This window comes from Corythoichthys intestinalis, chromosome 11 (assembly GCF_030265065.1).
Source record: "Corythoichthys intestinalis isolate RoL2023-P3 chromosome 11, ASM3026506v1, whole genome shotgun sequence".
In the NCBI taxonomy this organism is placed as follows: Eukaryota; Metazoa; Chordata; class Actinopteri; order Syngnathiformes; family Syngnathidae; genus Corythoichthys; species Corythoichthys intestinalis.
In genome coordinates, this window is record NC_080405.1 from 23,637,191 (window position 1) to 23,781,369 (window position 144,179).

Below are 144,179 nucleotides of genomic sequence, written 5' to 3' on the forward strand. Positions count from 1 at the left end.
GGGAAAAAAACTTTTAAAGGGTAAATATATGAAAATGAAAATCTCAACCACTCCTTGATGTCTGCGATTTCTGCATGACGACCCTTGTTATATTATCAAGTTTCACCCAATAAAATCCCCCAAAAGGGGCTGTGGCTGTGGCCATTCACAGCTGTGTCTTGACACTCGGTGATACAAGCTACATTGAGTTTTTGGATCGAAAAGAGGTAAGTACGCGATAATGTCTCGTTAAAATCATGGCGTCTTTAATTATGCTCTCGTGTGCACTCACCTCCAGTTAGGGTTTTGCTGTTTATATTATTTTCGTTTGTTTTAAAATGCCCTCCTGTTCAAAAAATTTCTTCCCCAGAAAATTGACATTTTAAGCTTTCCAATGATGTATCACACAGGCATATGGGACAATTTAGAAATTTGGCCAAATTGGGGGTCTCAGAGCGGATCTTCAAGTCACCTGAGTGTTTTCCGCCAAATATATATATACAGTGGGGCAAATAAGTATTTAGTCAACCACTAATTGGGAGAGTTCTCCCACTTGAAAATATTAGAGAGGCCTGTAATGTCAACATGGGTAAACCTCAACCTTGAGAGACAGAATGTGGAAAAAAACCCAGGAAATCACATTGTTTGATTTTTAAAGAATTTATTTGCAAACCATGGTGGAAAATAACTATTTGGTCAATACCAAAAGTTCATCTCAATACTTTGTTATGTACCCTTTGTTGGTAATAATGGAGGCCAAACGTTTTCTGTAACTCTTCACAAGCTTTTCACACACTGTTGCTGGTATTTTGGCCCATTCCTCCATGCAGATCTCCTCTAGAGCAGTGATGTTTTGGGGCTGTCGTTGGGCAACACGGACTTTCAACTCCCTCCACAGATTTTCTATGGGGTTGTGATCTGGAGACTGGCTAGGCCACTCCAGGACATTGAAATGCTTCTTACGAAGCCACTCCTTTGTTGCCCTGGCTGTGTGTTCAGGATCATTGTTATGCTGATAGACCCAGCCACGTCTCGTCTTCAATGCTCTTGCTGATGGAAGGAGACTTTCACTAAAAATCTCTCGATACATGGCCCCATTCATTCTTTCCTATACACAGATCAGTCGTCCTGGTCCCTTTGCAGAAAAACAGCCCCAAAGCGTGATGTTTCCACCCCTATGCTTCACAATGGGTATGGTGTTCTTCGGATGCAATTCAGTCTTCTTTCTCCTCAAAACACGAGAACCATTTTTTTTCTACCAAAAAAATCTATTTCTGTTTCATCTGACCATAACACATTCTCCCAGTCCTCTTCTTGATCATCCAAATGCTCTCTAGCAAACCGCAGACGGGCCTGGGCGTGTACTTTCTTCAGCAGGGCGACACATCTGGCAGTGCAGAATTTGAGTCCCTGGCGGCGCATTGTGTTACTGATAGTAGCCTTTGTTACTGTGGTCCCAGCTCTCTGTAGGTCATTCACTAGGTCCCCCCCATGTGGTTCTGGGATTTTTGCCCACCGGTAATGTTAGCATTTTGACGCCACGGGGTGAGATCTTGCATGGAGCCCCAGATCTAGGGAGTTTATCAGTGGTCTTGTATCTCTTCCATTTTCTAATAATTTCTCCCAAAGTTGATTTCTTTACACCAAGCGTTTTACCTATTGCAGATTCAGTCTTCCCAGCCTGGTGCAGTTCTTCCACTTGAAAATATTAGAGAGGCCTGTAATTGTCAACATGGGTAAACCTCAACCATGAGAGACAGAATGTGGGGAAAAAAACAGAAAATCACATTGTTTGATTTTTAAAGAATTTATTTCGAAATAATAATAACTTTTGAACCGTATCATATCATATGGGATTTTTCATTATGTACACTACCATTCAAAAGTTTGGGGTTAAGCGACCCCAAACTTTTGAACGGTAGTGTATATATTCATATCCTCAAGTATTTGCAGAAGACTTTGTTACCAAATAAGGCGGCCAACTCTACTATTGGCTATTTAAACCACACATATTTTAGAAAGGATGGTAGCCTGATATTTATGTGGTTGTGTAATTCCACACTTGGAGGGTAAGCAGACATTCACCCTAGAGACCCAACTAAACAATAATTTAGAAGTCAATTTTCCATAACATGCACCTATCAGGACCCATGACTGACAGCAGCCCAGGAAAATATTTTTTATTTGCAGCATTGAAGTAGTGGGCCCAACGTGATATTATCTCAAATCTCAAGTGGCACACCACAATCAATGCACTTGAATAAATGAACACCCTCAAACGTGAGATGAGAAAATACCATCCCCTACTTGTTTATTTTCCACGCTTTATCAGTTGACTGAAGATTTATATTGAACGGATCTAAAAATAAATAAATTGAGGGAATGCTATCTCCTAATTGTGCACACAAACCGCGCACTTACTAACTCAAACAAAAAGCCTGACTGGATTCATAGCAACCAAATCATTGCAAGAGTTATATGTATTTGGAAGTTGATAGGATATTCTATTATCTGATTTCCTTCAGCGCTCTCTAGTCAGACTTTGGATGGGAGCCTCAGCCTTAAGGGCCTTACTTAATAACACACATTGTCAATGCCGATGTGTGTTTGTTTCGATCACAGCAGCAGTTTAGTTTATTAGCTCAAGCTTGCTTCATGTGTGTACGTGTGTTTATGAGTGTACACGAGCATGTTCAAACAGCACAGTCTAACTGACAACCTCCTCGCTGGTCTAATTTGTCCCAGAGGCCCGAAGGCAAGATCTTTACCCTCCTCTACTACTCCCCCAACTACCTACTTCACTCTCCGCCCCCTCTCTCTACTTTTCATCCTCCTCCTGCCTCTCTTTCTCTTCTCTTTCCATCCCAGCCACTGAATCTGCCTTCTATCTCAACGTGACCTCCTGCCTTCGATGGAAGGAGGATTCTAGGCGATTTGGAGGCTTCCTCTGTAAGCGCTCCTCTTCCCAGCTGCATGGATGATATCTCAGGAGGAAAGCATCATATAAATATATACAGTAACTCAGAAAAGTGACTACACTTCTCGCATTTCTGCAGATATTTAATTCTACTTTTTCAGGGGACAACACCTAACATATGAGTCTTTGACACCGCGAAAAGGAGTCAGTTTCAGCCAGTGACGTGCGGTCAGGTTCATGGTTGGTGAGGCACTGACTCCTTTAGTGTCAGATTTCCAAATATATAAACCAAAAAGGGTAGCTTATTCAACTGGCTACTGGTTATTTCATATTTCATCAGCATTCTTCACAAAACATGCACACACAGTACATATTATCGATACGTAAAAGTAAGAAAATAACATGCATTTGCTCTACACCCTCAATGTGTTGGCCGTCGCAATTCTATAATTCATGCAACATAAATGAGAGTAACGAGTGGTGTACAAAACCACAGAATTCAATTCTGACCTTTAGTGAAATATTCAGTTGTTTTTAAAACTTTTAATTCCGATACTTTAATCAATTTATTACAGATTGCTAAACAAAAAGTGTGAAAAGAAAAACAAAGAATATTTTATTTAAGGCCAAAATTTAGTTTTTAAATATTCTATTGTATTTTTCTTAATCTAACCTCTTTTTTTTTTTTTTTTTTTTTTTAAATACGATTGAAATGAAAACTTTGTGGTCTTGCGCCTGCCCTTCACCACAAAAACCGCTGTTACTTTGGGAGGGCATAGGTTTGGTCTCAACATTTGTAGGGACGATATAACAGCATAACTTGCATGTAGGTACACTTTTTGCTGGGGACGGGACATTAATAAGACCAAACATATTAGATGAAGGGGGCAAAGGGCCACATTTCTCATGTATATGAACCTAATTAATTAATAGGCAAAATGATCAATGCAAAATAAATCCTTATCTACTGATTATAACTTTTACGTGCATTGGTTCAGATGATACACTGTTCGATTCAAACCTTTGTTTTCAAAAAATACTAAAGAAACATTTTGAAAACTGAATAAATGTCTGGTTTTTATTAGCAAACAAAAACAATGAAAATAATTCACTTAATAATGGTAGGGTCAATTCTATCCTTACAACATATGGAACTATTGAAAGATCTAAATTATCTATATAACTGAACATTATATCATGCAAAAAAGGTAAGGTTGCTTAAAAGTTGGTGGGGACAATTTTAGCATCCTGAAAAGTTGGTAGTGTTATGTCCCTACCGTCCCTATGCAAACCTACGCCCTTTTTGTAAAAGTCCTCCTTATTTTCCTTTACTTTAAAAAATCTCTCCGCCTCAATGGAGAGGATTGCTTCAATTAAATCGTTCTGTGTACTATTTGACAAGCCAGAAAACACAGTGGATGTGTCCGAATGTCTAGCTAACCTTTCATCTTTCCCAGCAAAACCATGTAATCGTTCTACATATATGCCACGTTTAGAAGAGCTTACACGCTCATCGTTACCACGAAATGTTAACTCCTGTTTAGCTGGGATGCGGGTTGCATTAATGAGGTCTTTCAAACTCTTTCGGTTTTCCTTTACCTTAGCATTGAGGCCGCTACCGTTGAGCTTCCGCTGTTCGTCAAAGCCAAATCGATCCTTGAGCTTCCAAAAGTTTTTAAAGCAATCAGGCTTTGAATGTGAGTGGTCGAGCTCACATGTTTGCTGAGGCTTCGCGGTAGTTTTTAATGTCACAATATCTCGTGTTAGTCCAGACATTGGCACAAGTTGAGAAGAAAAGGCAGGGAAAGCAGCAAAGGCAATTTTTTGAAGGACAGCCACATAGCCAGTCTTTTCGGGTGTACCAGTCCGTTTGAAAAGTGCGAGTTATCTTCTGTCCCGTAGTTGGAAGCAAACCTTTTAGCTCCGGTGTTGTGTTAATCGCGTCCACTTTTGATGGAAAGTCCAGTTTCACGTACGCCCCCTTTCAGTGCGGCAGAGTACTATCTGCCGCAACCTGTGCCTTTTCACTGCGGTTTTATTTCCCATCAGCAAAACTAAATATGTCGCTAACAAACATTAAACTTTAAGGGTTGAAGACATTAGCCAGACTGTGGAAAATCAGGTCAAATAAACGTATCTGGACACATTATAATGGCGACATGCAGATGTACAGCAACCAGCACGCTCCAATTCCATGTATCAACCCAGTTTGTTATGGATTGCGCATTCAGAGGTGAGGCTTTACTCGTTGCTGCCGCACCTCTCGTTTCATTTCTTTATTTGAACAGGAAATAGGCAAATTCAGCGATTTTGACTATAAAAAATGTTTGAAATGAGTCATACATAAAGAGCAATGGACAAATATTAATATAAATTTGATGCTATAATTATTTTATTTTCATGATGACAGGTGAGGCTCTGCCTCCCCTGCCTCCCCTGACCGCACGTCACTGGAGCTAATACACCTATAAAATTATTGTGCCCTCAAAATGACTTAAATGACTCTTACACACTCATACTGGTCACTAAAAGTTCAACATGGCACCGCATAGCAAACAACTCGTACAATTTCAAAAACAGACTTGTTACTCTACATAAATATGGCTAAGGTTATAAGAAGAGTGCCAACACCCTGAAACTGAGCAACAACACAGTGGCCCAGACCATCTAGCGGTTTAACAGGACATGTTTCACTCAGAACAGGCCTCACCATAGTCGGCCGAAGAAGCTGAGTGCACATTCTGAGCGTCACATCCCGAGGTTGTCTCTGGAACATGGATGTAGGAGTGCTTCCAGCATTTCTGAAGGGTTGAATGTATGCGGGGTTAACCTGTCAGAGCATATTGGTTATTGGTCGTATACGGTCATGTGAAAAAACTAGGACACCTCATTAAATATTCAGTTCTTTATTAAGAAATGTTCACATATCAATGTTTGATCTTGTTTTTCTCTGGAAATCTCTGGAAAAGAAAGTGATTTAATTGCAGGTAAACACCAAAAACCAACAAACAAACCAAATAGGCCTATATCAACAAAAATGCATATTCTAATGACTGAGGAAAAAGTTAGGACACCCTACAATCTAATACAGGGGTGGGCAAACCGGTCCTCGAGGGCCGCAGTGGGTCCTGGTCTCTGTACCAACTGATTCAGCACAGACAGTTTGAGGTTTCAGCGGAAACAAGAAGCACCTGACTGCAATCAACTGATTGTATGAAACCAGATTGGTGAAAGGCTGTCCTCATAATGGGTTTGGACAAAAACCCGCACCCACTGCAGCCCTTTGTGGAATAGTTTGCCCACCCCTGATCTAATAGCTAGTGTTACCCCTTTTGGCTGAAATAACTTCATTGAGATGTTTTTTTTAGCCATCTACCAGTCTTTGACATCGGTCTGAAGTTGCCCCACTCCTCAACGCAGAATACTTTCAGGTGTGAGATGTTTGAGGGGTTTCTTGCATGTACAGCCCGTTTCAAGTCACCCCACAGCATATCAATTGGATTAAGATCTGGTTTTTGACACGGCCATTCCAGGGCTCACCATTTCTTCCTTTTCAGCCAGTCCTTGGTGGATTTACTGGTATGTTTTGGGTCATTGTCATTGCACGGTCCAGTTTTGCTAGTTTTAATTTTTTCATGGATGAAATTACATGTTCCTCAAGCAACCTATAATACATAATAGAATTCATGGTGGATTCTGTGATGCTGAGCTGGCCAGGTCCTGTTAAAGCAAAGCATCCCCAAACCATGACACTTCCACCTCCATGCTTCACAGCTTGGTATAAGGTTCTTTTCCTTGAATGCAATATTGGGTTCATACCAAACATGTCCTTTGTTTTGGTGTCTGAATAGTTCAATTTTAGATTCATCTGTCCAAAGAACATTATACTATAAGTCCTGGTCTTTTGTACATTCACTCTGGTAAACTTCAGTTTTTCCTTCATGTTCTTCTTGGAGAGCAAAGGTTTCTTCCTTGCACACCTCCCGTGAAGTTTATTTCTGATTGTCGAGGCATGCACTTTTACATCAACAGTAACAAGAGCCTGCTGTAGGTCCCGTAATGATATTTTAGGGGTTTTGGAGACTTCTTTTAACATCTTGCGGTCTGCTCTTGGAGTGAACTTGCTTGGACGGCCAGACCTGGGCATGTTGGCAGTTGTTTTGAATGTCCTCCACTTGTAGACTCTTTTTGGGACAGTGGAATGGCGGATATTATATTGTTTTCAGATCTTTTAATATCCTTTACCAGAATCATAAGCATCTACAATCTTATTTCTTAAGGCCTCAAACAGCTCCTTTGATCTCACCATCGTGTTTTCTCTCATTTCAACAGCCAGGGGCACACCAAACTAAATGTGAGGTTTAGGTAAGGCAAGCCTCCTTCAAAACACTGGATAATTGTCTTATAATCATGTGCACCTGATGTAATTCACCTGTGTGTGATTTTAGCCATTTTAAGTGGGATTGAATGTGGGGTGTCCTAATTTATTCCTTAACAGAGATTGCATTTATTTAAAACTACATTTTACAAAAGTTATTAAAAAATCTTTCCCAGTTTTAATTGTTTAGTTCTATTGCTTGAATCTCTCAACATTGTTAAAATTGATATTAAATATCCATATGACCAAATCTGTTAGAAAACACACAGGCTTCCATATGGTGTCCTAATTTTTTCACATGACTGTATATCATATTGATCTGCATGACTGTCGTCCCAGCAGGAAGCCTCTTCTCAACATGATGCACACGAAAGCCCGAAACAGTTTGCTGAAAACAAGCAGACTAAGGACATGGATTACTGGATCCATGCCCTGTGGTCTGCTGAAACATGGATAAACGTTTTTGGTTGAGCCAGTGTCAATCGTGTGTGGCGGAAACCAGGTAAGCAGTATAAAGGCTTATTTATGCTTCTGCGTTACGGTGACGGAGGACCTACACCGTTAATGTAGACCCAATTCGGACCCTATGCCGTAGCCTGACGTGTGTCTCCAAAAAATCCTGACTACGCGACACGTCAATGCGTCGTGACGTGAATGTCAAAGGACTGTGATTGGTCAGCTCAGAACGATGTTTCGGGTTCAGCACAACAAACACTTCAACATTTGTATTCACAACATTTGTTGTTAAATATTGATTACCAGCAGCTCCATATACACGAGTTCCATCCGCATCGCCATTGCTGTCTTTCACCGGAGGAAATCTAAAGGAATTTGACAAGAGTCCCCCAAAACCATACAAAGACAAAGCCACAACCCTTTAATGGCTTGGCATTGAATTCCAGAGTAGCGCGTTCTCTTGACGCAGGATTTCAAATACTCAATGACGACATAGGGTCTACGCCGTCGCTCCGCTGTCAACGGAACACTGAAGCATAAATCAGCCCTAAGGGCCAAGACACATGGGAGGCGACATCGCGCACATTCAATACATTTTCTAAGGTATGAGCGCGAAGAAACAAAAATCACCATCCTTCTTGCACTGAAGCAACATACAACATTCGTGCATGTGAAATTTCGTGCTCGTGCACATACACATGAACTGACTATCAACGTGATATATGAAACGATGAAATGTTTCTATTTCTGTCGCTGTTGCCTGGCACTACAACCAATCAGCAATGGATTTATTGATCGACAAATCACCTGAGAGGACAACTCGGAAATTGACATTTACATGCCACACTTTGTCAACCCGGAGGAGCGTATCATTTTAGCAGTGTGCGACCAGCACATACACTATGATACATCTCGGCATGATTTTCGGGACAAGAATAAAAAAGCAGCAGCATGCGAAGTTGTTGGCGTTCAGAAAAGACCAGAAAATTTAAAATGCCCTGTAAATTTATAGCCAGTCAGAGACCACCGACGAGGCACAAGCAAAGGTATGTCGCACCCCGTGTGTTGGCTTTCAGCTCAACTTTCCCATTTCGCAATGGCTCAGTGCCTCCCATGTGTCTAGCTCATAAGGGAGTGTCATGGTCTGGGCTGCATGAGTACTGCAGGCATTAGAGAGCTATAGTTCATTGGGGAAAACATGAATGCAACCTATACTGTGACATACTGAAGCAGAGCATGATCCCCTCCCGTTGGAAATTGGGCCGCAGGCCAGTAGTTCAACATGATATTCATCTCAAACATACTTCCAAGATGACCGCTACTTTCCAAAAGAGGCCGAGGGTAAATGTGATAGACCCAACCCTATCCCAAGCATGTCCTGAGACCTAAACCCAATTCCAAATCTCTGGGGTATCCGAATCTAGAGGAACATAAGGTCTTCAATATATGCCAGCTCTGTGATGTCATGGTGGGGCGGAAGAGGATTCCAGTGGCAACGTGTGAAGCTCTGGGGAACTCCATGCCCAGGAGAGTGAAGTCAGTGTTGGAAAATAATGGTAGCCACAAAAAATATTGACACTCTGGGTATTTTATTTGGGGGGTACTCACTTACGTTGTCAGTTATTTAGACATTAACAGCTGCCTTTTGAGTTATTTTGAAGGAACAATAAATTTACACTGTTATATAAGCTTTACACTGACTACATTTCATTGTGTCATACTGTATCTTCATTGTTGTCCCGTGAAAAGATAAAATTAAATATCTGCAGAGATTTGAGGGGTGTTCTCACTTTTGTAAGATACTATTTAATATATACTGTACTATATGTATGTATATATATAATATATATATGTATATATACACGTATATAACACACACATTTACACATACAGTGTAGATTATGATACACATCGTACTTCTTTTCTTGCTGAATTTAGTCCGTTTTCGAGAACAGCCTTGTCATATGCATGTGAGTGACTGTGAGCCCCGCCCCAAAACTGTCTGGTTTATGGGTAGTCTGGCTGTCTTTACCATGACTGCAACAAGTAGAGCCAACATCCTTTACTCATTGAAGATCCGTGTGTTTTTAGGAAGTGAAAATAATTGTCTATTGGTTCGGGTTTAGGCCAAATCAAAGACCAAATAATTTGGTCTTTTAACATATTCCAATTAGTTTGTAGCTACTTTCACCTATCACCTTCTAGTTCATTGTGTTAATTGCGTTGGCATTCACAGCATCATTAGAGGAAGAGAGCTCTTTCCATGAGAAGCAACACATGCCTCTGCCATGTATGACTCATAAAGTGGTGCACCTTGGATAATGACCTGTTTCTTCCTCCTCCATATGCAGTATGTCCTATGCAATTATTCAGATTCCAGCACATCTTAAAATATTTTGTGGTGTAAAGTGTAATCAGACGGTTTTGCATTTAGCTGGTGCCACTATATTTAATACATTAATGAAGGTGTCTTTTGATTATTCCACATTCTGCCGACTTCTAGAATTACATGCTGTGGAAAATGGCCATTAAAACAGCAAAGTCAGACATGGTGGACAGACATTATTCCGTATGTCTGATACATCTCTCATCCCTCTAAGCTATCCGTTTCTCATCAGTTTCTCGTTAGAGGAAAACACCCTGGAGACCAACCCCATCAGGACCAAGTGAAATTGTCATAAAGCCGTAACCATCCGACATTTCAGTCAAAGTGTGTCCCTTTTTTTCCTCAACGGCAAGGATATAGCAAAATGATCACACAATCTATAATGCTTTGACTATTCTATTCTGTTAGTTCAAATGATTGGTGAAATGTCAAAATCCCATTTGTGCAACAGTCCTATTGCTGATGAAGTTGGTTAAGAAGGTTCTGCCAGGTTGCTGTTGAAAGAAAAATAAAAAGAGCTGTAGAGTGTTTACCAATTTTGCTATAATGGACGTATACGGTACCTTGGAGATTGATTTCCTCCAGACAAATCTGCTGGGTCCTGAAGGTGTGTGAATATAGAGCATTGTGGCGTATGTGGCCACAGTCACGTACACGCAGGATAGATATGTAATACACTGAAGAGTATAAGTGCACTTCTCTTGGCCTGATACCACCTTTAATATCAACTGCCATCATCACAATGAAGAACAACACTGCAATACTTCCAGAAATACAAAAACTTTTACCTGTACGTTCATGAGGAACAACATTCAGTCCAGCACTCAGCACTGCTTGTTAAATAGTGTCAAAAGTATTTGACTACTTAGAAATGTAATACTGCCATCCCTCCCAGTTAAAATTGATTTGACATCTATATGGGTGTGAATCTCAGCTGTGGCCCTCCAATGTTTAGTTGGGATGTTCTACTCATTGTTGTGTGGGTTTTCTCCAGGTACTCCAGTTTCCTCCCACATTCCAAAAGCACGTTGGGTGAATTGAAGACTATAAACCAGGGGTCGGCAACCTGTGTTTTAAGAGCCGCATTCGGCTCTTTAGCGCAGTTCTAGTGGCTCCCTGGAGCATTTTCAAAAATGTTTTAAAATGGAAAACGAAGGGGGAGGAAAATATATTTTTGTTTTGATATGGTTTCTGTAGGACGACAAAAAGGACACGAATATTTTTAACTTTTTCCAGTACTGTAAAAATGTGTAAAATATAAATGTTAAATTTCAACATTTCTGTCAACGAAGGTTTGCGTCATAGCCTGCGACACACGTTTCTATCAGCAGGGAAGGATGGAAGGGAGGGAAAAGAGAAAAATAACTGAGGAGAACAGAGGATTCAATGTTTCTTGGACCGACTCATTTGCATTCATTGCCAATGCGGAAGGATTGCCTGAATAACAAAGAGTAATGTAGAAAGACATTTCCAGGGAAGGCATGCTACATTTGCAGCCGGGTACCCAGTTGGGAGTGAGAAGAACTTAGAGGAGCGCAAAAATAGATTTGAGAAGTGGATTGCATCGCCAAACTCCACTACTGCTGCAAGTTTTGTTGCATTCGGGAGATAATACCGTTCACAAATGGTGAGTACATGAAGGAGACATTCATCAACATATCAGAACACGTTGCCTGGTACTCCAGACTCACCGCTGTTCCAGCTTTAGAGTCTTGCGGCCGTTCGGCGGATCAAATTCCTAGGGCGGAGCAAGCCACAGCAAACAGACAGCAGAGTGGAACCATCAGCGACGGGCGTACGTGCCATTGATAAAGTGACAAAAAACCTCTAGCGCGAGGGAATAAACATACGAGGAGAGCGGTGAAGTTTATTCAACATGGCTAGGGCGAGACAGACTGTTAGTCTTAGCGACTTGATGTGTTTTTGGTCATTTAAAACTGAATTTACCGCAGATTGGAACATAGTCTCGGCTCTCCCGTTTGCCATCTGTGTTGTTGTGGAGACGACTTCCAACTTGCAAGAGTGATGTTGCTCGTTAAGATCACATCACGCAAATAAACGAATCTGACTGCACGGATTATTTCGTTCTGGCTCGAGAGGCCAATAAGGAGATGGGTCCCAGACTCTTCCCACAGTGTGTGAAAAATACAGGGAGAATAGTCTGGAGGTGCCAGGCAACAGAACACCTCTTTGCAGACTTCAAAAATAAAACCGACATAATACAGAAAATCAAAGACATGCCCAGATGAGGAGCATGTTATGCACGTTCCATTTTGTCGTTTTTCGAAACCTCAAAATAAAAATGACATAAAAACAATGATTTCTTTATTGCATTTCTTTCATTCTATAATAGCAATGAATCAATTAATAATTATTGTAATGAAGTTAAACTTGAGGTGGCATCATACAATAGAATATTCACGTGGTGCGTTGGATGCACTGCAGGGAAAATGAATATTAAATCATGAAAGCTCATTATGTATTTTTAGCTAACTTAGTCATTTTGGTAGCAGACTAATTTAGCTAATACAGATATATACAGCATGTGTTGCCTTGATTATAAGGCTTTTTTTTTTTTTTTTCACAGACATATTTGTTTTTGTTTTGTTTTTTTTGGTCCAATATGGCTCTTTCAACATTTTGGGTGGCCGACCCCTGCTATAAATAGTCCATCAGTGTGAATGTTTGTCTATATATGCCATTAGATTGGCTGGCGAGCTATCCAGGGTGTCCCACGCCTCTCACCCAATGTCTGTTGAGATAGGATAGTATCAAAGTGCCGGTAGGAGGCAATGATGAAGGGAACCACAACGCTCATTTTGACAACATTAATTCTGTTTTTTTTCCATCCTCAAACTGAAGCAATAGTGATAAGAACAGAGAGAGGAAGTAGTGTTTATTGCAACAGCAGAGCCGTTGCTCGCAATGTGCAGGAATATTGTGCTTCAGTGTATTTATGTTGCTATGACATACTTTGCCTTTTATGGGATGTTTGCAATACCATTAATCATCAAATTCGCTTCTCTCTGGCCACTTCATTCTGATTTGTTTTGCTGCTTTTCTGTTGTGGGCCTTCCTTTCTCACTTGGTGACTTGCACTGTTGTCTGTTGTTTTTTGCAATAACTTTGTTTTATAACATTGGTGTTTTATGTGAAAAAGTAAATAGTGGGGAAGGAAATAATAACACAATAGTTTGCCTTTCCACTTGATGCAGATATTAAATGGCAATTTATATAAAAGTGCTAACACACACAGCAACATAGAAGGATATGTTCTGTTTCCTATTTCTGCTTACTTTACACATCAGTTTGTTGCTAGGCAGAGTTTAGAGGGATTAATTTTGTTTGTTACTCATCTGTTAATAGAAAAATAATGCAAGTCTCACCCACTAGGAATAGAAATAACTGCTATTACCATAAATGCATTAAAGTTAATTATATGATTTAAAACAACTAAATAATGGTATTTATATTTTGGTACACAAAGTACTAAAACTGTGCAACAATAAAGTCCAAATGAAATTGAATAATATTTCATCTGTAATTCAGTATAGTTTTGGCTTAATGCCCCACAGAGCTTAATGCTCCTCATAAAATTGTGACTATAACACATATTTTAGACTATTGGTTATGAGGTATAACAACAGAAATGTGAACCATGCTTTTATTTTACCCATTACCTACTAGTAGTTGTTATTAATAGTAGTTGTCTGTTATTTAAAACTCTTTTTAAGTATCTATCTTTGGTGCACATGCAGAGGGTGTGAAGCTTGAGTTCACTGTAGGTTGAATGTTGCTTGTTTTGTGCTGCAGTGTTAAAATGACACAGAAGTTCTAAGGTAAAGTCATGGCCACTGAAGATGGTTAATAGAACTTCATTTGGGTCAAGGGAAGTTGAACTGCATCGTCCACATCCCGAATATTGCTATTAAGAAGGACTTGCTGAAAGGTTAACACTCGGCATTGTGGCCAATGTGTGCACAAATTGGACTCTCTCTATACTGTATCTGTTGACTATAGAATCTGCACATCCATCACTGTTTGTCTCCTCTCCATAGTTGTCACGATGCATTCAGTGACAAGGTCTTTTGGCTTACATAAAGCTTTCATAAAAAAGTTAGGGATCTGGGGCTATGAGCTGAATTTTCTGAATTATACCAAAATGATCTCCTAACTTTACTAGTGAATTTTACTTATTTCTCCAAGTTTTGGATTAACATGTCCTATTGTTCAAAGTTTCAACACTTGCAGTTCTTTCTCCAGGAGACATGAAACCAGAAAGATACTGTATCTTATAAAAATTGAAAATTTTATCAAACGGTACATCGCCTTTGAGAGGATTCAACCAGGATACTCTCAGAGGGAAATGGCCACTGACTTTAGAGTGTCACGTGCCATCAGCAAGTTACACTAATTTACAGAGAGACCGATGAGTCACAGAAAAGCAAATAAGTGTTTATTCAAGGAAATTATCCATCCGTTTTCTGTGCTGCTTATCCTCATTAGTGTTGGAAGGGGGACCAGTCATGAACTACGCTGTTCAGCTGGACAGCAACCTGTCAAAAACATACTAAAACATTGTACAGTGTGACAGAATGTCAAATCAAGTTCACCTGTAATATTAATACAGTAGGGCATTTTAGATTCATCCAGATTTTTTTTATCAAAAGCCCAAGACCCTTCACATTTCGAAAGTAATAGGATGAACATGCTAACCTAAATGCAAAGACTTTATCTTATCAGAAAACAAATACGTCTATAGTCATATTTACAAACAATAGGACAAGAAAAGTCAGGTAATTGAGCCTGTCTTTTCATATTATTGTATTCAGCTATTTAGTAGCAAACCTTATGATTGGCTGCATAATAGCTTACCTATTATAATTCTAAATGTGCCTCCATCTCTGTACTGTGGTGGTCCTAATCATATACACATGTGGGAGGGACTGCATGACAGCCCCTAATCAGTTAGTTTTACAGCGACTCTATTTTAATGGTTTGAACAGCATTTGGTGCTGTGATGAGATAATCAAGTGAGTAATTGTAGAGCATCTGAGGTGCGCCAATGGGGGCAACTACGTCAGTAACAAAGAAAAAAAATAAAAGATGATTTATTGCTGACATTTTTTTTTCACAAAGCAGGAACTGAGCATAATTATAGAGGAAATGAGAGGAAGGAAATCTGTTCATGTTGATGTTAGACAAAAGTTAGACAGAACATGACATTTTTCTACAGCACATGTGAGATGGAGGATATGTAACTGGATTTATTAGCATATTTCTTTTCTCTCTGGTTGAATTTATCTGTCAAGCTGAGGATTTATGTTTAAAAAGTGTTATAAATATACAGTATGTGAACTAGGGTCATGTGAAAGCAAAGACCTATATATGAGTGTGGGGGGGTCTAATTACAGTCATTAGCGACATGAGGCAATTAGGAACTATTCTCACACTTAAAAGCACAACAATGAGAACTGGGTTGACAAATAAAATACAGACATGTTAAGACACCTAGGAAACTTTTTAAAGTTGAAGAAAATAAAATACAGTGAATTCATTGTTTTTGCGGTTAATGAGGACCAGAAGCCCCTGCGAAAGCTGAAAAACCGCGAAGTAAGATTTGCCGCTCCCTATCAAAGAATTCTGTAAGCACAATATTTACTTAAAGAGAATGTAAATACTAAGGGTCTGTGAGATATCAATAGAACCATTATGTGGCAAGATAACAAATATTAATAAAGTTAACAAAAATAAATAAATCATATTCATGAGCAAATATTGAAAAAAGATTGAAAATTACGAACATTTACGAAAGTATTCCGGAAACAGCCGAATGGGGCTTTAACGTCAGAGCAGAGGTTGCGCTAGACATTTTCGTTGTCTGTCATTTTGACTGACAGGGTCATAAAAATCCGGTCATAGTCTATTTTTACCCGTCACTTAAATTTTTAAAATGATAATGATGACATATTCAATAGTATTTAGTTTTCATTCATTTTTAATTAATATTGTAACGCTTGCTTGGCGGCGAAAAATTAGACACGGAAGTCGTGGTATTTTTCTCCCTTTTTACTCTGCTTACCGCCAACAACTCCGCCCCCAAAGAAAAAGAGGCAACGATATAGACCCCAATCACCTATGTCACACAATGATCTTAATTGTGGTTGTCAGCCCAAAATCTTCTAAATATATATTAAATGCATCTTACCAGATATAAAATGACTACTACATAGTCTGTGGTGATCGTTTGGTGCCCAGATTTCTTGTCGAATTACAGCAGTCCATCTCGCTCTCATCTTCGGGTCTCTCAGAATACGGTAGAACTTCAAGTCTCTCCGTCTATCTTCTCTGTTACAGCAACCAACCGCCACACACGCCTTCACCATTTTGATTATTAATATTAACGAGCCGAAAAACACACCGTAATAGGAGGCATGTACGTAGCGGTAATGTGTAAACATGACGAGCTGACACACAATATGGCGGCTCCAGTCAGGGGGGCGGAGTTGTGACGTCATGTGATTGGGGTCTATACACAGGTGGCAATCTTGTCCATCAATTGGATGACACGCTGGCACACCGGGTGCACCAATAAGAACCTCGCGTTGATGCGTCAATCACGGTGCCGCCGCCAGACCCCGGTGACGCTACAATATTCTGACAGAAGAGCCAACGACGTCATGCATTAAGAGAGACAATAGCTAATTAATATGCTAACTCGCCACCCTGTGGTCTGGGGTGTGAATTGCAACCTGTCAAAATGACGGACAGACTTCAGTTTTTTCCGTCACCATTTTAAAAAAATGGTCAACGACGGAAAATATCCGGTTAACACGACCCCTGCGTCAGAGCCAGGAAACAAAAGGTCGAGGCAGGTGCCATTGCTGTTTATCGACAAGAGAGTTGCGTTCGTGTTTTATCAAAAAATCGTTAAAATGGTTCAAACCTGTCATGCTATGTGGTGTACAAATAGCCATTTGTCGCAATGTAGTACCCATGAGTTCCCGAACGCGAGAAAAAAAGAGCTGGACTACGCAGACAATGATTAAAGTTCGTCCATGTAAATAGGGCTAATTTTGCAGACCCAGCCTCCGGCACGGTTTTGTGTGGTGCGCATTTTACACCTGAAAGCTATTCGAACTATGGACAAATGAAATCAGGTTTTGCTAAGAAATTGCTGCTGAAAGCAGATGCGGTGCCCACCATACACGTGCAGCCACCTAAATGTCCCGAGATATCAAGAAAGAGGATGATGACTGGCACTGATGAGACCACCCCACCACCCCAGGCTAAGCAAAGGAGGGAAATGACCAGAGTGAATACTCTTTTATAATAAAAAACATATCACGCATTGGATATAGGACTGCACACATGTATAAATTATCGCTCGTAAAATATATACAACAAATCCTCTAATCCCATTCATATTTGTGTCTGTTGGCAGAGCGAAAACCTATGATAGCACAATAAATGATAATTATTCTATACATTACTTTATTTTGCGGTCACGGTGTATCAGCTTCACAAAAAGAAATGCAAAACAAACCATTCAGGGTTTCCCACACGATCTGTTGCCGGTGTTTAATCAGTGTGATTGCTCCCCTCAATGATCGTTTTATTAGGCTGCATTGGCTTTCGTTTGGGCTAAAATTGATAACCCAAAGCACCAAAGAAAGGTTCATAACTCTCCTCGTCACCATTAGAAGAACGTTCGTTACGTCGGATTCGACGCTGCAACTAGAAAAAAAATTGTCCGCCATCATCGCCGCCATTCAGTACTAAGCACTGAGCCAGGTGTTTCCTAGTTGTGACGTCACACACACAGTATGCTAGATTTCTGGGATCTCGGTCACCGGTCGTTTTAGCTTGACAATCGATCCAAATTTCTATCATTTTCTTGGTGTTGCGATGTGTGTAATTACACGAAGTGGCATGCTATGAATCCAAAAGGCATGCGTTTATGGATAAATGATGGAATATTAGCATTTCCCCAGGTGTTGTAATACACTTTAAGTCTATTTACAGTAATTACACAAGAGTACCTTATATTCACTCTCACTCTGAGACTGTTCTGCTGGAGGTGCCGACGGTGTAGCTGGGGTTCTTATTTTAGAGAAAAAGTGATGGTTTGTTGTTGTCTTTTGTTTTTTCTTTTGCTGCAAAATTCCCTTGCACAAAGATATAACCCCATCAACTTGGAATAGAATTAAGTAATTAATTACATTTATTAAACCAAATTCGACAGCTCGAACCATTTTGTTCCATCATTCACGCCATAGTTGCGTACACTGATGGTCATCATCTTCCACCTCCTATAGTCCTCAAAGGGCCGCCGCAGTGGGTGGTGGATTTCATTCCAACCAAACGAGATTAATACTTTTTCACCAATCTGGTCTCCTACAAGTGTAATCAGTTGATTGCAGTCAGGTGCTGCTTGTTTTAGCAGAAACCTTATTGGTTAAACTGTCTGTGCTAGATCTGTTGGAACAAAGATCAGGACCCACTGTGGCCATATGTGGAATAGGTTTGACACCCCTGCACCAGAGCTTTTCCATGTAGTTTCAGTTTTCATCAATAAGCTTGTGTAATGCCCTGGAGAAAGCATGCTATCACGGTGATTCCATTTTGGTAAGCAGTACACCCAACACTTCTGGACAGTATTTTTTATGAGGAGAAAGCAGCAAGCAGGAAGGGATTATGGGGGGAGAGAAAGGAAGAAAGCAGACAGAAGACAACCCCTCGAGACGCACCCTGCATCCTTTAACAGGTGCTGCACCAACGCGCCGGCTGCCAGGGGACAACCACCCCCTCCTCCAACATGGGACAACCAGCCCCACTTCAAATCCAAGGAGGGTCCACCGATGACTTCGCCGACAAAAAGGGAGCAGCAGCAGCAGCAGGCCCGAAGAGACGGGAGGAGCCGGAGAGAGGCCCATGAGAACGAGACGCAACCCCACCCAACACCCCCCAGGCTGAGAGCAGTGCGCGGTATTGTACCTGAAGGCACCTCCCCGGCACCCAGGATGAGGAGACAGAGCCCAGGCTGGACCGACCCAGGAGGGCACTGTGAACGCCACTTCCACCCTACCCCTGAGAGGGGGCGGGCCCGACCCCCAGGGGCACCCACACAGCACCTATGAAGCTGGTAGAAAAAGAGTAGGTTTATGAAGAACCCATAGATGTGTACCAGAGGTCAGTGAAGGGCATTATTCAAACATAGCTCTTTATTTCATATTATTCTAGTTGTTTACACACACATATATTTATATACTAGTATATATGTATACATACTGTATATATTTATATATAGAGAGATTTTTTTAAATCATTATTGTTATGGCATTCCTTCACAGGCAAGAAAGAATCATCATTCTAGGTTCAGCATTCTACCAAGTGTTGCCCATTGTTTTTCATTGTTGTCCAATTTATTTGTCGGTTTTGCTGATATTTTCTCCAGTGTTATATGTTCCATGATTAATTTTAACCATTGGTTTGTGTTAATATTTTGTTTATTATTCCAATTTAGCAAGACTTTTTTTCTTTTTAATCTATCGTTAAAGTTGCCAGGAGCGGAAGAGCTTGATTATTTAAGATATTCACAGCATTCAGATAGATCGGATGAGAGTTTCTTCATTATCTGCAACCAGAACTGTTGTACAGGTACACATCACCAAATAGCATGCAATTATGCGTCTGGAGTATCCTTGTTACAGTTTGTACACTTATCAGACTGGGAAAGGCCAATATTTTACATATTAGATTGAGTTCTATACAACCTGTGCAGTATTTCAAACTGGATAAATTGCATATTGCTATTCATAGTCCATATATTTTTACAGATTTGAGTCCAGTAACCATTATCTGACTTTACTGATAAACGGGTACAGTGGGGCAAATAAGTATTTAGTCAACCACTAACTGTGTGTTCTCCCACTTGAAAACATTAGGGGCCTGTAATTGTCAACATGGGTAAACCTCAACCATGAGAGACAGAATGTGGAAAAAAAAAAAAAAAACTAGAAAATCACATTGTTTGATTTTTAAAGAATGTATTTGCAAATTATGGTGGAAAATAAGTATTTGGTCAATACCAAAAGTTCATCTCAATACTTTGTTATGTACCCTTTGTTGGCAATAACGGAGGCCAAACATTTTCTGTAATTCTTCACAAGCTTTTTACACACTGTTGCTGGTATTTTGGCCCATTCCTCCATGCAGATCTCCTCTAGAGAAGTGATGTTTTGAGTCGTTGGGCAACACTCACACTCATGTTCAATGCCCTTGCTGATGGAAGGAGATTTTCACTCAAAATCTCTTGATACATGCCCCATTAGTTCTTTCCTTTACACAGATCAGTTGTCCTGGTCCCTTTGCAGAAAAACAGCCCCAAAGCAATATGTTTCTAGCCCCATGCTTCACAGTGGGTATGGTGTTCTTCGGATGCAATTCAGTATTCTTCTTCTCCAAACACGAGAACCTGTGTTTCTACCAAGAAGTTCTATTTTGGTTTCATCTGACCATAACACATTATCCCAGTCCTCTTCTGGATCATCCAAATGCTCTCTAGTGAACCACAGACGGGCCTGGACGTGTACTTTCTTCAGCAGGGGGCACGTCTGGCAGTGCAGGATTTGAGTCCCTGGCGGCGCGTTGTGTTTACTGATAGTAGCCTTTGTTACTGTGGTCCCAGCTCTCTGTAGGTCATTCTCTAGGTCCTCCCTTGTGGTTTTGGGATTTTTGCTCACCGTTCTTGTTATCGTTTTTGACGCCACGGGGTGAGATCTTGCATGGAGCCTCAGATCGAGGGAGATTATCAGTGGTCTTGTATGTCTTCCATTTTCTAATAATTGCTCTCACAGTTGGTTTCTTTACACCAAGCGTTTTACCTATTGCAGATTCAGTCTTCCCTGCCTGGTGCAGGTCAACAATTTTGTCTCTGGTGTCCTCGACAGCTCTTTGGTCTTGGCCATAGTGGAGTTTGGAGTGTGACTGACTGTGATTGTGGACAGGTGTCTTTTATACCAATAATGAGTTAAAACAGGTGCCATTAATACAGGTAATGAGTGGAGCCTCGTTAGAAGAAGTTAGACCTCTTTGACCTCTTGCTTGTTTGACCAAATACTTATTTTCCACTCTAATTTGGAAATAAATTCTTTAAAAATCAAACAATGTGATTTTCTATTTTTTTTCCACAGTCTGTCTCTCATGGTTGAGGTTTACCCATGTTGACAATTACAGGTCTCTCTAATCTTTTCAAGTAGGAGAACTTGCACAACTGGTGGTTGACTAAATACTTATTTGCCCCACTGTAACTATTACATGAGAATAATTTATACACTTTTGAAAGTATTTTTGTTGTTGTTGTTGTTGAAGCAAGATATTTGCTATTTGTTTACAAAAGATGGTGGCTCTAAGGCACCCGCCAGTGATAGATATTTGCTTTTGATGGCTGTCCTAATTTTATTGAAATGAAGGAAATTGACAGCTCTTCTTTGGAAATCTTGCAATAATTTTCCATATTACATAAATATATTATTTTTGAAGAAATGCTGTAATTGGTTTATTCCTCTTTCCTCCCATATGCTAAAATAAATAGGAATGTTGTTAACTTCAAAATCTGGATTGTGCCAGATTGGAGAATATTTACACAGCGCTAATTGTGAGTGCGTGATTTCCATTCTTTTCCACCAGGCTTTCAAAGTGCATGCTATCATTGGATTCTTGAAGCAGCTGTGTCATTTGACATTGGAACTAATACATTGAAGGGTTGTCAGTTTTACTTGATTACAATCTATTCGCTCTTATGCCAGCCATGATTGTTGTTTTGTGTTAGGGTGTAACGACTTTATGAGGTATTGGATTTGATTTGCTGTATAATAATGTTGGAAGTTGGGAGCATCTAAAACCTCCTCTAATTTGTTTTTCTGCAGGCTGGGGAGTAACCTTTGCTATGTTTGGAAGTCGTTTGATGTTGTGAATCAACCGTTAAAGTTGTTAGAACTGCTCCTGTTATTGCATTAGTTCCCTTCCGTCTACATGTGAAAGTTTTAAAACTGTTCATCATTTAGATTTAGTTCACTATGAAGGTTCTCTACAACGGAGCCTTCCCGAGAAGTCTACTGCTTTAAGATGGCGTCTGTTTACTAGCGCCGGCGAGTCTATCATTTCGCATCTAGTTCTATGTACATGTGATTTCTATCGTAGCATCATATGGGCGTAGTTTGTTGGCTATCGGCTACAGTCAGGTATTATTGGAGCCACCTAGCATCGTGTTTGCAACGGCGTCACAGCTCCCTTCCCTCCTCCCCACTCCCGCTCTGCTCTCTTCGTGAGTCCGTGTCTCTCAGGCTTTTCTCACGTCATTCAAAGTAGTAACGCATGCCGTTACATCCTCAGTAACGGTAAGGGTGTTGCAAAGATGAGAAAAGTAATTAATTAGATTACTCACTACTGAAAAAAATAACGTCGTTAGTAACGCCATTATACTCTAAAGCCGTTGTCAAAAACACTGGCTGTGTGTGGGCAGCAAACGCATGATCTTTAATGACTTCCAAGGCAGACATTCGGGACTATATGTTAACTAGATTTTTTTTTTTCCCTTGAAGCCATTAATGTCAGACCAATAATTGGAGCTTTCTTGTTCCTCTTTATTTTGTTTATCTCTAATTTAAAGCTTGGAGTGTGCTTCATGGATGAGTTGTCTTTGCCTTCCCTTATTATTATGTATTTATTTTTGTCATGGATTAAGTGGGTTAGGAATCAGAGAGAGGGGCAATGACAGGCAGACAGGGAAGCACAAGGGAACGAGGTAATAGGAAAAACATGGAGGATAGGAGACAACAAGGGAAAACATAGTCCCTTATATGTGCAAGCGTGAATACCCAATGTCATATTACTTTGTATGTGTTTATGGGCTTGTGTGTGTGTGAGGAAAGTGATTTTTTTTAATACCTCTTATTCGTTAGAGACCTTTAATGGAGGCTGCACATCTGTGTAGAATTACAATTGACCTTTTCTTCATCAAAATTCCATACTGGTGGCTTATGGCTAATGAGCTCAAGCTCATAGCTATCACAATTAGTCACATACCCACTGGCCAAAATATTGAGTACATCTGCACGTGAAGTAATACGTGACATAAAATTCCTAAATTTATGCCAAACGATATCTTTATTTTCATTGTGGTGTTTTTAATACTCTAAAGCAGTGGTCGGCAACCCAAAATGTTGAAAGAGCCGTATTGGGCCAAAAAAAAAAAAAAAAAACTAATTATGTTTGGAGCTACAAAAAATTAAAAGCCTTAAATAAGCCTAACAATGAAGGCAACACATGCTCTATGTATCTGTATTAGCTATATTAGCCTACTATCAAAATGACTAATTCGGCTAAAAATACACAACGAGCCTTCATGATTTAATGTATATTTACCCTGCAGTGCATCCAACGCACCACGTGACTACTCTGTTGTATAATGCCTCCTCAAGTTTAACTTCATTACAATATTGATGAATAATTTCATTGTTTTTATGAAATTATAGAAATGCAATAAAGAAATCAGATTTTTTTTATGTCATTTTGATTTTGAAGTTTCGAAAAACAGCAACATGGAACGTGCATAACATGCTCCTTACCTGGGCATGTCTTTGATTTTCTTTACTATCTCGGTTTTGTTTTTAAAGTCTGCAAATACTAGTAGGTGTTCTGATTGGTTGATGAATGTTTCCTTCATGTACTCACCTGTGAACGGTTTTCCACGCTTTACTATCTCCTGGGTTGCAACAAAACATGCAGCAGCAGTGGAGTTTGGTGAGGCAATCCACTTCCTAAATCTATTTTTGTGCTCCACTATGTTCTTCAGAAGTAATACAATCACACTTTTTCTCTCACTCCCAACTGGGTACTCAGCTTCAAATGTAGCATGTCTTCCCTGGAAATGTGTCTCCACATTACTCTTTTTGTTATTTAACAAGTTCTTGCCACAGAGTAAACATTCAGGCAAACCTTCCGCATTGGCAATAAATGCAAACGATTCATTCCAAGAAACTTTGAATCCTCAGTTATTTTTCTCTTTTTCCCTTTCAGATCCATGGCCTATCACACAGCTGCCGGTTTGTTTACAATAGCCACCTGCCTGGCATCCCGCCCTGCTGATAGAAACCTGTATTGCAGGGGATGATGCAAATCTTCGTTGACAGAAATGTTGAAATTTAATATTTATTCTACCTATTTTTACAGCATTGGAAAACATTAAGAATATTTGTGTCATGTTTGTCCTCTTACAGAAACCATATAATAACATAAAATATATTTCCCTCAACCATCTTTTTCCATTTTCAAACATTTTTGAAAATGCTCCAGGGAGCCACTAGGGCAGTGCTTAAGAGCCCCATGAGGCTCTCAAAACACAGGTTGCCAACCACTGCTCTAAAGATATCTATTCTAAACAAAATATTAGAAACACCTTCCACGATGATGCATCACAGTGCCACGATTGTCAACTAACCTTACATAAGAAACTAGTCTGTACAGCACATATATGAAAAATTTGTACGTAATTCTGCCTTTCAACGAAACAACATTGTAACTTTTTGCATCTCCTTTCAACTGAATCACATCTGATCCTAACACTCATTGCGCCGTTGTTGTCAATATACAACACCGATAACATGTTTTCATTAATGTTTAACTGCTTTTTCCCAAGCTCCCCCTCAATGTATTTTTAGAATTAACCTCGTAGATGCTGAGGATGATAGTAGAAAGCCTGCAGCCATGTAGGGAATATGTGTACTAAAACCGCAATTACTGCTGCATCCGTCACATGTGTAAACAAAGCTCTGGGCTGCGATTAAATTTCCCACGTGAAAACAATATTGCACACACAAAAAAAATGTATAATTAGTCTTCATGTTTACATGTAAACTTTATACTCACTTCACGGAAGATGTCTGTTATACACTGTCCACAACCTTTTTCTGTCTCAAACATCACTGCTTCTAATTTGGGAAGAATCAGTAGGTTTTTTTGTTTGTTTTGTTTTGTCTTGCTATTGCTGCAATATGCATGTGTGTGTGTGTGTGTGTTGGGGTGTGTGGGTGCAGGCCTGTACGTGTGTTTGTATGTGTGTGTCCTTGCAAAGTGCTTGCCCGTCCTTCTGTTGTGACAGAACAGGTGCAAATGAATATGAAACAGACCGACAGAGCTTTTTAGGGTCGGCCCCTTCTGTACACTCTCATGTCCGCAGCGCCATAGAAGAAGAGCACGCCTGGCTTCTTTAGGTCAATTAGCACTCAAGTGTCAAACCAAAGATAGATCGTGAGAGAGGGAGGGAGGGAGAGACAACATCTCATTATGAAGGAACCACTTAATAGGAACATTTCTCATATCGGTGGCCCTTTAGGGATAGGAATACGATACCATGTGGTAAAAAAAAAAAAAAAAACTAAAGTCAAAACTATTTACTGATTACTGATTCTAATTTGATTGTTTTTTATTTATTGCCTAAACATTGTATCCGTACTATACCTTCATTCATGATCATTTCAACATTGTGAACAGGTTTTTCAGCAGCAGAAAGACAAGGCACTTGATGTAGGTGATTAAATGTATCATTAGTCAAAAGCTTTGTAAAAACAAAGAAAAAAAGTGTTTTAAATAAAGTACAGAAAGAGAAATTTTATTAAGTTTGATAATACAACATTTAGTTCAAGAGAGGTCATTAAAAAAAGATATGTCATGAACATGTAGGGATAAAAGAATATTTTAAACCCGGATTTAAAAACATTTGGCCATGCAGCTGAGTTAACCTCTGTTGGAATGAAGCAGTGTAGATTATGAGAAGACATGCTCAGTAAATGCTTAAACTTTTCAGAAATCATCATGCTGCTTTCGTCAGCAGTCACATCATCAATCAATGTGAGCAAACCCGTTGCACCTCAAATGCTCCAGGACCTATTGAATGGGAAGTCATAGGGGAGGTGGGCCAGTAGCCAAATCATACAGTGAAAGCAACCAAAGACTTTTCAAACCTAAAAATTGTGATGCTATCCAATGGGAAAGTTAATTACCTGACCTTAATCCAGTCGAGCATGCTGTTCACTTGTTTTAGACATAACAGATTAGAAAATGTCCCAAGAACAAACAGGAACAGAAGACTGAGAGAGCATCACCCGTTCACCTGATTTAGATATAAATATACTCAAAACTTAACCTCTGCAAATATAGCATAAATCATTTACCGATTTTTAAATTTATTCATGTGTGAGAATTACAGTATGTCAATGTCCCAACATGAAAATGGATGCTTATTATTATTATTTTTTTTCTAATCTTTTTTGCTCCTGAATGAAAGGGTTTCAAAGCCATTCAAAAATTTTCTGTACAGATAAGAAAAGTGTTTACTTAGACAGGATTAATATACAACCCATAATTTTCTACATGGAACTCGACTGCATGGTGTTTTCCAAGAAAATATTTAGGTGCATGGCCACAGTAAAATCAACAGTCATGAAAAAGCACATTTGTGATTTGGTGATTGGCAATACCTGAAATGTCTTTCTCTGTATGTCTGTCTCTATCTCTCTCTCTGCCTGTCTCTATATTTCTTTCTCTCCATTTTCTAAATTTAATTATGCATGCTTGTAAATTGTAATAAGATCTTGATGATTACTGCATGGGTATACCAACTCTCATTGCTGAATGTTCTCCCTCTCATCACTGCAGTGTGAGGTATTCCCTTCCTTGACCCCCCACATGTAGCTCTGACTCAACATCATCTCATTATCTTCGAAAGAGAGATGGAGAGAGTAAGATTTATTTCTACTTGGTGACTTTACTGTAGCACATCCCTGTTAGGTGACACGCCCCCGCCAAACCTACGCACGCACGCACACACACAAACAGATCTGCTCTCTCCCCGGTGACACAGACATGCAGAAAAGGGCGATGACAGGAGCAGACGACCTGCTGCTCCATGTATTTGCGCTTCATTAATCTCATTGTTCTCCTCTTTCTAACCTCACCGCAGCGTTCATCGCATCCACGTGTCTCGATTTGTACCACCGACACTGGAAGAGAAAAGAACAATCTTGGGATAAAGCGAGATTCAGCGTGTCCGTCTTCCACGCTTCGCAAGATGCGCGCACAAGCGCATGTTGGCTTCTTGTGATTCACACTACGACGTGCAAAAAGGAATGCGCGCAATTGCTCGCAGAAGGAGCCTAATGTCAATTCGGGACCCCTACCACAGTTTTTAATTACCTTAATCTCTATTTACAAGTGTAATTATTTGATGCGTAATTGTCGCCCCTGGATTTAAATCCACTTTCGTGGGCGTGCGTTTTTTCCCCCCATTAAATCCGACCCAGATACATATGGACTGTGCAGGGCTCAGCGCTGAAGCAGTCGCACCGCTGCTTCTCCACAACGCGTCATCGGCTTGGATCGTCGGCACCAAACAGAGAACCGACTGGAATGCGGAACCCCGTTTTGTCTTGTCTGTTATCACCTGTGACACTCTTAGCGGTGCGCTCCCAGGTAAGTCTTTCTCGTGACAACTATCATTGATTCTCGTGGCATTTTATACGACGCAAAGACGATTAGTAAATAATTATGGCATGGTACAACTGATACAAACCTATTGAAAAACCATGAACTCGGTGAGTACATTTTGCAGTTTAACACTGACCTTGAAATACTGTTCACTTTCAGTGGTTTTCGCCACTTTTCAAATGTACACTAAGCCTTAAAAAGTTGTAGTTTATTAGTTGCAAGATTGTGCTTTTGGAGGGGGGTGAGTGCTACATAATTAAAAACCGTGAAACCTTTTAGTAAAAGTGAACTGTGAAATTGATGCACTTGAACCATTTGATTGCCTGTTGATAAGTGATCAAACTTCAAAACATGATAAATATTAGTGCGTAAACCTGGTTAGTGCTGTGATGAAGTGGTTAGCGCGTCAGACGCTCAGTGCTGATGTTTTTCTTTTTGTCCTGTGTGGACTGAATATGTTCGCAGTGGCGGTCCTACTTCCTAAATGATAACCTGGGCAAGATTTCATTTTGGTGCCATCTCTGAGGGCAGCAGTTTGAGCCTTGTCCAGCAGAGAGCGCAATTTGTCAGAATTTTGTTTGACACCCTCACATGAACATGAGCGTTTTGCTGTTCAAAATGATTTGAAGTTGTTACTGTTGTTTCTTAAACCTTGTTCCAGCATCTATTAATTGACGCGTTGTGCAGCTGCCCATATCAAAATTTGTCACTGCATGTTCCGCCTCTGCGTGTATTGGCTGGTGACCAGTCAGGGGTTTTTGTCGAGGCTCACCTCAAAAACTGCTTCAAGCGCTTTCAAGGATAATATATTTGTACTTTTTGTTTATACTACCATAAACGAAGTATATACTGTAAATGTTTTAAAAGTTGTCCAAAACTATAACGATAATAACTTGCTAAGAAGTGCAGGTTCAAACCATCATATCAACAATATTTGCTGTGCCATAAAGTCCTCCATCGGCTTTTCTACTATTCCACTTTTCTACATTTTTACATTAAATAGTATTACTTTCCAACAGTTTTTTGTTACTTACAGTCATTCATCTTTTTTTCCCCTATCCAATCCAAATGCAGCATCTATGTGTTATTTGCTCATAGCCTTCAGAGTCAGGATTACTGAGTGATGACACATAAACACAATGGAAATTGTGGATTGGTTTTTATTCTAATGTGAGCCAATCCGGTTTCAGTTTACATCTTTTTGACATAACTAAAACCATCGTCACAGCATAAGGTGATGTGGTATTTTTTCATCCCCTTAATGTTTCAGTGCTACTCACTAAAGATTCTCAATGCCACTGAGAATGGCTGCCAACAGAGCGCACAAGAAGATTGCAAACCGACACAAAGAAAAATTAATTTCTGACATTGATTAAAAAATTTGGCATTCTGAGAAAAAAATCACTTTGTGAAGGCCTACACCCACAAGTAACAGCCTGCCACCACATTGTTATCGCAATTATTGCTTTGCACAAAGGAAGTCTACCAAACCATTTTTTCGTTTGGTCATATGGCATCCTGTGTATGGCCCATAAGTTTAGTATTTGAGAGAATTTGAACCCTGGACAGATTGTATTTATTTCAATTGTTTTCTCTGGAGAGAATTTGGCTCTGTGTTGTGCTTCAAACTATGCTGGGGACAGAACTTGAAGTGGCAGTATCAACATTTCATAATGAGTAGTTAAAAGCATATACATAACAAAGCATGATGTATCATTGAACATTTCTAAAAAGCACTGTGTGTATTGTTTTCCATCTAGTCCGCCAATTCAGCTGGTGAGGCAACATAGGCCATGTTGAGACAAGTCCTCCTCAACTCCACCGGCGCCCCACACCTCGACCTGGTGCTCATGGCCCAGTCTTCTACAAGCGCCCCCATCTCTGTCAATGTGTCCCATGGCAGCTTGGTGAGTGTGGCTGCCCTGCTGAGACCCACCACTGGCCGTGGGGGAGGAGGAGGAGCAGGAGGGCTCCGAGATGGAGAGCTCCACAAACCGGACCTCTTCACCTACATCGTCATGTGCCTCCTGTTGTTTCTGCTGGTGCTGATCATTGTGTTCTTTATCAACTGCCAGCTAAGGAATTCTTTCTTTGCCTCCATGCCATATGACAGGTCACTGAGGGAGGCCCGGACGTCATACAAGTAATATGGACAAGTGAGACTTAGGATCTTTTCTGGACCATGGACCAGATCTTCATATAATGATGTTGCCTATGTCATTTCACTTGTACACTGGACTCTGTGTAAGTGAATTGAATATATGAAAGCACAGAAGTTGGGCAAGGCCAGGATCAGGTCAAATGATGCAAAGGTTTTCTATTTCAGTCATTGCAGATTACGGTATGGAGTGTTGGAAGATTGTATCCACACCTTGTAGAGTAGACCCAATAATTGAATTTCAATACTGGGTAATGTGACTCATTAAAGTCAAAACGAATCATGTTTGCAACAAACATCAATTATATCAGTTTCTTTTGACACATTTTTCTAAATACCTGTTTACTTCAAGTCTGGGAAGTCGGAAATAACTTTCAAAACGTTACGGATACGGATGCGCTAGTATATTCTTATTAAATTGAAAATAAATATTTTGTGAGGCTAGGTCATGTTTCATACAGAGTTCTAAATTTCAGAACATTTCATGCAAACCCATTTAGGTTAAATACACATAAATATAATCAATGAACACAAATTGTGAATATTGGTAACATTACCGTTGCATTCATTTCCCCTTAGTTCGCAAGGACATCCAGCTCATTACAGAGCACTTTGCAGAGGCAAATTTCAGACTTGCCAGATTTCTAAAACGTGGCATTAAGTCTTTTATTATTGCCTTGAAAGTTTAATTTTTCAAGGCAACTAATATCGACAGTATGAACAAAATGTTTGACTTTTGCAATGGTGCGACCCCCCCCCCCCCCAAAAAAAAAATCTTCCATCTTCCAGTAGATTGTCAATAGTGATTAAATGGCAGACAATATCATGACAAAAAAATTCTGAAAACACCTCAAAGTCTTGTTGTCATCTGATGTCAATGGTGAGATTTAAGTTACAGTTACAGAGGTCACTGCTGTGATTTAATATTGCCTCATTGGTTATCTTTATAAAAGCCCCCTGGCTTCTGGCTGTGGATTTCACTTTATTAACATTTCCCCAATTTATAACATCAGTGTCCTGACGAAGTTAGACTTGAGGCTGAGGTACAAGACAACTTGTAGGCATTAAACCAAACAAATTACAGCACTACATGTCAACTTGATTGCCACCAGTCATGCTCACATCCTCTTCAGCCTTGTTGGTGAAAACATTTTTGCATACCACAATGGATAAACGAGTATCAGTATAATCCAGGGGTAGCATGGTGTGTGTGTGTGTGTGTGTGTTTCAAAGTCACAGCACATTAAACTGAGATTACATAAAAACACAAGTAAATGCAGGATTTAAATAAACATTTATTCATTGGGTCATCTAGTGTAAAATTCAAATTGTTACTAGATTTAATTTGAGAAGACCATCACACAGCAGAGCGTTTGCACCTGAGAGCTGGATTCGGGATTACTACTAACTGTTCTTCCAAATGAAAGAAATGCCTCACTGCACCCACAATAACACAGAAATCTAATCAATTCCACAATCAACCAACCCATCCTAAAGGCGACAAAAAAAAAAAACAAAAAAAAAAGAAAAACGTCAATCGAGAACTAGGCGAAGAGGTGGACTTGCCAGCAAACAACACCCCAATTCGTATCCATAGTCATCTTGGATAGGCTCCAGCAGCCCTGTGACCCTTGTGAGGATAAATGGTATGGGTAATGTGTGAACGAATGTTGTGGATACAGTTTGCATTGATGTTGAGATGTTGATGTTTTTTTAATCCGCATACGCCCTGCTTTCTGCTCTGCTGCAAAGCCTCACACCCTCCCTCTCACAGCTCTTTGAACCTCACAGTCACTGCAGCACTTGCTTATTAAAGTTAACGATGCTGGTATCTTTGATCTTGCCAAAGAAGCGGACATCACAGCGCAGCAGCTGTCAATCATCGTTTAACTTGTTAAACAGTTTCTGCAAGGAAGCCGCTTTGGAATGAATGTGTGTGTGTGTGGAGACGTTTGAGACATATAAATTAAATGCCAGAAGTGATCATGAGGAGTTTGTCATTTCTACATGTCCACCAAGAGTCACAGCTAAGGTAGATAAACAGAAGTATTTAAAAAAGCCAAGCATTTTTCCACTACAGTACTTTATTCTTGTTCAAAAATGATTTGGTTGAACAGTTATGTTTAAAACTGATTATAATTATTACATTTGAAGTGCTTAAAACCATTTATAAAAAAAAATATATATATATATATATATATATATATATACACATACATACATACATTTTAAAAATCATACTTTGGGGAAAAAGTGAGAAAAAAACATGCCTTATATGTATCTCTTTCCAATGCAAATCTGAAAAAATACATTGAGCACACACACAAAAAACTAAAAATTTGGGGGGCGGGGTGCGCAACTTCGTGGTTTTTCACTTATCGCTGCGGGTTCTGGTCCCCATTAACCGCGAAAAACGAGGGATCACTGTACACTGGTCATTGTGAGTCATCCAAAGTCTTTCCAAACAGCTATTCAAGTCATCTAGTGAAAATTTCTTAAAAAAAAAATATATATATATATTTTTTTAATATCGCAATATAATATCGCAAACCCCCCAAAAAATCGCAGCAATAGTTTTTTCCAATATCGTTCAGGCCTACCGCCGACGCTTTGAGCCCTACTTTGACCCCCTCAGAATGCCATTCAAAACTCACCAAACTCAACAGCCAGGTGAACACTGGTGAAAACTTTGATAAAATGTAAAAGAAAAAAAAAATCAAAATATGCGTAAATGTGTGTAGCGCCCCCTAGGAACAAAACCAACATTTCAAGAGCCAGTATATGAATTGGATATCATACGCGTTGCCCAGACTGCCGCTAGTACTACATCCAGTTTTCTTTGGGTGGGCGGAGCGTGTCCGTGGGTGCAACCCCAGTAACGCCCTGAGTGCTATACATTTCCTACCTATAGCTGCTCTGAATGCAGCGAGCACTTAAGAACACACTGGAGTTGTTGGATTCAGGTTCAACTCCAAACCGAAACACACGTGTCCTGCTTGAAGCTGTTAGGATGAAGGCATTTAAGTGAAGGACTGTCCTGTATAAATCAACGTATGACCACCTTACATGTTGCGTTTGCTTGCCATTGTCTGACATAATTTCATAAAGCTACATTTGTTATGGTAAAGTACTGTACTGTAAGCAGTACTGGGTTTTTTCCTACATTAATCTACACTACATACTAAAAAAACACGTAGATTTATTAAAGACTCCATAGTTCTACATAGAAGAAGTCGGACATCCGGGCATTAATGACGTCACCAGCTACAACAAAGCGTTGCCATATTGAAAACAGGGCAAAAGACGAGTCACAAGCAGTTGCCCTGTCGTGCATTGTAATACAAACGCGTTGAACTTTCGTCTTATTTGCTGTCTTTTTTCCGTCGGAATGACTAAAAGTTGCTGTGTTGCGGGTTGTCACACAAGGAAGAGTTCGGAGCCGCATTTGAATTTCTTCATTCTTCCTCGTGAGAAGAAAATGAGAAACAAATGGCTGAAAACAATTAATCGAGGAACAGTAAAAGACGGTTCCGTGGACTATTCTCGCCTGTGGGAACCTAAATCCAAGCACATTTACGTTTGCAGCTGACATTTTATTGCTGGTGAGTAAACCTTAATCGATTTTTTTTGCCCCAATTACCTGCTAGGATTCAATAGACTAGGCAGTGGTTATTGTTACCGGAACTGACAACTCGCAAAGCGTTATTTTTCTTTTGCCGTGAACTGCTCTGATCGGTCAATCGGTATATTATTTGCCTGGTGGGAATTGGTTATTTTGCCGTGACGTGGCTTAAGTCGGCGTGATGTCATGATGACGTCACCTTGCTTAGCAACGGGTCGCCATTTTGCGAAGGGGGAACGCGCAGCTAAACATTCCATTGACAAACGTCTGAAATTCAAATATTTCAGGTGTGTTTTGCATCGTTTTTCCTAAAAACGTCTTAAATATGGCTTACTATTATCACGAGTCACTGCCGACAGACGCGAGGAGGCGGTACAATTTAAAATTACCGTGTATTGGCTTGGAAATTTGCCCTTACAAACTTGCAGCTGATAGCTGGATGAACAATCCGAAGGAATGGCCTACAATGGAGTTCGATAACATCTACAACTACCTCATAAAGTCACCCAGTAAGTTGACCGTTATCAATTCTAGGCGACGAGTACTCACTATTTTGGTTTTTATTCAGTTTTTTAAAACCTTTTCATTGCCTTTAAGATACTTTTTGCATGTATTACCCTCTAATCCTTTTAACCATTGTTTTTTTTTTTGGGTTAGCTTTGAAGCAGTTGACCACAGTAGTCACGTAGCGTATTGAAACCGTCCTTGTTTGATATAACTACATTTAAGTATTTTCTTAAGGCATTTTTTTAGTACGTTCTGCCTGTATGCATCTAAACAAAACAAGTTTAGAGCGCACGGTAGTACTTTGGGTGTCAAATTTGACTCATGTAGGACGTTTCGCCGATGTAGCACATTTTGGCAGAACACGGTAATTCACCTCCAAGCGTTATTTAATTATATAAATTACGGTAATAATAACCACTGCCTAGTCTATTGAATCGTAGCAGCTAATTGGGGCAAAAAATAATTGATTAAAGTTTACTCACCAGTAGAGCTGGGAATCTTTGGGCACCTAACGATTCGATTACGATTACGATTCAGAGGCTCCGATTCGATTATAAAACGATTATTGATGCACCCCCCTCCTTTTTTTTTTTTTTTTTAATAAAGTTTTGTACATTAGTTCCAAAATTGTTCAAAAATACTCTCAGGCTAAACCAAACTACTATTTCAGTATCAAGTTAACATATAGCAGTAAACAAATATACAAAAATAACATTAAATAAAAAAACTCCAGTCCCCATTCTGTATCAGCAGCTTTAAACTACATTCAATTAATTTAATGTTGTGAATCAACCGTTAAAGTTGTTAAAATTGCTCCCGTTATTCCATAATTTCCCTTTTGTCTACTTTTGACATGTGAAAGTTTTAAAACTATTTTAAAGATAGATTCAAGTCAATATTTTACCGATTTAGGAGTATTTTAGATAAAAAGTTAATTAGGTTTGCTTGGAAAGTTCGCTACAACAGCATTGCAGGGAAGTTTACTGCTTTAAGATGGCGGCCGTTTACTAACGCCCGCATCTAGCTTTTTGCAGATGTGCTGCTACCGCTACCGAGTCTATAATCCATCTAGTCCTATATAAATGATATCTACCGTAATATTATGTAGCTTAGCTGTACTTGTAGCAGCTTTTCGGCAGCAGTCAGGTATGTTGTTGTGTTTTTTTTATCTCGTGGCATGAGTTGAGCACACCTCTACTCACCAGTACTAAAATGTCGGCTGCAAACGTAAATGTGCTTGGATTTAGGCTCCCACAGGCGAGAATAGTCCACAGAACCGTGTTCTTTTACTGATCCTCGATTAATTGCTTTCAGCCATTTGTTTTTCCTTTTCTTCACGCGAGGAAGAATGAAGAACTTAAAATGCGGCTCCCAACTCTTCCTTGTGTGACAACCCGCAACACAGCAACTTTTAGCCATTCCAACGGAAAAGACGGCAAATAAGACGAAAGTTCAATGCGTTTGTATTACAAGTGACTCTTCTTTTGCCCCATTGTCAATATGGCGACGCTTTGTTGTGGCTGGTGACGTCATTAAATGCCCGGATGTCCGACTGCCTCTATAGACCCTACTCACCTACGTCACAAAATGACGTGTCGCTGTATCAGGCCGCCATATTGTCCGTCATTTTCAAGCCCTATTCTCAATGGTTTCAATTAGTCGTGCAATTTATAGAGCAATTCATGGAAGCCCCGGTGTTATCCGACGCTGTAAACTCATTGGATGCATTGCATAAAAGGCGTTATGTGGAAAAGCTTCAGTTTATCCATTCACCAGATCCATATATGATGCCTAAATCGATGTTTTTCGACCCGCTGTCTTCGCCGTCTTTGCCTGACATCTGCTACCCTGATATTTACAACTATCTTGTCCACACAAAATCAGCCTATTCTCACGAAAGTTTGAAAAACTTTAAGAGCTTGGAGGCTTATAAATACTTCATTGCTGGTTGGGTGAAACAGGTCCTCGTCCACGAAAATTCGGCAGGAATCTATCTTGTGCTCGGGAAGGTGAGTTACGAAATTTTCAATTCAAAATCTTTTGTTCTTGCTAACATCCACTGTCAAGTCTAATGTATTTCATGTCATTTGTCAATGGAGCTAGGGCTTTTAATGTTTATATGGTTTAGCGATAGCACTCTCACTACATACATATATAATATGTAATAAATATGAAGTGCGATAGCACTACTCCAGATTGTCCCTAGTTGAATTTATTTTTTGGCTTTTGACTTCAATAGTGAAATTGTAAATTAATTGTATGACAACTGTCTTATTATCCCCTTATAATTATATATTTTCAGGTAGTTCATTCACAACGTCTGAGTGTATGTTGTCAGCGATTAGCCTAGCAATGATCTTAATTGTGGTTGTCAGCCCAAAACCCTCTAAATATATATTAAATGCATCTTACCGGATATAAAATGACTACTACATAATCTGTGGTAATCGTTTGGAGCCCAGTTTTCTCGTCGAATTGCAGCAGTCCATTTCGCTCTGCTCTCCGGGTCTCTCGGAATACGGTAGAACTTCAAGTCTCTCGGTCTATCTTCTCTGTTATTGCAACCGACCGCCACACACGCCTTCACCATTTTGATTATTAATGTTAACGAGCAGAGAAACACGCCATAATAGGAGGAATTCACGTAGCGGTAATGCGTCAACACGACGAGTTGACGGACAATATGGCGCGGGGGCGTGGTTGTGACGTCATGTGAGTAGGGTCAATTGGTCGTGTAAGCAAAATGATCTGCCAGTTTGGCAGGCTTTCTCCAAAAAAAAAAAAATAAATAAATAAAAAAAAAATAAACATTTTGGCGTTTAGGTCACTTTTCAAAAGTTGCTATGACATTTCAATCAAATTATATGGAGTAGCTAAAATGGTTGCTTGAAAACAAGTTGCTGGGGTAGTCTGAAAGTTGCTAAAAGTATAAAACAGAAGGCAAACCAGGAAGCAGTTCAGGTGTAGTTCACGCTGGCCCCGCCCACACAAACAGCTTTGGGCGAACTGTCAGAAGAAGTTCAAACAGGAAGACGACCGCACCGGCTCGGTGTTAAAGCAGTCTATTTACAGCAGTCATGGCGGAGTTTTAAAGTTGACTAGACCCGTTGCCCTCATGGAAAGTCAAGTGGAAGCCGTAGTGGCGCCAGGGCAACATTAACGAAGCATACCCGTCGTTTGAAACCATCAAGAGGGGGGGGCTTCACTTCACTTGTGGCCAGACAAAGTGGCCTCGCTAAAGCTAACGCTAGCTGTGTTTGCGACGAACTTTGTTGAACTAAACTCATCTCGTAAATAACTTCTCTACACTTTCAACGCGGATGCTGATGACTTAAGTCCTAATTTGTATGTCTTCAGGAAGTTATCTGGTTTATGGTGTGCACGTCCCAGCGACGGTCCGCTGCGCTTTGAATTTCCCTCCTTCTGGAAGACAGACAGGCGGCTTAGCGAGGAGTTCAGTCGGCGAGTTTGGCTCGGAACCAGATCATTAGCAACTCGGTGCTAATTGTGGCTAGTTAGCCGGAGTGCCAGCCAGGCCCTGAGGAAATTATTGTTATTATTACTTGCTCTTTATTATTTTGGTTGTTCGTCAGCGCATTCGTTTGCTTTGAGTGTCTTTTTTGCGTCAGCGAGATTACCTCCATGCGTAGACTATTTTGACTTCAGTTGAAAGGATTAACTTTACGAATATGGATTCGCACACGGGATACGCCGCCTCTGCTCCTGGTCCCAAGAAAGACAAGAAATCAAAGAAGGGCTACGAGGACGGAGAGGGCAAAAAGAAATTTGTAAGTATCCAATTAGCGTATTTGCTGGCGACTCGCGTTGTGTTTTGGTTCATGGTTTCTCTATTGAAGTTGCTCAGTGTTTAAACTAGCGTTTTAAGAGAAAATGCACTGTCCTCAATCGTACAACCTGCAAATTCGTTCCTGTTCAAGCGTTAAAACCAGCTGTATAGTTGTGCTTTAACTATCACATTTGTCTGAAGAAACACAAGAGGAAGTGTCAAAATAGAAGGAAGTACCTGCCCCCTTGAGCGCTTTGCACCCTTAGAGCTGTTTCACTTAAAGACATGGTCCACATTTTGTGTAAAAATGTCCACAATATATTTGTATATATATTTTCTTTAAAACGTTTGACTAATGTTCTTGTTAAACAGACGGTTTCAGGGTTAGCCCATTGATTTTTTTTTGTCCATTATCTCATGCGGAGTCAGCATGTGATTCACTTGACGTGTCTCTTCAGTGGTGCCTGTCACAACTCACCAGTCATTGCTAAGGCACACTTGTGTTGCATAACTCTGCTTGTTAGTCACCTCTAGCAGCAGGTGAAAAGTGATAGGACGCACACTGTCACAATCAGTAACCATGGTGGAGAGGAACGTGTGATAGCTGAGTAAACTGTAGTAGCACATTTGTATTTTGCACATTTTACTAATAACACACTTTCTACTGAGTAGCCTTGAGTCTAATTTTTCTTTCCAAGTGCTCCACTACAGGCACTGTTTTTTTCATAACTGTGTATTTCCATAACAAAAGGTGAAGCAATAGACATCTCATGCAGTGTTTCAGGAATTCCAATGTGTGCATATTTTTGATAGAAGTATGCGTAAACATGAGTCAGACACAAATCTGTTGTGCCTAGAGATAACACTGAGTACATTAGTCTGTGTTTGCATGACTATGGTGCCCTCCATAGACTCGAGCTATGTCCTTGACACCAATAGTCTGTAGAAACTCATATATTCGAATATGAACTGGTCGTCTTTATTATGCGAGACACACAACAGAGTTGAGAGCTCATGACTGAAAAGTTTGGGAAACAAAACAACTTGATTATTTTGTAAAATTATATTTCTTTTCACAGCTTTGCTGGTGAACAATCCAATCCAGTGCTGTTCTGCATTGGGTTTGTTAATAAAGAACCAGTTTTTAGAGTTGTCAAAAAATTAAGCAGAATGCCAGCTGATAGATGTACAGTCTGATTTTATAGGGACAAATTAAGGCCACGGAATAGAAAGATTTAAAGGCAAAAAAATCATGGAAGTACTTGGGCGGGACTCCAAAATAGAACACTTGTTGATGTCATTGAAGAATTAATCCTAAAATGATTTTCCCTTTCTTTCAGTAATATCCTCACTTGCTGCCTTAATAGAAAATACTTTGGCTGCCACTATAATTCAGGCATGAAGATCTCTCACCTTTCGGCGAAATTCGCTGTTTTGAATTCAAGCGCTTTACACTACATCGCCATCCACCTACTGGTGACGCAGCACCAGGAGCAATGTGGGGTTTAGTATCTTGTTCAAAGATATTATAGGCGAGGTTATCAGGGGAGAAAATCGAAGCCACATCCTCTGGGTTGGGGGACAACTACTCTACCACTGAGCCACGCCACCCCACCCTACGTGAATTGTGTAGCTCCGAGGAGAGATGTAAAAAAAAAAAAATTGTTATTATTGTCATGCGATTAACTTAGTAAAGGTGTGCCAAAAATCGATTATTATATTATTCTTCTGTGTTCAAGTTATTTTTCAGAGCGAGAGTGGAAGAGAGATAGTTCGTTGCTTCTTGCCTTTCAGTTGTCCAGCAGTAGGTTCAAATCGTGTTAATTGGAAAATGTCCCTGGTGTGTTGTTAAGTCCCGTGTACGTCTACAAGAGGTGAGTACACGAACCCTCTTGTACTGTTTAGCCTTTATTGTTGTTGTTTTTTAGATGTTACTCGTTAGCGCCGAGCGCTATGCTAATTAGTGACTTGTATTTCCATGTCAAGTTGTGCGTTGTTTGGTGGTGTACAAAAGTTATTCCAGATGCAGAACGTTTAAAACCAGGGTTAAGTACAGCGGTAACACTATAAACATTCAAAATAGTACAGAAATCTTTGAAAACAAAGTATATTGGTTAAAAGACGTCTTATTTCTAAAGACAGTTTCCAGAAAATGTGGAAATCATTCCACCAGTGTAAATTTGATTGTATTGTTGAGAGAAATAAGTACTGCTGTTTGAAACTGCTAATGTTTTTGCACCTTCTTGTGAAAAAGAGCATCTTGTTTTATATAGGTATGTTGAGAAATAAGTACTGCCTTTAAAATGGTTAATGATTTTGCACTTTCTTGTAAAATAAAAATCATTAGGATATTTTAAATAAATAATGGACATAAATTTGTTTGGCTACATTATTAATTAGTAATGTATGATAATCGTGATCGTCAACACCGTGATCATCATTCAGTTGTCGAATCGTAGCACCCTGAATTGTAATCGAATCGAATCGAATCGGGGGTACCTCCTGCAGATCACTGAAACACAGTGTGGGTCGACAAAGCTCAATATTTTGTTGGGTTGTACAGTGTACCGGAACATATTTCCTCCACAACCTTCTCACCTTTTTAACCCCTGACCCATTTTCATGCCTGATAATTAAAAGTTAAATGTGGCTGACATCTGTGCAAACGTCGTTTGACTAAATGACATTTCATGACCTCTCGCTAGTATGTTCGGACCAAACTTGACGTCAAGTATTTGACTCAAAGCACAGTGAGATGTGAGTCTCCGGTCTCCAATAGTGTCACAGCACAGTATGTTTACATTCTTAACAGCTGGGATGCCACATGTCATTGTAATGGCAGCATTAAGCAAGTCGATAGTGTACAATAGCAATGCAATTTCCCCAATCAACCAAATATGTTTCTCTATAAAAGGGCATTTAAATGTACCTCCCAGGTTCCCAGTATTCCAGTGTTGTAGTGTGTGTAATATTGGGGATGTGGTTCATTTGGACAATAAGTGTGCCCTCTCATCAAGCATTAAATCTTTCCAGCATGTACCTTCGCGCAACAGTGCATCCACTTCCTGGGGGAACCACCTCAGCAAAAGCCCAATTTAACATAATGACTCAACAAGGTAAAGTGACGAGGTCTAGCTGAATCCTGGTTCGAGTACATACCTCCCTAGTTCTTTATTATTTTATTTGTGCAACACGGCACACACTGTTCTCAGAGACGAAAAGATGGGTATTTCGGAGGTTTTCAGTTGGTAAACACATTTTTGCTTGTATAAATAAAAGAACGTATGACAGTCAGAATGTTCTACCTATTTTATGAATAATGATGATGCTTTACCATTTTAGTATAAGCCCCTTCGAACATATTCCCTAATTTCTGCTTCCTCGTGTTACTTTTCTTGCCGAATAGTGTATAATATGCATCATCATTAGTATGACTTATTAGGCTGTCAAGAATGCAGCAGCACCTAAGAGTGCCCTTCATAGGAATAGATAAATATTGAATAGTCTTTGTTTTAATTAAGTTTACCTTTTTTTTTACCTTTATTTGAAGGAAAAAAGGCAGCTAAGTTGGGAAAAGGCCATTATCTTTAGTCTACACTGTTTATATTGTCCCGGGCAATTTTAAAATGGAGATCATCAATTGAAAAATAAAAAGGCTGATTTTGCTAATAAGCTGTGACTTAACGAATCTAGTATTTCAATGGTGTGGAATGGCAGACTAAGTATTGGCAGATAGCGAACAGTCAATGAAAAGTCAGATTTTGTTGCCATACACGCATTTCATATGTGAATATAATGCTTATCTATTCTCTATTTTCTTATATTTTTGTTGATTTTTTAAAAACTACTAGTTAGTTAGTGTGCTGTAGCACACTCGTGCTTGTTTGACAGACAGACTGCCCAGCCTAACTTCATATGTACCATCTGTAGAGTTGCTAAAGTTACACAGAACAAAAGAAGGGCTGTGTTGTGCCGCAGCTAATATTCAAAGTAGCAGCAAAGGTAATTTCTACCAGCAATTTCCTTTTCTTCAATTCCAGTTAAGAGCTATGTAAGATGTTTGTTCATATTGTGAAACATTTTGTGTGATTTCTTTCAAATTGTAGTCTGGCATCATGATCTTCTGGGGCTGCTTTCACTTGGTTTAGTGTGCTTGAAATGAAACTACACTATGTGAGCCAGCACATTGACTTTGGAGTAGCTCTCTTTGATATTCATATGAAAATCCATAGAAAAGCCGCAACGTCTTGGACAGAAGCACTTCTGGCAACCTTACCTTTTATGTGCTGAACTTAAAATACAGCAAATAAATATATTAGTGTCGTCCACAACAACCTATGATTTTGTGTGGAGTTATGCACTGAACTAATACATTTGGATGGATGATGTTAACTTAAAATACAGCAAATATATATTATTGAATATATTAGTGTCGTCCACAACAACCTTTGATTTTGTGTGGAGTTTTGCACTGAACTATTACATTTGGATGGGTGATATTAACTCTTTCAGTGTTATTGATGATGATGGGTGTCTAATCAGGGCCATGCAAATTGCAGCTCTTGAGCTGCATGCGCTTTTCACACTTCTGCTTTTAATTTAAATTACAACCCCAATTCCAATCAAATTGGGGCATTAAATCAATGTCAACCTATATTTAATTCAATATAGTACAAAGACGTCTTAATTTATATATTGATGGAATTTTGTGTCTGCATGCGTGTCTGTGTATGTTCGTTTCCAATGGATGGCTCAATCGATTTTCTTGAAACTTTATACATTTGTACTATAAGCCTCTATGAGTGTTCTTAAGTAGGTTTTGTATCGTAGTACCCCCGAAAAGTTTCGAAAATCCATAATAAAAAAATAGGGTTGCAGAAGGAATGGCCCGATTTTGACCAAATTTGACACACTCATAGAGAGAGACATCAATAGTGTTTCTCAGAAGTTCCATGGTTGCAAAGATTTCAATAGTGCAGAAAACCGTGTCGGATTTTAACGAAAATTGGCAGATTCGTTGTTGGGGTCATTGATAGTCACTAGTGTTGCACCGATACCATTTTTTTGGCCCGATACAGATACCTGGCTGTGCAGTATCGGCCGATACCGATACCATTCCGATACCACTCTGTTAGCAAAAAAAACAAAACAAAAACAAAACATATATACAGTACTGTGCAAAGGTTTTAGGCAGGTGTCTATATTATGTGTATTTATATGTATATATATATATATATATATATATATATATATATACGTCATTCAAGAAAAGTTTAGGGCAAGTGCCTATTTTTGGTTATAAAATATATATATATATATATATACGTCATTCAAGAAAAGTTTAGGGCAAGTGCCTATTTTTGTTTATAAAATATATATGTACGTATAAAGGATGCAACGATACAGTTAAGTCATGGTTCGGTATGATTTTCGATACAATTCAATACATTTAATGCTCTGAAACAGAAAATACAACTGTAATTATTATTATTATTTTTATTTGCTAACAAGCAAAAATAACATCATATAAACAAGCATTTTAGTGCATAATATTAATGCGCTTACTTCTTACTGATCTGAAGAAATTTTGTATATAAGTGCTGAGAACAATCTTTACTGTTTGTAAAGTGGGGCACACTGTTGATTGCTGCAGCTCTCTTAGCAGCTATATTTACCATTTAAGCAAAACATCCTATTTGTGGTCCGAGTCCATCTGTAACATGTACTGAATTAACAGTATTTGCAGCATTATCTATAGTCAGTGGTATGGATTGATTTGGCCTGCTTAACTTCCATTCAGTCATGGCGGTTTCTAATTCATCAATGTATATGGCTCACGCAGCTAATTGCATGGGATGTAATGTAGCACATCTAGGTTGCTATTTGATGATATCTAGTGTGTGCGCACGAGAGTTAGCATGGGATCTAACTTGTGACATCTAGGTTGCTATTTGATTATATCTAGTGTGCGCGCTGCGCCGCTTGAGTGTTTTCTGGCCACAGAAGTCACTTCTGCTCATTACTGCACACATATGACAATCGACTTTCATAAACAGGACGAGTTTGAAGTACGGCGCTCTTAATTTGCCACTCATTGTTCATCATGAAACCATGAGTTTGTTTAGTCTCCAACGGTTTTAACCGTTCTGATTCCATCGGCGATGTGATAGCAGGCGTACGCTTATGCATGCTAATCGTGTGTGAATGCCATGTTAGATGAGCAGCGTAACATCGCTGGTATGCGTTGTAGTTTACATCTTTAAAATTGAAGACAAAGGAGTTAATTTCGTTTGGTAATTTTGAGACAAAACCATACAGATGTCATGCATCGGGATTTGGGAAGTTAGCTTACGTGGGGAGGACAGTACATTTGCGTTCAAGTGATGCCAGTAGATGGTATCGGCGCCCTAAATGTTGGTACTCGTCGATACCGATACCACCAATTCGGGCTGGATCGGCGCCCCCTGCCGATACTGGAATCGGTATCGGTGCAACTTTAATAGTCACCATGGAAATTTTAACATGGGAGCGGCCCCAAATGAATCAACAAATTGACAATCAATAAACCGTTAGTTTTGTGCGGAGTTAAATTGGCACCTTTATAACATGCCGCCATTAATGGGTTCAAGCCTTATATGCATAGATAACAACGGTTCTACCATTGGGGCAGGTGTTCCCAGAAGTGTACCAATGTGGCCCGGATTGTTAGGAACGAAGTAAAATTGACATGCTCTGGTTTCCAATGTATGTCCAATCTCATTTATAAAAACCATTTTTCAGGCGAGCAAAATTAAACAACTTGTTGTCTCAGCACCAGGCTTGCACAATATATTGTTTGAACATCGCCATCGCAATGTGCACATGTAGAATAGTTTCATCGCAGGATGTGCAATTATTATCATTTATTTTATTGTTTTGCTTCATAAAAGCAGCATGTGTGCAGGGACATGGCCTCCTGGATCCCTTTCCTATACAGCAATCGTCATTGTTCACAGATGAACCCAGTAGCCTAGATTAAATTGTATTATATGATTAAAATGTGGTTATGGTGAATCAACCAGTTTCCCCAAACAGAGCTATTCTAGTCATATGGTGAAAATTCTTCTCGCTAAATATCGCAATTATTATCGCATTACAGTGATCCCTCGTTTTTCGCAGTAAATGAGACCAGTACCCGCCGCGATAAGTGAAAAAACGCGAAAAACGCGAAGTAGCGCCATCCCCCAAAGAAAAACAACATATTTTTGTTTTGTGTTCAATGTATTTATTCAGATTTAGCATTTGAAAGAGATAAATATAAGACATGTTTTTTCACCTTTTTTTCCACCCAAAGTATAATTAAAAAACAAAATATATATGTTTTAATAAATGTTTTTTGAAGCACTTCAAATGTAATAATTATGATTAGTTTTAAACATGTTACTGTCCCACCGAAATATTTTTAAAGAAGAGTAAAGTAGTAGTAGAAAATTGTTTGGATTTATTAAATGCTTCACTGAGTGAGTCTACTCAAATCCGCTCGGAGCTGGTGACTTACACACAATGATGTTTTAATGTCACGGTAAACCTTGAAACCGGTAACTGGAACATGCCTACGTGCCACAGCAACTGTTTAACAAGTTAAATGATGATTGACGCATGCGGTGCTTCAGAAGTTCGTGACTCTGGCAAGATCAAACACATTCATCAGTCAATCATCGTTAACTTAAATAAACAACTCCAGTGCATGTCCACTGCTTGCCTGACGAACAAAGAGCAGGGAGAGGGAGACTCAGTGATCAGCTCGGGACAGCTCATCTGTGTTTTATTTATTTATTTTTTAATTGAAATTATATCCGCTATGAACTGAGGGCACGAAGTTTGAAGCGCAAAGTATTAAGGGATCCCTATATAACGCGGACCGCCAAAAAGTCGCAATTTTAGTTTTTGCCAATATCGTTCAGCCCTACTCAGTACTGAAAATCCGAGGTAAACGCCACAAACCTTCTATAAAGAAAGGAATATATACTTATGTTTGATCACGGATGCACACGAAGGAAAGTTTGTGACACACACCTAGCATGTGGCTGCGGTCAACATGACTGCACTCCGGTCTGTCACCGTTAACTCCTTGAGCATATGTTTATGCCGTATTCATGTTGCATGTGTATGGTTATGCTGAAGTTATTTATTTAGCACCTCTGGATGATATTGAAAAGCCAACTGAATGTAAAAGACTGCTTATTCATCGCCACAGAAGCTTTGGGAGCAAAATCTGACAACAAAAGACAATGTTACTAAGTCACTAACATTATAGCTAGAAAGATATTCACCCTGTGGGGTTTGTTGTTTTTAAGTTGCGAGTGGTAGCATTTCGCCTCGAATATAATAATGGACTCCTCTCTGTAAAGTTTAAAGCCATGGACATACCGCTCCACTGCATATTGCAACCCTCTCTGGCTGCTTCTAGACGAAAATCATAAAAAAAAAAAAAAAATCATTTCATTTACAAAACAAAACTATCGCCAGCTATGGTAGTGCAAATTCAGAAATTTTATCTCCCGCCATCATCCATTAATCATTCGTTCACTCAGTCACTGTCACTGAGAGAATTTGACAGCCTTGGGTTGTCAGTTTTTCAAGGGAGCGTAGTTTAGCGATAGGTCCAAAGTCGGCCAAAAATCAAGGGGAGGCCCTGATTTCGAGATTTCTTCTGTTTCGATTCAACAAACCTTGGCCCCAACAACCCAGCACAAGTAGTATTCCTGGCAATGCCGGGCTTTACTGCTTGTTGAGTATAAAAAGAGCGTCCGTGAATTGCTAAGTCATACACAAGCAAAAATGGGGAGATTTGACCTCTTTTTGAATATATGCATAAAAAAGTAGTCAAAGCATTTAAGGACAATGTTGCTCAATGTACAATCACGGACCCATCCCCCCACCTGAAGGCAGAGATCACCTTCTCATCCACCAGAGTGAACCTGGGGCGGGGGTTGTAGTGAGTATTCCCTCACCTGCTCAACGCATCACCGTGGGTATCTCCCTAGTGCAAGAGTGCCCAATCCTCTCGAGAGGAATGGTACCAGAGTCCAAGCTGTGTGGAGGTGAGCCCGCAAAGTTAGATTACCAGCCAAATAAAGAGAGGGCAGGCGGTCTTTAAAAAAAAAAAAAAAAAGACCAGCGTTGAGGCAGAGACTGATGCACCACAGGCTGTGCTCAGTTCTGCCTTGTAAAATGCATAGCGTTAGCCACCTACGTAACAAAACAATCCACCAAGTAACTTCTTTTTCATATATTTACCCTTTTAAACTTTTGTAAAAAAAAAAAAAAAATTTTTTTTTCTTTGTTTGGATCGATTATTCATCATCTAACATATTGGAGTAAATGCAACAGTTACAAAAAAAAACAAAAAACAATTAAGTGATAGTTATGAGGTAGATATCCGTGTCTTTTTTACAGACACCATTTTTTCATTGTGATGTAATTTGTTTAAAAGTTTAAAATATTGGAGTGAATAATTTTTTAAAGTCGTTTTTTTTTTAAATGAAAGACATCAATTAATGATTCTAAGCTAAAAATGACTGACATGTCGAATAATGAATATAATTACGGAGCTTCTTTTTATGGCTGGGTTGAAACAAAAGCGGTTGTGCAATGTCTGTAAATGGGGGTTTCCAGGGTAGAAAGGACAAATTAAAATTAGTTCGGGGGCTTAATGCGCCATGAATCTATTACAGCATATAGACATATTTTTCTATCAAACACAAGTTATTTTGGCTTAAAATACAACTGCTTATTTTAAAGAGGGGTGCATAGATGGGATGTTGTGTTCGTCGACACATTTACATCGTCGACTATTTTATATATATAATAGTATGTATATATTCGGTATATATATGTAATACACAGTGGGACCTAGACATATGAACGTTTCGGTAAACTAAATATTCAGTTTAGGTTGTAAGGTTTTTCAACACTTTTTTTTTTTTTTTTTGCTTCACATTATGCAAAAATATTCAAAACTCAAAAGATACCACATTCTTTAATTCTGACTAGCAGAACATTTTAGAAGTCAAAAATACGCCTATACTGTCCTCGCTAAGATGTTGGTACTCAGCCTAAGCTAAACAGTGAGCTACGTCCGTGTGTTTTGCTGCCTTTATTTAGCTGTTTCTGACGTCACGGCTTTACAGAGTGAAACGAATTAGTGAAACTAGAAAATAAAAATAAAATACATTTTAATGTTTCCATACTTGTGTTCTGCTATGTCATATCTCTGAATGAGTGATTGTGATAAGCGGTGCCTGGCCTAGCGAATGAGTGTGTTGTTGATTGTTGTTGGCTCATCATTTAGCTGTTAACTGGATAACATGTAAACATTTAGGTTGCATGGGGGCTGTCGCCTGGGTGTCAGTTGTAGCTGTTGTAGCTAATATATGAAACTAAATGGTCTTATTAAGCTTTTGTTCTGTTCAATAAAATAACTGAAAATTATGTTCTGGCTCTGTATAACTTACTGAGACATTACAATACCCTTCTCAAAGGGTTTCAATTTTTTTTCAATGTAATTGTCTTGGTAATAGATAGAAAAAAATGCGAAAAAAAAAAAATTGATCTTGGTGTATTGTTTACATTCCATAAACCTGGCATCTGAACGGGTGTGTAGACATTAACTGCAAATGTAAATGCAGCACAATTGTTGTGCGCACGTAGTGATGAATGTTTAGTATTCTGTGCTTAAGGATCTTAGTAGAAGGCTGTTTGGTTTGCCTCAGTGTCTGTTCTGACTGGATGTGAGAGCAGGTTGTGTAATAAACGTGCTGGTGACCAATTTGTTAAGGCGAGCGCTTCAAGGAATGTAGAGTCACTACACAAGTGAAATACCTTTCTTCTCTTGGACTCTATTTCACCTTGTTTATCCTTTCAGTCACATAATATTTTATTTTCTCTTGGAAATGTAGTTTAACAGTTTAACATGCCTGGTAGTTTGCCTACTTGAATGCTTAGTGTATGAAAAGTCTACCACCAAACATTTTGGGGATGTCGTGGCTCAGTGGTAGTGTAGTCATTCCCAAACCCCGGGTTTGACACTTGACACTTAAAGAGCATATGTCACCAGAAAAAAAGTCTTAAATGGCATTATTATGTGAATTAGAATCATATTTTGAGACGATTCGACTATATACAACAATTTAGCAAAGCGCAGATGACGAGAAATTAGTCTTTTAATCTGCCGGTTAGCCACGCCTACCATTATAGGGCTTTAGCGTCCCCAACAGGTGGATGACGTCAGCGGTAGACTGGGCTCATCGGTTTTACAATTCAGCCCATTGAGGGGGAATTGTTCAGAGCGAGGAAAACGCGACGAAGAGAGCCGCAAAATGTCATTGTTTCAGTCTCTCTACTCCAATATTTTTACAGGATATTCTTTTTATCCAAGTATTTTTCCCCAATAGCTATATAAATGGCTTGAGAAGGACCAGTCAGCCCGTCGAGGGGGAACTATTCACAACAAGGAAAACGCGACGAAGAGAGCGGCAAAATGTCATTGTTTCTGTCCCTTTACTTCCATATTTTTACAGGATATTCTTTTTATCCAAGTATTTTCCCCAATTGCTAAATAAATGGCATGGTCATGACAAATAACAATCTTGTGCTAAATGGAATATGAAATAATAAAAATCCATTTATTCAAGACGACATGGCAAAATTACTCCATAATGGTCAAAACTGTCGACTTCACCTTTACTGTAGCACCTCCCGAACGATATTTCATGACACCTAAATCGGACATATGTTATTTCCCTTCCCCGGCTTCGGAGAATGTAAACAAACCAGAAGGAGTGACAGCTAGCCGACATGCTAACCCGAACCGAGGGATGTTTCAAAGTCTTCGAAGTGGAAAATCACACGTAACTAGCCTGGATTATTTGACATGACGACCCGGTTGTCGAATGTCTTCGCGGATCGGCAAACCGCCCGGCGGAGAGCAATTTACAGTTCGTTCCCGGGAGGAGGGTGGCTGGAGTTGTTGTGCAGCTAACGTGCTAACAGCTAACTGCTAATGAGCATGAGGAGAGCTTTTTACATGCCTATCAATGATCAAACCTAAGTAGTCCTTTATTTAAAGGAATTTTGTAGTGTTTACTTTGTAATCACTGTATTCGTATTTGACATAATACAAAACAAGATGTTTACTCACTTCCTCGTAAGTCCAATGGTCCCACAATAAATATCCACGGTGAATGGGAACCTTTTGAAACTCCAAAAAGGCGCATACGCCTCTCCCGCACACAGAATGATTTTTCTGCAGCCGTTTGGCTGGCGTGATGCGAAAAATAAACGTATTAATCCGCAAAATCTGCTGAATCCTTCGTCCTCATACACAACAGTACACTGTATAGTGAAGAGGACGTCTTCTACCGTACACGTCACAGCGCCCTCCTCCTCAATGCAAGACCAAAGCCGGAAGTCACTCATTTTCATGGCGCGGGATTCAAAAAACTAAATAAATATAGCGATCGCTTCCACACACATCCAAACGGTCCATATCATTCAGGGGCATAAAATACCGCGTGTATTATGAAATAAACATGCTTTTTCGTGTCACAGGCACTTTAATGACAGAAAGAAGCATTAATGACTGTTAGTAGTGTAAACAAATATTGGTCAGACAATATTTGTATCTTACAATACTTTGTATCACACAGCAGCCTGACTCTTGTCAGTTCACCATTTCATCTGTTAGGACACAATCTTAACCGTCAAAAATAATCAGTGCACATATGTTATCTGTAATGAGTTTGCACTCATTTCTCCTTAGGCAAATTAAACCTTCTACTTGTTTATGGCAGAAAACACTCAGGTGGCTTGCAGTTCCGCTCTGGGACCCCCGATTTGGCCAAATTTCAAAATTGTCCTCTATGCATGTGTGATACATCATTGGAAAAGTTAAAATCTCTTATTTTCCTGGGGGGATAGACATTTTGAGCAGGCAGGCATTTTTTAACACCTTAAAACAGTGCTTCTCAATTATTTTCTGTCACGCCCCCCCAAGGAAGACGTAAATGTTTCGCGCCCCCCCAAACTCTCTGCCGCCACTGTAAATAGTATCATTTGTCTACAAAATTACTATTATAAATACGCATCTGCCTAACATTGTGTCCTTTTTTTCTAATAAAGAAAAAAAGTAACATAGATCAACTTATAATAAAGTATAACTTTATTAACATTGTTTTGTTTGTAACAGAGAAGACTTGACATGCATCAATTTGCCTGAATTAAAAAAAAAAAACTTACATCCAAACTAAAAAATACACTCAAGGTACATTTTTGACCATTTGATACAGAAAAATAAAATGTAATAAAATCAGTAAATAATAACAAATTAAAATTGATTAGAAACATTCACTCATGAGGACAATGTGCCAAAAAAATTGACCGAAAAAACAAATCTGAATAAAAGAAGGGGAAAAAAAGTGTCCTTGGACAGGACAGTTTTTATTTTTGCTGCTCACAGTATTTACCTCCTTTGCAATGGTGTGGAGTTATTTTGCAATTAGCATGCTAACAATGCTCACTGGCTTACTGATATAACACCGAATAAGCAGGACGATTGTTGGCAATATTCGGCACGTTTCCACTGAAAAAATCAAGCGGCTTAACAATGAGATTGGGGTCTAATGTCTTTAAGTGGCGTCTTAATTGATTTGGCTTCTGGCTGTCTGCTATAATTATTTTTAGACACAGTAAAGAGTGGTCTTTCATCATCACCCACTGTATTAAAAGGCAAAGCTAAAAGGTAAACGGCACGAAAAAAGCGCATTCACGGCGGCCGAGGTAGAACCGTAGCTGAGGGCGGTCGTCGTGACGATCCCAAGCTGAAAATTGCACTTCTCGGGCGGCGACGTGAGAACCGGACAAGACAGTGGGTCGCTGCGTGAGTGAGTCCGGTCGGAAAACGGCTTTCGAAAACGGCGGTGGCACACTGGTCTTCATATCTGTTGTCTGTGTGTGCTGAGTGCTCTTCCTTAGTTCAAAAATACTGCGCGCACTCTGAAAATGAGAGCGCCACTGCCACCTACTGAGTGGATGTACAAGTACACTTTATTCCAGTGCGGCAAAAAAAAAAAAAAAAAAAAAACATGTTCCCCGAGGTCACATGCGCCCCCCCTGGCATCGCTCTGCGCCCCCCCAGGGGGGCGCGCCCCACTATTTGAGAAGTACTGCCTTAAAAGTAGGTCAAATCAGATGAGTTAAAAATAGACATTTTTGAAACCTTTGAAAATTTAATTTTCTCATTATAAAAAAGGTACATAATAGATAAGAAACACGTCACTAAAATATTTTTTGACCAAAACTTTATCTATTTCATCAAGATGATGTCCCCATTCCTTGTCTTTTGATAGTCATTGGGTGAAAGGACACATTGACTTGTATGAAAAAGAGATGTAACTTTATGGCTGTGCCATGCTTCTCGGACAGATACTCAACCATGTCCTTGACCTTGCGGAGGTTTTTTTCCAGAATGCACGGCTCTTCTGAGGGCCTGGGAGAGGAAGCCAATCTCTCCATTAGGGATGTCCCGATCCAGGTTTTTGCACTTCCGATCCGGTACCAATATTGTTTTGCACTTCTGATCAGATACTGGCCGATACCGATACCGGCCTATCTGAGCATGTATTAAAGTTTAAAGTTATTTTGCCTCCTTACTTAGTTGTCAGACTCATGTTGAAAAGGGTTTTAGTATTCTTGATTAGAGCTGAAACGAATACTCGAGCAACTTGAGTAACTCGAGTTTAAAAGCTGATCTGAGTAATTTTATTCACCTCGAGTAATCGTATATTTTGACAGCTCTAAGCATCATGTTTTGCACGGACTACTTTGAATGCGGGACAACGCGCTGATGTCATGTGCGTAGAGGAAGAAGCAAAAAATAAATAAATAAATAAATAAATAAAACTTACTGCAGCTGACAGCCGCTACAAACCATGCCGTCGTTGCTAAATACTAGCCCGCACGATGCTAGTTAGGTAGTGTCTGATGTGTCTCAGAGATCACATGTATGTTGAACTAGATGCACAATGACAGACCCGGCCCCGTCTTGGCAGCGTTAGTAAACAGCCACCATCTTAAAGCAGTAGAGAGCTAAGCGCTAATAAAGAGCGCTAAGCGCTAATAAATAAGATAAACAGCCACCATCTTAAAGCAGTAGAGAGCTAAGCGCTAATAAAGAGCGCTAAGCGCTAATAAATAAGATTAACGTTACTATCACTAGCTCACGTAACGTTAGCCCTGTGGAGGGCTAGGTTTTTATTAATTATGACCACTGTCGATGCGTGGCTAACGTGTCTTACATACAGGCTTTAACATAGCGATGTGGAGTGATAAGGGTGTAAAATAAAAACTCAATAATGCTAACTATCAATTTTAGCTCAGTAGTCATTGCTGGATAAAACACCAAGTAGCACTGGTCCCTAATGTGCTCCAATACAGCCTGTATCATACATTTATTTTGAACACTGCAAAAACTCAAAATCCTATCAGGGCTTACAGTTTAGACCAGACATGTTCAAAGTCCGGCCCGGGGGCCAAATGCGGCCCTCGGTCAAATTTCATCCGGCCCCCAGCCTCTGTCATAATAATCATTAATATGTGGCCCGCATAGACTTAATATATTGGTCTGCAGTACTGCTACCAGCATATGAAGTAGCTTACACACTAAATGCTGCGCCTCGTTTACCCACTAAAAGGAAGCAGCACTCTAAGCAACATTACCCTGTGACCCCTTACTCCCAATTTTCTAAAATGGCGACAATCAACAAAAATTGTTGACTGCGACGGCCGACGCTTCAGGAATAGGTGGAAATTGGACTATTTCTTCACTAAAATACACAACAGCTGTGTCTGCTTCATTTGCAAAGAGACAGTGCGCTGTTTTTAAATAGTTCAATGTTAGGCGATATTACCAAACAAGAAACGCTGCCTTGTACGAAAAGATTACAGGGAAGAAGCGAGAAATTGAAGCAACTTGAAGCTAGTTTAAGTTTACGGCAGCATTATTACATTATTACATTATACATAACAGCAGTATTTCGCAAGAGCTCGAGAGTCGAAAGAGAACACCACAAAGGCTAGTTGTGAGATTGTCTAAATTATTAATTTAAAAAATTAGGGCTGCAGCTATTGATTATTTTAGCAGTCGATTAATCTATGAACTAGTTAGTTCGAATAATCGAGTAATCGGATAAGGAACATGAAAAATTAAAATACTTGAGCTGAGCCTCAAATGGTATAAAAAAATAAGGATTGACAAAAGAACAATGGATAACTTACATAGCAAATGTCTGCTAGCTTAAATGCTATAAAACACTAATGCTTTTTTTTTTTTTTTTTTACAACGCTCTTGACAAATCGTTCAGACCCATATTCCCACAAAAAAAACCCCTGCTGTATATACCAGTAAACTAAATTACAAATGCATAAAAAAAAAAAAAAAAAAAAAAAAAAAAAAAATTAGCTCAAACAAAAACTTGGCTTATGTTGGTTTTAACATGGAGCAGCTGGAGTCAGCCATGTGAAATGAGGCAGACTAGAGGGCACTGTATCACTTTAAGTAAACGAATACTCGAAGCAGCAACATTTAATTCAAATCTTTTTTTCTTTAATCGAATACTGGAGTTAATCGATTCATCGTTTCAGCACTAAAAAGTTTCAGCACAAAAAAAAAATAATAAAGCAAATGTGACACACAGAATGGCTTGCTAGCATTTCCTTAAATATATTGTTCTACGTAAAGGACGTTAGCCAAGGTCGGCCTTCCACATTTTTACCACACCAAATCTGGCCCCCTTTGCAAAAAGTTTGGACACCCCTGGTTTAGACTAACTTTAAACTTAACTAGAACTTAAAAATGTCTTGTCACAAATAGAAATTCAATTGAAACACGTGGGAAAAATCCTAACTTTTAAGTGATGTGTGTTATCAAGCGTAACGGCATTTTTAAGTATATATAATATATATAATATTTTTTTTAATAAGATCTAAAGCTTTTTTTTTTAGTGAAAGCAGTGTATTAGTCTTTTTTTTTAATTCTAGTTACATTTGAGATGCAATTGTTTGCTGTTTTCAACAATATACATCGAAAATAAAGACAGTGATTGACTGAAAATGGTTCAAGATTAGATGAAATGTCTTGTTTTCTCACGTATATTTAGAATTGCATTTCACCTAAAAATATATTTGTTTTATCCGATTACTCGATTAATCGATAGTTTTCAGTCGATTACTCGATTACCAAAATATTCAATAGCTGCAGCCCTACTCTTGATAACAACTAGCCAGCTGAATTAGCGGAGTTTGAATAACCGAAATGGTTGGTAACAAGAAACTGACCTGTTTATTATGTGATAAACACAAAACATTATAAATAACAGAAATGGCATATTCAGTCAGTAAAACGTGCAAATAATATTTTAAACCGTCTTAAAAAAGCAAAACACACAACCTCAGTAGAAAATAAACTATTAACTCAGCATCAGTTCTCTGCTCTTGAACAACTGTACCAAGGCTTTAAAAAAATCAGTGCAAATAATACTATTTTAAACCAAAAATGGCTTCTACTCCCCAATCTTCTCCACACTTTTTGTTGCTCCTTCTCCATCTATTCTACACACTCCGGCTGTACCCAGCTGTTTGCCCTGGATGCAGTCCCAGCATGATGGGGAGATTTTTTTTGACCAACACAAGCATTTCAAGATGCTCAGGTGACAGCTGACATTTTTACCGATAAACTTTAAATGCACATTGCAGTCATAATGAAGGAGATGCCACGGAGGTAAATTGGGAGAGGGTAATGCTAGTGTGCTGAGGGTGTGTGGTAAAATGCGGACCGGATTTTAGGGAAACCAAAGCAAAAACTGGAATGGATTATGTAAATCCATGCGCTGAAAAACCCGGACCGGACTTTAAAAAAAAATACTGGATCGGGAGTCTGGATCGAAATTTTTCCGTGTCAGCCGATCCGATACCGATGCGCTTATCGGCAGTTGATCCGATCCAAATATCGAATCGGGACAACCCTACTCTCCATTAATCTCCCCTTTGCCGTGCTGAGAGCCATAGAAGCAACGTTAAGCCTGGTGGGGCATCATTTTCAAATCATGAAATGTTGATTTATTCCGATGAAGCAATAGAAATGATGATGAATGACATAAACAAAGAAAGGACCCTCCATAACACACTTATGAAGTCTGATAAACAAAACGGATGTTGTATTGAGTCGTAGCAGCATCACTCCACATTGTCAGCCTTTTCACCGTCTTTTTTGTGCTCATCCTTGACCAGCACTGTTTTAAACTCGTTGACTGCCTTGTTGTCGTGTTTGATGTCAAATTTCATAATGATTTGGGCCTCCCTGGCCACAGTGTCCTCTCCACATCTATAATAGCATCCCTCAGCAACTCACATTTATCCAGATCATTCTGCCTCACTCTGCTTTCTCTACTCCACAGTGTAGATTTATGTGGCATGATGACTTCTGAAAAGTAATGCAGGCAATAACGTGAATGGAGAACTCCCAATAAAAAGATCGGTCTATCTAATAGGAGTCGGAAACTCACGCTGACGATTGTATCACGATATTGCAATACAGCGATTGTCGATATATTGGTCAGAAAATTGATATATGACATTCTACGATACAACTTTGAGATGAAAAACAAGATACTTCTTACGATACAACTTTGAGATGAAAAACAAGATACTTCAAAATAGAAAAAAATACTGCCATTTATTAAACAGTGAAACCTTTTTTGTGCAACATTTCTGTAAAATATAAATCTACTGCAAATTTTGTACCTGCACATATAGAGGGAACAAACCACAACCACTGATGTCTATTTGAGAGATCATGATGAATGGCACCCTAATTTATTTAAAATTTTAAATCTTTTAACATTTTTAACAGTGCTGTAGGTGTCAGTCAGCGGTTAAGCTTGGAGTGGGGCAATGATAGAATTGGTTGGTCTCTGTTATTCATATATGACCTTTGTTCCCACAAGCATTGGTTTGAGCACTTCCACCATCTGCTTCAGCATTTGAGATGTCTGGCTCAGTCAGCCACATTGTTCCTCACCTTAAAAACAACAAAATAAAACAAAAAAAAATAGCTATTTAATAGCTTATGAGTTGAAATTCAGATTTTTTTGTGTTGGAAGTATTGAAATGTTGAGTAAATTAAAAAGATATGAATTGAATGTATAGAAATTAAAAATGCAATAATTACACATTTTCAATATGTAGGCTACATCAATTAACATGCACATCACCTTATAAATCTTGGAAGCTATTCAAAACATTTTATTGCTCATTGTATCAGAATGGTAGTAATAACAGTTTGTGGAGTAAATTAGATGGAAAGTGGTTCTCAAATAATATCAAATAATTCAGTAAATTAATGGATTAATTATATCATTCAACACCAAATGTCATCAAAATAATTCATGTAAATTAAAAAATCAATTAATTTGCAAAACTTTCTTACCTCAGGTGATGAAAGCGAAGCAATGATGGCAAGAAATCCGGTGACCACTTCGTCAACAGCAGCAAGTGGCTGTGCATAATTGTTTTTCCAGTGAACCTTATTTTTGTTAGACAATTCTTACATACAGCAAAGTCCTTGTTCAGCTTACTTGGTTTCTTGTTGTGCAAAATCTAAAGTGTGTCCACCAATGTTCCCTCTAATTTTTCATGTGTCTGAGCAGACACACTAGCTCCCCGAGCACACTGCGGACCACTGTGAGCAAAATCAGATGTGTACATGGTGGCCACACACCAGTATCACACCTGTCATAGCAAGTTACATGGCTTATTGAAAGAATGAAATTACAGCAGCAATTTTCATTATTTTACTTTAAATATAATTGATTTGCCCCACTTAAAATGAAAAATTCCAAAATCTTGTTGTTCATGAGATGTGTTCTATGTTATACAGTGGGGCAAACAAGTATTTAGTCAACCACTAATTGTGCAAGTTCTCCCACCTGAAAATATTAGAGAGGCCTGTAATTGTCAACATGGGTAAACCTCATCCATGAGGGACAGAATGTGACCCCCCCCCTCCCCGAAAATCACATTGTTTGATTTTTAAAGAATTTATTTGCAAATCATGGTGGAAAATAAGAATTTGGTCAATACCAAAAGTTCATCTCAAAACTTTGTTATTTACCCTTTGTTGGCAAAAACAGGCCAAACATTTTCTGTAACTCTTCACAAGCTTTTCACACACACGGTTGCTGGTATTTTGGCCCATTCCTCCATGCAGATCTCCTCTAGAGCAGTGATGTTTTGGGGCTGTCGTTAGGCAACACGGACTTTCAACTCCCTCCACAGATTTTCTATGGGGTTGAAATCTGGAAACTGGCTAGGCCACTTCAGGACCTTGAAATGCTTCTTACGAAGCCACTCCTTTGTTGCCCTGGCTGTGTGTTTGGGATCATTGTCATGCTGAAAGACCCAACCACGTCTCATCTTCAATGACCTTGCTGATGGAAGAAAATTTTCACTCAAAATCTCTCGATACATGGCCCCATTCATTCTTTCCATCACACAGATCAATCGTTCTGGTCCCTTTGCAGAAAAACAACCCCAAAGCATGAAGTTTCAACCCCCATGCTTCACAGTGGGTATGGTGTTTTTCGGATGCAATTCAGTATTCTTTCTCCTCCAAACACGAGAACCTGTGTTTCTACCGAAAAGTTCTATTTTGGTTTCATCTGACCATAACACATTCTCCCAATCCTCTTCTGGATCATCCAAATGCTCTCTAGCGAACCGCAGACGGGCCTGGATGTGTTACTTTCTTCAGCAGGGGAGGACACATCTGGCAGTGCAGGATTTGAGTCCCTGGCGGCGCAGTGTGTTACTGATAGTAGCCTTTGTTACTGTGGTCCCAGCTCTCTGTAGGTCATTCATTAGGTCCCCCCGTGTGGTTCTGGGATTTTTACTCACCCTTCTTGTTATTATTTTGACGCCACAGGGTGAGATCTTGCATGGAGCCCCAAATCCAGGGAGATTATCAATGTTCTTGTATGTCTTCCACTTTCTAACAATTGCTCCCACAGTTGATTTCTTTACACCAAGCGTTTTACCTATTGCAGATTCAGTCTTCCCAGCCAGGTGCAGGTCTACAATTTTGTCTCTGGTGTCCTTCGACAGCTCTTTGGTCTTGGCCATAGTGGATTTTTGGAGTGTGACTGACTGAGGTTGTAGACAGGTGTCTTTTATACCGATAATGAGTTAAAACAGGTGCCATAAATACAGGTAACGAGTGGATCCTCGTTAGACCTCGTTAGAAGAAGTTAGACCTCTTTGACAGCCAGAAATCTTGCTTGTTTGTAGTTGACCAAATACTTATTTTCCACTCTAATTTGGAAATAAATTCCTTAAAAATCAAACAATGTGATTTTCTGTTTTCTTTTTCCCACATTGTCTGTCATGGTTGAGGTTTACCCATGTTGACAATTACAGGCCTCTCCAACCTTTTCAAGTAGGAGAACTTGCACAATTGGTGGTTGACTAAATACTTATTTGCCCCACTGTATGTGAGAGTCCTGCTTTAACCATAGTAAGAGTCCTGCTTATGAATTTGTAGTGTATACAGGACAGGTTAAAAACAGAAAAAATCTCACTCAGTTTCACGGCTTCTTCTTCTGTTTGCACATACTCCGACAGCCATTCCATTTTAAAAGAACCACATTTTTTTTTTTTTTACATCGGCTTGATGAGTGTAATATCGCTGCCCATTCCTTTTGCCATGATAAGGGGTTAGCATTTGCATCTCTCAACTGCGCTGTTGTTAGCTAGGGCAGGGCACATATGGACAACACTGACAATGCTAAGATTGGCTGCGTAGCGCAAGTGAAGTGAACTGTATCAAGGCGCTATACAACTATAACACCATTTACCATATTATTGGCTAGACAACTGTCGCTCATTGAGTTACGTTGCAATTTGGTACAGAAAACATTTTTGTTGGTCTAATTAATTAGATTATATCAGTTCTAAAATGAGATGCTAATTAATACTGTAGCACTTGCAAAGATTGGCAGCGGAATGTTGCTTCAGTAAATCAGCACAGGAGTCGGGCTCACTTTTCTCCACCTATAGACCCTACCCACGTGACGTCACAACTCCGCTCTCCTGAATGGTACCGCCCACTTGTCCGTCAAAACATAGTGTTAACCTGTTACGGCTACGTACATTTCTCCTGTTTACGGCGTGTTTATCTGCTCCTTAACATTAATAATCAAAATGGTGAAGGCGTGTGTGGCTGTTGGTTGCACTAACAGAGAAGATGGAAGGAGAGACGAAGTTTTACCGTATTCCGAGGGATCCAAAGAGAGCGAAATGGACGGCTGCAATTCGACGTGAAAACTGGGCACCAAAAAATCACCACAGACTATGTAGTAGTCATTTTATATCCGGTAAGATGCATTTAAGATATACTTAGAGGGTTTTGGGCTGACAAATAACCACAATTAAGATCATTGCGAGGCTAATCGCCGACAACATACGACATAGTACGACATAGTTTCAAATTCAAGATGTTTGTGACTTCCCTTTCTTCCACCATCGTTATTTTTTGAATAATATTTAGCTGGTACCAAGTGAAAGAAACTGGCCTCGTCTACGAGGCTGACAAATAACCACAATTAACATCATTGCGAGGCTAATCGCCGACAACATACGACGTAGTACGACATAGTTTCAAATTCAAGATGTTTGTGACTTCCCTTTCTTCCACCATCGTTATTTTTTGAATAATATTTAGCTGGTACCAAGTGAAAGAAACTGGCCTCGTCTACGGGGCTGACAAATAACCACAATTAAGATCATTGCTAGGCTAATCGCCGACAACATACACGTATGTATGTAGTGAGAGTGCTATCGCTAAACCATATAAACATTAAAAGCCCTAACTCCATTGACAAACGACATGAAATACATTAGACTTGACAGTGGATGTTAGCAATAACAAAAGATTTTGAATTGAAAATTTCGTAACTCACCTTTCCAAGCACAAGATAGATTCCTGCCGAATTTTCGTGGACGAGGACCTGTTTCACCCAACCAGCAACGAAGTATTTATAAGCCTCCAAGCTCTTGAAGTGTTTCATATTTTCGTGAGAATAGGCTGATTTAGTGTGGACAAGATAATTGTAAATATCTGCGTAGCAGATGTCAGGCAGACAGGGCGAAAACAGTGGGTCGAAAAACATCGATTTGGGCATCAAATATGGATCTGGCGACTGTATAGAACGAAGCTTTTCCTCATAACGCCTTTTATGCAACAGATCCAGTGAGTTTGCGACATCAGAAAGCACCGGGTCTTCCATGAAATGCATTTTAAATTCCGCCATCAATTGAAAACAATGCTAATACAGAGTCAAAATGACGGACAAGTGGGCGGAACCATACAGCGAGCACGTGGTTTTGTGACGTAGGTGGGTAGGGTCTATAGGAGTGTCATGTTGCCGTATCAAACGCATCGATCGGAGTATCGCGCAGACACACCACAGCGGTGCCGACAATTGGCCTGGTCACGTTGCCATATCAAATGCATCAGTCGGAGTGTCGCGCTGACACATCACTGCTGTGCTGACAACCAGTAGTCCTATTGACGCTACAATATGTTTCTGTTGAATTTTACATTGTGCGCTGCATAGATTTTCTTGTGCGATGAGTGTGCAAGCAGTGCGCGATTGTGCAAGCGCACAGCTAAGAGGGAACATTGGTGTCCACATGTGTGCTTTGTAGGAATATTTTTCTTTTTCCGGACTGTTCTAGTTAAACTTTTATTTTTTTCATCCCACTTGTAGCTTTCTCTCATTTCTAGAAGACTAACACGCACTTTACCTTTTCCACTTAGTGGTCCAGGATCGCTCAACAAACGTTGAATGAGCAGTTTACAGCATCCATACTCAATTTTATGGCCAATATGTCAAATAAAAGTATCGATACTTGGCGGGAGCATATCGATAACGAATCGGGTTGCAAAATAGCGCGATATACTGTATCTGCGTATCGACATATTGTCACACTCTTACTATCGTGTTTAGCCTCGAAGCCTGATACCTAGGCTTTATAATTTAGGCATCCAAAATACATCGATATTGTCCCATAATAAGCAAAACAAACGTTAACACAGGTTGAAAAGATAATGGATTGGACGCTAGTCAGTTAGCTTATTATATCCGTGCTCGCATTCGACTGCAACGTACGTCCTTTTTCAGGCTTACGCTACATTTCCAGTAACTTGTTGCACGATCAAGCGTGAGCAGAATTAAAGACACGCTGATTTTAACTAGATATTAACACGTATATACCTGGTTTCGATTCCAAAAACTTCATGTAACATGTACACTGTATAAACACAGCAAAACCGGCCACAACCGGGCTTTGTTTGGCTTTTATATCTTAAAAATGGTTATTTCGCATGGAGCGCGAGACGAAAATGCCGTACAAAACGAGTGGTCGAGATTTTCAAATTTTTTCAAATGCAAATAAAGAAAAAAATGCAATAAAGTGATAGTTATGAGGTACATATCCGTGGCCTATTTACAGACGCAATTTTTTTCATTGTGACGTGATTTGTTTAAAAGTTAAAAACACACTAGTGAGTAACTTTGTAAAGTCCATTTTCTTTTCTAAACTAAATAATAGACCTCAATTAATGATTCTAAGCTAAAAAATTATAGAAAATTTGAATAATAAATGAAATTACTTACTTTGTTTTTATGGCTGTGTTGAAACAAAAGCAGTTGCGATGTGTGTCCGTAAACGGGGAACTCGGGTAAAACAGGTGAAACTGCTATGAGAGCATCTAGACATATAGACCCTACCCACGTGACGTCACAACTCCTTCCTCCTGACTGGTGCCGCCCAATTGTCCGTCAACACATCATGTTTCCCTGTTACGGCTACGTACATTCCTCCTATTTACGACGTGTTTTTCTGCTCGTTAACATTAATAATCAAAATGTTGAAGGCGTGTGTGGCGGTCGGTTGCAATAACAGAGAAGATAGACGGAGAAGACGGAGAGACTTGAAGTTCTACCGGATTCCGAGAGACCCGGAGAGAAGAGAGCGAGATGGGCTGCTGCAATTCGACGAGAAAACTGGGCTCCAAACGATTACCACAGATTATGTAGTAGTCATTTTATATCTGGTAAGATGCATTTAATATATATTTAGAGGGTTTTGGGCTGACAACCACAATTAAGATCATTGTTAGGCTAATCGCCGACAACATACACGTATGTATGTAGTGAGAGTGCTATCGCTAAACCATATAAACATTAAAAGCCCTAACTCCATTGACAAACGACATGAAATACATTAAACTTGACAGTGGATGTTAGCAATAACAAAAGATTTTGAATTGAAAATTTCGTAACTCACCTTTCCAAGCACAAGATAGATTCCTGCCGAATTTTCGTGGACGAGGACCTGTTTCACCCAACCAGCAACAAAGTATTTATAAGCCTCCAAGCTCTTAAAGTTTTTCAAACTTTCGTGAGAATAGGCTGATTTTGTGTGGACAAGATAGTTGTACAGTTCAGGGTGGCTAGCAGATGTCAGGCAAATACGGCGGAGACAGCGGGTCGAAAAAACTTGATTTAGGCATCAAATATGGATCTGGCGAATGGATAAACTGAAGCTTTTCCACATAACGCCTTTTATGCAACGCATCAAGCGAGTTTACGGCATCCGAAAGCACCGGGTCTTCCATGAAATGCATTATAAATTGCTCGATCAATTGAGACCATTGACAATACAGACACAAAATGACGGACAAGTGGGCGGAACCATACAGTGAGCACGTGATTTTGTGACGTCGGTGGGTAGGGTCTATAGTTCTATCAAACACAACAAATCTTTTGTTTTAAAATACAGTAGTTTATTTACTTTATTTCATTCATTTCATTTTCATTTATTTTTACTTAAGTGGGTTTTTCAGCCTTGTGTGTGTTTTCCGCCATAAAAACGAGTTGTGTTCATAATACTCGTATGCATTGTGTATATAGACTGGCAGGCACATGTGATATGACTGTTTTGGAGGACTGTGTCAGGAAGTTGTGCAAAAATAGCTTACAGGATACATTCTTATTCTTCCCCATTATGGAGTACGCTTATCTCTCATCCCTTGTGCGAGGAGGTACTAGCAGCAGGCTAATAAATATGCCTGCACTCTTAAAACTGTGGAGGTCTAAATTCTTTAGAGATCTGTGTGATTTGAAAAATACTGTGCATGGTTTTATCACTTGACCCAACACAGGTTTGAAACATTCCAGAGTAACGAGAGATACTCCTTCATACTCCTTAATACTCCGTATGACTTTAAAGTGATCGTCTAACTTAAATACATGTAGGCTCTAATAAACCACAATTGTTCTCTTGTACTAAAATATGTTGCTAGAAACACATAAAATGTTAAATCAATGGCAATATTTTATAATATTTAGTCCATATTTTGACCGTTAGTTGGCGCCATGGTTTGCGGGCTCGCAGTGATGACGTAATTGGGATCTTTCCAAATGTGTAGTGTGTTCAACAATTGCTTATTGCTGCCTAAACTCGCGAAGTAAAAATGCCACGATGTGCTGCTTTTGGATGCAATTTTCAGTCAAATGGAAACGAGGGGAGTGAAGTGAGTGGTCAAGGTGGAATTATTATTTTTAGTGAATAAATGTGCATAAGTGGAAGCTTCTCCCCCTTTTTGGTCCCTGTATGCTTGTATCTTGGCCTGTACTGTATGTAAAGCACACGACAGCTCTGGATGCTCACAATCTACATAATTATATTGGGATAAGTTTGAAAACGCAAAATGCTTACCTTGAATATCTGCTAATAAAACCGGAGTTCCGAACAGCATACACTCTCGCTCCCAACTGGAGTTCCCAACAGCACTCTCTCGCATCACCAGTTTTGCCCAACTTTTGTCTTATCAGGTATTTGCTGCACGCATTTTTCCCTGAAGCTCATCTTGTGAACGACCGACAGTGCTGTCCTGCTCTTCACTTTTCAGATCTAGTTAAAATAGGAGGGGTAGAACTGATGACATGTTGGGAAATCTAACGAGTGACACGCTGGAATTTCGGCACGGGGACCGGTGACGTCACGCACTGTAACAAGAATGGTGACCTATCACTTAAAATAATTTTACAAACTTTATTAAAACAAAAACATGAACAGGGGTTTTAATATCAAATTATTAGAACCCATACTAACATTTATCTTTTAAGAATTACTTGTCTTAAAAATAGAGAATCCCTTTAAAGATTCTGCTCTACTGCTGACCCCGAAATAAGTCCCCAGGTGCAGAAATCACACATGAACGCACTAGAACAGTCATGTCCAAAGTCCGGCCCGGGGGCCAAATGCGGCCCTCGGTCAAATTTCATCCGGCCCCCAGCCTCTGTCATAATAATCATTAATATGTGGCCCGCATAGACTTAATATATTGTTCTGCAGTACTTCTACCAGCATATGAAGTAGCTTACACACTAAATGCTGCATTTACCCACTAAAAGGAAACAGCACTCTAAGCAACATTACCCTGTGTGACCCCTTACTCCCAATTTTCTAAAATGGCGACAATCAACAAAAACTGTTGACTGCGACGGCCGACGCTTCAGGAATAGGTGGAAATTGGACTATTTCTTCACTAAAATACACAACAGCTGTGTCTGCTTCATTTGCAAAGAGACAGTGCGCTGTTTTTAAATAGTTCAATGTTAGGCGATATTACCAAACAAGACACGCTGCCTTGTACGAAAAGATTACAGGGAAGAAGCGAGAAATTGAAGCAACTTGAAGCTAGTTTAATTTTACAGCAGCATTATTACATTACACATAACAGCAGTATTTCGCAAGAGCTCGAGAGCCGAAAGAGAACGCCACAAAGGCTAGTTGTGCAGCTATTGATTATTTTAGTAGTCAATTAATCGATGAACTAGTTAGTTCGAATAATCGAGTAATCGGATAAGGAACATGAAAAATTAAAATACCTGAGCTGAGCCTCAAATGGTATAAAAAATAAATAAGGATTGACAAAAGAACAATGGATAACTTACATAGCAAATGTCTGCTAGCTTAAATGCTATAAAACACTAATGCTTTTTTCTTTCTTTTTTTTTTTTTTTTTTTTTTACAACGCTCTTGACAAATCGTTCAGACCCATATTCCCACAAAAAAAAAAAAAAAACCTGCTAAATATACCAGTAAACTAAATTACGAATGCATTTAAAAAAAAAAAATTAGCTCAAACAAAAACTTGGCTTATGTTGGTTTTAACATGGAGCAGCTGGATTCAGCCATGTGAAATGAGGCAGACTAGAGGGCACTGTATCACTTTAATTAAACGAATACTTGAAGCAGCAAAATTTAATTCAAATCTTTTTTTCTTTAATCGAATACTGGAGTTAATCGATTCATCGTTTCAGCACTAAAAAGTTTCAGCACTAAGAAAAAAAAAAATAAAGCAAATGTGACACACAGAATGGCTTGCTAGCATTTCCTTAAATATATTGTTCTACGTAAAGGACGTTAGCCAAGGTCGGCTCTCCACATTTTTACCACACCAAATCTGGCCTCCTTTGCAAAAAGTTTGGACACCCCTGCACTAGAACTTTCAAAAACTTTGAAAATGCAATTTATGCCAATGGTGACACTGTACCGATATCACACGTTTTAAAAAAATAATTAAAAAAACTTTGTTTTCCGTTTTAATATTAAATTACCGTATTTTTCGGACTATAAGTCGCAGTTTTTTCATGGTTTGGCTGGGGGTGCGACTTATACTCAGGAGCGACTTATGTGTGAAATTATTAACACATTATGATATCATTTCACATGTTATTTTGGTGTTTTGGAGTGACACTGATGGTTTGGTAAACTTGTTAGCATGTTCTTTATGCTATAGTTATCTGAATAACTCTTAATAGCTATTGCCACGTTCCCGTTCTGCCTTTGGCAATGCGTGTTCAATTGTATTATTGACTTTTTATATTGATATGCATGCTTTTAGTTTGTGGCGCTTTCACGCCCACGTGGGGGCGCACTTGCACTTGTTTACGTGAAGAAGAGCGCTCACACGCCAGAAGAAGACCGACATCAATGTAGCTCTGAGTGAGTGGGCGAGTTAGCGAGTGAGAAACATGGCTGCGAACCTACGTTCATTGTTTGTGCTTCTAAAATATCTCTACAGAGGCAACGCCTATGTGTATCATCTTTTCTGTTGTTGTTGTGTGTTTTCCACCCGCGATCGGACACATAGAGCCAGTTGTGTGTTTGTTTGGACGATGCGCTAATGCTAGCGAATGCATGCTAACCGTTTGTGTCATGTCATTGCTGTAAAAGCACCTAATTATCATTTATTTACGTCGATGCGAACCTGTTTGGTATCGAGGACGAAATTGATTCAGCAAATTATACGGACGTCCAGCATCGTCATTTGGGAGTTTAGGCCGCTGAATAGCCAGGACCGAGCCGTAGCGTCCTGGTGAGGACAGTATATTTGCATTTCGTTGTTCATGCACTGTACACTTATTCATCATGTTGTTCTCTATTGTATTTCTATATTAAATTGCCTTTGAAGATGACATGTCTGTTGTATGTGTTGGATTTTATCAAGTAAATTTCCCCCAAAAATGCGACTTATACTCCAGTGCGACTTGTACAGTGCCTTGCAAAAGTATTCGGCCCCCTTGAATCTTGCAACCTTTCGCCACATTTCAGGCTTCAAACATAAAGATATGAAATTTAATTTTTTTGTCAAGAATCAACAACAAGTGGGACACAATTGTGAAGTGGAACAACATTTATTGGATAATTTAAACTTTTTTAACAAATAAAAAACTGAAAAGTGGGGCGTGCAATATTATTCGGCCCCTTTACTTTCAGTGCAGCAAACTCACTCCAGAAGTTCAGTGAGGATCTCTCAGTGACGTGCGGTCAGGGGAGGCAGGTGAGGCAGAGCCTCACCTGTCATCATGACAAAAAAATAATTATAGCATCAAATTTATATTAATATTTGTCCATTGCTCTTTATGTATGACTCATTTCAACCATTTTTTATAGTCAAAATCGCTGAATTTGCCAATTTCCTGTTCAAATAAAGATATGAAACGAGAGGTGCGGCAGCAACGAGTAAAGCCTCACCTCTGATTGCGCAATCCATAACAAACTGGGTTGATACATGGAATTGGAGCGTGCTGGTTGCCGTACATCTGCATGTCGCCATTATAATGTTTCCAGATACGTTTATTTGACCTGATTTTCCACAGTCTGGCTAATGTCTTTAACCCTTAAAGTTTAATGTTTGTTAGCGACATATTTAGTTTTCCTGATGGGAAATAAAACCACAGTGAAAAGGTGCAGGTTGCGGCAGATAGTACTCTGCCGCACTGAAAGGGGGCGTACGTGAAACTGGACTTTCCGTCAAAAGTGGACGCGATTAACACCACACCGGAGCTAAAAGGTTCGCTTCAAATTGCGGGACAGAAGATAACTCGCGCTTTTCAAACGGACTGGTACACCCGAAAAGACTGGCTATGTGGCTGTCCTACGAAAAATCGCCTTTGCTGCTTTCCCTGCCTTTTTCTTCTCAACTTGTGCCAATGTCTGGACTAACACGATATATTGGGACATTAAAAAACTACCACGAAGCCTCAGCAAACATGAGAGCTCGACCACTCACATTCAAAGCCTGATTGCTTTAAAAACTTTTGGAAGCTCAAGGATCGATTTGGCTTTGACGAACAGCGGAAGCTCAACGGTAGCGGCCTCAATGCTAAGGTAAAAGAAAACCGAAGGAGTTTGAAAGACCTCATTAATGCAATCTGTATCCTAGCTAAACAGGAGTTAACATTTCGTGGTAACGATGAGCGTGTAAGCTCTTCTAAACGTGGCATATATGTTTAACGATTACATGGTTTTGCTGAGAAAGATGAAAGGTTAGCTAGACATTTGGACACATCCACTGTGTCTTCTGGCTTGTCAAATAGAACACAGAACGATCTAATTGAAGCAATCCTCTCCATTGAGGCGGAGAGATTTTTTAAAGTAAAGGAAAATAAGGAGGACTTTTACAAAAAGGGCGTAGGTTTGCATAGGGACGGTAGGGACATAACACTACCAACTTTTCAGGATGCTAAAATTGTCCCCACCAACTTTCTTTCATCTTTCCATCTTTCAATAGTTCCATATGTTGTAAGGATAGAATTGACCCTACCATTATTAAGTGGATTATTTTCATTATGTTTATGTTTGCTAATAAAAACCAGACATTTATTCAGGAAGTTTTCAAAATGTTTCTTTAGTATTTTTTTAAAACAAAGGTTTGAATCGAACAGTGTATCATCTGAACCAATGCACGTAAAAGTTATTATCAGTAGATAAGGATTTATTTTGCATTGATCATTTTGCCTATTAATTAATAAAGTTCATATACATGAGAAATGTGGCCCTTTGCCCCCTTCATCTAATCTGTTTGGTCTTATTAATGTCCCGTCCCCAGCAAAAAGTGTACCTATCGGCAGGTTATGCTATTATATCGTCCCTACGAATGTTGAGACCAAACCTATGCCCTTCCAAATTAACGCCGGTTTTTGTGGTGAAGGACAGGCGCAAGACCACAAACGGTTTTAATTTCAATCTTATTAAAAAAAAAAAAAAGAGCTTAGACTGAGAAAAATACAATAGAATATTTAAAAACTAAATTTTGGCCTTAAATAAAACATTCTTTGTTTTTCTTTTCACACTTTTTGTTTAGCAATCTGTAATAAATTGATTAAAGTATCAGAATTAAAAGTTTTAAAAACAACTGAATATTTCACTAAAGGTCAGAATTGAATTCTGTGGTTTTGTACACCACTCTTTACTCTCATTTATGTTGCATGAATTATAGAATTGCGACGGCCAACACATTGCGTGTGTAGAGAAAATGCATGTTATTTTCTTACTTTTACATATCAATAATATGTACCGTGTGTGCGTGTTTTGTGAAGAATGCTGATGAGATATGAAATAACCAGTAGCCAATTGAATAAGCTACCCTTTTTTGTTTATATATTTGGAAATCTGACACTAAAGGAGTCAGTGCCTCACCAACCATGAACCTCACCGCACGTCACTGGGATCTCTGAATGATCCAATGTTTTCCTAAATGACCGATGATGATAAATAGAATCCACCTGTGTGTAATCAAGTCTCCGTATAAATGCACCTGCTCTGTGATAGTCTCAGGGTTCTGTTTAAAGTGCAGAGAGCATTATGAAAACCAAGGAACACACCAGGCAGGTCCGAGATACTGTTGTGGAGAAGTTTAAAGCCGGATTTGGATACAAAAAGATTTCCCAAGCTTGAAACATCTCAAGGAGCACTGTGCAAGCCATCATATTGAAATGGAAGGAGCATCAGACCACTGCAAATCTACCAAGACCCGGCCGTCCTTCCAAACTTTCTTCTCAAACAAGGAGAAAACTGATCAGAGATGCAGCCAAGAGGCCCATGATCACTCTGGATGAACTGCAGAGATCTACAGCTGAGGTGGGAGAGTCTGTCCATAGGACAACAATCAGTCGTACACTGCACAAATCTGGCCTTTATGGAAGAGTGGCAAGAAGAAAGCCATTTCTCAAAGATGTCCATAAAAAGTCTCGTTTAAAGTTTGCCACAAGCCACCTGGGAGACACACCAAACGTGGAAGAAGGTGCTCTGGTCAGATGAAACCAAAATTGAACTTTTTGGCCACAATGCAAAACGATAAGTTTGGCGTAAAAGCAACACAGCTCACCACCCTGAACACACCATCCCCACTGTCAAACATGGTGGTGGCAGCATCATGGTTTGGGCCTGCTTTTCTTCAGCAGGGACAGGGAAGATGGTTAAAATTGACGGGAAGATGGATGCAGCCAAATACAGGAACATTCTGGAAGAAAACCTGTTGGTATCTGCACAAGACCTGAGACTGGGACGGAGATTTATCTTCCAACAGGACAATGATCCAAAACATAAAGCAAAATATACAATGGAATGGTTAAAAAATAAACGTATCCAGGTGTTAGAATGGCCAAGTCAAAGTCCATACCTGAATCCAATCGAGAATCAGTGGAAAGAGCTGAAGACTGCTGTTCACAAACACTCTCCATCCAACCTCACTGAGCTCGAGCTATTTTGCAAGGAAGAATGGGCAAGAATGTCAGTCTCTCGATGTGCAAAACTGATAGAAACATACCCCAAGCGACTTGCAGCTGTAATTGGAGCAAAAGGTGGCGCTACAAAGTATTAACGCAAGGGGGCCGAATAATATTGCACGCCCCACTTTTCAGTTTTTTGTTAAAAAAGTTTAAATTATCCAATAAATTTTGTTCCACTTCACGATTGTGTCCCACTTGTTGTTGATTCTTGACAAAAAATTAAATTTTTATATCTTTATGTTTGAAGCCTGAAATGTGGCGAAAGGTTGCAAGGTTCAAGGGGGCCGAATACTTTTGCAAGGCACTGTATATGTTTTTTTTCTCTTCGTTGGGCATTTTATGGCTGGTGCGACTTACACTCAGGTGCGACTTGTAGTTCGAAAAATACGGTACTGCATACTGCATGCATATTGAATGTAAAATCATTGCCAGTGGTCAGACACTTTTTAAAAAACTTTTGGACTGAAGCTGATGGTTTTAGCCCACCGCATGATTATTTACTCTCGGCTTGCCTGGCATGGGGCATTGCTTGGTCCTCGACCACCCCGGTGCTTAATGCTCACTCCGTCATGGTGTGGGCTAACATGCTCATTTCCCAGAAGTTCACACTGTTCCTCGTCTCACTTACCCACCCTTTCTATGGCTTCTTTAGACCCAAAATAACCAGATCCCTTCAAAATGTCGAAGCCAACTACTGTATTTTTTTTTTTCTTGGCCTGGGGTGCAATTTATACTCCGGGTTAGTTTATATGTAGAATTTTTAAAAGGCACCACGACTAAAAATACAATTTGTCTCTATAGTCTTTATTTTAATATTAGTAACTTTATATATATATATATATTAGAGCTGAAACGAGTACTCGAGCAACTCGAGTAACTCGAGTTTAAAAACTGATCCGAGTAATTTTATTCACCTCGAGTAATCGTTTATTTTGACAGCTCTAAGCATCACGTTTTGCTCGGACTACTTTTAATGCGGGACAACGCGCTGTCACGTGCGGAGAGGAAGAAGGAAAAAAAAAAAAACTTACTGCAGCTGACAGCCGCCACAAACGACGCCGACGTTGACAAATACTAGCCCGCACGATCCTACGTTGGTAACAGCTCGCGTCTGATGCGTCTCATAAAGATCACATGTATGTTGAACTAGATGCGCAATGACAGACTCGGCCGCGTCTGGGCAGCGTTATTAAACAGCCGCCATCTTAAAGCAGTACAGCGCTAAGCGCTAGTAAAGAGCGCTAAGCGCTAATAAATAAGATTAACGTTACTGTCGCTACTAGCTCACGTAAAGTTAGCCCTGCGGAGGGCTAGGTTTCAATTAATTATGACCACTGTCGATGCGTGGCTAACGTGTCTTACATACAGGCTTTAACATAACATAGCATTGTGGAGTGATGAGGGTGTAAAATAAAAACTTTATCATGCTAACTATCAATTTTAGCTCAGTAGTCATTGCTGGATAAAACACCAAGTCGCACTGGTCCCTAATGTGCTCCAGTACAGCCTGTATCATACATTTATTTTGAACACTGCAAAAACTCAAAATTCTATCAGGACTTACAGTTTAGACTAACTTAAAACTTAACTAGAACTTAAAAATGGCTTGACACAAAGAGAAATTCAATTGAAACACGTGGGAAAAAATCCTAACTTTTAAGTGATGTGTGTTATCAAGCGTAACGGCATTTTTAGGTAATATATATATATATATATATATATATATATAATTTTTTTTAAAAAAATAAGATCTAAAAGTTTTTTGAGTGAAAGCAGTGAATTAGTTTTTTTTTTTTTTTTTTTAATTCTAGCTACATCTGAGATGCAATTGTTGGCTGTTTTCAACAATATACATCGAAAATAAAGACATTGATTGACTGAAAACGGTTCAAGATTAGATGAAATGTCTTGTTTTCTCATGTATATTTATAATTGCTCTTCACCTAAAAATATATTTGTTTTATCTGATTACTCGATTAATCGATAGAATTTTCAGTCGATTACTCGATTACTAAAATATTCGATAGCTGCAGCCCTAATATATATATATATATATATATATATATATATATATATATATATATATATATATATATATATATATATATATATATATATACATACATATATTAAAGTTGGCCCTTGCATCCCTCAATTTTTTTTAAAGTGGCCTTCAGATAATGTTTAATTTTTGTATTTATTTATTTATTTACTTAAATATGCCTTACTCCTCTAAAATTAGGTTCCCTTACCAGGGCCTCAAAATAAATGGTGTGTTACTGTGTTCTGTCTATTCTTTGTCATTTTGAATTCTAAATGTTTATACAAATCCGATTGGAATTGGTAGGCCATTCTGTGATGCATTTCATGTTGGACTATTGCCTCCTCTAATGATGGAGCACATTATTCAGAAATAGCTTTTGGAAGCGATTCTTTTAAATACCTTATTTATATAGCCTGTTCTATTGTGTACTGTCTGTAGTCAGCTGGATAGACCGAGCCTTACTGATATGTGTATGTTGTGTATGCAGGAGAGGTTTAACAAAATGGGATTATACTCTAGTTTGATCATCCTCAGAAATCTCCCTTTGGCAAATTACAGCTAATCTAACACTTTTGTTTGTGAAAACACCATGCCCGTCTGCCTCACTTACTTCACGGTAGCCCATTTATACTAGTATATGAATGGAGGGAAACTAGTTTGTGGTAAATCATTCCACTCCTAACCCTCTTTCAGTTCTGTGTATCTCCCTTTGGGGTTTTTGATTGCTACGCCGGGAAAACAAATTAACATAAAAAGTGTGGGGTGATTTCTGCCGACAGTATGTCAAAGACCAAGACACATATCATGTTGTTAAAGAAAACTTCAGTTGTCTGAGGATTCCTGTCGAATTACAAGGCAAAGCCTTTTTTTTATAGTTACATACATACTGACATATACGCAGAATCAAACAGCCTGTCTGTCAAATAACCAGTGAGCCTACTGAACACTTCGAAGAGAAGGTCTGCAAACTTTTTTTTTTTCTTTTATAATTACTGTCCATTTGTCCTATATCCATTTGTATTCGCCTCAACCTATTAGTGTGAATCAACAATTTCAATGTTTCTACTTTGAGGACAAAAAAAGCAGCTTTTTGTCATTTCCTGCTGTTAACTTTTTGGGTGTGTCTGCCTAAAACAGTTTCCCTCATTTAGCTTACTATGTAGCCATGGCAACATGGTAAGCAAAAGCAACTCCTGCGGTTAGCTCGATGGCATTCTAAATCTTCCTTTTCAAACAAAGCCTAGATTAGAAATAATTTTAAACCAAGATTGTTACTACCCCACAACAACCCCTGTTTTTTGTCTTTTTTTTTTTGTCATTTTACTTCAGGGAAAATCCTTTCAATAGTCAAACTCTTTATAGTGGCCAACACTACTGTGTTGTTTTATGGTTTGGGGAAATTGCCATTTTAATTGTAATGTGATTTTCAAAATCGGTAATTACAATTAGACGCATTTGACAGTATGTTTACATTTGTTTATCATTTGGAAGGACTGAATTCTGAACATTTCTAGGTGTATCCTGACACCTTGTGGACAAGATCCTCTATTGCACAAACATACTAACGCGTTCAAAACTGCCCGTATTGGACAAGTCACTTTTGTAATCAACATCCTCACCAAAGTCAATCCTTTTTTGTTAACAAACATGTAAACACTGATTTAATGGACTAATAGTTTGTCTATACTTTAACAATAGGGTATTAACCCCTTCTGTCCTTCACTTATTGACCGAGTCAGGTAGTATTCTGTAGTTATACATTGGTTTCCAACTATTTGATTTTCTCCTTCTCCCCCTCCAATTTTAATACCATTGGTTCTTCCTGACGGTTTTTTTATTTTTTATTTTTGCTTATCCTTTTTATGGCAATCACCTCCTTTTGCCTATTTTTTTTTTATCCGTAGACACTGAAACGTCTGTTTCCAGATGAGGTAGGTTTTCAACTGCTTGATGGTGTCACTTGTATGCTTGCCTCATCCATCTTTTTGTCTATGAATAAATAAACTCACCTTGCCATTGTTTGTTTTCCACAATCTATTCCACTCTAACACACTTATTGTATAGTGCACTTATGTTGGGTGTGCATGCTCCTGAAGATGCACCTTAAACACAAGGGAGTTCATAAAACTAATATACTATTCAGCTTTAAAAAATGTCCACACTCTGTGCACCCAAGGAATACTAGCAACTCTGTTGTTTAGTAACACTTTGTTCACACTTTGCATGTCCTATCAACATGTCTTAATTGTTTGATAGTTTTCTTTAATAATTGTTTGTATCCCTAAGCTATCATTTGAAGTTGATGAGATGATGCTTCCATTGATGTAAAAAATAGGAAAACATCATAAATTAAAAAGACCAAACATTTATTTTTTAAAAATTATTTTCTAATGACCGCAGTTTTCATAGCCAGACAATGATTGATTAGGGATTACAATTACGTTTGTCTTCACAGCTTTTCACCCTCAACTCCACAATCTAACTTGTGCTATGTTGCCTCCAAATTTAGTTGGAACGCTTCACCAGCATGAGGATAAAGAAGGACAAGGAGAAGTTGAGCCATGTCCCTGGGCAGCGTCATTCTGCAGCCGCAAATTATGAGATCAGCACTCCCGGTGCAATCCTGCATGACCATTCGGATGAATACGTTCTGGAGCTATTTGAAAAGATGTTGGTGAGAAAGCTTTCCAAAATGATGAGTGTACAATAGCAGCACATGGCGTTTGAGCTTATGCACACGTCACTTAATAGTAAATAGAAAGCCATTTTATTTCTGCAATAGCTTGTGAAACAACAATTATCAGTAGTTAATTATTAAATGAATACACGATAACACTTTTTCACAATTATTGGTTGTTAATTGTTAAATGTATACAAGATAACACATCTTCTAGGGTGAAATGTATATCGTAGACTGAAAATATATTTTTAATCATCTTCAGGAAGAATTTAGATGGAAGCACTTTTTTTTACTTGAATCTCTTAAAGGCTAATAATTCCTTAAACATTTCAATAAACTCGAATGAAAAAGTCTAGTCAGCAGTTACATAATAGTTTGTAAGTTATTATTGTTAGCCTAATGGTCTAAATTATTTTACTTTATTTTTGCAGTATTTATTCTAGGTGCGGCTTGACAGTAAGCTGATATTCTCCCAGACTATAGGTGGCACTGTTGTAGTGGATAGGAATATTTGGAATGGAATCAATTCAATATGTATCTCAATACACAGGTTGCAATTCGATACAAATAACGATATCTTTAAAGCCTGAATGATGCAATTACAAATCAGTTCATTTTTAAAGTGACACGATTTGATGCAATGAAGGAAAACAAAGCCATATACAGTGCTGGCCAAAAATATTGTAACCCCTGCATTTCTGTCAGATAACACTCAATTTTTCCCAGAAAATTATTGCAATTACAAATGCTTTGGTAGTAATATCATTTATTTTGCTTGCAATGAAAAAACACAAAAGAGAATGGGGAGAAAAAAAAAGTCATTATCATTTTACTAGTGCTGCAACTATTAATCGATTAACTCGAGTATTCGATTAGAAAAAATATTCGAATTAAATTTTGTTGCTTCGAGTATTCTTTTACTTAAAGTGGCGTGGATACTCTGCCCTCTGGTCTGCCTCTTTTCACATGGCTGAATCCAACTGCTCCCTGTTAAGACCGACGTAAGTTTTTGTTTGAGTTAATGTTTTTTTTTTAATGCAGTCATAATTTAGTTCATTGGTATATTTAGCCATTTTTGTGGGAATATGTGTCTGAACCACTTGTTAAGAGCATTGTAAAAAAATCTTTAGCATTTTATAGCATCTAAGCTAGCAGACTTTTTCTATGTAAGTTAGCCAATTGTTCTTTTGTCGTACATAGATCCTCATTAAAAAAAAAAAAATACCGTTTGAGGCTCAGCTCAGATATTTGAATTTTTCATGTTCCTTATCCGATTACTCGATTATTCGAACTAAGTAGTCCATCGATTAATCGACTACTAAAATATTAGATAGCTGCAGCCCTACATTTTACACAAAACTCCAAAAATGGGCCAGACAAATGTATTGGCACCCTTTGAAAAATCATGTGATACTTCTCTAATTTGTGTAATTAACAGCACCTGTTACTTACCTGTGGCACATAACAGGTGGTGGCAATATATCTACCTTGTGGAGTGTCTTCAATAAGTATAAAACCCATGGTACTTTGACTAACCTCCCTAGATGTGGATGGAAAAGAAAAATTGACGAGAGATTTCAACGAAAGATTGTCGGGATGATGGATAAAGAACCTCGACTGACATCCAAACAAGTTCAAGCTGTCCTGCAGTCCGAGGGTACAACAGTGTCAACCCATACTATCTTTCGGCGTCTGAATGAAAAGGGGAACTATGGTAGGATACCCAGGAAAACCCCACTTCTGACCCAGAGACATAAAAAAGCCAGACTGGAGTTTGAACTTACCTGAGAAAGCTAAAAACATTTTGGAAGAATGTTCTCTGGTCAGATGAGACAAAAGTGAGCTTTTTAGGAAAGGCATCAACATAGTTTACAGGAAAAAGAACGAGGCCTTCAAAGAAAACACACGGTCCCCACAGTCAAACATGGCGGAGGTTACCTGATGTTTTGGGGTTGCTTGTTGCCTCTGGCACTGGACTGCTTGACCGTGTGCATGGCATTATGAAGTCTGAAGACTACCAACAAATTTTGCAGCATAATGTAGGGACCAGTGTGAGAAAGCTGGGTCTCCCTCAGAGGTCATGGGTCTTCCAGCAGGACAATGACGCAAAACACACTTCAAAAAGCACTAGAAAATGGTTTGAGAGAAGGCACTGGAGACTCCTAAAGTGGCCAGCAGTGAGTCCAGACCTGAATCCCATAGAACAGGGCTGTCAAACAAATTCCACAAAGGGCCAAGAGAGTCCTGGATTTCATTTCAACCAAGACTGCGCAAACAGATCAACCAATAAATTTTCTGCTGAAACAAGCAGAACCTGACTGCAATCAACTGATTACACTTGTAGTAGATCAGATTGGTGAAAAGATCTCTTTATTGGTTGGAACGAAATCCAGGACCCTCTTGGCCCTTGGTGGAATTGGTTTCACACCCCTGCCATAGAACACCTGTGGAGAGATCTGAAAATGGCAGTTTGGAGAAGGCACCCTTGAAATCTCAGAGATCTGGAGCAGTTGGCCAAAGAAGAGTGGTCTAAAATTCCAGCAGAGCATTGTAAGAAACTCATTGACGGATACCGGAAGCGGTTCGCAATTATTTTGTCTAAAGGTTATGCTACCAAGTATTAGGGTCAGGGTGCCGATACTTTTGTCTGGCGATTATTGGAGTTTTGTGTAATATGATAATATGGAAAAAAAAAAAAAAACATTCTGTTTTGTGATTTTTCATTGCAAACAAAATAAATGAAGATATTTCTACCAAAGCATTTGTAATTGCAATCATTTTCTGGGAGAAATTGAACATTAGCTGACAGAATTGCAGGGGTGCCAATACTTTTGGCCAGCACTGTAACTCAATATCACATGTGGGTGGAGGGGGGGTTTGGGTGATATGATTTTTTATTTTCAGATCTACACATCAATCATGAAGAAGCCAAGTCCAACAATAAAAAATAAAAATGTTTTTCCAACAGTTAAATAGCACTTTTTTCTTCATGTCCCTGTAAGAAACAACAGAAGGTCAAGTAAAGAATGACACATCAAAAAAGAAAAAGAAAATGCGATTTTTAAATGTCTTGGTTTTTCCATATATGTCAGAGATGTTGTAAATCAACGGCATACTTAAATATATATATATTTTTTAACACCTAGCCTGAATCATAGGCGCAATAATATGGTGTGTAATAAACCAGTTTGTAAATCCATCAAGAATTTGGCGAGTTAAGAATATTTTCAAATGTAGCGGAAACACAAGTGAAAAGAGACAGAATTGTATTTTTCCGATAAGCAAAATAGGAGAGAATTGTGAACGAAAGCCAATACTTCACTGAAGTAGGCAAATAATTGTTGTCAGACATTTTTAAATGCCAGTATTTTTTAATCAATGTCAGTAACTCAGATTTTCCTGCATACAGTACTTGTTATGCATTGACTGCTCATTGTAAAGTGCTTGGCTATTGAAGCAAAAAGCTTTAATAGACTCAGCTAGTGAAGCAGGCTTTGTCTTGGTCTCAGATGGAGAAACAGATTGTACAGATACAGAAACTATAAAGCGTGCCTTTTTTTTTTTTTTTTTTACCTGTTTCGAGTGTATTAGCGTATATGCTGTACACTAATGGCATCTGACATTTCTGACATTGTCGGCGCGCGCAAGCGAGGCCATGATTTCTGTTTAAGTTTTCTCCATTATCAGAGGTCTAAGAAATGTGTGATTTGCTTACTTAAATATTTTGTGCAGCCTTCTTTCAAACGAAGCTAATTTATACTTGGTGTTGTTTGTGTTGCTTTAAATTGCACTTAATTTCGGTATCTGCAGTCCTTTTCGATTGTTTGAAAATCTGCCAAAATTTACAGAACTTTCATCATGATAGTTTCATCATGATAGCTAATATTCTCATTATTTGTTTTGTTTAGGTGGATATGAACTTGAACGACGAGAAGCAGCAGCCTCTCAGGGAAAAAGACATCGTAATTAAACGTGAAATGGTCTCTCAGTACCTCCACACATCTAAAGCGGTCAGTATAAAAAAATAGCAAATACTGTACTAAAAAAATTAATCTATCCTATTTTTGTTTTTTTTCTGTGTTCATAAGTTTTATGAACAGCTCAAATTAATTGATTTTGTGTTGACTAAAGTCCATGTCACATGAAATTTACGGGACTCATTAAAATGTGTTACAGCCCAGTAGGCATGTGCCCGGTATAATATTCTGACGGTATGATAACCTTAGGCCAAAATATCCGTTTCATGGTATTGCAATTACAACTCTAAAATGTGTTACTTTGAGATATCTGGGTTTAAAAAAACAAACCTTTTTTCCATTGAGGAGGATTTTTATTTTTCAAAACATATTAGCAAATTGGTTATATACAGTGGGGAGAACAAGTATTTGATACACTGCCAATGGGAAAACCCAATGGGAAAACCCATTGGCAGTGTATCAAATACTTGTTCTCCCCACTGTATATAAAGTTAAATACAAAAAGACAAAAAATAGATAAATAAAATTAAAATAAATGCAGTCCTTTAGGTGAGCCTGAACCCACAGCTCAACATTATTACTATAATTGAATTATTTTCCATAAAAGTCATGTGTGTATGACTCGTATGATGTTTACATTATACACACGCACGCTTTCTCAACACAGATAGTTGCCATAGAGAAGAAAACACCACGTTTTACCATCGCTAAACACGCTGGAGTTAACTGTCCTAGCTAGTGGGAAATGTTCATGACTGTATTTGCTAACCTTTAATTTTGTATAAATACGAAATCTTATTAGACGTCTTGCCTACTCAGCAGCCACCCTCCGCAAACATGTTTTTACATGTCAGTTGGTCCTCCTCCCCTAAGCTGCGGCCATCTGTAACTTTTCTGTAGCCGATGTATTCCCATACCAGCGATTTTGTTTTCTTCGATGGGGGGAAAAAGTTTAGGAGTTTCACCTACTTCAGCCATCATGTAGCACAGCTGACTCACTGGCACTGAGCAAGAACCGGTGGGGGGAGGGTTGAGCCTTGCAGCTGCAAGCGAGGGATTTCTCCATGCATTTTTGGGACATAAAAAAAGCTAATACCTTAGGGATGGAGACATTTTGCGGTTTTGAAACCTTGACGTTGTCATACCACTGTATACCTTGAAACCGGTAATCGGCACATGTCTATTTTCTCCATCGTCATATTGCGGTTCACTTATCACGGTCTCACTGTATAGGTGATTTTGCGTCTAATCTTCTATAGTTTGTTTTTCATTATTGTGTGATGGGCAAGTCCCTTAAAACCTATTCTTGCCCATGGCAAACTTAAGCTAGCCTCCTTCATTTATTTGAATCTTCATCATGAGCGCAATTTTGGCTGCCATCAATAAAATGACTTGACCATTGGCGAGTTATACGTATAAAATGTGAGCTCTGCTGCATATCTAATGAAGCACCAATTATACAAAAATTTCTTAAAAACATTTGGACACACTGTTTTCAGTTTTATTTGTTGTTTTTTTTGTGCTGTTTGTTGTGTTTGTTCACCAGGGCCAAGATCAGAAAGAGAGCTCCAAGTCCGCCATGATGTATATACAGGAGTTGAAGTCAGACTACCGAGATGCACAGTTCCTGAGCTGTCTGGAGTCTTTACGGGTCTCGCTCAATAATAACCCTGTCAGGTTGTATATCCATCCATACATTTTGTGTCTTCATCCGTTTGGTGTCAAATGATAAAAAAATAAACAAACAAACAAAAAAAAAAACAGGCATGAAAATCTCTCACCTTTCGGCGAAATTCGCCGTTTTGAAGTCAAAAAGGATGACCTATGTGAATCGTGTAGATCCGAAGAGAACATTTTTAAGGGGGGTGGGGGGCACGTTCGCTGGACGAGGTGAGGTCTCACTCCCAATTTTTTTTTGATGAATGCATTTGCCAGCATATTGAATTTGGTAAGTAATGGTTTCAATCGTTTTCATATTTTGCGATATGACAAAGTTACTGCCGTTCGTTGCAGCTTGCGCTGAACACTGCCAGAGCGTCCGGTGAAAAAATAGCTCCCGTTAAGTTAGCGTCAAGCTTGTGTATTTAACGGTAATATAAAAGCAGTGTTTTCAGTAACGCATTATGTGAGTTATGCGTAACTGTAATCTGATTACTTTCTTTCAATAAAGGACAATCTAACGTGTTCATTTTTCTAAATCAGTAATCTGATTAAAGTTACTTTCCTTGATGCCTGTGCGTTACTATTTTGTTATTGCCCCATAATGTATGTAGAATGAAGAATACTGTAGTCATGGGAGTGACATCACATGTCACATTTTCTAATCGGGGATGAAAAAAAAACGGGTCACGTGTATTACCATGATGCATGAGCCGTGAGCGCTGGGAGTTTGCGGCCAAAACAACATAGCCTTGCTACCCCGCCAGGATGCAATGAAATAGGCAGGAGATATACTACAAACGGCTGCATTTGCACATAAATATCTCTGTGCGCTGCGAACTTTGCGCTGGCTCAAAAAGACTGTCGACAGCTATAAGCATCCAATTCAAGTACCACTTGGAATAACAGCACAACAGGTAACACGACAGCCAGGACTTTTTGATACTGCTCGTGCTCAATCCTCGGTTCAAGCTCAGTTGTTGTTGAAGGTTTTGAAAGCTTAGGTTTAAAGAAATTCTAAATATCCATCTTGCCTCCTCAGCTGTAGTTTTGGCTAAGCAATGCAAACGGCTGTCTCTAAGGTGCTAAAGTCACATGATATGTTCGAAAAATCATTTGGACCCATTATGAAATACTTTGAAGGATTCGTGTTCATTTCATTCATTGTTGTTGTTTGTTTTATTGCTCTAAAACTTTAATAGACAACATTTTAATGGCCATATTCAATGGTCTTTATTTTAAAGGGGAAGTTCAGAATTTTTTACATAGGCTTAATCTTTGAGTTAGCCGGAGTTTAATTAGTCGTTGGAGTTGATTTGAACAAATTCTGTGCAGTTTGCCAGTTATTTGTTAGTTTCAGGGCTCCGGAGTGGCTAAGCTAGCGCGAGTCAGTGGTGGTTGAAATCAACTCCTTAAACTAATTAAACGCCCGCTAACTCGAATATTAAGCCTTATGTGAAAAATTAAAATGGTCAAATTCGCCTCATGTAGGACGTTTCGCCGACGGAGGACATTTTGGCAGAACACCGGAACATATTTCCTCCGCACATTTCTCACCTTTTTAACCTCTGACCCATTTTCATGCCTGAAAAAAACACCAACGAAAATACAAAAATACATAGTGCCAATAAAGTGCCCTCCTGTCTTGCAGTTGGGTGCAGAATTTTGGAGATGAAGGCCTGGCTCTTCTGTTAAATCTGCTCAGAAGACTGCAAGAAGAGAAAGACGAGTACCCGTAAGATACACAAACAACGGAGTGTGCAATTTTTTCTGCGCTTCAGGAAAAAAATGGAGACGTTATGAAAATTAAAAATACATTTACTGTGTTTGTGTTGAAGCAATTTTGCTTAACAGCACTTATTAATCATAGGTTTGATACAGATTAAAAAGTAATATGCTTAGAACAGGGTTGCTCGCTATTTTTTTTTGCTCCAAGATCTACTTTTTAAGGAGACAGCCGCCCACAATCTACCTTGACAACGTGGGGAGCCTAGAAAACTCGGTAGCTATTTATTTTGCGAGTTACTAATGAAATGACCAGGTCTAAATGATCTACCCATATACAGTATTTATTAAGGATTCCTACAACTTGTGTTGATGTATGTTGCATAACCACATATGTTGCACACACATCATCATTAACATTGTACATTTTTGGGCAATTGATGCGGAAATCTACCCACATTTAGCGTTGCGTTTGTGGTCAACAGCGATTAAAACTGCTACTTTGGTTTGTTTTGCAGACAAAACGACTACAGATTGTTGCTCAGTGAAGTCCAGTCTATCTAATTCAATAAAGTACCTCTGAAATGACAGTGGGACTTAAAGCACAAAGTTATCTGCATAATAATTTGTATCGCGCTAGTATTTTTCTATTGAAAACTTGGACTTCATGGGAGTAATGCAATTTACTAGCCCATGAACATAGCACTCTGATGGTACGCCAGCGAAAATGACTATTATATTTTCAGGGGTTAAAGTGAGGTGAACCCAGTTTATATGGAAATTAATAATTTTATTATTTATTATTAATTTTTCATATTTGTCACCCTCCTAGAATGATGGGAGTTAAATGTCAACACGAGATCATACGCTGTCTCAAAGCCTTTATGAACAACAAGGTAAGACTATTATATTTCATCCTTAAAAATATTAGATCTTTGATGCAGTGCAATTTTTTGTGTTTAAAATTGAACTAAATTGCTTATACATAATTAAAGGTTGCACTTGCCAAAATATTGATAGAGGTGACAAGCTACTCTCCTAGCTCTTGAACTTCCACTTCCACTAGAGCAGTGCTTCTCAATTATTTTCTGTTACGCCCCCCCCCCCCGAGGAAGACTTAAATGTTTCGCGCCCCCCCCAAACTCTACCGCCACTGTAAATAGTATCATTTGTCTATAATATTACTATTATAAGTACGCCTCTGCCTCACATTGTCATTTTTTTCTGTTACAGAAAATAAGAGATCAACATATAAAGTATAACTTTATCAACATTGTTTTTGTTTGTAACAGAAAAGACTTAACGCACATCAATTTGCCTGAATTAAAAAAAAAAAAAAAAAAGTCACATCCAAACTGTAAAAATACTCAAGGTACATTTTTAACATTTGATATTGAAAAATAAAATAAGTAAATAATAACAAATTCAAATTGATTAGAAACATTAACTCATGAGGACAATATACCAAAAAATTTGACCCAAAAAACAAAACCGAATAGAAGGGAAAAAGAGTGTCTTCGGACAAAAAGACAGTTTTTATTTTCGCTGCTCGCCGCTCACAGTATCACCTCCAGTTTGCAATAGCGTGGGGTTATTTTCCACTGAGCATGCTAACAGTGCTCACTGGTTTACTTATATAACACTGACAAAGCGGGACGATTATTGGCAATATTCGGCACGTTTTCGCTGAAAAACAACCAAGCGGCGTATCAATGAGATTGGGGTCTAATGTCTTTAAGTGGCGTCTTAATTTATTTGGCTTCCGGCTGTCCGCTATAATCATTTTCAGACACAGTAAACAGTGGTCTTTCCTCACCTACCACTGTATTAAATGTCAAAGCCAAAAGGCAAACGGCCCGAAAAAAGCGCATTCTCGGCGGCCGAGGGAGAACCGTGGGTGACGGCGGTCGTCGTGACGATCCCAAGCCGAAAATGGCACGTCTCGGGCGGACATGTGAGAACCGGAGAAGACAGTGGGTCGCTGCGTGAGTCCGGCCGGAAAACAGCTTTCGAAAACGGCGCAAAGCTCTTCATATCGCTCGTCTGTGTGCTCTTGCTTACTTCAAAAATACTGCGCGCACTTTAAAAATGAGAGCGCCACTGCCACCCACTGAGTGGATGCGCAAGTGCACTTCATTCTAGTATGGCAAAAAAAAGAAAAAAAAACAAAAAAAAAGCATGTTCCCCGAGGTCACATGCGCCACCCCTGGCATTGCTCTGCGCCCCCCTGGGGGGGCGCGCCCCACTATTTGAGAAGTACTGCACTAGAGGGTTTGGTGATTCCAACGACTAAAGCAAATATTTACCCAATAGTAGATTTAAATGAGCGAGAGCTCTGCAAATACTGAACTCTGTTATTCTGCTACAAACTAAGTGTGACTGTAACAAACTAAGTGTGACTGTAAGATTGTCTCATAATATCAAAATCCATCTAAGTTTTGCTATCCCTGGCTTTGCTCCATCTTTCTAGTATGGCTTAAAATCCATGCTGGACACAGATGAGGGAATTCCTCTGCTGGTCAGAGCCATCAACCCGAGGGTGCCTCATATGATGGTGGATGCTGTCAAACTGCTTTCTGCCATCTCTATATTGGAACACCAGGAGAATCTGTAAGAGGATTGCATGTGTGGTGAAAAAATTTCTGTGAAAAAAGTGGAATTCAAAATTGTTTGTATAGAGTAACATCTCTAACTGTAACACACCAAAGATACACGTTATGATAAAAAATGCTGTTTGCTCACTATTTTGCAGTCATGAACGTGTTCTAGAGGCCATCACAGAGGAGGCAGAGAAACGGGACATTGAGAGGTTTCAGCCTCTTCTGGCTGGCATGAACAGTCACAACATTGCATTGAAGGTACACCTCACACTGTTGCTCAATCTCTAGCAATTCGAGACACTGCTCTGCTGACTGTGATTTGGAACTGGTTATCAGCACTTTATCTAACCCTGTTATGTCTTTTTAGGGTGGCTGCATGCAGCTAATCAATGCATTAATCAGTCGGGGAGAGGAGCTCGACTTCAGGATCCATATTCGCTCTGAGCTTCTCAGATTAGGACTCAGGGACTGCCTCAAGGTGTAGTAGATAATTATTGAACTTTAAACATTCATCTTTGCAGAACCTGGCCCTATTCATGCTACCCCAAACAAAATATGTATTTATTATTATATTATATTATATTATATTATTATTAAAACAAATCTTGAAACAAAATACCATTTTTGATGTCTTTACAGGAGGTTCGGACAATAGAAAATGATGAGCTGAGGGTGCAACTCAGCGTCTTCGACGAACAGGCCGAAGACGACTCAGATGATCTGAAGGCTCGCCTCGATGACATCCGTATTGAGATGGAATATCCTTTCTCGTGGAAAAAAGTGTCAGGTCCTAATACTGATCTAGCTAACAAAAGAAATTTGCTTTTGGCGTCTTTCAGGCATACATTAGTCATGCAGCTGGGCAAACTTCTTGTCTGTAGTCAGCTTTGTCATTGCCTCTATGTATTAAGTAGAACAAGACATTGACCCCAAAACTTGCTTATTTGCACGTGTTAATACAAAATTACTCCAATTATTACTCAAAACTTCCCTTGCTTATTGAATAATTTCAAATACGGTACTGTTCTGAAAAGTAAAGTGTCTCGTATCACGCCTGCAAATCATATCTTCTAATTCTGAGTTATTGAGAATCTTTTTGAATAGGCATTGGCAAATTTTCTCAGCATTTTCTGAGAGATATAAATGCCTTTTGTTGCAACCTGCAGTTAAAGATTTAACCACCAGATGTCTCAAATGCTCGAAATATATTCTCAATCCATTCTGCTGAATGCATATTTTATATTTAAATGTTTTTTTTTTTGTTTTTTTTTTAGTATTACTTGGAATTGATAAATTCCTTCAAGGGCAAATGTGACTTTTCCTGTATAATTTGCGTTCCACACACCACGCAGAGAACCACAAATAGTGTATACAACTATACAATTCTCATTGTGACAGATAGGACGAAGGCTTGTGCATTACCTTTCATGGAACATTTGTTGCAAATCAATTGAAATGTACATTGATTTTGTTGTGTATTTGTGAAAGTTTGGCCTTTAACTGAAGTTGTTTTACTGATGTGAGGGAAGTATTTGACATTTTAGCCAACACAGTAAAGGACTCCAAAGCTGAAAACAACTTCTTGTCCCTGATGCAACACCTCCTGCTGATCCGCAATGATTATCTGGCCAGGTAGTTTACACATGCATCACAGTTCATTTTATCATTGTCTCTCATTATTCACAGTTGCACAAGAGGACACGTTGGCATTTCAAAACTGTTATTCTGTTTTACTTTTCCCTTGAGGCAGCAATGCTGTTTTTTTTTTTTTTTTTTTTTTTTTGCACAGCTCTACTATTTCTCGATAAAGTATTGGACATGACACAAGGTCTGCTATGAAACTTTGAATATTGTGTGTTATGGTATTGAGCTACCATCCTTGTGTTTTAGCGACTACATAAACACAAAAGTCAAGGCAGAACTGAGTGATCATAATTTCTGGAGCTCCCAACCAAGTGGGTCTAACTAAAAAAAAAAAAAAAAAAAAAAACACATTAGCGCATAGTTGTTTTTCTCTCAAATTAGTCAAAATGGTAACACTACCACTACATTTACCTTGGAATTAAAGTGTGTAATATTTTGTAAATACTTCTGGTTCTATAATTTGGATGTTTTTACATGAAAAAAAATTACTCTTAAATCAGAATACTCCTGCAGGCAAGAGGTAGTACAATTAATGACATTAAATTCATAGATCATACGAGTCAAAAGTCATCTATATAGTATATCAATTTCATCTATATAATCCAATCCATACATCATATAAATATTCCCCCAAATATTGCTCATTAACCAAAACATTGTTTATTTAGTATTCATGATTAAATGCAACCAAATATAAAAACATTAAAGCAATGTCACATTAGAAAGAATGATGCTATTCTCCGTGTATTTTACAAACTAAACTACTTCTTGAATATTGACAATCATTCTAAGAGTTGGATGAACACTTCTGAGGCTAGTTCAGGCAGGTTATTCATACCATGGCTGCAAATGATTATTTTACGGAATACATTAAATCCATCCGTCCGTCCATCCGTCCATACATACATACATACATACATACATAACCAAGAGAGACAGAATGTGGAAAAACGTAGAAAATCACATTGTTTGATTTTTAAAGAATTTATTTGCAAATCATGGTGGAAAATAAGTATTTCGACAATACCAAAAGTTCATCTCAATACTTTATTATGTACCCTTTGTTGGCAATAATGGAGGCCAAACATTTTCAGTAACTCTTCACAAGCTTTTTTACACACTGTTCCTGGTATTTTGGCCCATTCCTCCATGCAAACATCCTCTAGAGCGGTGATGTTTTGGGGCTGCCGTTGGGCAACACATACTTTCAACTCCCTCCACAGATTTTCTATGGGGTTGAGATCTGGAGACTGGCTAGGCCACTCCAGGACCTTGAAATGCTTCTTACGAAGCCACTCCTTTGTTGCCCTGACTGTGTGTTTGGAATCATTGTAATGCTGAAACACCCAGCCACGTCTCATCTTCAATGCCCTTGCTGATGGAAGGAGATTTTCACTCAAAATCTCTCGATACATGGCCCAATTCTTTCTTTCCTTATAGTCCTGGTCCCTTTGAAGAAAAACAGCTCCAAAGCATGATGTTTCCACCCCCATGCTTCACAGTGGGTGTGGTGTTCTTATTCAGTATTCTTTCTCCTCCAAACATGAGAACCTGTGTTTCTACCAGAAAGTTGTATTTTCGTTTCATTTGACCATAACACATTCTCCCAGTCCTCTTCTGGATCATCCAAATGCTCTCTAGCGAACCGCAGACGGGCCTGGACGTGTACTGGCTTCAGCACGGGGACACGTCTGGCAGTGCAGGATTTGAGTCCCTGTCTTGAGTCCCTGCTTATTGCGTTACTGATAGTAGCCTTTGTTACTGTGGTCCCAGCTTTCTGTAGGTCATTCACTAGGTCCCCCCGTGTGGATCTGGGATTTTTGCTCACCGTTCTTGTTATCATTTTGACGCCACGGGGTGAGATCTTGCATGGAGCCCCAGATCGAGGGAGTTTATCAGTGGTTTTGTATATCTTCCATTTTCTGATAATTGCGCCCACAGTTGATTTCTTTACACCAAGCGTTTTACCTATTACAGATTCAGTCTTCCCAGCCTGGTGCAGATCTACAATTTTGCCTCTGGGGTCCTTCGACAGCTCTTTGGTCTTGGCCATAGTGGAGTTTGGAGTGTGACTGACTGAGCTTGTGGACAGGTGTCTTTTATACCGATAATGAGTTTAAACAGGTCGCTAGTGGAGCCTCGTTATACCTATCTTGTTACAAGAAGTTAGACCTCTTTGACAGCCAGAAATCGTGCTTGTTTGTAGGTGACCAGAGACTTATTTTCCACTCTAATTTGGAAATAAATTCTTTAAAAATCAAACAATGGTATTTTCTGTTTTTCTTTTTCCACATTCTGTCATGTTTGAGGTTTTCCCATGTTAACAATTACATGCCTCTCTAATCTTTTCAAGTAGGAGAACTTGCACAATTGGTGGTTGACTAAATACTTATTTGCCCCACTGTATGTTAGTCAATGATTGATTGTTAAAGTAGTTCTTGATTAATAGTTAAAAGATTGATTTAACGACCCTCGTACGACTCAGTCACACATGCGACATCGTTCATACACACTGTATATTTACAGTTATTGGCAAAGACAATGTCCAACCATGGTCTTCTTTGATATGCTACTTAGTGATTGCCAGTTTCGCAGTCCTGTTGAGTTACACAAAACAACAACAAAATACACATACAAATACAATTTTTTGTATGCCCAATATCTCTTACACTGTTTCACGCTCCATCTCACGCTACCTCTTGCTCATTCCCGTCCTCATCCTTCCCATCAATTTACTGTTTGTTTTCTTGTACGGCCGTCCAAATTATGAAATTACATGCCTGTTCCATTTTATTAGTAGAGCATGCCCATCAACCCTTATCTCCAGCAAAATGCTAATGTCTCTCCCCATTTCTTCCAAAGCCTTTGCTGTGAAAAGTAGAAGAAAAGCAAGAGATAATTCTTGACACATCAGGTGTTTATTTACATACGTATATTAAGCTATGTGATGCATTTGTGAATATGCTCCATTTCCTCCTAATGAAAAATTGCACAGTTTAGCAGTACCTAAAATTACATAGACACAAAATTTGGCAGGTGGTCACATTTTCATATGAACTCTGTTCTTGCGTTTATCTAAGGGTGTTGCGTTGTTAATTACCAACACAGGCAATTAAATTCTGCGATTGAAATCTTTCCATCCAGGTGGCTAACACAGGTGGACTGTGACAGGCTCAGGGCCGCCCTCAGGCTCTAGTGTTTGTTGGTGGCAAATATACAACTTTTTAATTACACTGATGAAAACAGAGTTCAGGTGGAGTGGAAGTGTATTGCAAGACAGACCCTTTGGGAGCAATGTAGAGACAGATGTCATATTATGGATTTATTTCTGTTTCCAACTTCAGTTTTCTGAAATTGCACTAGGTGTCTCTCTCGCTCCACGGTAAAATCTTTAGTCTTGCAGAATACTCACATACACACACGGTGTAAAGTATGATGATGGAGTGGACAACATTTCCTGCAAAAGCCATAGTGACTAAGAAAGATAGGCAGGGTAGGCAGACAAAATAAATACCATATGGCTGCATGTAATAGGGACAAAGAATAAGACTCTTCCAAGCTTGAGTGTTTGTGAAGCCAAGTTGATGAGACACTGTGATGCTTTTGTCTCCACGTGCACGCACCCCCCCCCCCCCCCCACTCAGACGGTAACACAATAAAGTGAAACTGTCATTTTGTCGCACACTACGAATCTGAGTTAAAGACATAAACAAAATGTTTTGACATGTTCCTTCCAACACTAGTCCTTATTTCGTTATTGGCCATTATTTGTGGGTATTCGAGACAAGACTGGGTTTATGAAAACCATAAATCGCCATTATTGTCATGAGAGACAGCAGAATCATGCGCAAACTCTTTTCTGTTGCTCCATATTTCTTGCCTTCTCCTTATGTCGCATAATCATTGCTTTGTCAATCTGTCACTCTTTCCCTCAGGCCTCAGTACTACAAGTTAATAGACGAGTGTGTTTCTCAGATTGTGCTCCATAGGAACGGAGCAGACCCAGACTTTAAATGCCGCAACATCAGTCTCAACATTGAAAACCTAATAGGTAAGTTGTGACCAAATGCACCACAACATGTGTACTTCTGCGCCTAGGACGCTGCACTAATTTTATTATCATTTTGATGACGAAACGGACCTAGAACTTAATTTGGATGTGTTGATGGAAAAATGTGAAAGAGCTCAACATTTTCTGCAAAGGAAAATATGTTGCAGTTAAGGTTTCAACTTCATGCAACAACTGCTTGTCTGAGTGAAATTTGCAGAATCTCATGCATAACACTGGATGGTGCCAGAGAGAATGTAGTAATCTTGGCTGGACCACTCCGTATGAGGTACAGTGAAAGGCCAGTGTCGAACCATATCCAGAAGAAAAACTATTTAGAATAACTTGGTGTCTTCTATTATGTCATCTATGACACAAAAGTTTAGTTAAGTTTTTACAACAAGTGTTATTGGTTTAAGCAGTATAATTATTCTGATGTATTGCATTTTTTTCACAAACACACATTAATTTTTCAATATTTAATAACGCAAATTTCCTGGATTTCAGTAAAAGCTTCTGTGTGAATGTACCAATTTTTATCTATATTAGCCTTTCAATTAGTTGCATAGCATAGTTGTTTAAAGAATGTCATGAAAAATGCCAAACTAATGGCTATCTTTTTTCCTTTATATGTTCAACACAATAAAGGAAAGGGTAGTATACAACCCCTAGCAAAAAGTATGGAATCACCAGTCTGTGATGAGAACTCACTCAGACATTTTATCATGTAGAACAAACTCGGATAAAAAGCTTGAAAAAATAATGAATTAGTTCAAAAGTGCAACTCTTTAGCATTCAGAGACACTTAAAGAAATGAATAAAAAACATTGTGGTGGTCAGTAAATGTTACTTTTATAGAGCAAGTGCAGGGAAATATATATGGAATGAATCGCTCCATTCTGAGGAAAAAAAATGGAATCATGAGAAACAAAGAAATAACAATCAAAACTAGGGTTGTTCCGATCATGTTTTTTTGCTCCCGATCCGATCCCAATCGTTTTAGTTTGAGTATCTGCTGATCTCCATATTTCCCGATCCAATGGCTTTTTTTTTCTTTTTTCTCCCGATTCAATTCCAATCATTCCCGATAATTTTTCCCGATCATATATATTTTGGCAATGCATTAAGAAAAAAAATGAATAAAAGTCGGACGAATGTATACATTTACATACAGTACAAAAGTACTGTATTTGTTTATTATGACAACAAATCCTCAAGATGGCATTTCCATTATTAACATTCTTTCTGTGAGAGGGATCCACGGATAGAAAGACTTGTAATTCTTAAAGGATAAATGTGACTTTGTATATTGTGACTAAATATTGCTATCTAGTGTATTTGTTGAGCTTTCAGTAAATGATACTGTAGCCATTTAACTGTTCTGCCCAAATGCATGATAGGAAGTGCAACCATGACTGTGCGTAGTGGCACCAATTGATATATCTTCTCTGCATTGGGAAATAACATAGGGTGTTAAGAAAAAGATCGACTACTACCTTTCTTCCCCACATTGCTACCCACGATATTTTTAATTGTTGAGAGAGGGATTGTAAGGCTTTAGCCAATTAAAAAAAGGTTCCAAAGGCTGCCAAATTAACTCTACTCATTTTACTCTGCCTTTTAGCTCTATATATAGGTAAAAGGGCGCCATTATAGGTTGAATGCGACAATGCGTGAGTGGGTCGTGCAGCGCATGCGTTAATTGCATTAAATATTTTAACGTGAGTAATTTAGAAAAAAATTAATTACCGCCGTTAATGCGATGAATTTGATAGCCCTACTTTAAGCCAAAACTAAAGACTCCGTATGAGTGTAAGACATTTTGTCTGTAACATTAAATACAATTACAAAACGATTTAATTTAAAAAAAAAAAATATATATATATATATATATATATTAAAAAAAGGCATGTCCGATATTTTTTGGCCGATTCCGATACTTTGAAAATGACGTGATCGGACCCGATCGATCTTTAATCAAAACACATCTCTATTATTTAGCAGCACCACCTCTGGCTTTTATGACAGCTTGCAGTCTCTGAGGCATGGACTTGATGAGTATTCTTTATCAATTTGGTGCCAACTCTCTTTAATCGCAGTTGCCAAAACATCCTTGCAGGTCGGAGCCTTACTGTGGACAATTTTTTCCAGTTTCCACCACAGGTTTTCAATAGGGTTGAGATCTGGGCTATTTGCAGGCAATGGCATTGACTGGATGAGTGTTTCTCCAAGGAATGCTTCAACGTAGTGGTCGCCTAACTGTTCCACATAGGGCCACAGTGGGTACAGGATTTCACTCAAAACAAGACCGAACCTTTTCACCAATCTGGTGTTTTATAAGTGTAATCAGTTGATTACAGTCTGGTGCTGCTTGTTTTAGTAGAAACCACACTGGTTAAAAGGTATGTGCTTGATCGGTATGAACAAAAACCAGGACCCACAGCGGCCCTCGAGGACCGGTTTGGAGACCCTTGCTTTAACAGTTTTAGCTCTGTGGCATGATGCATTGTCATCTTGGAAAATGACATAACATATTTTCAATTGAGGGGATAAGAAAGCTGTCTAAAATTTCAATGTAAACTTGTGTATTTATTGAAGATTTAACCACAGCCATCCCCCAAGTGCATTTGCCTGACATGCAGCCCCATATCATCAAGGACTGAGGGAATTTTGATGTTTTCTTCAGGCAGTCATCTTTGTAATTCTCACTGAAACAGCACCAAACAAAAGTTCCAGCATCATCACACTGTCCAATGCAGGCTGTTCCAGTGAGATTTACAAAGATGACTGCCTGAAGAAAACATCAAAATTCCCTCAGTCCTTGATGATATCGGGCTGCATGTCAGGCAAATGCACTTGGGGGATGGCTGTGGTTAAATCTTCAATAAAGGCACGAGTTTACATAGAAATTTTAGACAGCTTTCTTATCCCTTCAACTGTAAATATGTAAATATGTTTGTCATTTTCCAAGATGACAATGCATCATGCCACAGAGCTAAAACCGTTAAAGCGTTCATTGGAGAAAGACTCATCCAGTCAATGTCATGGCCTGCAAATAGCCCAGACCTCAACCCTATCAAAAACCTGTGGTGGAAATTGAAAAAAAAAAATGTGTCACAGCAAGGCTCTGGCCTGCAAGGATGATCTGGCAACTGCAATCAAAGAGTTGGCACCAAATTGATGAAGAGTACTCATCAAGTCCATGCCTCAGAGACTGCAAGCTGTCATAAAAGCCAGAGGTGGTGCTACTAAAGACTAGAGATGTGTTTTGATTGTTATTTCTTTGTTTGTTTCTCATGATTCCATATTTTTTTCCTCAGAGTGGAGTGATTCCATATATATTTCCCTGCACTTGCTCTATAAAAGTAACATTTACTGACCACCACCACGTTTTTTATTCATTTCTTTTAGTGTTTCTAAATGCTAAAGAGTTGCACTTTTGAACTAATTCATTATTTTTTCAAGCTTTTTATCTGAGTTTGTTCTACATGATAAAATGTCTGAGTGAGTGCTCGTCCGAGACAGGTGATTCCATACTTTTTGCTAGGGGCTTTATAAAATATAGATTTTGGAGGACTTTTGCTAAATATATCAATTTCCAATAGCTCCAGTCCACACGAGGGCCACGGATGAGCCAGACTCTATCCAAGGTGATTTAGGGTGGTAATGGTACTCCTTGAATGTGTACCCACCAATTCCAGGGCACATATCGACAAAAAAAACCTGTCATAGTCAACATGAGCGCAGCAGTGGAACAGGCAATGTCTCCATAGTTCAATAGTCCTTTATGAACAGGTCTCAGTTGTTCACCGAAGGAGGCTCTAATTGCGGTGCTTCTAAATGCTTACACACAGACACACACATAGGCGCACACGCGCACACGCATGGAGGCTGTCTGGCCTCCTTTAAGGCTGCCGAGTTATTATCAGTGGAAAGCAGCCCAATTCTGCCCCGCATGCATTATTTAGTGTTTTTCTTTGAACTCTGAAACTCAGCACAGTTTCCCCCCCCCCTACATTCTATCTCACTTAGTGCTCTCTATTCAAAGTTTGTCCCATTTTAGCCTCGCCACCATGATAGAAGAATCCCTCCTCCATTATATTTCCAATATCTGTGAAATAGGCAGACACAAATGTTCAATCTGTTTGCGGGTTTCTGTGTTATTTTGATATGCAGAGAAAAAACATGTTTCCCATTTTTCTCTACCTTATTTACTGTGGATTAACCTGATTTTTTTCCCCACCCAGGAGCCATTCTGTCATCGCAGAAAAGCTTCCACACTTTCAGTGCATTGATATATATTTTTTCTCTATTTTTAGAGGTTTATTTTTTTTATTTTATTTTTTTTGCAGGGTGTCTGTCATCACTATCTCCTTCATCCAGCTGTCTTTGATCCAGCTACTTTGGGGCATTCATCTTCATGTTAATTAGCCCTTTTACTAAACATGTTGAATAAGTCCTTGAGCACTGAACCACCTGTAGATCCTGCAATTATATTGTTAAAGGTCCCTGTTGGTTACACAGTCCTTTTCTTCTATTCCTCTGAGTTCCTCTCCTTTATTGATCATTACAATTTCATCCACATTTATTATACCAGTTCAATTTGTTTGAATTTTCGAATTTTCTACAGTCATTTGACTCATTTCACATAAAGATGTAGTAGTAATAGTTTTTTAATGTTTATTAGTTTAATATTCATTTAATATTTATTTAGTTGGCATGTAAAACATGTAATTTTGTCTGTCTTGCCATCTCACCTTTTTCTCCTATTGATTTTCAGACAACATGGTAAACCAAACCAAGGTGGAAACCAGTGAAGCAAAGGCTATTGAGTTTGAGAAAAAGGTGAAATAAACACACAGTTGTTGGCATGTGTAAATAGTTCTATAATAAAAGTGACAGAAAGAAAAGGTTTACCATTTACAAAAATAATGCTGCAGGATTTCATAACATTCTTTGTGGCTAGAATTTGACTGACAGTGGCCAGCAAATGAGGGGAAAAAAGTGAGCAGAAACAAAAGACGATGAAAAGAATGAGTGCGAGAGTGTGTGCATGCCCGCACACATGCTTGACAGTTCTAAGACACAAAAATAATACTAAAGATCAGCATCACCCACAAACAGTACACTCGCGTCAGAGGCTAAATGCCTTAATTGCTGTGTGCTGCTACTCTAATGTTTCTGTCCTAGTGACGGGATAATTGTGGAGGGAACTGTAACTAGCCTTCATTCAAACTGTCACACAGAGGATCATATCCATTGTACAAATTTGCACACACACGTAGCCCACATTTTTATGTCAATGGCCACCCACACATATTAGCTCTAGTTGTGTGTGATGGGGTAATTGCAGACAGTCCTTGGCAGGAATTAGGGATGAGGCTGTCAGAAAGCTGACAGTCAGCGTAAAGGATCGGCTGCCTGCAAGTGCACAGCTATTTGTGCTCATGTAGTTAATGTGTTTGTGTTGAAATACTCTGACCCTATTTCCCAAGTGTCTTTAGAAGTTGATAAAAACTGATTTTTCATTATTGACAAAACTATTGGCAACATTTTTTCCCCATTTTCTTCGTCCTATTTTAAGCAAGCCCGAGATCTGTTGTTTTGATCTGGAACTAACTGCAGCAATCATAGTCAATTTCTGGTAATAATTCATATATGCCATCACATAAAGCCTAAAGACTGTCCATGTATTTACCTTATGTCATTTGAATTAGCTGGATGCAGAGTTGACCGCACGCCACGAGTTACAGGTAGAGATGAAGAAACTCGAGGGCGACTACGAACAAAAATTGCAAGACTTGAGCCAAGAAAAAGAGCAACTGGCCTCCTCCAATCATGAGCGGGAAAAGGAGAACCAAGGCTTGCAGCAACAGCTCAGTGCTCTGAAACAGCAGGTACATGAAGGGTCGTTGTTTTAGTGATTCGCAATTCCCTTTCTGCAATGTATTAGATGTTGAAATACTCTATAAATTTGACGTATTTACTTTTGTTTTTAGCCCAATTTTTGTTGTATGAGCTTAGTTAGTTTGTCCTGTACTGTTATCATGATCACTTGAGCTACTTGTTTAATCAATTGCTTCACGTATTGATAAAATGGCTGCTCCACTAGCACAATGCACCAGTGAAGAGCAATGTGTAATGATCCAGTTTTTATGGTCAGAAAGTGCATCAAGGGCTGATATTTGCAGGAGGCCTTTAGCACAATTTCGAAACTGAGCTACCAAAATGAGGGGCATATGAGAAATTTGAAAGTGTCTGGACAAGTGTGAGATGTGTAGAAAGTAGCAGGACGCCCATCAACTTCTACCACAGATTGGTCTACTGAGCAAGCTCAACAAATGATGCTGGCGGGTCCATACTCTTTGCAGATTAGTCATACCTCTGCCCATCAAATATTTAAAGTAACAAAACAAACTAAGAAAAAAAATACATTGCCCAAAAATCAAAAGCATGAGTGCACAATAGAACTTGCGGATTTTTTACTTGACCACAAAGATGTAAATACTCATTTATTCATCCACCTTTTATACTGTCATATTAAAATTTAAATTAACATAGGCAAGTGTGTTTTCACTTAAAATAAGGTGCAATTGTGAGATTAGATAAAGTACAGGTGAAAGAAATATTTTGACAATGACTGTTATGACTAAGATTATTGTTGTACAGAATAGAAATTATATAAAATGTATTTACTAACATTTATATAGAGAGATTTTTCTTGTGTGAAAGATTCAATTTCAGTTCAATGTCTACAATTTTATATTGATGGGGTTGAATTTAGGATTGTAAGCAGCAAAATTATTAACATCTGCTTTAATTATTAGTCTTCGTGTTCTGAAATATGGCTTTGAAATCAGCTGCTGCCTACCATATTATTTTTTTCTTTAAATTTATTTGATAAAGAATACATTTGGCACATTTGAATGTCATTTACAATGAAATCCCAAATATGGTTAATTTACCTTGAATTTGAATTTCCAATTATGAATTTAAGATCTGAAACTTTTGGTGCCTAGACAGTTACTGTACAATGTTGAAGAAGTGGAGCTGCAAAATAGCTTTCTCACACCAACCATCCGACATGCGTCCCTGCAGTTGTAGACATTTTACTCAACTGCAACTCACAGTACCTCTTGGGAAGCACAAGAAGGATATTGAAAAGTAAGATTCATCAAGCTGTGTACAAATGATGGACATGGTACAAATTACAGTGTTGTTTTTGGTATCCCTTTTAATTTTTGTCTTAGTGTTTTGTACTAAAATACTTAATTCGTTGTCATATTTTAGTCATTTCAAAATGCGTTCATCTTCGTCTAGTTTTAGTCGACGAAATCTCAAACAGATTTAGTGTAGTTTTAGTCGACAGTTACTCATATTTTTGTATGTAAAATTCAAACATTTTAACCCAAAAATAAATGTTTCCAACAATTTCGAATGAACATAGACAGACGAGCACATATCTACAGTGAAGAGAATATGTAAATTACACCCCCTATTTTGCAAGTTCACCCACTTAGAAAATAGGTAGAGGTCTGAAATTTTAATCATAGATGTATTTCCACTTAGAGACATAATTAAAAAAAAAATCCGGAACTCACATTATATGATTTTTCAATAATTTATTTGTAATTTACTGGGGTTCATAAGTATTTGTACCCCCGAGAACCAGCAATAATTATGACAGAGTTGTCAGTCTACCTTAACTTTAGAGTAACCACCCCCCACCACCTGTTCGAGCTCAATATTGTCACCTGTGCACAACACAGTCACTCATAATCCAACTGCTACCATGGGCAAGACCAGAGAGCTTTTGAAAGACACCAGACAAAAAATTGTTGACCTCCACAAAGCTGGAAATGGCTATGGAACAATTGGACGTCACTTTTTCTGGAACAATGCATAAAGGTCCTATCATTTTTTTTCTGGCTGTCAGTACCCTGCTGCTACACCAGCTGGACTCTGCCACACTGTGACACCCAAACCTGAACACTTTCAAATTCCAAGTGACCCCGAACAATCGCCTATCATGCTTGTGTGTGTTGACACATTATTTTGTTCATGTGTGTCAACCCTGTGTGATCCTTTTTACTGCATATAAACTACACAGTCTCCCAAATGAGATTCATCCAACCTTGGGGTGCCAGCAGCATCATCATCTTGCCACTCAAAAGCCCAAACACGCACACATGCTCACAGAGTTGTCCAAAGCATCAACATCAAACAGGCTTTTCAAACTAAGATGGCTCCCTTTCTTTTTGTTTGAGACACTGCCCATCGAAGATTTCTACATTTTCAGACTTCCTTCCGTTTGATGCGACGCCCAACTCCTCATCTGCTGCTTCATTAAGGAAGTTTGCCTTTGAGGCCCTTAAAGTCTGTTACTGTCATCTTTTCAAAGTCTGATAAAACAACTCTATTCATTAAGCTGCATATAAACACATTCTGTCATGTCAACGTGAATAACCTTATTTTGCAATCATGCTCACTTGACTTTGGTTTAACCTTCATTTTATTATTACTACGCAAGATGCACATTAAATTGTCCGTACTATCATACATTTTTAAAATAATTATCATCCTCATCAGTTTAGAATTACATTAGTTTTAGTAGCCAGCATTTTCTCCAGACAAAGATTATCATTTTGGGGTCAAAAAAGGAAAGGTCAAAGATCAATGCTCAATTTAGCTCAATCTCACTCACAGCTACAGATCCAGAAATTTTTGCATAATTATTGACTCAGACCTGAACTTTGACAACCATCTCAGGATGATCACTGAATCTGCCTATTACCACCTAAAAAATATAGCCAGAATTAAGGGGCTTTTGTCCAAACAAGACATGGAAAAACTATCCATGAACACATTTTTAGTAGACTGGATTGTTACAATGGCATAATTACTGGTCTCAACAACAAAAAAAATCCAGTCAGGAGGATGCAGATAATCCAGGAAGCTGCTTCCAGAGTCCTCAAAAAATACAAGGAAACTGGACCATATTACACTGGTGATGATATCGTTACACTGGCTTCCTGTGAATCTAAAGATAGACTGTAAAATCTTGCTGCTGGTCCAAAATACATACTTGATTTGTTTGACCCCCACAAAGCATCGCGACCTCTAAGGTCGTCTGGAACTGGTCTGCTGTGTGTTCCAAGAACAAGAATCAAGCAGGGTGAGGCATCATTCAGTTATTATGCCCCTCACCTCTGGAAAAAATTACCTGAAAGTCTGGGGAGTGGGGAAAAAGTGTACTGAAACAATTAGCTCCTGTAAATAGGGGCTAAAAACACTATTGTTTACTACAGCATATTCATACCTGCTCCTATTGTTCAAATTACAAATTATATGACTTTTGCTTTTCATCCATTATTTTTGTTATATTTCAATTGGTTTTGTTTTTAACTCTCTTAATGATTCAATTGGACTTTTTTGTATCTTTTTTAAATTCTATTTCTCAAATGCATCTTGATTTTCATGTGATGTAAAAACACTTTGAATTTGTTTTAAATTGTGCCATACAAATAAATTTGCCTTGCCTATTTTCAGTTACAGTAGGTTTATCAGTGCGTGACACATTATGGACAGATGATCACAAATAAAGGTGCATATAATTATAAACACTTTGTCATGTTCACGTAAATAAACATTAAAGTCTAGTAACTCAACTTTCATAAATGCTCACTTGGATTTGACCTTAATTTTATTATAACAACAATCATCATGAGTTATTACGTTGGTATTGATTTACATATAGTAGCAAGTAAGGCAATAAGGACACAACCTTGGTAATATTTTTAATAGGATCAAAGTATATAGCTTGTCTGCTTCTTCAATAGTTTTTCCATACTCTTTAGTTTTTCTTTGAGGAATTAATCCCTGGCTGTTTTTGCTATGCCTGTCCTCCACTTTCTTCTCATCTCTTTTCACACACCGTTCTGGCCAGACGTTAATCCTTCTATATGTCAACTCTGTCTCATTCTTTTGTTCCGCTTAATCTAATCGTTTTCTTGGCATTCCCGTCACTTGAACATGACTGAATTTGACAGGGATTATGGTCTAATAGAGTATAAAGCAAGTGAATATTATAAATGAGTATACTTCATAATAGTATTCATTACAGTTCATTTCTTCCCTTCAGGTTGAAACGCTATCAAAAGATTTGGAAGAAGCCAAGACTAAAGTTGTCACAGTTACTGTTCCTGTGCCAACACCTGGTGTGCCACCTGCACCTCCTGTCCCTGGCCAGAAAGGTGATATGCCTCCACCAGCACCACCTCCTCCCCATCCTTTGCCAAACTATGCAATCATACCACCACCACCTCCTCCTTTACCGGGGCAAATCGGCATGCCTCCTCCTCCCCCCTTACCGGGGATGCCGGGCCCTCCACCACCCCCACCCTTACCGGGGATGCCGGGCCCTCCACCACCCCCACCCTTACCGGGGATGCCGGGCCCTCCACCACCTCCACCCTTACCGGGGATGCCGGGCCCTCCACCACCCCCACCCTTACCGGGGATGCCGGGCCCTCCACCACCCCCACCCTTACCGGGGATGCCGGGCCCTCCACCACCTCCTCCACCACCAGGTGGTCCTGGTATGCCTCCACCACCACCAGGTGGTCCTGGTATGCCTCCACCACCACCAGGTGGTCCTGGTATGCCTCCACCACCACCATTTGGTGTGGGAGGTTGGGGAGCCCCTGCAGTAGTCCAACTGCCTTATGGCCTACAGCCGAAGAAGGACTACAAGCCTGAAGTCCAACTGAAGAGGGCCAACTGGAGCAAGGTATTTTATTTTTTTAAAGAATACTTTTTTTAATGTACATTTTCAACCATAGTAAAAAAATAATATAAATGTATGTCATTATTATAGCACCACAATTGACCTGGCTTAGCATTACTGGCATCTTCATCTACGGTTTTGTTTTAATGTCTTCACTATTTTTAATTTCATCCGATTTGTACATAATTTGCCTGATTATAATCAGCCTGATAATTATCGGTCCAATTTTAATCATCCCCAGTTTCACTTTCATTGTTAAAAAAAAAAACAAAAAAAACAAAACAATGAAAAGTAGTTTTAATCCTGCGGCAACAAGATGCCAGGATAAGAAGAGGTTAAGTTTATGACATTTCTTAGACCGTTAAAGGATTAGACAAGACCTAGCATAAATGACTTTGTTAGAGATTGTTTCTCAAACAATGATTATATGCAAATCACATTTTTTAAACTATGATAATGCAGAAAATGTGTAAACAGAAAATGACAGCTCATAGGCGCTGCCATTTTGGGACGATTGTGACGTCAGTTATACCCACACTGCTTTATGCTGGCAATAACTTACAGACTGCCAGAGAATTTACAGACTGCCAGACAGAATGTGTCAGAACACTAGAGAAGTCTTTGTGCTTGTCTGTTTTTGGCTGCGAGGCAAAATAAAATGGCTGATTAAGTCAGATAGTTGGAGCGATAAGTCTTTCTCGAGATGTGTGTTGGAAAGCAAGAGCAGGTTGAAGGCTAACAGTTCGAGCCAATTGGAGCATTGGATTTAGCGTCTTCGTTAGGAGAAGAATCGGCATGTCATACGTAACTAAGCAACGAAGAAATTGATATGGAGAAGAATCATTTATCATGCTCATATATGTTACACACTATTAAAGCTGCGTTATGCTTCTGCGGCAGACTTTACGCCGTCAAGGCAGACCCGATTTACGACCCTGACTTCGCGTCACGTCAACGCGTGGAGACGTGACGCAAATGGACCGTGATTGGTCCGCTCAGACTTTGATTTACGGTTCAGCGCGAAATCACCACCATTTACAAACAGTCTTGCTCTACACTCAAAAGGCATGATAAAAGATTGCCAAATGGTAAGCAATTCGTGGAAGGAGATTGCCGAAAATTCGGGACTGGATGTCAGCGATTGCATAAAAAAATGGAAGAACATCCAAGACCAGTACAGTGGGGCAAATAAGTATTTAGTCAACCACTAATTGTGCAAGTTCTCCCATGTGAAAATATTAGAGAGGCCTGTAATTGTCAACATGGTTAAACCTCAACCATGAGAGACAGTATGTGGAAAAAACCCCAGAAAATCACATTGTTTGATTTTTAAGGAATTTATTTGGAAATCATTGTGGAAAATAAGTATTTGGTCAATACCAAAAGTTCATCTCAATACTTTGTTACCTACCCTTTGTTGGCAATAACGGAGGCCAAACGTTTTCTGTAACTCTTCACGCACTTTTCACACACTGTTGCTGGTATTTTGGTCCATTCCTCCATGCAGATCTCTTCTAGAGCAGTGATGTTTTGGGGCTGTCGTTAGGCAACACGGACTTTCAACTCCCTCCGCAGATTTTCTATGGGGTTGAGACTGGCTAGGCCACTCCAGGACCTTGAAGTGCTTCTTACGAAGCCACTCCTTTGTTGCCCTGGCTGTGTGTTTGGGATCATTGTCAAGACCCAGCCACGTCTCATCTTCAATGCCCTTGCTGATGAAAGGAGATTTTCACTCAATCTCTCGATACATGGCCCCATTCATTCTTCCCTTTACACAAATCAGTAGCCCTGGTCCCTTTGCAGAAAAACAGCCCCAAAGCATGATGTTTCCACCCCCATGCTTCACAGTGGGTGTGGTGTTCTTCGGATGCAATTCAGTATTCTTTCTCCTCCAAACACGAGAATCTGTGTTTCTACCAAAAAGTTGTATTTTGGTTTCATCTGACCATAACACATTCTCCCAGTCCTCTTCTGGATCATCCAAATGCTCTCTAGCGAACCGCAGACAGGCCAGGACGTGAACTTTCTTCAGCAGGAGGACACGTCTGGCAGTGCAGGATTTGAGTCCCTGGCGGCGCATTGTGTTACTTTGTTACTGTGGTCCAAGCTCTCTGTAGGTCATTCACTAGGTCCCCCCTTGTGGTTCTGGGAATTTTGCACACAGTTCTTGTTATCATTTTGACGCCACGGGGTGAAGAGGGAGTTGAAAGTCCGTGTTACCCAACGACAGCCCCAAAACATCACTGCTCTAGAGGAGATCTGCATGGAGGCATGGGCCAAAATACCAGCAACAGTGTGTGAAAAGCTTGTGAAGAGTTACAGAAAACGTTTGGCCTCCGTTATTGCCAACAAAGGGTACATGACAAAGTATTGATATGAACTTTTGGTATAGACCAAATACTTATTTTCCACCATGATTTGCAAATAAATTCTTTAAAAATCAAACAATGCTATTTTCTGTTTTTTTTTTTTTCCCCACATTCTGTCTCTCATGGTTGAGGTTTACCCATGCTGACAATTACAGGCCTCTCTAATATTTTCAAGTGGGAAAACTTGCACAATTAGTGGTTGACTGAATACTTATTTGCCCCACTGTATGTGTGTGTTTGGAAGCGAAAGGTCACACAAAGCGGTGACACAGTTGGCCAAAAACCGCCAGCTTTTTATCACTTAATGTCGTATTTTTGGTTGGTGCACTGCATCATTTATTCTGTACATATGTTTGCTGTGAGTCGGTGACTTGTATACATTTCACACTTCAAGTATATTAAGAACAAAGCACAGGTTTGGTGTCAAATAGGTTGTTTTGATGTTTATTTTCAACAACAGACAGTTCACACACTATACATACATCATCACTGATTGAGAGTGCCTCGGTACATTTATGATAACGTATTTACCATCAAGGCTTCCAATGCAGTTTTGGAAGTTCCATAGCCGCCAGAAATGTGCTATGGCTTCCTACTGGCTGGTTGTAGGACATTGCAAAGAAATCAGACAAAACGCTGGACAACGCAGCTTGCTGGCTTCCACCCGATGCTAGAATTAGTAATGTGACTTCCAGTCTCTGTGCGGCATCAACAGTCGGACAGACCACCTCCACAACAGTCTTTTCTGCGTCGCCTGCGCCTCAACATGTATATGATCAACTAGAGCTGGGAATCTTTGGGCACCTAACGATTCGATTACGATTACGATTCAGAGGCCCCAATTCGATTATAAAACGATTATTGATGCACCCCCCTCCTTTTTTTTTTTTTTTTTTTTTTTTTTTTTTTTTTAAATGTTTTGTACATTAGTTCCAAAATTGTTCAAAAATACTCTCAGGCTAAACCAAACTACTATTTCAGTATCAAGTTAACATATAGCAGTAAACAAATATACAAAAATAACAGTAAATAAAAAACTCCAGTCCCCATTCTGTATCAGCAGCCTTAAACTACATTCAATTAATTTAATGTTGTGAATCAACCATTAAAGTTGTTAATATTGCTCCCGTTAGTCCATAATTTCCCTTTTGTCTACTTTCGACATGTGAAAGTTTTAAAACTATTTTAAATATAGATTCAAGTCAATATTTTACCGATTTAGGGGTATTTTAGATTAAAGGTTAATTAGGTTTGCTTGGAAGGTTCGCTCCAACAGCCTTGCAGGGAAGGGTACTGCTTTAAGATGGCGGCTGTTTACTAACGCCCGCATCTAGCTTTTTATAGGTGTGCTGCTAACACTACCAAATCTATATTGCATCTAGTCCTATATAAATGATATCTACCGTTACATTATGTGGATGTACTTTGTAGCAGCTTTTCGGCAGCAGTCAGGTATGTTGTTGTGTTTATTTATCTCGTGGCATGAGTTGAGCTAGAGCCCTGAGTTGAGCACTGGCATTACCCGAGGGGCCGGGTAATGAGAAGCATGATGTTTAGCTACTCTCGCTCCGTTCCTCATTGACCGCGCGGCGCGCTGAGTGTGTTGTACTTCCGCTTTACTTGGCATATTTCAATAATCGGAATTTGGATGTTTGTGAATCGTTCTCGAATCTTCCACGGCCGAATCGCGAATAATCTAAGAATCGGAAATTTTGCACACCTCTATGATCAACATTTGTTTTTTCAGTGTTGATGAGCTGAAGATCCACATTCAAGCGTTCCATCTCCGTTGACATTGTTGTGTAAACGGAAGACATGTAAAGAAAGTCGACAAGTCCCCCAAAACCGTCCAAACACAATGCCACACCCATCTAGTGGCTTGGTGGTGAATTACAGAGCAACGCAATCCCTTGTCGCAGAACTATTGAATGCTCATTGACGCCGTAGGGTCCACATCGTCGCTACGCCGTCACCGCAACGCAGAAGCATAACTCAGGCTTTATGTTCTGATGTTTGTTTACACTTCAAGATGCAATGTTCTCAAGCACCGTAAGCGCACAGCACATACTTGCTGATACTATACCTGTTCTGCTGTGGCTATTTTTTCCTTGGACACAGATGAAGGCTATTTAACATTTTGGGTTGGCCATTTTGGATTGGTGTCATCCGTAAAGGAAGTGTTCCCCCCAGTTGCCTGGCTTGGCTCCCTTTTTTCAGCTGGCCTGACCGTAGTGTTTTACTCTTACACAGCCACAATGAAACAGTTGGGCATGACATGTGCCAAACACTTTCGAGCTTATGTAGGTATGAACATCTGTCTCCCAACTGTGTGTAGCCAGCATTCATCATCAGCTGCATAGAATGAAAGGAAGTGTTCGGTGCGATACTATACAAGAATGCTGGCTTTTGAACTGAGCACTATTAACAACTCGTCAACAACGACAACTTGTTTTTGTCCTCTTTAGTCTGGATGACATGGCATTCAAGTTCAAATTGTGATTTTCCACCTTGCCACTCTCCATTTCAAATGACCCCCCGGCACAGAGAAAACACCTGTGCTTCTGGGTGTGGTTTAGAAACGGCTTCTTTGCACTGTTGAGTTTCATCCAGCAATGACTGCATTGCAATTCAATTTGGACTTGTTCTGTGTGGGCCAGGAGTCTGTTATTAGTACTGTAATGTTTTACAGTTAATAGGGTTTGGCGTATTTTAAGTTCCAAACATGTTATGTATGCTTCCTTAAGTTTCTTATACGTTGTAAGCTACATATGACTTGTACCTCCCTGCACAGCAGGAATTTTATTTTACTGCATTCATTGTGCAAATTTCACCAAAATAAAGCCAGTCTAGAGAAAATAAGTTTGTCTGTCGATATTCATTGGAAATTGTTGGAAACCTTATTTTTTTACTAAAACTTTGTGTATCCGTCAACTAATACAAGACCAAAAACTTTTGTTTTCGTCGACTAAAACTAGACTAAAACTAACACATTTTGAAATTACTAAAATATGACTAAGGCTAATAAGTATTTTCGTCCAAAAGACTAAGACAAAAAAAAAATAAAAGGGCTGCCAAAAACAACACTGTTGGAGATGTGTCACGACAATTAATTTTTTAGAATGTTATTCCTTCATTTTAAGATTGAGAGTTGGGATTTCAATTAGCCTTTATGTGGTGTTGTATGCAGCCATGAGTTGGAGCATTAACTGTGAGGTTGAAGATTGGGCTGCCTTGAGTACTTGTTGTATCTCATGACTATCCTTCATGCTCTTTGCTTCCCTCTCATCTGAGATGGTTAAAACATCAAAATGGCCCTCTGTCTTCCTTTAGCCTCAAGCTACTGTTTAATGGCTTCACCAGACTTCATCAATGTTTAGCTTCCCTCTCTCCCTTTCGTTCTTTCTTGCTCGGTCTGGTGAGTGTTTGACGAGGATGTCACAGAAATGGCTTTTTAATAAGCCTTCTTCTTGTAACTGCTTCACTGAAAGATAATTAAATCGCTGCTAGAAAGGATGGTATTCTTTTGTAATTTAAATTAACTTTTTTTTTTTTTTTTAATGACTCAACCTGCTTTTTGTATGCTCTATTCCTTTTTTTTTTTTGCAAGATCCTTTTGCTCATCCCTGTATCACTTTACCTCCCCACCACATGTTCTTTTCCATCCTACTACACTCTGTTTCCCTTAGGCTTTGTCCATAATGAAACGCCTGATATCTGTAAATTTACTACCAATGCTTTCACTCTCCCCTTTTCCTAATGAGTACATTCAGAATGTGATGGAACTACATACAAAGTTAATTGTAACTTGTGACCAGAATAGAAAGAACAAAACAGAGGGAGATGGTTAAAAAGTTCAACCCTCTTCATTTCTTCAGACTTTCAAGTGAAGCTCGAAAACTAAAGCTGCTTTGTGATGCAGACAGTGTGCAGATTAGAGAAAATGAGTGCTTGTTTCCTCTCTACCTCCTCCTTTGAGCACTCATTCCTCTTTTGCCGCATCCCCTCCCTTTACTACAATGCCCTTGCTTCTTTTATGTTATAGCCTCACAAGTCCTAGCTGACAATTTGGCAGGTGCACACAAACACAATAGTAGAAGAGTTTAGATTTGTTTCTGAGACATAAATCTTATTTAATCGTGGCATTGTCTCTGTCTCATATTAGTGTTTTTCATGTCTGTTTCTATTTTAGATTGGACCTGAAGACCTTTCTGAGAATAGCTTTTGGACCTTTGCCAAAGAGGAGAAATATGAAAACAATGAGCTCTTTGCCAAACTCACCTTGGCCTTCTCCTCGCAGACTAAGAGTGAGTGTGTGGCTGAATTACATATTAACATTATAATTTGTGTAATCATCAGTGAATTTTTCCCACATTAAATTTCCCGCATTGTCCTCTGTTTCCCCCCGACACTCTACGTGCATTTAAATTTTCCTGCTCTGCTTCCATCAGCTACTAAAGGTAAGAATGGCCAAAACCTACCATTTGTTTTAATTTCTTTCCTATATCACAATTCTCCTCTGCAAAGAGGACACACCATACTTTCACCCTGAAAACCTTCTCAAAATAATATGCTGCATTAGTTTATGTAGAAGGTACCCACACGTGGCTGTGTATGCGCTCACCGTTGTGTGGTACATCAGATAATTTTGCACTTTAGGGATCTAAGAGAAAAATTGACCCTGGGCTGAAGGTGAAATGAGCGATAAGAAGGAGGTCGCTGATGCCCTTCGACATGCCAACAGCTGTCCTGGCACAAAACGCTGACACAGGGCTCTCTACTCAAATGCGCACACCTGTCCAATCTCATCACCTTGTCCCAGTGTCACCTAGCCTTCTGCTCCAACTCCTCCATATTCATATAATAATGAGAACACCATCAACTTACAGGCAGTGCGTATACGCGAGGGTGTTTGTGTGACCTTCCTTTACAGTTACTCACACAAAGAGATGTGTCATGAATAAACAAATTGGTACCTGTACTTCTGGCATTTGATGTCTGTTAAAATGTCACTGTTGGCAGCTGTCCGATCTACATTCACCTTTATGGCAAGTTGAAACGTTCCCCTGTCACATCTCAATTTTAAAATGCCCTTTTCTCATTGCAATGACCCATATCCCACCACTTCCATTTTTATTGGCCAGGACAGCCACCCATTCCAGATGATGTCTACTAACCTTTAATGAGAGCTTACTATATAAAGACACTCTGGCCTTTTCATAAGCTCCCACCTGTCTGTTGCATGCATGCACTGCATTGGCATTCTACTATCTGTGAGGAGAAAAAAAAAAAACTCCTGTTGGAATCAAACATTAAAAAATACCGGCAGTTTGAGTCCAGGTTACATTGTCTGTTTTCTTAGGGAACTGAAATGCCAAGAGTGCATTATTTGAATGTTAGTGAGACGAAGAAAAATCTAGGGTGAACGTCTCAGACTTAAACCAGGTCTTGCATTTGTCTATGTGCCTTGTTAAATTCGAATTTGTATATCAGCCTTTGAAAATGTCTAAAGGCTATGTGAAGTTCTTTTGTAAGCATCTTCTATATGTAGTGTGTGCTTTGACAGCAAATGTGATTCAACCCACACTCTATTGATATACATGTTTGTGTTGCCCTATAAGCAGAGAGCTCCAGTTATGCAGTGACCCTTCACCTCATGTCTATTTTCCTCTTACTAAAATGTACCTCTCAAGGCCTAATGCATTCTTCCTGAGCTCCTTATCCTCCTCCTCTCTCACCTTTGGGAACCCAGTTTCATTCCTCTTGATTCCTTCCTTGCTGCCCTTTCTCCTGCTCTTGCGCCTCCCTTTCCTCATTATGCTGCGAAGGCAGGCAGACACTACACCAAGCCATCACTCACCCTTACTGACCCTTCGTTCCTTCCATCAACAGCCAAGCAGAATACACACCCACGCAGAAACAATGCATGCTGGGGAATACTGTGCTCAATGCAAGGTTATGGCTTATGGACTTTGAACTTTGTGGCAGGACAGTAATAGGATTGTGGCAGTCATGTCTACTGCCTGCACAGTCCTTGACAGACATGGCACATGGGGGGATATTTGCTCAACATATCTTCAGTAACAATAAGCAATAAGATGGAAAAGGGCCAAGGATATATTGACTTCTGCTCCCATTTTATTTAAATGATCTTTTTTCAGTTACAGTTTTTTCCCCCACTTTAACTGGAGCAAAATGTCGACAACCTTGTTTGGTTTGCACCACTTAAACTGCTTGAGGCCACAGCGCATTCATTATCTGGTGTTTGTGTGTAATTATTCTCCTAGCATCTACAGAGAATCAATCATCAAGCTTTTTTAAAACATTTTATAAGTTGTCTGTGGTTTCTTTCTGTTTAATTCTTCATTTAAATTCTATTAATATGTCTGACCTCAATAAGCTGCTGCTGCCGCTGTTAGCTTTACACATGCATACACTCACAGATCATCTCCCGGTGTTTTCCACTTACTCAAGAATGGAGCTCACGTATTATTAGCGATATGTGTTTTGTTCTCTGTCATTAAACTGAGAGAGGTTTGGGAAATAAAGAATGCAAACGGTTATGCTTTTCATCGGGTGGTCTAGAACATTCTCGGGCGTAATTGCTGGCTTCATGCAGTTTGGCTCTCTGTGGAACATTGTATAACTTTGTGTGACTTTGGTGAACATTATTTTCTTTTGCACTTTGTGGGTGTTTTGGCCTGTAATCAGACACCTGGTGTGACTGTATGTAATAATAAACAGTCCAATTCTTACCAGAAGATTTGGCATCAAGGCTTATGTTACTGTGCAAAAGATTTTTCTCCCCACAAGGTTTTTGTTTTTTTCTATGAAGTGTATTGCTCTTTCATCGTGTCCAATATAGGAGAAAATTATATGCCACCCCCTACCCTTTATTTAGAAAAACAAAAAATCATTTGGTTCTTAATCTTCATTCTGTAAGAAAATTGTTGGCTTGTGAAACCAAGACCTCAGATATCACTGTTACCAAAAGAACATGTTATAAAGGCGACAATGGAAAAGCAAAATATCGAATAAGAAGGCTGGGTTGCGACAATATTGGTGATTAATTTGACTCAGGAGAAAAGAGTAGAAAAGGACCAAGAGCATAAATGATTATTAATCCTCACAAAGGAAGGATAATGTTCATACCCAATTCTCAATCCTGTCGACTTTTCTTCTGTCTCAGTTACTACTTTTATGTGGTCTGTGGTAAGGTGACCTATTTTTTCTTAACTGGCATAATTTTGCAAACCAAGTGAGAGTTTATACTGTTGTTTCACATGATACATAAACACTTTATAGTGAAATATATAATCCTGTAATGCATTGTCTTTATGCAATCCAAACAGTTTCGTTTCAAAGAGATGCAATGTTTATTGTTGAAGGAGTTCCGCATGTTTGTGTGCTTTGCTGAACAGAGTAGGCGGCTCAGCTTAGCTACATTTGCGGAACAATTATAATATGCCTTTTGATCTGCCTGCGTTCACAAAAATACATTTTGCTCCTAGTAGGTATAAGGGTTGGAAAAAAATAATGGAAACACGTAACATTTTGGCGTCATAATCATTTAACATAAATATTAAAGAATGGCATGAGGAACATTCTAATGAAGTTGACCATCTCGTATGGCCGGCATAATTCCCATACCTCAACAATATTGAGCATTTATGGTCAGTTTTAGAGATTCAACTAAGTCGATTTCCACCGCCATCGTCTCTAAAAGAGTTAGAGAGCATTCTAACTGAAGAATGGCTTAAAATCGTATGAATCAATACGTTGGACAATTAACATTAACCTGAAAATAGATAAAGCAGAGTGCACACTGAAATAATACCACAGTGATTTTGAAAAGGCACATATTAGAGTAATAGTAACTAATAATAAAGGCGCAGAATAACATTATCTGGCTTTGCCAAAAAGGCAAAGACCAGATAATAAATATATAGTACTATCAATACCTCAGAGAATTAACATTAACCTGAAAATAAAGCAGAGTGCACACTGAAATAATACCACAGTGATTTTGAAAAGGCACATATTAGAGTAATATTAACTAATATTAAATATATAGTACTAATAGTATATTATATAAATATATATGGCAGAAAACACTGAGGCGGCTTGAAGTTCCGCTCTGAGACCCCCAATTTGGCTAAATTTCAAAATTGTCCTATATGCATGTGTAATACATCAATACATCATTGGAAAGCTTAAGATCTCTATTTTCTGCTGGGAAAAATCTTTGAGCAGGAGGGCATTTAAAAAAAATAGAATAAATAAACCCCTAAACCCTAACTCGAGGTGAGAGCATAATTAAATATACCATGATTTTAACGAGATATTATCGCGTACTTACGTTATTTCGATCCAAAAACTCCACGAAGTATGTATCACAGTGTGTCAAGACACAGCTGTGAAGGGCCACAGTGGACCTTTTGGGGATTTTATTGGTGAAATATGGTAATATAGCTAGGGTCGCGATGCAGACATCGAGGAGTGGTCGAGATATATTTTTCAAATATTTACCCTTTTAAAAGTTTTTTATTTTATTTTTTTTATTTATAATCTTAAATGTCGGGGAAAATGTGACATTAACAACAACAACAAAAAAATACAATTAAGCGATAGTTATGAAGTAGATATCTGTGACCTATTTACAGACACTATTTTTTTCATTGTGATGTAATTTGTTTAAAATATGCGAGTGAAAAATTTTTTAAAGTTGATTTTTTTTTTTTTTTTTTTTTTAGGACTATTCACATCAACTAATGACTCTAAGCTAAAAATAATAGACATTTCAAATAATATAAGAACTTGCCTTTTTTTATGGCTGTGTTGAAACAAAAGTGGTTGCGCTGGGGTCTCTAGGGTAAAAGAAGACAAATTAAAAATAGTTCGGGGGCTTAATGCGCCATGAAACTGCTATGGCAGCATATAGACATTGTGTTATCAAACACAACAGATCTTTTGGCTTAAAATACAGCAGTTTATTTTAGAGGGGTGCAAGAGCAGAACCTGCTTTTTCAGCCTTGTCTGTGTTTTCCGCTGTATATATGTATATGATAGTTCATAATATAAAGTAACTGATTTTAAATAATACTTTATAATATAAAGTAACTAATATTAGAGCAGTCATGGACTACAGTAAGCAGGCCAGTGTTTACATTTTTTTTGTTTCCCCAACCAGGGCCAGGCCATCTGTCTAACATACAATCTACATTCTGTGCATAGAGGTGATGATGACACCTACAGTTTTTGGGAGCAGCAGAGTAGATACAGTGGGGCAAATAAGTATTTAGTCAACCACCAATTGTGCAAGTTCTCCTAATTGAAAAGATAGAGAGGCCTGTAATTGTCAACATGGGTAAACCTCAACCATGAGAGACAGAATATGGAAAAAAAAACTGAAAATCACATTGTTTGATTTTTAAAGAATTTATTTCCAAATTAGATTGGAAAATAAGTATTTGGTCACCGACAAACAAGCAAAATTTCTGGCTGTCAAAGAGGTCTAACTTCTAATGAGGCTCCACTCGTTACCTGTGTTAATGGCACCTGTTTTAAATCATTATCGATATAAAAGACACCTGTTCACAACTCAGTCAGTCACACTCCAAACTCCACTATGGCCAAGACCAAACAGCTGTCGAAGGACACCAGAGACAAAATTGTAAACCTGCACCAGGCTGGGAAGACTGAATTTGCAATAGGTAAAACTTTTGATGTAATGACATCAACTGTGGGAACAATTATTAGAAAATGGAAGACTTACAAGACCACTGATAATCTCCCTCGATCTGGGGCTCCATGCAAGATCTCACCCCGTGGCATCAAAATGAAAACAACAGTGGTGAGCAAAAATCCCAGAACCACACCGGGGGACCTAGTGAATGACCTACAGAGAGCTGGGACCACAGTAACAAAGGCTACTATCAGTAACACAATGCGCCGCCAGGGACTCAAATCCTGCACTGCCAGATGTGTCCTCCTGCTGAATAAAGTACACGCCTAGGCCCGTCTGCGGTTAGCTAAAGAGCATTTGCATGATCGAGAAGAGGACTGTGAGAATGTGTTATGGTCAGATGAAACCAAAACAGAACTTTTTGGTAGAAACACAGGTTCTCGTGTTTGGAGGAGAAAGAATGCTGAATTGCATCCGAAGAACACCATACTGTGAAGCACGGGGGTGGAAACATCATGCTTTGGGGCTGTTTTTCTGCAAAGGAACCAGGACGACTGATCTGTGTAAAGGAAAGAATGAATGGGGCCATGTATCGAGAGATTTTGAGTGAAAATTTCCTTCCATCAGCAAGGGCATTGAAGATGAGATGTGACTGGGTCTTTCAGCATGACAATGATCTCAAACACACAGCCAGAGCAAAAAGGAGTGGCTTCGTAAGAAGCATTTCAAGGTCCTGGAGTGGCCTAGCCAGTCTCCAGATCTCAACCCCATAGAAAATCTGTGGAGGGAGTTGAAAGTCCGTTTTGCCCAACGACAGCTCCAAAACATTACCCCTCTAGAGGAGATCTGGTTGGAGGAATGGGTCAAAATACCAGCAACAGTGTGTGAAAAGCTTGTGAAGAGTTACAGAAAACCTTTGGCCTCAGTTATTGCCAATAAAGGGTACATAACAAAGTATTGAGATGAACTTTTGGTATTGACCAAATACTTATTTTCCACCATAATTGGCAAATAAATTCTTTAAAAATCAATATGATTTTCAGTTTTGTTTTTTTTCCACATTCTGTCTCTCATGTTTGAGGTTTAACCATGGTGACAATTACAGGCCTCCCTAATATTTTCAAGTAGAGGAACTTGCACACTTAGTGGTTGACTAAATACTTATTTGCCCCACTGTAGATGTCACGTTTCTACAAGCCCTAACACAATCTGACCAGTCACTGGAGTGAATGTCCCCTAATGTTCGCTACATAATGTACAAAGCTGAAACATAACAGTGTAATTTTAACTGCTACCCGCTGCTTTGCGAAAAAAGTAACTAAACATAATGATGCACGTTAATACGAAACATAGTATTACTATGTTCAACTTCAGTAAAACAGTCGTTAGTTGTATGGACTTACGATCATCCAGCTTTTTGTCTTCTGTAGTCTTCCAACAGGGTGACAGCTTTTCAGGCATTTGTTCAAAGCCGAGGTGCGGCCGTGGTACACGAGCTCGGCTTGACAAAGGCTGCACATGTCAGTGAAACTGAATTGAAAATAAGGCCATTCCTTGGACACTCTGGCCCCCTTTTTTCACTTGATTGTCCCAGTGTCCTCTTCCCTGCTCAAAACTCCTGCCTCCCGAGCCTCCGCCATCTCAACTTTGCACACGTTCTTTCAACAGTTTTTTTTTTAATGTATTTTTTTTTTTTTTTAACTCATCAACTGTTGACGATAAGTTGTGCTCGTCGACACATTTACGTCATCAATGACGTCGACTAGTTGGGACTGCTCTAAATGAAACATCCTCTAGGAGTTGGCAAAATCTGTCACTATACATTTCTCCTTTGGTCACATTAGTGTAATATTTTTTTGGGCAAATTGGGAGTACTTATATAGTGCATTTATTTAAGTTTTTACTGTGGCCAAAGTGCTTTACATTAACTCACGTCACCCATTCACGCACACATTCACACATCAATGGTGTTGCTGCCATGCAAGGTGGTACGAACCCACGGGGGGGGGGGGTGTTAAGGTCAAGTGCCTTGTCCAAGGGAACTTTGACAGGAATCGAAGCACTGACCCTTCAGTCCCAAAAGAATTTGAGCTACCAAGTGCGTAACGGCCCCCCGAATGTTACATTAGCCAGGCTGACCGCCCATAAGTGTTATTTAATGCTTTTCCAATTATTGTTTTTCTCTACTTAATAGACAAGAGAATTGGGAGTTGGTGTCTCTTGTTTGCGTGTGTCGAGGCTGTTAATGGTGCATTGTTTTAGTTTTCTGCATTGTGGTCATTTCCCCAGAAAGGTTTAAAATGAATTTATTTCAGCTTTCCACTGACTAAATGGGCAACAGGCACACTAGCTTACTCATTGTGTTTTTCCTCCATGTTTGCACAATTGGTTTTAAAACCCTGTAAGGTCTGGGCCTATTTTGTCTGATTTTGCATGCCTTTGAAGTTGCCTTTATATTTCAAAGAAAGAATTGTTTACGATGGCCTGGTTTGGTCCCTTTTTTTGTGACACCTTGAACTTCATGTCCAAACTGTTGTTTCCTTCACTGACCAATTATAAATCATCATTTTGGGCCCAAAAAGACCAAAAATTCCAAAATCGTTTTGTCAAAATTTTTAATATTAATGTCCAATTGACAACCAAACATGCGTAACGAACCGTTTTGAAACTTTGTAATATTTATTCAACATGTTAGGATGAACATTCAACCAAAAAAATTTAGAATAAATAGTCTTATATTTGACAATTCAACATAAACAACAGGTATAGCCATAGGCGTTTTTTGCCTTTATACATGCTCTAGTCAAAACAGGTTATATACAGCAGACCAAACAGTGAAGAACAGTGAAAAAATATATACCATCTAACACAAAAAGTGTTTAGAGGCCATCTCTTTATGAGTTTAGGTATTGCGGCCCATCACCTGATGAAAACTATGTACACACAATCAAGCTTCTTGAACACACTTTTGTATACACAAATTAAGAAGACTGATTATGGGGGGAAAAAAAATATAACATTGGGAAAAAAAAGTATTTTCAAAAATATTTACAATAAACAAGTTAAATTTTTTTCAGGCATGCCACTCCGAAAAGCAGTTTCGTCCTGGAATTAGACACAGGGCTACATCACACAGCTCACACTTCCATGGGGTGTCGGTCCTCTTTCCACCCTTCCACCCTTCCATTTTCATTTCACTTTACTTTCATTGTCACTATAAATGTACATGAAAAAAAGTCAGTATTTATGAAAATAATAAAGTATAAAATAAAAATATATACAGCAATAAATAATAATGGAAATCTATATGTATGACAATAGAAAGAATACCATAGCTGAATATGTGCTACATCCCTAATCTTCATATAGAAATAAGAACACCACAAATTATAAATTCCTGCCTGGGATACCCACAGTGCACGTACGACTTTGATCTGATATGCACATTTTATTATTATATACACAAACACACACTTATATTGCATCAAAATGCACTTTGTCTTGCAATATCAAAAGAAACTTTTTCAGCATTAAAAAAAAAAGAGTGAGTTGTATCAAAAGAAACTTTTTCAGCATTAAAAAAAAAAGAGTGAGTTGGCTTACCTCTGCTTGTCGATGGCGTCACTCACGTGTTCAAATCCGTCACTATCTTCACTCGAGGACTCTTCCGAAGAAGACGATGATGACGAATTTGGACCATCCTCTTCCTCAAGTTGATCAAAAAGCACAATTGCTTGCGCTAAATTAGTTTTCCGTTCATTGTCAAAGTCACACAAAGTCGCTGCTCGATCCAAACGGCCGTCGCTCGCCACCTCGCTGCTTCAGAACACTCCTCCCTCTCGTTCGGTAGAACCTCGCACGGCAGTTATATTTATAAAAAAAACACATTTTGTGCTTCCACTGTGACTTCGAAAGGGTTCGTTTGATTTGTGTTTTTTTCATGGAGCTTCCGTTTTGAAAAAGGACAAGAAATGATGGAAATATAGACATAAACAAATGATCCATGCAGCATTTAAATGTTTTTTTGAGAGGACAATAAAACTATAAAACTTAAATGACAATATCTCACGCTCTAGTTGGTCGATTGACTTCAAATAATAACAAGAGTAAACCGCAACTTACGCACTTTAAAACGAGACCAACCAACGACATGTGGGTGACGTAATTAAAACGTGAGGGCGCTTCAAAGACGACGTGCAGTGAGGGCGCGCCGGCGCGTCCTTCGACTCTCAAGGGTTAAGTAAAGTGGAACTTGATATTGCTCTTCAGATGTACACCAAATCATGAGACCTCTACAAATTTTGTGACACTTTCAGGGCCCATGTTTCAGGATTTTGGTTGGTTTCTTTTCTGTCTGATCATACTTGAAAAGGATGGTTAAGTTGGCAATAATCAGAAAATAAAAACAGAAAATAAGCTGGGTTGCTGTGATGTACGGTTTGCACATCATTTACCATGTAATCACGTGTATGTCAAGTATTGTAAAATTTTTCTGTTCAATTCAAATTTTCTTTGGGTCTTCTTGAAAGTCCACTGTTTAAGGCCTTGTGATTAAATCATGCATCATTCATGCTGGGACTGAAGAAAGAAACGGGTTAATTCCAAAGGTCACCAATGCAGTAGAGCGAGCTGGAGAAGAGACTCCACTTGACTTGTTCTGTACTTTTATGTTCATCCTCTTTGTTTTCATGCCATTTCTCATTCTATGATATTACCTCGACAAAGCCGAGGTTCATCCATAAATAAGATTCCCAAGTGACATAAAATGTTACCTGAACTCTTATCTTAAATGCTCTTATAGTAGTTTGCTTTTTGTAATTTTCACATGAAAAAGTCACAAGAAAATTTAGATTCTGTAATTAACCAATTGGGCCTTCACATTCCAGACGCAAACTGACCCAAATTATCATGATTAAAAAGTAAATACTTTGAATGGCTTTATAAACGAAGGAAAAATTATAAAATAAGAAAAAAAAAAAGTACAGAAATTTAAATTATAGCCAGCCAGCATCCTAAAAATATTTTTAGGAAGTTAAGTACAATAAACGTTCGTCTTAAAGTGCGTTCGACACCAAAAAGCATGTTGATTTCATATTTCACGCGGCGTTTTATGCTCCTGAATGAAATGGACCGCTTGGATGTGCGTGGAAGTGATCGTTTTATGTATTAAATTTTGAATCCCTGGCCATGAAAATGAGTAACTTCCGGCTCCAATCTCAGGTTTAGGATGAATGCGAATGTGACGTCACCCGGGTCAGCATCTCACAATACAGCATTGCTTTATAGCATTCAGATGGACTGCGGATTCAGCTGATTTTGCGGATTAATTCATTTATATTTTGCATCACGCCTGCCAAATGTGCTGCAGAAAATTGTTGCTGCACCAGGAAGAGGTGTGTGAGCCTTTTTGGGTTTCAAAAGGTTCCCATTTACTATGGGTATTGGCCAAAACAAGCCCTACTACTGTGGGACCATTGGACTTACGAAGAAGTGGGTAAACATCGTGTTTTGTATTATGTCAAATACTGGCATCATGGCACACGATGTAATATGGAGGTGGCTTGCATTTTGTGGCTGATTGTCCAGACTTCCACTCGGCTGACGACTGGTGGCTTGTTTGCACACCCCTCTCTATACTCGGCTTATTGCCCTCTTCGTGTGCTTGGTGTTCTGTTAAATTTTCACCCCCATCAGAAATTGCAACTTTGTGTTAAAAATGACTGCGAATACAGCGATTACAAAGTAAACACTACAAACTTTCTTTAAATAAAGGACTCTTTACTTTCGATTGATCATAGACTTACATGTAGAAAAGTTCTCCTCAGACACATCCTGTTATGTTAGCTGCACAACAACTGCATGCCGCTCTCTCATTGTTTAAGTCTTCGCCATGTAGTAAAGCATTATTTTACGCCATATTCGTGTTGACCATGTGGCAGCTACACGCTCCTCCGACATCGGCCGGTTTGTCCGGTGGTCATTTTCCAGCTGCTTCCCCGGCAAACAAGCTCTCCTGCCCGCAGCAGGGGAACGAGTCCGACGAGCTGTAACTTCCTCGCCGCCAGGCGGGTTGTTGATCGGCGAAGGCCATCGACAACCCCGCCACCGTGTGACATTATCCCGGGTAGTTTTGTGTGATTTTTCGCTTCCAAAGCCGAGAAAAAGACTTTGAAACATCACTCGGTTCAGGTTAGCATGTCGGCTAGTTGTCACGCCTCCTGGTTTGTTTATGCTCTCCGAAGCCGGGGCAAGGAAATGACAAAAGCCGGATTAACTCCGGTGGCATAAAATATAGTTGGGAGGTGCAAGAAGTGGACAGTTTTGATCATTATGGAGTAATTTTGCCATGTCATACTGAATGAATGCATTTTTAATATTTCATATTCCATTTAGCACAAGACTTATTTGTCATGACTAGGCATGTGCCGGTATGAGATTTTGACGGTACGATAACCGTGAGCAAAAATACCGCGGTTTCACGGTATCACGGTATTGCAATTATAGCTCCAAAATTTTGAGATGTATGGGTTTAAAAAAAAAAAAAAAAAAACTTTTTTCCATTGAACAGGTTTTTTTTTTCCAGAACATATTTGCAAATTGGAACATGAATATAATGTGAAAATAAATTAATGTGAAAATAAATAAATTAACAAAAAATAACAAATATTTTATATAAAATTAAAATAAATAGAACCTAGACTATACCCACAGCCAGAGCTCAAGTTGCTCAATAATAGAGCAAGAACAAAATAATTGCTATAAAAAAGTAAGAACACTTCTAAATAAAATTAAAAATATATACTGTATGACATTTTTTGAGGGGGAGAAGCTGAGGTTTCGCCATTTTCAGCCACTGTGTCAACTCTCTTCTACATGATGTCATGCCTTTGTGTTAAAAAGAACAAAGAATTCATAAGTTAATAAGTTAGTTAAAAATTTATAAGTTAGTTTTATAAGTTAGTTAAAATGTAAATATTGTTGAGGTTTCAAGGTTTCATCTAAAACAAAAAGTGAGGAGTGAGACCTCCTTTCGCAATTTGCAATCTTTGACGCGATCCTTTTTTTTCTCCCCCCTTCATTCAAGCTTGTTTCTCACTCAGCGGCTGTGAGACATAAAACGTCGACCAAGCTGTTCTCCCAGCTTAGCCTAGGCTAACATTCGTCTTTGTAAGTTTTAGTTAGTTTGTATATTGAATTTGAAAGGAAAATGTATGTTCTGTTTTTGGCGACCTTTTTCATGGTACCACTGCTATCCTGTTGAACCTACTCACATGTGGAAAAATACAATTGTATAACGTTTTAAATGTATTCATTTGTATATTTCACCACGATTTGAGAGCTCAATAAATTGAAGAAAAGTACGCCTTGTGTTTCGAGGGTTGGTTTTGGGGTTTGCTGGCTGTTTAGCAGAATAGCGTTACTGACACTCACGGCAACAAACGGGAAGGGTGAGCGCTGCCGCACCAAGCCACTTCGGCTGCATTTTGGCACATGAAAAATAGCGAATACCGTGCTAAGGTATGACGGAAAATTTTAGTGGTTTTGAAACCGCGACGTTTTCACACCACGGTAAACCGTGAAACCGGTAACCGGCACATGTCTAGTCATGACCATACCATTTATTTAGCAATTGGGGAAAAATACCTCGATAAAAAGAATATCCTGAAAAAATTGTGGAAGAGAGAAACTGAAACAATTACATTTTGTGGCTCTCTTTGCCGCATTTTACTCGTTTTAAATAATTCCCCATCAATGGGCTGAATTCTTAATCAGATTAAACAATGACCCTGTCAACATTATCCTCCTGTTGGGGACACTCGAGCCCTATAATGGTAGGCGTGGCTAAACGGCAGATTAAAAGACTAATTTCTTGTCATCTGCACTTTGCCAAATTGTTGTAAATAGTCGAATCATCTCAAAATATGATTTTAATTCACATAATAATGCTATTTAAGACTTTTTATTCTGTCGTAAGCACTTTAAAAAAATTAACGGAATTTGGGGTTCATCCAGTTATGTCTGTGTTATGCAGTGACAACACCCCAGTTGAACTGTAGTCATCCAAGGACAATGCTAGACATACAGAAAGTGTAGTACTTGTATAGTCATATACAGTATATACTAGTATAATGTGTGTGGATATGTTTGTCTCCCATTGTGCTCAAATTTAAATCCCAAGTATAACGCTTTATCCCCCCCTACCACCCCACCCTTTGATCAGGAGAAGTGCATTATAGTGGCTTTGCCTGATAAGACTCTGTTTGTAAACTTGGGTTGCAATCGTGAGCGTTTCCTCATTTGCCTTCTCTTTATGGTTGAAGAACCACAAAGAACAGCTCATTCATCAGGCCTTATCAGCTTGAAACACATCTGTGTGCTGATACAGGCATTCCCTCTCGTATACAAGCACATCCATATGCATACACATGTAAGCACATAGAGATACACAGATACCCACCCATCACTCCCTCATTACTTCTCTTTATTTTGTATGTAAATACACCGAGGTTGCCTGCCTGACCATTACCGCTGTTTGTTCTTAATCCCCTTGCTGCTTTTTCATCCTTTTTGGAGATGAGCCCATATTTGAATTGGTACAGACCCACTTCTCGTCACTCGCCTCCTCTTCTAGACAGCTAGTCAGTCATCCAACCAGTTTTACAATCTGCAACACTCATTAGCATTTAAATGTATTCAATGATATGACTGTTTAGTCGCTTTTAAGAGTATACAGTATGTTTGCACATTTTGTAATCTGTGTGTACTGTATGTGCTACATTTAGTGAATGACTGATAAGCATAAAATCTTGTTACCGTTGCTGAATATCTGAATCATTTGCATTTCTGTGTATTCAATCTTAAGGCCATGATGGAATCTCCTCATACCGATGCAAGAGTCTGAAGGAAGGGATGTATACATACCTACATTCCTTCCGCCTACTCCATCTTCACGTTGTGCTCCTTTTGGTCATAGCAATGTCTTCTTATTCCTCCCACTCAATTTTGTTTTTTTTTTTTATGGATGGTTCACTGCTATAAGGCATTAAGTGTTTGTCATTGTAGATGTTTTTTCATTTTGTCATTCATGCCTTATTAAAGGAAGAAAAGTCAAAGCAAAGCAATTGCTATGATTAGAGAGCTTGCTTGTTTAAATGGCACCAGCGCTATCTCACTTTCTACTCAAAATAAAATCCAATCCTTTATCTATCTTGTTGCAGATGATTAGAATTGCAGATAAGACAACACCGGTTATGCTTCTGTTTTAGTACCCTCACAATCTCCCTAGTATCTCAACACACCCACTCCTGAGGAGGTACGGTTAGCAAAGTGATGAATGCACATTCAACATTGCTGAGCATGACCTTGTACTCTTATCCATAAATGCCACACGTATCAGATGCCTAGCGCAGAAGCAGTATGGTCCCTCTTCAAACACATCCCAAGGGGAAGGAGATTCCAGAATCTTAACTGTAGGACATCTCTCTACACGGGCCAAACATATCCCGAGGCTGGATGATCATGAACTTGTGACGCACACGATCTGTAAGAAGCAGAGCAATCACTAGCCAGCAACACCTTGAAACCTTGCTTGATTGCAGTTAAATTGGAGCTAGAATTTGTTTGTTGCAATATGAATGTTTATCCCTGTGCATAAAACTGACGGCCACTGAAGACTTAGTGCGAGTTTGAATGCTAATGCTGAGATTTGATGAACGTTATTTTAAAGATATGAACTGAACTATAATTAACGGAATTATTCAATTTAGTGTTTTTAGTGGTCTTGAACTCGACTGCCACCCAAATCTGCTGGAATTAAATGTGTGCTGTTTACTTACTGGTATAATATTAGTTACAGAATTCATGTCGAAGGGCTGTAGCACACTGCAAACACAAACACACATGGAAGACTTTAATATCACTGGTAACATGCATAAAAAATAACAGCTACTGTATAACTTCAAAGATTGACAAGATAAGAGCATTAATCCCTATTTGCTGTGTCTCTTTTCATGTCTCTAGATTTACCTCTTATCTCTGTGCCTGATAGATGGATTCGTATACAGAAACAACAAAGTTGGTGAATTCAGAGGGGGTTTAGCAAGTCGTAGAAAGTCTGGAGGGGGTGATGAGCTAATGCAAGATATAATTTGATAAAGGCCAGAGAAGCAAAAGAATCAGGAATCTCAGTCAATTTAGAAGTTCTCTGTTACTCGTGTGTGATTATCTAGTTAATCATGGGTAACTAACTCAAATCTATTTTTTACCCATAGTTTTTGATGATGATCATGATTAACTTTATTTTCAGACACATAAAGGTCCATAACCCAGAAACAACATACTTGTTGTCCATGGATAGCTTTTGTTTTACCATTAATTGTCTGATAGTTTCAAGCTTTCTGACAAATGTGCAAATCTGGGTAACACGTGGCATTTACCCAAGGCCATGATCCACTTTCTGCCCTTAATGTGCAACGTTATACCTACTGACATTTTACTATGCCCTGATGTTAATCTACACTGGAGTTCTTGTCATGTATTGAGCCAGTGTTATTCTTAAATGCATTTATGATTGCAATTTTGCTGTATTTGTTTTGTGACAACAGTTTGGTGTTTATGTGGGTGGATTTGGATACAAAAGGCTTGTTCTATTTCGCGGTATCTGCATATGTTGTGTTCTTTGAGATGTAGGTTCTGCTTTGCCCAGAAGGCACCTTAATTTTTCACCACGCTGTGTGTTACACTACACTGCTCCTCATGGATGTGTACTTCTACACCCTCTCCCTATTCATCTCCCTCCCCTGTCATCATTACACTCCCCCGCCGCAATCACCACCCACCCTTGCCACACACATTCATGCATAATCAAAGCAAGGCGCTATCTAGATTAATACTTCAGAAAACTCCCTACAGATATTCCTATATTTTGACCAGTTTCAGGTAGTGTCCCTCCCCACACGCTTCAACCTCCTCTCTCCCAGCTTTGAATTTTTAACCTCCCCTCTGAATAAGATATGTAGCTGTCCTCATGGGAATGGGAAGGGAATGGAGGGGTGGGCATGTAATGAAGGAAAGAGGTAGGTGAGGGGGCTGAAGGGAAAAGGTTGTCTCTAAACACGCTTTCACATTTATCCCTGTAAAACTTCACTCTGTATGTTTAATAATGCATGGCCATTTCTCACACACCCACATAACCACGTTTTCCCCCCTCATTCTGCCCTTCCTTCTTCGCCTTCATCTTCAACTTGTCAGTTCCCCAAGTGCTCTTCACAGCACCTAGCAGATTAAATGTAGGGTGAAACTTAGACTGGCAAGGCCGGGTGATGTTAGCAGGGCATCAGGGACCACAAGTGAAAGACAGGCCCTGCTAATTTGTCATCCTGGGAAAGAAGTAATAAGTTTGGAACTGTGGGAGTTTGTTTGTAGTGGTAGTAGTTCAGTGGGGTTAGATAGTTTGGAAATTAGTGAGTTTTAACACATTTTTAGAAAACTGTTCAGCTCAATTGTGGGGAATTGTTAGTTCTGTGTTCGCGCCATGTTTCTGGCCATGTTTTGAGTCCAAAGTAATGCAGCAGAATTCAGGGTTATCTTAGATTTATGTCCAGACATGTTTCAGCACCATTGCCTTAACAGTAGCCAAGTCAGAGGTCATGCCAATTTGTGTTTTCACTGACTGAGTGGCTTTAACGTAATAGCATGCTGATGTCTATTTCATTAATTGTATTTTTTTCCCTCTTTTTTCCCCCCTTTATTTTCAACCCAGTCTTCTTGGGTTGAAATGCCTCAGGACTGAAACAGTGTTGTAACCAAGACAAGGGCTGTACTGAATGAGAGGAAAACACATGCACATTTTTTTTTCTTTGAATTCATTAGAGCCCTGCACATTGTATGGCTGCTTTGAATAATACTGCATTATTTCCATATACTGAGCTGAACTGCAATGGTTGAAAAAAAGCTATAATTTGAAAAGTTAGTCATCTATTTGAGGTGAGTCAATCTATTTTCATTAGTAAGCAACAACCAGATTGATTCATGTCTGAGGGAACGCTGCATTTTTGCTGCAATGTTGTATTTACAGTCCAATCTGAAATGTGTATTTACAATATTCACATACGTTGGAGTCAGCTAAGCAATGCTCTTTGAACTACTGCACAACATGCCTCTCAGTGCATGAGTCAAAATGTGCTTTTACCTTGTCAGTCACATACTGTACGTATAGTGTTTGTGCATGATCAAATGTGTATGCAGCACTGTGTAAAATACTCTCAGTTGCTTGAGAAGTGCTAAAATAGGCAGATGAATTGTTTCATGAGTTTTTTTTGCAAACATATGGCATCATCTCATTCTCAACTGTTGTCTATCTGAGAGAATGGAGTACATCAGAGAGATTCCTCACTTGTAGTTTTACAGTGTTTTTTTCTTTTTTGATAAGTCTTTTTTTTTTTAAGAATTCTAAATGTTGCGTACTTTTAGAAAATATTTCTGAATATTAATCATTTCCTACTTAATTGTTTATCCTTGCTGCAGCATTTTCTTCATGAGCCTAATCAGCTTTTCCAAGAATGACAAAGGTGACAAAACCAATGGCATTTTTTGAAGTGCACACTAATGTACAGAATATTGAGTCGATGTCTACTACTCGCTGAGGCTGTAATGGATTTTAATCTGCTTTATATTGTCTATATTATTCACATCGTGATAAGAACATACACATTAGGTCACAAGAGCATCAATGTGGGCTGGTGGAACATTGACTCACTAATGCGTGATATTTCCTGTCAGAGAAAAAAATCCTCTGGAACAATGTGGTTACTGGTGGGAAAACGTGGTAACCTTTGCACAAATTGGCCAAACAGGGAAACAAGTCTTTGTTTAAACACATAGATGTGCTTTCAGCATCGTGGGAATATCTGATGTTTGCAAATAATCAGGTTTTCTGTGTGCCGTGGAGCATTTTTGTATTTTCCTTCCACTTTGACAGTGTAGGCTTAAAAGTAGGTAAAAAAAATCCTGCTCAAACCTTGTCATTTTTTTTTTTCTCTTCACTCGTACCTCTCACTTATTTAAGATGTACAGTCACGAAGACGCAGGACAATTTATATTTGCCAAAGTGAAATTCGTTCTATGTACAATCTTTCCCTATAAAAAGTTTTGCTTCCTCCTGAACACAAGATTTAAAAACTACTAGTCAGTGTCCCATTCTAAATATCATTGATTAATAATGAAGTCGGTTATAGCCTGTCCAATCCCAAGTGTGCATAAAAGTATGACTATATGTACGCTCCAGTGTTTGTGGCCAACTAGCAAGTTGGCTTGATATATGTAAAACCCTAACCTGATTGGATTCTCTGAGTGAGAAGCCTTTTTGTCTTTGTCTGCAGCCGTCCGGTGTGTGCGAGATTTGGAAAGAATCACACATTTCGGAATCAGGATTTTCTGTATTCAGGCCAGCTTCATGAAGCTTGACTGTCAATAGTATAATGGTTTATTCTAATACTTAATAGGTGCTGTTTGTAACTGTGGATTATGTAGCGAAATATGCTCCTAATAGGCGCTCTTTGTAATTGTGGATTATGTAGCAAAATATGCAGTCCTTGAAGCAGGTGCGAGACGTTGAATGATTGAATGTGCTTGCTCTTGCGACCGCTACATGAATCGTGCTTTTCGATGGTAGTAACACTATTGACACCCTACAGTAAACAATTATTACATGAGGTCTTATTCTTTGTCTATATTAAGTCTAGATGTTTGGCCAGCCAGTACCCATCACCTGTCTTCGTAGTCCCAGAGGCCAAAAAGGCAGATAGTAGAGAAGATAGTACTCCTTCAGCTTAACGGCAACCCTTCTTACCGTGGCTGAGAAGTGTCAGGCGAATTCCAAAGTCCAAACGCTTTGCAAAAAGAAAAAAAGCACGAATACAACTTGCCACAACACGATCCTCTGTTGCCAAAGCGTAAATGCAAATTGGTCAAAGCAGGAGCCCAAATTGCCACGAGACGAACCTCAGTTGCCCGCAACACTAATGCAAAGCGCTCACAACACAACTGCAAAAAGCCACAGCACGAATGCAAAAGGATGACCGGGAAGTAGACTACATTCCACAAAAGTAGACATGAGGAATACAACTCCCGCCCGGCAGCTGCCACTGTAGAGATGATTACAAAGCAATGTACAGTAGTACCTCTACATACCAAGTTAATTGGTTCCAGGACCTTGTTTGTAAGTCGAAATGGCCGTTTGTCGGCAGGATTTTCCCATAACAATGCATTATAATTCCATTAATTTGTTCCACAGCCCGAAAACCTACACTAAATCCTTTATAAATACTGCTGTTACTATTGCAAATAACAATTACAAAGAGAAAAACAAATACATTATGAATGCAAATCGGAATAATATATAATAATAGTAATAATAATACCTGTAATAATGTAACAAATCGGGTAATTAACAAATCAGATGTGGCAGTCGTATTTTGTATGGTGTACCTGAACTAACCGCGGGGCTGACGGCAGAGTGAGAGAGTGCAGTTGAGATAGTATTCCTTTCACTTTTAACGTCCTATTGTTGCGGGCCGTTGGTGAGTTTTTTTGCACACGTTCTGAAATATTAATATAATAATGATTAAAAACCTGACGAAGCTGGCGATCTCTTTGGTGATGGTTGTCACCTTTACTTATGAAGACTGGCAAACGGAGGTCAGAGGAGTATTGTCAAACAGTTCACGGGCGCGCACGCCATGCTCATATTTTCCATTGGTAAGCCTCCTTTTTTCCTTTTTCACCAACTGCTTTAACATTCTTGGAACCCATGTTGATATCTCTCACAAGAAAATCCGTCGTGTGTGCGTCTTGCGGGAAATCAATGAAATTGCGACGCTGTCATAAATCGTCATATTTCGAGTATTTTGTGGGATGTAAAAACAAATGGTGAGTCAAATTTTACGTCGGATGTCGAAAAAGATCGTTTGTCGAAGCGATCGTATGTCGAGGTACCATTGTATACCAAAGTGCACATTTGTGAGCAAATTTCTGTAACTTAGGTTTTCAGGCACATGTGGGGATGTGACATGTTTGTGTTTTGGTCAGGGTTGCCAGATGGGAAAAATGGTCTTCTCTACAACGTTTTCAGGCTCTGCACATGTGGGGATATGACGTGTTTGTGTTTTAGTATGGATCGGTGTGAGGCACATTGTAGAGGAATAATTGCTATTTTGGCCTTAAGCATTATGGGAGATGTAGTTCTTAGAAAAGGTTAAACTTTTACTACTACTAAATGACTTACTACTATTTTCATTTTAATAAACTACTATTTTCATTTCAATAAACAATTATTAACACTTCCATGCACAAATTGTTTTTTTTCTTAAATGTTTGGTATTCATATAGTACAAGGGTCTCAAACATGTGGCCCAGGGGCCAATTGTGGCCTGTGCAACAATACTTTGCATCCCTCATTTGACATCCACTTGTAGTATCAGTGTTGCCCACATGTACTAATCAAATGAATCCATTTTGGGGTAAAATCTAATTTTTAAATAGAAATGAATATAAATAATAAAAAGTCATGAGTAATAAAAAAAAGAATACATCTAAATAAAATAATATTAATAAGGTTAAAGGACACCTGTTAAAAGAAAAGAGGTATGGTGTGGGGTGTGTGGATGCAGGTCATGGAAGGATTAAGAGCAGGTGTCTCCAAACCGGTCCTCAATGGCAGCTGTCTTGGTTATTGTTCGAACCAATCCAGCACAAACGGTTAACGAATGAGATTTCTGCTGAAACAAATCTGCCATCCATCTTGTGATACTACAATATACCAGAAGATTAGCTGCAGTTTTGTTGGCAAAAGGGGGTTGTAAAATGTATTAACATCAGGAGTGGTAAAACAATTATGTCTTGATCTGGATTTGTTCCCCCCTCCTACTGAATATGCACACTTGAATTAAAGGTTTGATTTTCGCTTTTTCAATTTTTCATTGGTGTCCATTATTACTTAGAAAGCAGTGCCAGTAGAATGTATTTTGTTTGATTGTCTTAGACAATATATAGGGCACAACAGTACAGGCAGGAAAATGTTTTTCTCTCTTTTACTTTACGGCCTCTTTTGTTCTTGCTTGTGTGCTTTTATTGTCCAAGAGCTTGGCAACGTCATAGAAAGCATTATTTACCCTCTTGTTGCCTCCCACAAAAAAAAAACAACAACCTCAAATAGGTTACTTAGGTCTTGGTACTCGGTACACTGTTAATGGTCAGTCTACACACAAACATACACACTCACGCACACAGCCAATCTGACTCCCTAGAGATTGGCTGCTTAATACTTCATGGCACTTAAAGGCATCAAGCCCTGTGGTGCTCCAACAAGGCGTAACGTTCATGGATGCATGTTAATTTTTTTCCCCAACTCATTCCATCTTCTCCTTTGTGGCAACCCCTGCCTCACCAAACCAATGCATCATTTTTTTTCTTTTAACAATTTACTATATACAAGTTTTATTACAACTACTAGACAATATTTTGCAGATTTAGCTGTGTTCGTATTGTTGACAAAATCAACATATTCTGTGTCCGTTATTTAGTTAGTGATCCAACTTTAGATGTGTGTCGAAGTTCAGGTCTGAATCAATTATTTTTTTGTTTTTATATGAAGTAATTTGTTTTAAGTTAAACGGTAACAAAGAAACATGCATGCATTCAACACAACTCCACAATACACACTGGTAAACAAATACCATGTAGACACCACACTTCACTTGAGCTACAAGCTATAAGTACAGTATAGATTAGCTTCCTTACAGCAGGACTTATTAACAAATTTCGTTCATATAGCTTTTCCCTGTAAACACACATAATGCATATTAACAGGTTAGCATAGATGTAAAATAATTACATAGTTTCTAAGGCAGAAACGTAACAGAAAGTACTCAACAGCCTCAATGCGACCGACAGGCTGTGTACTGTGCAAGTGAATGAGGCAATGAGCTTGTGTTCCAAACTGCGTCACACGATGGATGCAATTAGTCAGTATGACCACAAGTTGGCAATGGTAATGTGAAATGTCAACTGGCTCTTAACATTTGACGACACTAGCCAACACAATGTTTTTTTGTTTTTGTTTTTTTATTAAAAACCCAACCCTTTTCACCCGATTTCTGATCAAGTGATTAGATTGGGGACATACAGTGGGGAGAACAAGTATTTGATATACTGCCGATTTTGCTGGTTTTCCCACTTGCAAGCCATGTAGAGGTCTGTAATTTGTATCATAAGTTCGCTTCAACTGTGAGGGACGGAATCTAATACAAAAAAACAGAAAATCACGTTGTATGATTTTTAAATAATAAATTTGCATTTAATTGCATGAAATAAGTATTTGATACATCACAAAAATCGAACTTAATATTTGGTACAGAAACCTTTGTTTGCTATTACAGATACCAAACGTTTCCTGTAGTCCTTGACAAGGTTTGCACACACTGCAGCAGGGATTTTGGCCCACTCCTCCATGCAGATCTTCTCCAGAGCCTTCAGGTTTCGGGGCTGCTGCCGGGCAACACGGACTTTCAGCTCCCTCCATACATTTTCTATCGGGTCAGATCTGGTGACTGGCTAGGCCACTCCAGGACCTTAAGATGCCTCTTACGGAGCCATTCTTTAGTTGCCTTGGCTGTGTGCTTTAGGTCGTTGTCATGCTGGAAGACCCAGCCACGGCCCATCTTCAGGGCTCTCACTGAAGGAAGGAGGTTGTCAGCCAAGATCTGGCGATACATAGCCCCATCCATCAATACGGTGCAGTCTTCCTGTACCCTTGGCAGAGAAGCAGCCCCAAAAAATGAGGTTTCCTCCTCCATTTTTTACGGTTGGGATGTTTTTCTTGGGGTTGTACTCATCCTTCTTTTTCCTCCAAACACGACGAGCCGAGTTTAGACCAAAAAGTTCAATTTTGGTCTCATCCGACCACATGACCTTCTCCCATTGCTCCTCTGGATCATCCAGATGGTTAGTGGCAAACTTCAGACGTGTCTGGACATGCACTGGCTTCAGCAGCGGGACCTTGCGTGCGCTGTAGGATTTTAATCCATGACGGCGTAATGTGTTTCCGATGGTTTTCTTCGAGACTGTGGTTCCAGCTCTCTTCAGGTCATTGACCAGGTCCTGCCGTGTAGTTCTGGGCTGATCCCTCACCTTCCTCATGATCAGTGATGCCCCACGAGGTGAGATCTTGCATGGAGCCCCAGAATGAGGCAGATTGACCGTCAACTTGAACTTCTTCCATTTTCTAATCATCGCTCCCAACAGTTGTTACCTTCTCACTATAAGCTGCTTGCTTATTTTCTTGTAGCCCATCGCAGCCTTGTGCAGGTCTATTAGTTTATCCCTGATGTCCTTATACAGCTCTTTGGTCTTGGCCATTGTGGAGAGGTTGGAGTTTGTTTGAGCATGTGAACAGGTGTCTTTTATTCAGGTAACAAGTTCAAACAGGTGCAGTTACTTCCGGTAATGTGTGGAGAACAGGAGGGGCTCTTAAAAAAGAACTGAGAGCCGAAATATTTACTAGTTGGTATTGTATCAAATACTTATTTCATGCAGTTAAATACAAATTTATTATTTCAAAATTATACAATGTGATTTTCTGGATTTTTGTATTAGATTCCGTCCCTCACAGTTGAAGAGAACAGTATGATACAAATTACAGACCTCTACATGGCTTGCAAGTGGGAAAACCAGCAAAATCGGCAGTGTATCAAATACTTGTTCTCCCCACTGTACGTAGTTGTCTGTCATCTGCATAACTATGATGGGAGATGTAATGTTCTATAATCTGAGCTAGATAAAGCATATAAATGTTGAATAAAAGCAGTTCAAGAATGGACGTTTGAGGGACCCCACATTTTGCTTTGAACAAAATTATGGTGTCCATTGACACAAAGAAATTGGTACTTGTAAATATAATATAACCACAGTATATGTGAGCCCTACCCACTGTTCCAGTCAGCTGATTATATTATTAGAATGCGTGGCAAATATGGCAATGACATCCAATAATACCAGAACAGATGATTTGCCTGCATCATTGGTATGATGAATATCATTTAGGACTTGGATAAGCACAGTTTTAGTGCTGTGGTGTGTCCAGACTGAAAAGATTTTGTTTCTGTTTTTAAAATGTTTTGTAAATGTTTTGCACCATTAAGTAATGAATTTGATAAAAACAAATCATTTCAATGATTTTCCCCTGGAGTAGCAGATTTGATATTGGCCGTTTACTAATTGTTGTGGCATCCATATTATACAGTATTTAGAGGCTATATTATTGCCGTTTTCAAAGCGTTTGGAAACTCTCCTGCTTGGAGAGAAGTATTTATAGTCTGCAGTATTGAAAAACAACTTAATTATTTGAACTTTGGTCTTATCAGCGCTGTGAAGTTTTTCTTAACAGCTTCAACTTTGCTTCACAATATTGAGGGATACTGTGTGTGATCAGAGCTTAAGCTGTCAAATGCGCAGCACCGATGTTCAGGATCTTCTCTGAAATATCAGACACCATAGTGTTTGTAAAGCAAAATACGTTGGTGTTCTTGCTGCAAAAGTGTTTTAATACCATTCACCGCAATGTCGCCCACTATCAGAGTTGACTACTCTTTTCGTAGACCGTTAGCACTTTAATTAGCATCACACATCTAGAGCTGGGTGAGCCTTCTTCCCAGGAGTCAGAATATTTAGATAGTTGCACAAATCTGTTCTTCAAAAGAATTCCAGCATCTTGAGGCAATTTGCTATCATCAGGTGCGGTCTTTCTCCTAGATCGGGGTGCCCAATCCCGGTCCTCAAGAGCTCCTATCCAGCTTGTTTTCAGTGTCTCCCTCCTTTAACACACATGAATCAAATGATCAGCTCATCAGCAAGCTCTGCAGCAGCCTGATAACGATCTGATTTGTTGATTCAGGTGTGTTAGAGGAGGGAGACATGGAAAACAAGCTGGATAGGGGCTCTCGAGGACCGGGATTGGGCGCCCCTGTCCTCGATGGTATGGTAGACGAGGTATTCCTACATGACGTGAGTGCAGGGTCTTCAATGTCATCATACATCTGCCGGTGCTGGGTTCTGCCTGATAAATGTCTTCCTGAGTCATATTGCTTTGGATTTGCACCAAAAATCTTCCTTGGAGGACTGGGTGATTTTTAGCCATTTAGACTCTGCTCCTGTTTCATCTTGATGGTGTTGTTTGGCATTCTGTAAGTGTTCCCACTCACTTTTTTGGTACATGGACAGAGTGGCTTCATTCCCAAAATGTCAATTTATATCTTTATTCACTTTAAGCGGTTGAATATTTGTTTTAAATACTGCTGGGAGGCATGTTGTGACTAATTAGCTTCATTAACCAAGTTCCTCAGCTCCTGTCGTGATAGGGCAGATTTCCAGTTTAAAAACACTGTTAAAAGCTAAGAAATATATATTTTAAAGTCTTGGCTTGGTTAAAAAAAAACAAGCATTAAAGAGAAAAATGAACATGTATATTGTCCTCAAAACTAAAACACTTTCTTCTGATTTAATGTCTTAATCGCTGAAGAAACACGAGTTTTCTGACGATTGTGTCGTATGAAGTGGCAATATAATTTTGGATTTATCCACCTGCCTTTGTCCATTGCTAAGTTCAACGGGGAGCCAAAAAGTATTTTCCCGCACCGCCACCTGTTGTAGTCTTCCAGCGGGCACAGCCTGGGGGTCCATTGCAACACCGCCAGCCACTCCAGGCGGGCCAGCTTAAAAGTCTAAGTGTCCGACACTTAAGATGTCTGTAGGGCGACTCCTGCAGTTGGTTCCGCACATAGCGCTTAGTTTAGCTATGATATAATAAATTTTATAAGGAAAAAACATTTTTAAAAAATCGAAACCGTACGTGAGTGAACCAAATGGAAAATGCAAAACTGAAGCGGTTCAATACATCCACGTGAAACGTTGCACTCTTAGTGATCAGTGTTTCAAGCTTTAGATACTGGTATGTTTGAATACAACTGCCTCCTTTTGGCGACGTCAAACTGGCAAGTAAACAATGTTTGGCCACGCTGATGAATTGGCCATTTATCTTCGAAACCTCTACGGCGTGGGAGAGTAAAATCAGCTTTTGGTCAATAAGTGTGGAAAATATTTAACGGAAAGTGACTGGTTATTTCTACATACAATATAAAGTAATAGAAACAACCAAAATCGTGCGATTTTCGTAAAGCGAAGTATTTCCCCTTTAAGATTTCAGAGGTCTTCCATACTCATGATCTAGGGACTAGGCAGAGAGGGTGTTGCTGAACAAGATTTTGTCATATTCGAATTATGAGTGTTTCAGCATTCATTTTCCAAAATCACTAGGGACAGATGAGCCTCATGAAACCGACAGTTAAAAAAAAGAAAAAAAAAAGAAGAAGAAGCAAAGGCATATACACGCACGCATGCAGAGTCATCAGGATGAATCCTGGCCTTGTCATGCTCTGTGCCATAATCCTTTTTAGAAGGATTAATTAGGAATTAAGGAGTGTAATGTTATTGGCACGTGATCTGTTCACACATCCATTCTTTCGTGCACATGCATTGTGTGTTTGAGAGTGTGTCCATGAGCAAAACTTTATTCACAAGAATGAAAGTAATTTCCAGGATTTGTCTGACTTTATTGCTTTCTAATTCTGCTTACCCCTTGTTCCTTTCCTTGTACTTTAACTGGGGCTCTGGAGCTAATCGAAATAAGATCACACTATTGATTTGTCTCCGTGCGACTCGACCCTTCTTTTTCTATTACATTTTGGGGAATTGGAAGAAGTAACCGGAAACCAATTCCAGTGAGTGCTTTTGCAGAGTGGGTTTTGATTGCTTAGGACATGCTTGTACAAAGTCTGACCCGTGGTCTGCATGTACTAGAAGTAACATTGAACACACCAGTGTTGTTTTTGGCAGCCCTTTTAATTTTTTTCATAGTCTTTTGGATCAAATACTCATTTGTCTGTTGTATTTTAGTCATTTCAAAATGTTAGTCTTCGTCTAGTTTTAGTCGACGAATACTCAAAACGTTTTTGTCTGTAAAAATTCTAAGGTTTTAGTCCAAAAATAAATTATAAATAAAGTTTTCCAACAATTTCGAATGAAGATTGACAGACGAGCACATATAGTAGCCTCTACAACAGGGGTGGGCAAACCGGTCCTCAAGGGCTGTGGTGGCTCCTGGTCTGTGTTACAACTGATCCAGCACAGTTGAAGCAACATTTCTTGCCAAGAAAACAATTCGTACCATGTGTTTCAAAACAAGCAAGCCTGGGGCGCAGGCTGGCTTGAAGAACATCATTGTTAATACGTCTTTGGTAGTGAATGAGTTAACTACCAGTCACCGTTGATGGTCAGGGTGGTGGCGCAGGACATGCCACATTAGTGACATGACCCCACTAACTACACTTATAATTAAGAAAATGTCACACATTGTGAGCATATGACCGGAACTGTCGCATTTTCGCCTCAACGGGCATTCGTCTTATTCTGTTTTAGTTTTCCAAAACATGTTTTTAGCTCATTATCGTCCCATCATTGTCATGAAAATAATTGTTCGTCGATGAAATAGTTTCGTTATGGTCATCGTTGACAACAACATCAATGGAACACACACTGCAATCCTAACTGTCAGATGCATGATATTGCTATTTACATGTTGTGAGCTCGGTTTCCTCATTTCTTTCCTTCAAAGATAATATGGAACAAAAGAGTTCAATGTATGCGTGGGTCGAGTTTGATTTAAGGGAAACACTGAAAATTTTAATCAAGTGCATTACAGCAAAAAGAACAGTGCTTAACAAAAAAAACTTAATTTTTATGATGTATAACAATGGAGAAAACATATTTAAAAGCCGATATTTCCAGGAAGTAGGCAAAAAAAAAAAAAAAAAACAGGAAGCAGACTGCTCAAACTGCCAGCCTGCACTGCAACCCCCGCAGCCGGCTGACTTTCCAACACAAAAGTTCAGAAAGACTTATAGCTCAGACTATCCAAATTAGCCACTTCATCCACCATTTTATTTTGCTTTGCAGCCCAAACCTAATAAGATGTATCCAGGCTGGCAGAATGTTAAGTTACCTCCAGGACAAAAGTACGAGGGTAAAACAACTGATGTAATTTTTGTCCCAAAAAGGCAGCAACTATGAGCTGTGTCATTTTCTGTGTTTAAACTTTTTCTAAATCACAAGAACTGGGTCACAGAATGGACTTGTGGATACAATTAAAGTTCACATTAAAAAAGTATGAGAGAGTGAGAAATGCCATGCTCATGTAGGGGTTTGTGTAATGCCGTCACAATCACATACAGTGGTACCTCTACCTACGAATTTATCCAGCACCTGGTTTGTCAGTCGAAATGGTTGAATGTCGAGCGGGATTTTCCCATAAGAATACATTTCGATTAATTAATTCCACAGCCCAAGTACAAATAGCAATTGCACATAACTAAACAAATATAAATACAAATCTGAATAATGTAATAAGAATAATGTAACGAATCGGGTGCTTATGTGGCCCTATTTTTGCATGCGAGAGTGAGAGAGGTGAGTTAGAGTAGAAAGCTTTTACTTTCTCTTTTCATGTTTTGTTGGCATCAGCTACGGCAGATAGTAGCCGTTTTGTGTTGCACAAATTCAGAAATAAATTATTAAAAACTGACGAAGCTGGCGACTTCCTTGCCGATATTACAATAATAATAATAATGAGAGTCGTCCTCAATCGTAGACATATTCCGGCCGTATTGTCGACTCAGTTCAGAGACGTGCACACCATGCTCGTATGACAAGATACCACTGTACAGTGGTGCCTCGACATATGATCGCTTCGACACACGATCTTTTCAACATCCGGCGAAAAACTTGACTCGCCATTTGTTTCTACATCCGACGACATGCTCGAAATACGACGATTTTTGACAGCACCGCAGTTTCTTTGTTTTGCCGGAAGACGGACACATGGCTGATTTTCTTGTGAGAGACATCAACACTGAATCCAAAATGGTCAGTGCAGGTGGAGGAAAAAAAGGAAAAGGCGACGCTTGCCATTGAAATGAAGCTGTAAATGATAGCAAAATGTAAGCATAGTGTGTGCATCCATGAACTGGATCAACAATGTCGATCTCGGCCAACAGTCCTCCTCTGTTCGCCAGTCTTAATAAGTTAAGGTAACAATTCTTATTGTGGTAACCTCTCCAAAGAAATTAACAGGAAAAAAAAGCTTTGTCAGGTTTCTAATCTGCTGCTGTTGATGCCAGCATCAAAACAGAAAGTAAAATAGAACCGCCCTCTTGCACACTGTCATGTCAGCCCCGCGGTGCGTTCAGGTACAGTAAAAAAAAGTCAGCCACATTAGAAACCGATTCATTATTATTACAGGTGTTATTATAACTATTATTATTATGATTATGATTATGATTTGTATTCATAACTTATTGGTTTTGCTCTTTGTAATTGGTATTTGCAATAGTAACAGCAGTATTAAGGATTTAGTGTAGGTTTTTGGGCTTTTGAATGAATTAATGGAATTATAATGTATTCTTATGGACAAATCCTGCTCAACATACGACCATTTCGATTTACAAACAAGGTCCTGGAACGAATTAACTTCGTATGTAGAGGTACCGCTGTATTTGATTTGCCCAAAGCTACAGTAAGAAGCATTGATTGGTTTATTGCTTTGGCTCTAATTTGCTTGAAAAAGAAAAAAAACATGTAAATAACACAACCTTTGAATTCCAACCTTCAGAACATTTCTAGAACATTAAAAATGTTTTTTTTTATATTTGCATTTTCTATCTTCTCATCGTGTATTAAAACCTAAAAACATGTTCCACTGCTCGCTTAGCTATTACTATAACACACACTTTGAACTGCTACCCTCTGAACATTTCAAGGACATTCATTTTCAAATGTTTTTTCATTTTAATTTTCTATCTCCTCATCGTGTATTAAAACCTAAAAACATGTTTCACTGCTCGCTTAGCTATTACAAACTGAATGGGAGGGATTTCAAAAGCTCTGCAGCGCTTTCAAGACTACATATGCCTTCTGTGCCTCACTGGTTGTCAATTTTGTTTCATGGTCATTGCAAGCACAAATGCTTTAAATGGGTTTAAAACCTTTTGCTGTATGAAGCAGAACAGAGGGGCTTCCTTTTGTCCTTGAGACGAAGCTTTCAAGTCATGTCTTCCCACAACCACCACCGCTGCTCAAATCATTAAGCTGCTCATTTGTGTTCTGCTACGTATGTCCATACTCAAATACAAAGGTTGTGAATGGAGATGGAAACACAACATGGGATGGGGTTTTGGGGTGTTTGTGCTCATTTGTGATTCCTCAAGCTGAGATGATTTTTGTGTACCAGTCTTTCCAAATGCAGTGAGGTCTGTTGATATTTGATATTGTTTTTATTCGTGGCTGACTACCTTTTCAGAATGTGACTCATGGATCACTCAGTGGTTTATAACAGTGTGTCTGTCTTCACTCATCGGGCCTCTAAACACACAAGGATACAAGGCTGCCTCTCAACTCTCTACAATTTCTCTCATAATGAGCTACATAGCATTCATTTGAACATCTATGGGTTTCCAATTTTCATTTTGGGTCCAGCCCCACACTTATATCATCAGCTCTAGTTTATGCTCAGTTTATTGGTCTCCTTTTTAGAAGCTGACCCTCAATGTCTTGTATTTTTCCCTAAACCTTCCGCCACTGCCCTTGCTTTCTTTCTATTTCATCTTGCACTACTGATAGCCATGTCTCCATCAGGCACCTACCTGATAAAATTTTCAATCCCAATTTGACTACTGCCGTACCAACAGTGTTGCCTCAAATATTGCACTTGGCTGTTCCTGGCATTGGCTGAGTAAAATGCACCCTTACTGGATTGTTTTTGTGTGTCCATTGCCTGCAAAAAGTAAAGTAGTCCATTTATTTCTAGTGAAACTGCAGGATACAGAAAACACACATAAACAATACACAAAACAAACGTATGACAGCCACATGTAATAGTCGTCCCCAAATCCAGAGAGTAGCTATCTGCTATAATGCTATCTGTTACACACAAAAATTAGCATTATCAGGTAGTATTTACCTAGTGCTAGCTAATGGCTTTAGCAAATGGCGTCCAAATTAGCATAGCACTAGCAGTTACAATCTAGCATAATCAATCACGTTCTAAGAAGACAACACCTACTAAATTAGTTCACATGTTAGGGATGTCCCCGATCCGATCACTCGATCGGAAATCGGGCCGGTCCCTTCATTTTTCAGTAGATCGGGTGAAAAGGATCAGTTTTTTAGTTTAAAGGCAAAGTAACGTAAAGTAACAATAATGCATTGCCAAAGGAAATAAAAATATATACGTTTTGTACTCCCGGAAAAAACAGAAGAGGAAGTACTGTAAACAGTACAGTACTGTAACATGTTTGGAACTTTTTTTTTTTTTTTTTTTGAAATCCCCGTTATTGTATTGGGACCCGGTATCTGCAGATTCTCAATCAGGTGATTGGGACTCTTGTGCAAAAATATGTGATCGGGTCATCCCTATACATATAGATGACAGTAACACTTGTGTCTAAGAGCTTACTTAAAGACTACGCTTGAATAAGGAACACAACAAACTTTTTGAAAGGAGCTGCCAGCTTGCGTCTAGAAAGCTCATCCACTTCCTGTCCTTTTTTTTCTTCGACTACCTCCTTTTGGCCACTGGGTGGTGCAAAACGACAAGTAACAAATATCATCACCCTAAAGCGTGAATTTAGAGTTTATTGGCTATTAGTATGTGACTGCCGATGGCCGAGCTTGAAAACAAGTCCATATATCAGCCCGATACGGTGACCATTGACATTTAAATATAACTTATATTTTATGAACCAACAATGAAGCCATTAAACTAGCATTTAATTGACCCTACACTTCACATGTTGGTCCTACACATCAACAACTACAAATAAAGGTTTTTATTTTTCCATTTAAAGATTGATCTGTTGTACATTTCGCCAATAAGTCTAACAACAATGGGTTGTGCTAAAAAATACTACATTTATGGTTTATGAATTGCATTACAACTTTACATCATATTTGTGAAATCTATAATAGATCAATATTTAAATGGAAAAAAAATACAACTGTATATTTGTAGTTTTTGATGTGTAGGGCCGCTTAATTGGTGTTTCATCCCTCTTAATACAGGTCCTTCTAAAAAAATTAGCACATAGTGGTAAAGTTCATTATTTTCTGTAATGTACTGATAAACATTAGACTTTCATATGTTTTAGATTCATTACACACAACTGAAGTACTTCAAGCCTTTTATTGTTTTATTATTGATGATTTTGGCAAAAAAGTCAAGAAAAACTAAAAATCCCTATCTCAAAAAAATTTGCATATTTCATCCGACCAATACAAAAAAGTGTTTTTAATTTTTAAAAAAAAGTCAAATTTCAATTAATTATATCAGCTATGCACTCAATACTTGGTCGGGAATCCTTTTGCAGGAATGACTGCTTCAATGCGGCGTGGCATGGAGGCAATCGGCCTGTGGCACTGCTGAGGTGTTATGGACAGTGTTGGGAATAACGCCGTTACATAAAGGCGTTATTTTTTCAGTAACGGGGTAATCGAACTAATTATTTTTTCCGCCGTTAACAAAGCCATTACAATTACTGATGGTCTAAAGCGGTGCGTTACTTACTTTGAATAAATTGAAGAAACTACCAGCCGTAGCGTGTCTACTCTGCTCTGTTTATTTGTCATCCAAGACTTTGGGTGCGTTCAGGTTCATGGCAATGAAAATAGTGAAAACACATAGCCTACCTTTGCAAGAACGATGGAGTTGCCATTTGATACGGTCATAATGTGCAGGTCCTGCACCCATCTGCAGCAAAACTGTTAGTAGCTTTGTAGCGATTTGTAATTTCTGATTCGCTGATGAGTTTAGTAACATACATCAAACAATAAATACAGCAGAATGTCCATTTCGCGTAATTGTGGAAGCCCGTCGACATCTTTACTCCATTTGTCTTCGGCTTGCTCGTAAGGGTCAACATTGTTCACATCCTTAAGTTTGATCACATATCTGTTCATCGCCTTAGTAACGAGTTTGTCCCTTTATCGAACTGACAAGTTAGAGTTTAATGTCCCGCGAGCCAGACCTGTTTCCAATATGGCTGCATTGTTGTCAAATCTCACGTGATCCCCCATTTTGTGACGTAAACGCTCGAGCCTAATTGCGCACGTACTTCAGAGCCGGGGGGAAAAAAATACTTAAGAGCCAGTGTTTTCACACACAAACTGGAACAGCGCGTGCGGCAAACACACACACGCAAAACAGATGCAGAAGGATATCATGGATGAGCATTCAGAGGAAAATTTGTCCTTTACGAGGTGGAGATAGAAACACTATTTCAAGTTGGTCGAAAATAAAGGATAGAACGTGCATGTAAAGTGTAATTTATGTGCCGGGGCAAAGCTTTTGTCGACATCTGTGGTAAGCAATGGCGTACCGCAAGCAACACGTCACTTCCGCTCATTAATATTCATGACATTAGCTACTGTTGCTAAGCAAGGACAAGCTACCGTTTGTCCCTAATAGGAAATGAATGGAAATCGTGTACGAAGGAGATGTTTACAGCGCTAAACCTACCAATTCTCTCCGAAAATGATGTGCCTGGTGCCAAATTGACTGGCATAGATGTGGAAGAACATAAAAATGTTCAGTTAAAGAAATGGCTTTAGTGTCGAAGGCTGAAAAAGATGAAAAAAACGAGCCGACCTAAGCATAGCTTTAGCTTTTTTTTATTGACACGACTGACAATGACATTCTACGGTTTCAACAAGCTATCCTTTACCATCAGCCCTGTCTTTCTTATATATCCTCTGGTTGTCCTACGTCTCTTACCGTTCTTGGGGGTAATTTAGTTAGCTTTGTGTAGCGATCGCAAATGCTACTCAGTGACATCCAACGAACACTTTTAATTTTTTCATTGATAACACATCTTAATCCTATAATTTATTTACTCTTCCCCCTTACTAAAGTTGTTTTTTTATATATATATAACAGAAACGGTGGCAGTCAGATACCATTGTAATTTTTTTCAGGTCATTCATTGTCAGACAGAAGCAGTACGTCACAACGTTACGCTAAAAAAATTAAGTAAAAATATAAAAATGGCTTACCTCTTTGTCCTCTGAAAGACCATGCCAACCCAACATAATGTTTACTGCATATGAAACGTGAATGGATTCGCCGAGCTGGTGTTAAAGTCCGCGCAAGTTGATTCGGTCTTCACATTTTTTCCTCCCGAGTTTTTGGTTTCCGGGAATGTATGAAGAAAACGTCCTTCATGGTCGTAATGTCTAGTCGTTTCTACAAGTTCCAAAAAAGTAATGCGTGATCGGCATGTTCGTTTTTGAAAGATTACCGGCGAAAAGTAGCACTTTTTACGTTGGGTCTATGCGAGGGCGGGTCTATAATGTCCCACTTCGGCTTTACTTCCGCTTTACGTTGCGACATCACGGTCTAAAAATAGCCTGCGTGCGGTACGCCATTCAAATCTGTTCTTTTTTTTTTTTTGTTGCACTTCAAATTTAGGATAAATCTGTTGCTGGTGAGGTGCAATAAATATTACAGGGTTCTATAACACAACTACCTCTCTGTTCTTCTCTATTCAACTGACTCGAGTACTGCTCAGAAAATGTCAAATTCTTTGACATACAACAACTTCTTTTTAAAGTAACCGAAATAGTTACTTTCCCTGGTAACTAGTTAGTAACTGAATTACTCTTTAGTAAATAACTCAGTTATTTTTTGGAAGAAGTAGTGAGTTACTCTAACTAATAGAGGTGTGCAAAATTTCCGATTCTTAGATTATTCGCGATTCGGCCGTGGAAGATTCGAGAACGATTCAAAAACATCCAAATTCCGATTATTGAAATATGCCAAGTAAAGCGGAAGTAC

At 39.0% G+C, this 144,179-nt stretch overlaps 2 protein-coding genes across 2 annotated transcripts; both read left to right on the forward strand.

Moving 5' to 3' along the window:
* Nucleotides 1-27,053: 27,053 nt before the first annotated feature.
* LOC130924426 (small integral membrane protein 32-like) lies at nt 27,054-30,632 on the forward strand. The gene is made up of 2 exons (XM_057850993.1): nt 27,054-27,648; nt 29,424-30,632. The coding sequence occupies exon 2, from the start codon at nt 29,457-29,459 to the stop codon at nt 29,808-29,810; it is 354 nt and encodes a 117-aa protein (XP_057706976.1). The 5' UTR covers nt 27,054-27,648; nt 29,424-29,456; the 3' UTR covers nt 29,811-30,632.
* Nucleotides 30,633-36,934: 6,302 nt separating this feature from the next.
* On the forward strand, nt 36,935-112,570 carry LOC130924156 (protein diaphanous homolog 1-like). Its single transcript, XM_057850536.1, is given in 19 exon segments — nt 36,935-37,738; nt 74,925-74,951; nt 75,530-75,694; nt 79,609-79,710; nt 81,224-81,354; nt 82,988-83,071; nt 83,894-83,957; nt 85,532-85,671; nt 85,814-85,919; nt 86,029-86,139; nt 86,301-86,419; nt 87,177-87,293; nt 91,241-91,356; nt 96,134-96,198; nt 97,071-97,250; nt 101,495-102,142; nt 108,698-108,812; nt 108,957-109,005; nt 109,007-112,570. Coding segments are annotated over 19 exon segments (2,583 nt in total). The 5' UTR covers nt 36,935-37,639; the 3' UTR covers nt 109,152-112,570.
* The last annotated feature ends 31,609 nt before the right edge of the window (nt 112,571-144,179 follow it).

Bases quoted from the DNA above. Each gene is read 5' to 3' on its own strand.
- LOC130924426 (XM_057850993.1), top strand. From the start codon at position 29,457: ATGTTGAGACAAGTCCTCCTCAACTCCACCGGCGCCCCACACCTCGAC.